At 48.5% G+C, this 143251-nt stretch overlaps 1 protein-coding gene and 3 long non-coding RNA genes across 6 annotated transcripts; 2 read left to right on the forward strand and 2 right to left on the reverse strand.

Moving 5' to 3' along the window:
• Positions 1-7450: 7450 nt before the first annotated feature.
• Positions 7451-59470, forward strand: LOC134368956 (fibulin-1-like). The gene is given in 18 exon segments (XM_063085194.1): positions 7451-7457; positions 7707-7812; positions 17475-17610; positions 20143-20314; positions 22558-22617; positions 24046-24138; positions 24759-24896; positions 26198-26335; positions 31297-31440; positions 32235-32363; positions 33140-33265; positions 36006-36125; positions 36987-37118; positions 38987-39110; positions 54046-54188; positions 56109-56240; positions 58995-59170; positions 59309-59470. Coding segments are annotated over 18 exon segments (2238 nt in total).
• A 28343-nt stretch (positions 59471-87813) lies between these two features.
• On the reverse strand, positions 87814-105672 carry LOC134368936 (uncharacterized). Its single transcript, XR_010022582.1, has 3 exons — positions 105406-105672; positions 88704-88794; positions 87814-87983 (listed from the first exon to the last, which is right to left on the reverse strand). It is a non-coding gene; the product is annotated as an uncharacterized LOC134368936 (long non-coding RNA).
• LOC134368937 (uncharacterized) lies at positions 91306-92329 on the reverse strand. Its single transcript, XR_010022583.1, has 3 exons — positions 92241-92329; positions 91743-91898; positions 91306-91409 (listed from the first exon to the last, which is right to left on the reverse strand). It is a non-coding gene; the product is annotated as an uncharacterized LOC134368937 (long non-coding RNA).
• A 230-nt stretch (positions 105673-105902) lies between the features above and the next one.
• Positions 105903-114315, forward strand: LOC134368935 (uncharacterized). 3 transcript variants are annotated; one of them, XR_010022579.1, is made up of 5 exons: positions 105903-106237; positions 106581-106660; positions 107394-107541; positions 110685-110827; positions 113373-114315. It is a non-coding gene; the product is annotated as an uncharacterized LOC134368935 (long non-coding RNA). The 3 variants fall into 3 exon arrangements; XR_010022581.1 differs by lacking the exon at positions 110685-110827 and having other exon boundaries at positions 105909-106237; XR_010022580.1 differs by lacking the exons at positions 110685-110827; positions 113373-114315 and adding an exon at positions 108829-109684 and having other exon boundaries at positions 105910-106237.
• The last annotated feature ends 28936 nt before the right edge of the window (positions 114316-143251 follow it).

The following is a 143251-nucleotide window of genomic DNA, read 5'->3' on the forward strand; positions in this document are numbered from 1 at the left end:
TGGGCTGGGTCTTGTCCAGTTCTGTCTGGTTGGAATTTCAGGGTCTCCGTGGTTGGCATCTCAGGCTTCTCAGTTACTTGATCCTGGACACCACGGTTGGGTGGGGTTCCCCTCCAACTTTTTGCTGCAGCTGTAGACAATACTATGGAGATGTGGGGCATGAACCTTGCAGGGTGGCGAGCTCAGGAGACCAGTGTGCATACACAGAGGAGAGCCTGGAAAGCCTGCTCTCAACTGCAGGCAGGCCAAATCCTCTCTCCAGTTTACAGATGAAGGAACTGAGGCCTGGGCATGCAGGTGGAAAAACCCTCAGCTGTGGAGTTAGAACCAGATTCCAGGCCTCAGAGGTCCCAGCCCTGGGTCTCCCTGCTGGGACACTCTGATCAAGGAGCAGCCTGGATGTTGGATTCTCATGGCTCACAGGCCTCTGGAGAACGTGATCAGACAGTGCCCAAAGCCCTGTGATGTTTGTAGCTAGCAGGCTGACATTCTGGAAGCTTCTTCCCGAGGAGTGGTACAGAGCTCCTCAGACTGCCAGCCCAGCATCTGTAGTTTGGGAAAGAACATGTGGCCATATCCCTACTATATGTCAGAGGCATGGCCTCTGTGGGCCATGTTACCTGTGTCCCTCTAAACCATGAGCCTCCACGTGCCTCAGAACATGTAGCGTGCATTGCCACCGATCATAATTACCACAATCCACAGTCTGCACCTGAATCTTTACAAAGGTTTCATTCACCTGGAAGAAACTTAGTTTTAGCTGCTGTCTCAGGTGACAAATAGTATCTGATGCCTGTGAACTAAGCTACCTATCCAGTTGCCCACCAGTTACTATTGTGTCTCTCTCCTCAAGAGACCTGAGGGACATGGTGGGGTGTGGGCAGTCTGGCACCATGTCAACTGCAGCAGTGTGTGATTCTTATGTAAAAGAATGTTCTCCTGATCCTGGTGCAATCCCTTCTCTGTTTAATTTTGGAGATTCTGGTTTTTCCTGCGGTCAAGGTAGCAATTTAGGCACTTTTCCTCGATGGTCTCATTGGCCTTCCTGGCCCTGCCCAGCAGGTGCTGTGACCACACCCATTCTGTGGAGGAAGAAGGTGAGGCTCAGTCAGGTGTCATAAGAGGGGGAGCCGGGTTCGAGGCTGGGCAGTTTTAACCCACAGTGTTGCCTTCCCTCAGAATGTGTGACTCGAAGGTTAACGAGATTTTTGCAAGAGAGTTTATTCTTAGTTTATATTGAGTGTTAATCTTTGCATATCTAATCCACACAGTCAGATGACGAGAATCAGAGATTAAAACTGTGTAGTTGATTGAAATTTATTAGGTAAAAAGGGAAATGATCTGTGAGAGAAGGTTCCAGATCAGCCTGAGGCCCACTGCTCTCGAGAGCACCCACAGCCCAGCTACAGGCATGAAGTGACCAGCGAGTGCATGGTGGGCTTGGGGGGTGTCCAGCATGGGATTTACCGGAAGTTGTTTTTAGATCTTGGTGCCACTCACAGCTGTCGGGGTGGGTGGGGTGGGTAGACAAAGCACTCATGGCTTTGTTTGCTCCAAATTCCACTCCTGACACACGATATACGGGAGCTGCTCAGATGCAGTGGAGTTTGGGTGCGAGCTGTTTGGATTTCATGCCCCTCTGAAGGTGTTGCCAGTGGGTGTGTGGCTGATTGGATGGTTGTTCAGATGCTGTTAACCACCGTGCAGCTCTTGGGACCCATGAGGTCTGGGGTGGGGGTGGGGGTCTGTTATCCCCAATGCTCATCTTGCCCCAACATGGCCATGAGTGCTGGGCCAGCCCTGAGCAGACACCATGTGTGGGTTTGACAGGAAGGAGCAGGCAGGTGGGGGTGGGGGAGGAGAGTGCCTCTGTGGGCCCCAGACAGTCCTCAGCTTTTGTGACGGGGCAGGAATGCTCAGATAACCACAAGGTGCCTTGACCCCCAGGCCGATGAGCAGGTGGGAGCACAGGCAGTGGTCTGAGCATCAGGCTTTCTGTATCCTCCTCTTCCCTCCCTCCCAAGACACTTTGGGGTAGTGTGATCCCCAGGGTATTTTTTATTTGTTTCTTAAAAATTCTAAAGTCACCTTTATTTTGGTTGCAAAGTTACAATTTACTTTGTTACTGAACATTTTATCTGTTCCCATTTGAAGTCAGATAGCTCGCCGTGTAAACCATAGCATCTGCTATCACACTGGTCTACAAGAACATTCTAAAATACAACTGAGAACGTTAATCCTCTTGCTGTACTCAGGTGAGTGTGTTAAAACAACAGCAAATGAAAGAGGGGTAGGCGAAAGATCCAGTTCCTTATCTATTGAAGGATGGGACGAAACGGCCCATAAATGCTACATTTTCTAATGTATTTTTTTTTATTGTGATGAAATATACATGACGTAAAATTTACCGTTCTAACAATTTTTAAGTGCACATTCAGCGGCATTAAGTGCATTCACACTATTGTGCTGCCATTGTCACCATCTTTCTCCGGAGCTTTCCCTTCTTCCCAAACAGAAACTCCGTACCCATTGAACGCTAGCTCCTCTTCTCCTCCAGCCCCTGGCAGCACCTGCCCTGCTGTCTGTCTGTAAACTTGCCTCCTCCAGCGCCTCGTAGGTAGTTTTGTCTCGGGCCAGCATACCTGTCTTGTTGACCTTATTTGATTGTCATAACCGGAGTAAAGCTTGTTTATTTAAAAGGGCAGAAACCTGAAAACAGCAAAGACACTCTTTTTTTCCTTTCTAACTGCAATGTTTCTTGGAAGAGATGCGTCCAGGGGGGTGGGAGCAGCATGGACTTTTGTGCTTCAGAGAGCCTGGCCTGCCCCATCTTGAGGAAATGCTGGTCAACACTGGGGTGGCTTTACTTATTTTGGAACACAGGTTAGTAACAGACCTGTTCTTGTGTGGGATGCCCACATCTGTTAAAGACCAACGTGCTACAGAATGTGCCTTCATTGGCATCTTGAGGCATGACACCAGGGAGCTCTGCGGGTGCCCCTTGTTCCACCAGACTCCTCTCACTGCAGCTCAGTTTTCCTCTGATGGGTTGGGGGCAGCCGGTACTGAGACTACCAGGGACATGAAGGCCCATCTCCAAGGTAAGAAAGTGGCAGTTCTGTAGCCTCAGACATTTCTCCTATCTCCACACCCAGCATGTCCCTTCCTTTTGTTGAAATTCTAACTAGCCCTGAACTTTGCTGTGGTGGGCTCCAGCCTGGGGACCTTCCCTCCCTTGGGGTCACTCCCTTCACTCCCTGGGATGCCTGAGGAAGAGGCCTGTGTGCAGGCAGGGCAGCCTGCCCAAGCAGCCTCTGCATTTCAGGGTGGTCGTGCTTATCAGTCCCCAGTACTGTTTAGTTCATACATAACTGAGCCTTGATATTTGTGCTGGGCATGAGCAGGTACTGCAGGGACAGCAAGAGGAGAAATACACCATCCCTGGCCCCAAAGGAGTTTTTAACGCAGGGGGAGCAGAATAGAACAGCTTTGGAGGCTGTCAGAGCCATGCCCAGTCCCAGAACTCCAGGCCCAGGAGTGGCGGGATGAGAGCAGGAGGCTGAAGGTGCCGGGGGCCTTGAGTGTCAGCTGAGCGTTGTGCAGAGCTGGCCACGTGCTGGTTTTGGGTGGGTGTAGTATGGTCGGGGTGGGGACCGGGACACGTTCACAACTCATGGTCACATCACTGGTGACCTGACTCCATTCAGCTTCTTCTGTTCTTAATTCCGCTGGAAGTCCAGGGTCCACGCAGTCGCTGAGGTGACAGTTGGGTGGGGGCAATTATGGTATGCTTTTTTGAAAGGGAGCGGGAATGGGGAAGGGGAAGAAAGGCAGCAGGAAGATTCCTGCCTGCCTTCTGTGCACGCTGCAATTTGGTGGTGGGAGCTGAGGCTTAGATGGGGCAGTGGGCGGACAGGAGCGCAAACCCAGCTCTGCCTGCTCCTACCCGCACCTCCAGCCTCCTCACTGCTGTGTCCCCGGAGCAGCTCCAGCGCTTCCAGAGTGCAGGATAAACACCAGGCGGCATTCTCCCTCTGGGCCCTCTCACTACAGGCTGGAGCTCCCAGTACATCCCCAGACAAATACCTCAGCCTGGACCAGGAGCCCATGAGCATGGGCCAGTCAGCCCTGGCTCCAGCTGGCCGCTGGTCAGCCACAGGTCCTCCCTGGAGACCCTTGAGCCCCTGCTCCACTTGGAGCCACAAGGCTGTGCAAACAGGGCAGCTCCCGGGCAGTCTGCTGTATGTAGCAAGAGTTCTGAAAATGTCCCTGCCTTTGAATGGACACCCCTCCTCCCGGACCTCTGGCCCAAGCAAAGCATCGTGACTTTAGGAATTAAGACTTACGAATCAAGATGTTCCAGCCAGAGCTGTTTGTTCCTTCCTGATAGTGAAAAATTGGAAGCAGCCTATATCCCAAGACAGTGGAAATGGGCTAGGAAAATGTACCACTTCTGCTCAATGGAGTGACCACCGCGTGCTGGGCATGTGATACAGAACAGAGTAAAAAGGGCTTTAGAGGGAGCAGGTGAATGAACGGGTCCCTGTCTGCAGGTCCCTTGTGGGCCAGGGGCCTAGTAATGGGTGATTGTTTGCTGCAGTGAAGCTAATGATGCCTTTCCTGGGTCTGCTCCCCACACCCCTTCCCTGGCACCACCCAGCCTGGCCATGGTCCCTGCTGGGCTCTTCACGGTCTCTCTGATGGGGCCATGCAGGAACTTTCCCTTGGCTGGTGCGGACGGGCATCTTACGCCCAAGGAGGGTGAGCTGAGCCTAGGCAGTTGGGAGGCTCCCAGCTCCACCCAGACGCAGCCCCAGACAGCTTGGCTGTGCACAGGTTCCAGCTCTGGGGCTGCTAAGAACATTTGAGCTGCATTCCAGGGGCATTCCAAGTTTCCAGACTGACTGGAGGACTTAACATTTGATTGTCCTGCTGAGAATAAGGTTCAAAGTGCTCAAGGCTTCCCAGCAGGAATCACTTCCAAACTGTTTCTCCAGGGCCGAGCCCGTGACGCACTCGGTAGCGTGCTGCGCTGGGAGCGCGGCAACGCTCCCGCCGCGGGTTCGGATCCTATATAGGAATGACCAGTGCACTCACTGGCTGAGTGCCGGTCATGAAAAAAAAAAAAAAAAAAAAAAGACAAACTGTTTCTCCAGCTTGGGGCACAGAGGCCCTGCCCTGCTGAGCCACTGTGGGGGTCTGTGCTTTACCTGTAATTGCTTTTCTCAGAGTGCAGGGAGGTTTTGGGGCTGCGGCTCATCTGTGGGGGGTTCCACACACCAAGACCGCGCCCTAGCACCCCCATTTCTCACAGGCAACAGCAAGTGAATCCCCTTCCAGCATTTCGCACGTAACCAAGACACTTTTATTAAGAGCTTACTCTGTGCTTGGAACCTTCATAAGCTTTATCCATCCTTTCAGCAGCTCTGGAAGGTATTGTGGGCCCCGTTTTTCTGCTGAGGAAGCTGTGGCTCAGAGAGGTGGAGTAGCTTGCCCAGGGTCACAGAGCAGGACAGTGCTGGAGCTGGGGTTGGAGCCCTCGTCTGTCTCTAAAGCTTAAGCTCTTCCTACTCAACTCTGTAGCTGCTACAAACTGGCTTTTGTGCCGAGGTATAAGAGGACGGGAGGTAGACCCTGCTCTCAAGACATTTGTGGTTGGGAGGGTAAGGTGGACACACAGGATACTAGAAAATGGTGAGATGTGTGCCCTGCACACAGTGGGGAGGTGGAAGCAGAGGGGCACCTGTGCCAGGCTGGGTGGGGAAAGTGGGCCAGGACCGTAGGCAGGGAGCTGAGTGACCCGGCTGGACGGTGGGGTGAAGTTTTGGGGGGGTGGGGGTGGGAGCCGGGGTGGCTGCATAGGGGAGAGCATCCTCAGTGTCAGGCCATGTAGCTGGGTCACGTCACAGTCATCCGGGGAATGAACTGTAGCAGTAGCTTATCTTTAACAGATAAGGTCCTATGTTTCATGGGATGCTTTTTTAAAAAAATAAGTTGGAGCAAAAATGAATGAGCGAGTGAATGCATTAATGATGGGCACACTCAAGGTGATCCCCATAACAGTGTGGCCCTCACACTGATGACTCTCATGCTTTGGTGCTGGGAGGCCCATGACTGCTCCAGCGCGGGGTGCACCTTCCGTGTCCTGCAGATAGCATCGTTGGGGAGTACGGAGCACGCACAGCTGAGGTAGGGCATGGGCCCAGTGGCCAGGTCGCAGTGAACTGGCAGGTCTTGCTGTGGGACAGAGCTTCACCATTAACCACACGCCACCGGGGGAGCCTGTGAGAGAAGGAATGGGGTGGGTACATCTTTCCCTGCAGAAAGCCCGTCAGAGTACCCCGGAAGTCCCGAAGTTGTCATTAGGGGATTTGTTTCTAGGCAAGACCCCCACGCCTGGCCACGTGAAGTGGCCCGGCTGAGCCTCAGCTCATCCATACACTGAATACACCCATCCCAGGGTGTTTCTAGAAGTTTCTCTTGCTCCCCTGCTGAGAGGGGGATGGTGGTTTAGGAAGTCTCTGCCTTACCCAAGAGCAAGCCTTCCTCTGGGACCACCCAAGGGCCCAGCCTGGGAAGAATAATGAGCCCAAACAGAGCACCCATGACTGTCAGTGCCAAGAAACGCTGCCAAGCCTGGCGGGATTTCCCCCATGGGGTGCTGGAAAGCCCCATTTCATAATGTCCTGTCGAGAGATGGCCTCCTGCCAGGCAGCTGAGATGGTCAATGCTAATGCTCTTGGTATATAGGTCCCTTACTGAGAGCACCTTGGCATGTGCGCACCTTGGCACCCAGCATTCCTTCCTTGGGGCCTAGTGGGCTCTGCTCCTTCCCATGAGCTGAGGGGCCAGGGTTTCTGAGGAGGTTGCCCATTGGGGCTGCAGCCTGGCTGGGGCAGGAGGGTTGTTGTCCAGCTGTGAGGGCCTGGGCCAGCTGCTTGATGAATGGGAGCCTTCTACCTGCCCCATCTCCTGTGAGCAGACGATCCCTCCAGGCGGCTGTTACCCCCGAGCCCAGTGCTTTCTGCCCAGCCAGCTCTACCCTCACCCAACTTCTTTTAGCTGTCCTTTTCTGCAGAGGAGCAGGTCTTGTGGCAAGTCAAGGGCAGAAACCATCCCCAGCCTCAGTTTCTTTGTCTCCAGGTGAGGACTGATGGGCCCCTCTACCCTTCTCCCCCGCCTTACAAGTTGCTCCAAAGATTAAAGGAGAGAGCACGGCAGAAGCTGCTCTAGAAATGCTGGTCTCTCCTCTGGAGAGAGTCAGGCCTGTCATGCCCACTGGGCTGGACGGCAGCGTGACCACACCTCTGTCAGTAGCACGTGCCTTTCTTGCCCACTGGACTGTGAAGGAAGGGACCCTGTCCACGTCTCTGGCGTGTGGCCAGAGCAGGGATCCTGCCCAGCTGTGCTTGGGTCCCAGTGCTGAGCCACAGCCCTGTCAGAGCTGGATATGGCAGGTACCAGTTGAGGAGTCGGCCTTTCAGGGAAGGAGCGGGGCGTGCGCTCCCAGGCAGGACCCGGTGGCATTCTCAGTACTCGTTTGCAGAGTGACCGAAGTATGTGCTGTTCGTCCAGCTGCCCTTTCAGACCCAGCCTCATGCTGCAGTGCAGACCTAAGCAAGCGGATTTTCTGCAGGGGCAGCTGGGAGCGGGCACCAGTGGGGTGAGTGGCGGGTCACCATCAGCCTGTTCTCTTCTCTGCACAGTGGGTGCAGACGTCTCCATGGAGGCTTGCTGTGCAGACGGACATCGAACGGCCACCCAGGAGAGGGACTGCTCGCTGCCGTACACCTCGGAATCCAAAGAATGCAGGTACGCTTGGTGGTGGCCACTGTTTTACCAGGACAATGTTCTTTTAGAGGAAGGTGGGGAGGAAAGGACGAGTTGCTCCAAAGATTGAAGGAGCAAGCACGGCTGTGGGCGCAGAAGCTGCTCTAGAAATGTTGGTTCTCTCCTTCTCACCCGCCTCAGCTGGGTGCATTTTGAGGACCCCTGTTTCCAGTTTCTCCTCTGGAGAGTCAGGCCAGGGCACCAGGGCCAGATCCACCCAGGCTGGGGGAGGTGCAGCGGGTGACCCCTGTCCCTCCATAGCTGGGCTCTCCCCTGTGCTCCCACGGTCCCAGCACAGGACTCACTGACCCTTCCCGTGCCACCCTGTGACAGTTGGGGCATCTGTCCCCTTCACTGGGCTGGAAACAAGAAGATCTGGGTTCGTAGGCTTCTCTGTCATAGCTGGGCAGCTGTGGGCAAGTCGGTTTCCTCCTAAGAAAAGCGGGACTGTTGTGGGGTGCAGATGAGATCCTGTGATCAGCAGTGCTTCGCAGAGAGGAACGTGGACCACCTGCAGACCCCCAAAATGTGGATGAGCCGGGCCCAGGGTGAAGAGTTCTGCCAGACCCTTGTTCACCTTGTGCAGGAGCTGGCATCTGGACTGACCGTTTTTATTCTTCTCTCCTGAAATTGACTCAAGCTCCCCCAAAATTTGGGGACAATATAAGCTTCGCATAAATGATGGAAACAAGTAATGTTGATCATCATCATAAAAATAATGGTATAAAAGTAATAGCAAACCATTCTGAGGCACCTACTTTGTGCTGAGCATCTGATGAGCATTTTCTCATTTAACTGCGTCACTCATCCCGTTTGATGGAGGAAGCTGGGCTCACCCCCATGTACAGCTCATCAGAGATGACGTTAGTATCTGAACCCAGACCTGCTGGCCTGGGGAGCAAGCGCTGTCAGGAGGCAGGGGTATGAGAGTATCCCAGCGTTTGATTTCCATTTGTGTTCTCTGCCTCTAACCCGAGTCTAAGCAGCTTGGGTACTGGGAGCTGTGGGGCACGGGGTGGGGGCTGTCACAATGGTTTGCATTTCTGTTGACGCTGAGCAGAGGCTGCCCCAGCCAGCAGGGAGGGAGAACGTAAATCCTGATTGAAGAAATTCTTGAAAAGTCAAAAGCACTATAGACCAAACAAAGGAAGAGAAGACAGGCAGCTCAGATGCTGGAACTGACTGCAAGAGCACACGGTCAGGCTTCACGGAGCAGCAGATGAATGTGAGATGTGATTTTGGCTCCCGGTGTGGCTGAGCACTGGAAATGTCAGAGAGGCCTCTGGCAAGTCCCTAGCAAAGCTGGACGTTCAGCGCCAAGCTGAGCGTTGTTTACAGACTGTGCTGATGAGAAGCAGCCTGGCCCCAGGAAAGACGAGGGCCTGGGAGGCGGGCCGGCCTGGGTTAGATTTCCTGCTGTGTGCCCTGAGCCAGCTCAGAGCCTCAGTTTCCCACAGTAAAGCAGGAACCATCACACCTGCCTTCAGGGTTGTTATAATGAACAGAGACGACGTATGAAACCAGCACCACGAAGCCAAAGGGTGGGAGTGTATTAATCTATCAGAGCTTCCATAACAAAGTACCACAGACTGGGCTGCTTAAACACAGAAATTATCACAGTGCCGGAGACTGGAAGTCCAAGATCAAGGTGTTGGCAGGGTTCGTTTCTTCCGAGGCCTGTCCTTGTGGCTTGAAGTTGGCATCTTCTCCCTGTATCCTCACGTGGTCTTCCCTCTGTGTCTGTGTCCTGATTGCCTCTGCTTGTAAGGACCCCAGTGTGATTGGATTAGGTCCTATCCAGATGACCTCATTTTAGCTTAATTACTTCTTTAAAGGCCCTGTCTCGAAAGGCAGTCACATTCTGAGTTACTAGGGGCTAGGACTTCAACAGATGAGTTGTGGGGAACACAATTCTGCCCCTGACAGGGAGCGCTATTATTAATTGAGATCAAAGACTTATAAAGTGAAGCATCAGATAGGTGAACCCTTCAGTGTGCAGACAGAGAAACTGAGGCCACAGTTTTAGCAGTTCTCTGGGCCCTGCTTGTGAATTTAGATTCTGGTCAGTACTAAATTTATACTGATTTCTACTCACCAGTGTCTTTGATAAATTTTGGAGTTATCTTTAATCCACAGTGGGTCCCAGAGTACATAGAAAATACCTTCTTATCTATGCAGTGGGTGTTTGTTTTATGATCTACATTTTGACCCGGGATAAATTTCAAACACGCATGAAGACATTTCCTGAGATGTAAGAAATATCATTTGAATGACCGAGACAGAATTTCTTCTTTTTGGGAAGTGTGGGTGCATGTCTAGGCTCCCGCTGACCCTTGACTTGTTTTTGGTGATGCTCACTTGGTCACGTGGAGCCTCAGGAAATTCTGGCTGGATGTTGTGAGTTTCCATGTCACGGTGTCCCCAGAACATGTTACTGAACGCCCAGGACACCACTCAAGGGTCACCAAGTTGGAGTGACTGGCCTTTGTTTCACTGAGGCCCCAGGAGGCCAGTTGACTTGTCCCAGTGGACTCACGAGCAGGAGCCACGTGCATGTCCGAGGCCTCTTAGTGAGTTAACCACTAACAGCTGGCTCCACAGTGACACTGTCCTGCTGTCCCAGGTGCTGGCTGCTGCCCTCCAACCCTCCCTCACTCATGTCCCCTTCTCTGCGTTTGTTTCGGGGTTCAAAGCCCATACAGTCTATGGAGATCAGAGGCTGAGCCTGGGCTCCTGGGCTCTGGGTAAGACAGAGTCCGTCTAAGAATTCCACTCGCAGGCAGTGAGTGCTGCTGCGGGGGTCCTTGGGTGAGCAAGCCCCCTCCCCAGCCCTCCACAATGCCGAGCCCCACAGTACTAGGGTGAGGAAGGGCCGTGTGTGTCTGGGGTGTGGCCAGCACAGTGATGCCTGGTAGGAGGGATTTTCTATGAATTCACTATTATCATCTTTAATGAAGGTGGGGAAGGGAGAGAGCAGATCAGAAATCAAATCTGAATTACGGGAACCCTCTTACTGGTAATATTTGAAAGATGCAGGAAACAAGGATCACTAACCTTTTGGTTGGTCCATCATTCTAGCGGATGTTTCTTCTTTTGAAGTGGCATTCTGTGAGGCTCACCTGTAAACGTCTCAATTTTCATTCATTCAGCAAATCTTTATTGTTGCTTGATGCCATTTCTAAGCTCAGAAAGAGGCGGGATGAAGTGACACAGGTGAGCCAGCGCCAGGCCAAACCGCCTAGGCAGGAGTTGAGAATGGGAGACTCTGAGCGTTTCTGGGGGCCCAAAGGAGATGGGATTTGCTCCCTTGGGTGGGTGAGGGGCTCAGACAGGACTGCAGGGAGGAGCCTACCCCTCTGCAAACCTGGGCTGTAGCTGAACAGGGATGGGCTGTCTGAAGCTTTAATGGCAGCACACTTGAGGGTGGCCCAGAGATGGCAGCTCTGCTGCTGCCCCGATTCATGTGTCACTCTGCACTCTAGGCCTTGGCCGAGGCCCAACATCCCTTAGTATCCAAATCCAAATTTCCCCAAAACCTTGGATTAGATTAAACCCACAAGTCCTTCATCTTTTTTTGGAGGAATTTGGATACACACCGAGCCAAAACCTAAAGCAGGTCCCGAGCTGATGTTTTTCAATTCAACAAATCCAGCATCTGTCTGGACCCCTTCATTTATTTATTTCACAAATATCATTGAGGGCCTGCTGGGTGCCAGGTACTGTTCTGGGTGAACAGGGGGTAAATCAGTGAACAAAATAGGCAAAATCCCCTGGCCTTGTAGAGGTTACATTCTACAGGGGAAGCAGACAATAAACCAAATAGTAAGTAAATTTTCTGTTTTATAAGAAGGCCGTATGCACCATGAGAGGGAAAAAACAAACAGGGAAGGAGTAGAGTCTTCTGGGCGGGGCTGGTCTACAATTTCAAGCAGAGCTGTAGGGGACAGCTCACTGGGAAGGGGCCTCTGAGCTAGCACATGAAGGAGGCAAGAGAGAGGTGTATGGGATGCAGGGAGGAGCTTTCCAGGCAGAGGGAACAGCCAGCACAGAGGCCCAGAGGAGAGGCTGTGCAGGTGTCATGGAGCAACGGCAAGGGGCCAGGGTGGCTGTAGGCCTGGCCAGGCAGGAAGCCACAGGGTCAGATGGTAACCATGGTGCCTTGGGGCGCTGTGGGGGGCTGATCGTCCTGGGCTGTCTAGGTGATTTAGAGACTGAGTGAGATGAGAGGTTGCTGGAGGATTTGAGCAGAGATGGGTGGATGCATATCTGTCTGAATGTGCCCTTTAAAACAGACCCTGTGTGAGGAAGAGATTGAGGGAGGGAGGTGGAAGCCGCAGAGATACTAATTGGCTGTTTTGACAATTGGGGGGATGCCTGTGGTTTGGAGCTGGGTGGAGGCAGGGGAGGTGGTGGAAAGGGGACTGATGGTGGACGTGACTTGAAGGCAAAGCACCAGGGTTTGTTAGTGTTTGGAGGGGAGTGGGATTCAGAGAAGTCAGGGATGGCTCCAGGGTCTTGCTCTGGGCACCTGGACAGATGGAGTTTGCCTGGAGGAGCAGGGACGACCATGGGAGAGAAGGTGGAGCTCCTGGGGAGGAGTGGAGTCCGCCTTGGATATCTAAGTGGAGACCTGAGTGGGCGGTTGGGGGCCAGGCAGGAGTGCAAGGAAGAGGACTGGCCAGAGAGAGAACTGAAAGCCATCTGTGTGGAGATGGCATTTAAGCCAAAGGCTGGCTTCCGGTCAAGATGGCAGAATAGACTGTCCCCAGTGTCACCCTCTCCCACAAATCAACCAATTTACAACTATTAAAAAGCAATGACTGCCAAGCGGAAGCTGCTAGAGCTCAGGGGAAGAGGAGGAGAGACCTACAGAGTGCATGAAGGCAGGAGAAGCTGCGATGAGACAAAGAAAGGGTCGCTCCCACCATTTCAAGCCCTGGCCACTTGCAGGCTGGCCCTGGTGAGTGCACGGAGCAGGAGCTGGCAAAAGCTGCAGCTGTGCCCTTCATATGAGGTTGCTTGGAGGTGGCAGGGGAGAAGAGGGCCTTCGTGGCCCCCAGGCCAGCAGGACCACTAACAGGGTTCCCATGGATCCACATAGGAATGAGGAGCCACAACAACTGAAAAAAGGAGCCAATCAGAGGCTGGTGAGTCATTGCAAGGGACCGGCACATGGCCTGTCCCATGGGAAATGTTTGGAGTGCAGGTGTTGGGGGAGATGGGCCCACCGGGAGAACACCAGGACACAGCATGGACAGCTGATCTGCCACCCATCAGCGCAGGACCACTCAGCAGAGACGGGTCAAGAATACAGAACTGCAGGGGGTGCAGTTGCTAAAAAGACTCAGGCCCAGACCAGAGTTTCCACACAACCTGGGTGCACCAGATCTCATCAGACCCGGAAGTAACTATAAAGTCAACCATTAAACCCTGAGCCACTCAAAAAGACTTCCCCAGAGAATCAGCAGCAAAGCAGCAATTTAGCTCAACCACAGAGCTCAAGTACTGGTCCCCACAGGAAGTTCCCCCATTTTAGAAGTCAGCAAAGGACAACAAATTAGTTCAAGTGACAAGTTCAAGTGGTAGGAACAGCAAATAATCCAACACAGAACTGGAAGAAAAAACAAAATACCCACAGACCAGAGACAAAGTTTAATATTAACTAGTAAAGGTCTTACATCACCAAAGAATACCTATAAAGCCTAGATGATTGGAAGTCCCCTGGGCTACCAAGCCAGGGAGGAGGAAGGGCTGGGGGCCTCAGCCATACCCCCCAACACCCACAGCCAGCCCAGTGATGACCACCAAGACTCTTCAGAAAGCACCCCAGGCTCTCCTGAGCCGGGATGGTGGGGGGCCAAGGGCCTTGGTCATGCCCTGCTGGCACCCACAACCAGCTCAGCAACAACCACCAAGCAGTAGCAAGAAGCACTCTGGGCTCTGTAGTTAGGGCACTGGGGGCGAGGGCTTCAGCCACACCCCCCTGACATCTGCACCCAGCTCGACAATGACCAAGGCACTGCTGGAAGCCCTTTGGTCTCCCCTGAAGGAATGAGGGGGGTACCACAGGCCTCAACCCCACCCCTCCTCCTTCCTCCTTCTCCCACCCTATTTCCTTGCCCCTTCTCCTCCCTTCTCCTCCCCAACTGCTCTGCAGCATCATAGAATGTAAAAAAATAATATTAATAAATAAATAAACTTTAAAAAATACAAACAAAACACCAAACCCCAAACAAATTGCATATCTTAAAGTTTTCAGTACTGGCAGGCTTAGCATAAAAATCTGCCAGCTCATTTCCTTGGTATTTAATTGATCCTTGTTCTGCTTGATATTGGGTTAGCAGTTTTATGAACCAGTCACTTTCTTCATTAGCGTACTGGGAATTCTTGCCCAGTCCAAATGGTGTAATTTTAAAGTTATCAGAAACCTGCCCTTATCAGAGTCCTTTCCATGAATCTCTTTGAAGACAAAACACACTTTAGGCTTATGAAAAGTGCCAGAGTAAAGAATTAACTGTCTGTGAATGACAAGACTTAAGATGGCCATGGGTAAAAAGATATGATGAAAGTTTATTGCAATCATGATGCATTTGACAAGGAAAAAAAAAGTCATAGGCTGAGGGGACGGGAGAATGAAACCATGGATCTCTGCACCATGGCGGTGTCGGGGGCACCTGGGGTTGGCTCTGTGCCAGCCTTCCTGGCAGTGAGTCTTCACCCTCAAGCCTTATTAGGGCAAACAGGCCCCTCGCAAAACCCACCAGGTGCAGAAGTGCTTGGGGGTTCTAACCCGGGAGGGAGTGTTTGGGATAGGGGCAATGTTGGGCTCTGCCAGGTCAAGGGGTAGAGTGACCAGCTTCGTGAATCTTCCCCCAAAATAGCTCCTAGAGCCTTTGATTTTCAAACTGGGTTCCCTGAAGATTTAGCAGTTCCTGGGAAACCTTGGCTGCCCGTGGGAGAGGAGGCTGCAGCTGGGTAGGCCCTGGTGTGTCCCCACAGCTCTGCTTTTATCTCTTTTCTCCCCATGCCATTGGAACCAAGGTCCATGACCTTAAACTCCTGTGAGAGCCACCAGTGGTCCAGTTTCCTCCCTGTGCCCGGACAGTGGAAGTACATTGCCCAAGGTCACCCATCCAGGGAGTGAAGGCAGAGCTGGGCCAGGCAGCCAGTTCCCAGTCAGCTTCCTCTTGGCCCTCATCACACACAACACACTGGCCTTACTTGTGACATGTCCTTTGCAAAGCTACTCACAGTCCTGAGGCATTTGGTACTGTGGGATCAGCTGCCTGCGGGGGACTCAGCCCCAGGAGGGGTCACAGCCGTAACGGTGGGTGGAACTTCATAACCTCCAAGGCTCTGCTGTGCCGGTGCCTCCCTGGACCATCCTAACACCTCTGAAGTGCACTGGTGGTGGTGCCTGACCCCACAGGTGAGGAAAAAGGGGCTCCCAAAGGTGAGGGCGCTTATCCAGGTTGACCAGGCAGCAAGAGGAGAGCAGAGATCTGGACCCAGCGCTCCAGACGCTCAGCGCCAGGCTCCTTCCCCCACCAGAGCAGAGTCGAATCCCTGCTGCCCAGAAGTCCCCGTGGCGTGAGGGTTGCTCTCCCCACCAGGCCATTCCTGGAGCCTCCGCACCAGCTTGGCACACAGTAGGGCCACTGCCAATTTTTTTAAATTGTGGTAAAACATATATAACATAAAATTCACCATCTCAACCATTTTTGAGCATACAGTTCAGTGGCAGTAAGTACGTTCACATTGTCATGCAGCCATCACCACTGTGCACCTCTAGATCTTTTTCGTTTTCCCAAACTGAAACCACGTCCATAACCCCCCATTCCACCCCCACACCCCGGCGCCCACCACTCCACTTTCTGTCTCAATGACTTTGGCCACTCCAGGGACCTCAGGTGAGTGGGATCATACAGTATCTGTCCTTTTGTCCTCTTGCACTCAGCATAATGTCCTGAAGGTTCATTCGTGTTGTACCATCCGTCAGAATTTCCTTCCCTTAGAAGGCTGGATAATATTCCCTGGCATGAACGCACCACATTTTGTTTATCCATTCATCTCCTTGTGGGCACTTGGGCTGTTGTAAATAATCCAGCCACGAACGTGGCTGTACAAATATCTCGTTGAGATCCCACTTTCAGTTCTTTTGGGCATAGACGCAGACGTGGACTTGCTGGATCATATAGTAATTCTGTTTTAATTTTCTGAAGAGCTGCCACACTATGTCCACAGCAGCCGCTCCATTTTACATCCCACCGGCAGAGCACAAGGGCTCCCACTTCCCTGCATCCTCACTGACACTTGTTAGTTTTATTGGTCTCTTTCTTTCTTTCTTTTTTTTTTTTTTTGAAGATGACTGGTAAGGGGATCTTAACCCTTGACTTGGTGTTGTCAGCAATACGTTCTCCCGAGTGAGCCACGGGCCATCCCTATATAGGATCCGAACCCGTGGCCTTGGTGGTGTCAGCACCACACTCTCCCGAGTGAGCCATGGGCCAGCCCAGTCTTGTTGGTTTCTGTTCATCCTTTTTTTTTTTTTCTAGCTGCTGGCTGGTAAGGGGATCCAAACCCTTGACCTTGGTGTTATCAGCACCACACTTCAACCAAGTGAGCTGACCGGCCAGCCCCAGCCCATGTTTTTTGAATGAATGATGGATGCACATATCTGGTTGCTCTGTCTAACAGTTTAGTGAAATGCCCGTTATTTGCAAATCCACTGGAAGCGTGAGTGAAACATGCAATAGCACAGCGTAGACAGATCCACACAGGGAAAGCCAGGTGCAGACCTGCCACAGGGTAGTGTGGGACAAAGGGTGGGCTGGGGGCTGCTGGCTGTGGCCGGGGAGTGGCCTGGCTGGGCCCTGCCCTCCGCCCTGGACAGTGCAGGTCGGGCAGCTCTTCCTGCCCTTGCTGGCTTTGGCCAAGGCTGGGGTTATTTTGGGTGTGGTTGGGAGCCACTTGCGACACGCACACCTCCCTTCCAACGCCTGCAGGGCCAGCCAGCGCAGCTCCCTCAGCTGTCACGGCCCTGTGGCTGTGTCTTAGGAACCAATTCTGTTAGGTCGTGGTCCTCCAGTTACACAGGTCCCCGTTTTCCAGGGACTTTTTCCCAGAGCCCTGGCAGGGCTGGGAGATGTGGGCACTGCTCCCGTAGCTGCCACTGTCCCTGACTTTGGGGATTTGGGCAGGCTTCGGCCCCAAACCCTCTGAAGCTGTTTCCTCTGAGCCTAGAAGATGGGGCGCATTGAGAAGAATTCAACTTTAGGAAGGATGTGAGGGTTCGGCCCAGAAAAAAAACCTAGCAGCTGGCTGGGTTTTGCTTTTCTTGACATTCTGTGGGTGAGGCTCAGAGCTCAGAGAGATGAATCCCCTCTCTCGCAGCCCAATTAGGTCTCCTGACTCTGACCCCAGGCACCACTCTGCATTCAGTATTTCTAGCTAAACACTTACTGAGTGCCTTCTGTATGCCAGGCATTGTGTGTGTGTCTCTGTGTGTCTGTGGGGGCAGGGGACAGGAGGCCCAAAAGTGACAGAGCCCTTTCCCTGAGGTGCCTCTGCTCCTGGGCCCTGTGTACTGCCCAGAGGATCCCCCACCTGCAGAGCCCTGGCTCAGGCTGCCCCTCCACCCACAGGATGGTCCAGGAGCAGTGCTGCCACAACCAGCTGGAGGAGCTGCACTGTGCCACAGGCATCAACCTGGCCAATGAGCAGGACAGCTGTGCCACATCCCACAGTGACAGCGCCAGCCTAGAGGCCATTGTTGTGAAGGTAAGGACCCAGGACCGTGTGGGGCCTCTGTCCATCCCCCTGCTAGCCAGCAGGCCCAGGTCCCCTCCCAGCTCAGCAGACTCTGGGCCTCTTCTCAGCTCAGCCAGCCCAGGCCCCCTCCTATTCAAGTGTTCCCTCCTCCTCCAGTCTAGTCAGTAAACCCTAGAGGACACCCAGGGCCCAGTCCCATGCTGGGGAAACAGGGATGAAGTGAGCTGGTCTGTCCTGAGGACCACCCATCCCCAGGCTTCAGGCAGAACGCAGAGGCCAGAGCAGGGGTCATCTGGGGCCTTCAGAATCTTCTCATCAGGGTAGGTACCTCCACCCCTTGAAGGAGGTCTTTAAGCTTCTCTGTCCCCAGGCTAGTTGGGGCCAGAGCTCAGAATGGGCCCCCACCAAGGCCTTTTATATCACATGACTTCTATAACTACTGTAGAGGATGAAACTGAGATTCAGAGAGGCCTGCACTCTGAAGTGGTTTCTCGGCAGCCCTGTTAGGGTCTCACAGCAACTATTGGGGGAGGGTCCTGCACTGAAGGAAAGCTGTGAGTAAATGATGTAATCTCCTTCACTGAGCATCCTGGGACCCCAAGTCCAGGCCAGGTCATCCAGGCCTGCCATTGCTGTGGAAGGTCTGCTGCTTTGCATGATGTGGAGAAGGGCCTGACAGTGTTCTCAGGTTTGAACACCACAAATACACTACAGATGTCCAGGCTGTCCCTCCCTCACCACCTCCCAAGGGAGGAAACAAGCCTGGCCAGGAGGAACTTTGGTTTGGAAACATTAACCTGGTCGGCTGGGCCTCTGTTGGAGGTGCCAGATGACGAAAGTGAATTCCCTGGAAGAAGCTTTCTTGTTCCCGGTTAGGAAGGAGATGTAGTTATTTCGTGGAGCAAGAATCTGAGTGAAGTCTGGATTCTAGGAGGGGGTGTGGGGGTTCCTTTTTGGGGATTCTCTCTCCTCATAGATTGGGCCATGGAGGGAGACTCCGTGTGGAGGACTTGGGGGTCCAGAGCCCCCACCCGCCTTGGCCTGTGTGGGCTTTCACAGGAGGAGGCTCTGGTGTGAGGGAGCTGGGTGGGGTGAGGGTGGAGCGGCCTAGTCTAGGGATATCTGCAGCCAGGACATTGGGCATCCAGTGACTGCCTCGCTGGGCAGGGCTGGGGCTCTGCGGATGCCTGTCAGACAGCTATTCCCATGTCCTCAGACTTGAGAGAAAGGGAGGTGCAGAAAAGCACAAAGCACCCTAACAGGAGTGGGTCCAGATTGCTTTGGCAGATGAGTGATTTGTGTTTCTGGGAAAGGTTACTCACAGTCCAAAGGTGGATGAGGTAGCAGATGCCCCCTGCTCTTTCTGGTCGCATGGAAGACCTGTGTGTTAGTTCATTTCTGTTGCTTATAACAAAATACCTGCAACTGGGTAGTTTATAAAGAAATGAAATTCATTTCTACAATTTTAGAGTCTGGGAAGTCCAAGCAAGGTTCAGGGAACACATTTGGTGAGGGTCTTCTTCTAGGTGGGAACTCTCTATAGAATCCCACAGTGACTAGGTCGTCACATGGTGAGAGTGGGCTGAGCAAGAGAGCTGACCTGCTCATTTGCCCTCCTTATACAGCCATCAGAACCACGCCCGTGATAACCGATTATGCCATGAATGGATCAGTCCTTTCACAAGGGCACAGTCCTCACCATCTAATCACCTCTCAGAGGCCCACCTTTCAGTTACCGTAATTGGCTTTCTCACCCTCTTAACACCGTGGAGATCAAGCTTCCAATACATGAACTTCTGGGGGGCACATTTGACCCCTAGACACCCATCAACCTCCACAGAAGCTAGAGCAAAGCCACACCTCCCTAGCTCCTGCTGTGGACTTTTTAGAAAGTTCTGTGTTCTTCTTAGGGTAACCACTTAATAAGGACTGCAGTGGTGCTTATCATGTGGCAGGGTGGATGTTGTTTCCAGGGCTCAGGTGTGAGGACTCAGGGACTCAGGTGTGATTTTTGGGGTCCAGGTGCCAAGCAGCAACCTAATCCCATGCCTTGCGTGATGATTTGTCAAGGGCCCATGCTTTTCAAACGCCCAATGCTTCCTGAGCCTTCCAACTCCAGAGGGGGAGACAAGGTGCATATCCATTCTTCTGGGCATAGTAGAGAATTCTTTGACCCCGCAAAAGGGGTGGACACTTTGGAGCTCTTGCGTGACCCTCTAAGAGGCTCCTCTTCTGGAGGTGTGTGGGCAGAGCCGGGTGGTTGCTGGGCAGGGCATGGGTAGGGAGGGGAGGTGGAGCTCATGCTGGTTGCAGCCCCTTTAAAGTTTCTTTCAAAACCGAGACCTAGAAGATTTGGGGGCTCAGCTTTCTTTGCTATTTATTGCCGACATTGAGAAGTGGTACCTAAGTCTGACATGTGTCATTGCTGTCCACGGTGTGTGGACACGGGCGGATCAGGGAGGTGTCCCCTGAGGCACATCAGGGGGCCCTGCTGGCGGTCTGCCCAGCTTCTCTATCTGTAGTCTCCGCCTGTGTTTGCAGAAGTGCTGCCATTGCTGCCTGCTGGGGAGGGCAGCCCAGGCCCAGGGCCAGAGCTGTGAGTACAGCTTCATGGTTGGCTATCAGTGTGGACTGGTCTAACAAGCGTGCTGCGTCAAGGGCCAGGAGACCACAGACTTTGCCCCGGGGGACGTCGGGGACCTCCAAGAACCGGGTAATTTCTCTCCTCTCTTCCCTCTGGGGCAGTGTATTAGTCAGGGTTCTCTAGGATGTGTATATAGAGAGAAAGAGATGTATTTTAGGGAATTGGCTCACACAACTGTGGAGGCTGCAAGTCCACAGTCTGCAGGGTGGGCTGGCGGGCTGGAGACACAGGGAAGAGGTGACATTGCGGCTCGAGTCCAAAGGCAGTCTGCCGGCAGAATTCCCTCTCCTTGGGGGAGGTCAGACTTGTTTTTCTTGGGACCTTCAACTGATGGGACGAGGCCCACCCACATTATGGAGGGCCATCTGCTTTGTCAAAGTCCACTGACTAAATATTAATGTTATCTAAAAAAATACCTTCACAGCAACATCCAGACGAGCTTCTGACCAAATGTCTGGGTACCGTGGCCCAGCCAACTGGACCCATAACATTAGCCATCGAAGGCTGTGTGGCATGCGCAGTACCACTGCCCTACTTGCGCAGACCCGTTCTAGTTCTCAGAGCCATTTAATGTTTGTTACCTCATCTGTGAACCACTGTTCTGGAGTGAGGCCGAGCACTCGGGATCTGGGATCAGAGTAATCTGTTCACATCCCAGTCCTAATGTGAAACTTGGGCCTCCATTTCCCCATCTGTGAAATGGGGACAATTGCAGCCCTACTTCATGAGGTAGCGTAAGGGAGGATTGAATGGAGAATGGGTACAAAGTGTCTGGTGTGGCACTTGGCTCCCTAAGCCTCTACCCTCTAGGTTTTGCCCTGTCCCTCCAACAGCCAGGGGCAGCGTGGGTGGCTGCCCTTGCTTTTGCTTTATAAACAAGAACCTGATGCCCAAGGTCACATGGCCGACACGCAGAGGAGCGTGAACCCTGACCTTCTGATTCGTGGCTGGTGTCGTCTCCATTTGGAGCCCAGGGTGTGTGGGCAAAGGCTGGGGACATTGCCTGTTAACAACAGGCTATGTTCTTTCAGACAACAGACACTCACTCGGCAGAGGGGTGTGTGACCCCAAGAACCGCTTCAAGACAGCTCCCAGCTGTGCTTTTCTGACCTCTGTTTTGTCCAAAGCCTTGGGACATGGCTCAGTTACATGTTCAGGACATTTCTTGGTTGATTAATGGTCTTTTTCACTTATGTGATGGTTTCTTGTGCCATAATGGACATCACCCTGGAAAAATGCAGGAGTCCACCCTGCCTGAGCTTGCTCAGTGACTTTGGGCCTGTTCCCTCCTCTTTCTGAGCTTCATCCCCCTCTGTTATAACAGCAGAATATGCCAGAAGGGTTGAAAGGGAAGGGCTCACAGACGCCTTGTCTCTAAGCTAGTCCATCTGTCATGTGGCTTCCTGACCCCGATGGCTTTGGGGTCCTGGTTCAAAGGGACCCATCTCTCACTTTTGATTTCAGAAGTCACAGTCATAAAGGGCGATTGGGACCACTTTCCAGCTTTTGAAATCAGAGATGATATTTTCACATGAAACAAACCCAAACTGTTCATCCTGGTGGAGAATTTCTCCTGTGTCTCTTGGGAGGATTTCTGTAGATTTATGTCTGCTGTATTAACAGTCTCGGGCTTTTCCGCAGATCCAGATGGTTTCTCTTTCCCCATCTTCGATGTGCTTTAATTCCTGCTCAGACTTTTCATCAAATGCTTCCTCCTTTGGGAGGGTTTCCCGTCTTTTCCTCCTCACCCGGGCACGGACTCACCTTCTTCCCTTGCACTGACATGTGTTGTGGGCCTACTGTGTGCTACCGAAGGGCCACAGAGAGGGTCTGCAGACCAGCCCTGGCCTGCAACCCAGTAAGTACTGAGGTCAAGAGCAAGCCTTCAGAAACTAATGTGAGTGTTTGATAGCTCAGCGGGGGGATGAGATTCCACCCATGACAATAAACTTTCACCGTGTGCCTGGCTTTAGGCTTGGAGGATGTGTCCTGGTGGATAGTAAGGCTGACCGCATTGCTGAAATACTCGAGTAATTGGACTCTGTAGCAGCTCTCAGCGTGACGTTAGTGATCACAGCCCGCTGCGCCTGTGCTGCTTCTGTTATAACTGATGTTTCGGAGATTTAACTAACTTATGGGTGTAATTCTCTCTTAAAAAGGATAAAAGTTAATACTTAGCTGTTTGTAAGATTTAAAAATGGGCATTACTTCCTGATATTGACAAAAAGAGAAAATATCTGGGGTTTCTTCTAAGACGAGATGGGACACTGGGGTTGGATAAACGTCTGTCTTGGTCTCTCTTTCCCCCGTAGCTGAGATTTCTGAGGTCGAGGAGGAACAGGAGGACCCCTACCTGAATGACCGCTGCCGAGGTGAGACACTGCTCCTGGGACCCGTTTGGTAGCTAATGACACCCAGAGCAAAGTCAGCACTGACCTCATTGGGAGTTTGGGCCTCAGGTTTGCTTTGGTTCACCCTCAGAAGTGCCCCTTGGCCAGGAGTCAACTGTGAGCCACTTCTGCCCTCGGGGACCCCTGGCCTCCCTCCTTCTCTTCCCCTTCACCCTCCAGAGCTGGGGGCCCCAGCGGGGAGCAAGGCGGAGGGTGGGCTTGTGGAAAAGGGGCTGTGGTGAGAACAGCTTTTCCCTGAATGTTCCGAGAGCTCACAGGCTCTGTGAACAGTGGCCGCTGGCTTCCCCGAGGCTGGGAGCCCCTCAGGGAGGAGGCTACGTGTTACCTGCCTTGGTGTCCCTGGAGCCCAACCACGGTGCCATCAGTAATAGTCATTTTTCTCCCAAGGGAGAGATTTTCAAATTTAAAGTATGGACTCGCAGTTTTGTTTTTCACATGATGAAACTTTATTTCTCTTTAATGGAACATTCCGGCATGTCTAGACTGGCAGATTGGCTTCACAGATTCATTCAGCGGCCCGCCCTGTGGTTGGGGTGTTAATCAGGGAGGCAGTGTAATCACAAGATAATGCGGTCAGCGTACAGTGACAGTCGGCTCAGAGGCCTGGGAGAAGAGGAGACAGGAGGAGCATAGAGCCCCAGAAAGCCTCATAAGCTCTCTAGGGGGAGTGGGAGGGTCTTCCTGGAGGAGAGAAAGGCTGGTTTGCAATGGATGAGGATGGACTGGCCAGGAGAATGACACCGAAAGGGTATTTTGGGCAGCAGGAGTGGCAGTCTCAAACCTGGTGAGGGGTGCAGGTGCTGGTGGGCGGTGGGGGTGGGAGGGGGGCATGGAGGGACAGAGGAACAGGTGGAGAAGCGGGCAGGGCCCTGCAGGTCCTGGGCAGCAGTTCGAAATGTATCTCGCCAAGTCTTTACCTGGTAGAAGCTTGTCCCGGTGAGACACAGTTTGAGCCTACCCACTGGCTGCCCTGTGGTTACAGGGCAGTACCAGGGCTGCTCAGGGAGCCCAGGCAGGGGGCGGCTGTGGCCACAGCCAGATGAGAGGCCACTGGAGCTGAGGCAGCAGAGATGGGAATGGGGTTTGAGAGTTATGTGGGGGCGGGTGGGGCCTGTTCTAGGCCTGCTCCTGCGGGGTCTGTGGCTGTCAGCATGTGGCCACTCTTTCTGCGTTGCCCCTTCCAGCCCCACTCTAACCTTCAGAGGCTGCCCTGCACACCACCGCATTGGTCAGTCCATGGCTGGGGTCTCCTGTGGGTGGGCTCCAGCCCGGGAACGTGCCTTCTTGAGTCAGTCTACACTGTGGGCATTTTCTCTGACCCGGTCTGAACAGACCTAGAAAGCAAAGGTCTCTGGGCTGCACCCACCCTCACGTCTGCTCTGATTACAGGTGGTGGGCCCTGCAAACAGCAGTGCTGTGACACGGGGGACAAGGTAGTCTGCTCGGGCTACCAACTACTGGCTGATGGCGTCTCCTGCGAAGGTAACGTCTCCCTCCCAGTTGCCAGCAGGACCTGCGTGTCACTGGGTGCGGGAGTGTGTGCTTAGGGTCTGAGCAGGGCCTGCCTTGCACACCCTGGGGCCCCATTTGGGGTGGAGAGCAGCCCAGCACTGGCTTTCTGGCGCTCCCTAGAGTTTGCAGCTCCACGGCTCCCAGATAGGACCCCCATCCAGAACATAAACACTGGGGCTGGGAAAGAGGACTGGATTTGCGTCCAAACAGGGTCCAGATCCAGGGTCTGCTGAGTGGCCTTGGGTTTGTACCAGCCTCTCTCAGCCCCCTCATCTGGGAGATGAGGGAGATGCTGCGCCCCTTATGGGGTCCTTGAGGATCACAAAGGGATTGGCACTTACCCAGAAAGAGCAATGGATCTGAAACGTAGCAAGGAGGGGAATCATTGCTTCTGATTTGGTGACATGTCCCCATGACCCCAGTCCAGCACATGCTCCAGATGGGCACAAGGCAGGGCTCAGCTCAGTTTGAGTGGGTGACTTGACGGGCATAGGGAACCAGTCCCACCGTGGCTTCTGGTACATTCCTTCTGAGAAAGCATGAGGATCAGTTCTTGCTGGTTACTCCTGTGTTGCCTTGGTTGCTCCTAGATATCAATGAATGCATCATGGGCAGCCACAATTGCCGGCTTGGAGAATCCTGCATCAATACAGTGGGCTCTTTCCGCTGCCAGCGAGATAGCAGCTGCGGGACTGGCTATGAGCTCACAGAGGACAATAGCTGCAAATGTACGGCACATGCTCCGAGTCTAAAATCCTCCTGTACCTGCGTGTGGACATGGCGCGGTGGGAGGGCCGCATGAGGCTCCTGGGTCTGGGCTCTGGTGGTGGGCGCCCCCGTGTGGCTGCCTGGGGTACAGCGTCCTCATCTGCGGGAGGGATGGGGTCACACCTGCGTGACCAATAATAACTAGGAGTGTCAAGGGTGAATGGGATGAAGAGTGAAAGCATTGGCAGTCATGTTCAGATGTTTAAAAGGTTGTCAGTAGCGCACCGGTACTGGCTAGTTCTGTGTACCTTCTTCTGGTGCTGAGTTGATGGCAAATACGGATTTCTGAAAAGGTTCAGTGCCCGATCATTTTAAAACGAGATTAGGGATGAATTTTAGGTGCTCATATGTGCTTTCTACAATAAAAAAAGAAAAAGAAAAAAAATTCCACTATTTTTGCACAACAGCTGCCTGCCATCTGATTTCAGGCTTCCTTGAAGTTCAAAGCATATCCCCTTCAAGTTCAAAGCATATCCCCTTCCGCTGCTAAAAACATGACATTTCTGGCTGCAGCTTTTCCCTGCTAAGCCATAGATGTTATTTGGCAGATAAGGATCTGATGAGGATCTTTTAGAACATAGTTTTCTGCAGAGAGTTTCAAGCCTTTCAGAAGGACAGAAACACTTGCATAAAAATGTTGATCTTGAACTATGAGGGTGACTCAAAAGCAGGGCCCACCCTCCTGACCTCCGAGGGCCACTGTGCAAGTTCAGTCCCTCCACCCTGCACACTGGCGGGCCTTTGGACCCCGAGAGCCCAGTGGCCAAGCTGGCTAGTATACATATTTGAACGCTTGACAGCCATGAACTCCAAGGGGAGAACAGCCCATTGCATCCTGTCACAGCAGTAACCATTGTGAATATTTGGAATATCGTGAAGACTTCAGAATGAATAAGTTTATGGAGACTGCGTTTACTGCCACTTGGATCATTGCCTTGTGATCTAAATTAAACACACACTTAGCCTGAAACGAATAATAATAATGTCTGCCAGGAAAATGCCTGGGTTATTTATTATATAACAGAAAGTTTTGCCTCATAAGAGTCTTGGGGAAAAGAAAAATCAATATTTTTAAGTATTCAGCAACTTGAGCACTATTTGGCTCGCTAAAGCCCTTTTTGTACGTGACCTCTCTATTGGAATGTTTGGGGTTATAGTTTGAGTAATAAGCATTAAAAAAACTTTCTTGTGATCGTAAAGTGTTGTAAGATGCTTCTGTCAGGACTCTTGCTAACAATTTCCTTTTTTTATGATGTACCAGATATTGACGAGTGTGAGAGTGGTATTCATAACTGCCTCCCCAATTTTATCTGTCAGAATACTCTGGGATCCTTCCGCTGCAGACCCAAGCTACAGTGCAGGAGTGGCTTTATACAAGATGCTCTAGGCAACTGTATTGGTAAGACGCCTGCCGCCAGGGCTAGTGGGGTGCTCCAGGCCGGCGAATGGTCCAGCCACAGGCCACGCCTCTGGAATCCGAGGGGCCACATAGTGTGCAGAGCAGGGATTGGTGAGCTTTACCTCATAAAGGGCCAAATAGCAAATATTTTAGGCATTGTGGGCTACGTGGTCTCTGTTGCAATCACTCAACTGTGCTGTTGTAGCACAGACCACAAACTATATATAAACAAATGAGCAAGGCTATGTTCCAATAAAACTTTATTTAGAAAAACAGGTGGCAAGCTGGGTTTGGCCTGAGGGTCATAGTTTGCCAACCCTTGGCGTGGATGAAAGACCTTGGGTTTTAGAGTCAGAGACACCTGGTTTTAAGCTGAGGGACCTAAGAAAATTTCCTTACTTCCTTTGAGCCTCAGTTTCCTCCCCTGTAAAATGGGAGTGATCATAGTATCTGGCTTATAGGCGCGAGGCAAGGATTAAGGGAGTGCTTGCAAAATGCCTGGAACGTGGGAAGCACTCAATGAATGGTAGTTTCCTGCCACAGCTGTTTAGTCTGTTACAAAATTGTTTACAAAAATACTCTGTAAGTAGTTGAGTTCATAGAGACAGAAAGTAGGATGGTTACCAGGGGCTGAGGGGAGGGCAGGGGGCAGTTAGCGTTTCATGGGTATGGAGTTTCAGTTTGGGAGGATGAAAAGTTTCTGGAGACAGACAGTGGTGGTGGTTGCCCAGCAGTGTGGATGTACTTAATGCTGAATTGTACTCTTAAACCGGTTAAGAGAGCAAATTTTATGTTACATATATGTCACCACAATTTTTTAAGAAAACCAAACTCTTTGTTGATATCAGAAGACCAATGTGAAAGGAGAGAAAATCCCATGTGAACCTAGTGTAAAAACAGATGTGGTCTGACTGCTCACAATGGAGGAGCAGCGTGGTGCAGGGTCAGGGAGCGGTGCCTGCTGTGGAAAGACAGGAGGTGGCCCTTGCCTTCCCCTGGGGTCGTCCAGGTTGACCACCTGGCTCGGCCACTGTTTGTGGTCAGCGCCTCAGTCCAAATCTGCCAGCCTTCCCTCACCCTCTGCTTGGCAGAAACTTCCAGATGCTGCTTTTGAGGTTGGAGAGACTTTTCTCCTGATCTGAACTGCAGCTGGCACGAGGTGCCCCCCACCCTACCTGAGGGGTCCACATCCCCCTCCTCTTGACAGGCTGTCCCTGCATGAGCAAGGGACTGTGAATTTGTCTTATCTCTATCTCAACTTTTTCTTAGATAGATCTGTATTGATCATTTACTTGAAATGGTAGTTTTGATTGAAAGCTCCCCCCCATTTTTACTACCCTAAGTTATTTAAAGACAAGTAGAATAGTGACCCTTTAGGACTGGGCCCCATCTGCACCCCACCCCAGCCTTCTCCCCTTACAATTCACCTTTCATCCCATGGGGCTCGGCTTGCGAGTTGGCCCCTTGCCAGTCCCCTGCCAGTGGGCCAGTTGTCCCTCAGCACGGGGCAGTGAGTGGGGAGGCTGCTGGCCCCCCAGGGCCGGGAGGGAGGGGGGTCCTGCTCAGACTTGCAACCTGTTTAGAGGGCTCTGTGGAGGAGGCTAGTGTCTGTTGAGGATGGAAGCCCTGAGTCATGGCAAAATCAGCCCAGTTCCCACAAAGGAACATTTACAAGTCTCAGCATAGCCCTGATGTTCCCCCTCTACAGGGTGCATCACTGAGCAGGGGCTGAGGCGCAGGAGCAGTGGAGAGAGGGACTGTCCCTCACTGTCCTTCCCTAGATTGTGGGGAGAGCCCAGGAGAATGGGCAAAACCCTGCAGAAGCCCAGGACGCTAGCTGAAGCCCAGCCTGGTGGCACGTGGGTTTTCCCGTGACGTCTCTGGGTCCTCAGTGACAGCTTCAGAAACCAAACGTCCAGCTCTGCGCGGCCTCCCTGGTCAGCATCCTCAGGAGGCGGGGGGACTTTTGTGTGCTCCCAGTCCCTGCAACCACAGCCAGGATTCCATTTCTTTTTTTAATTATCTCTTTTTATTTCAAAAGTGATATACATCTTTCTTTACGACGAAGCAAACAAAACCTAAGTGTCAAGAGCAGACACTTCTCCCCTGCCATGTCCTGCCTCCAGCTGGGCAAAGTCTGTGCATCCTTCTGGGCTCTGTGCCCTCAAGACTTTTTATTTTTTATGAAAGTGGGAATGGAATGTTTGGCAACTTGCTGGTTTTCCCACTTGACAGGGTATTTAGAAATCATTTTATGTCAGCACCTTTAGGTCATCTTTATAAAACGATGAGTGCACCTGCAGAAATAATTCTTTCTAAGGAGAACTTGTATCACCATGGGGGATGGTTGCAGGCCGTCTGGAGAGGGCCAGAAAGGCTGTCTCTCCGGTCCTGATCCTCTGATCCAGGGCCTTCTGGTCTCGCGCCTCTGTTGAGGGTATCCTCACTCCTGCTGAAACAGCGTGATCTGTGGTGGGAAGCACGGACCCTGTGTGCAGCCGGAATCCATCTTCCCAGGGCCCCAAGAGTCCTTCTAACCCTCCCCTGGCCATGCCATGCCCATAGGACAGGTCAGGGCCTTAGCAGAGGCCTCTTTCCCTATTATAAAATGTAGACTTTTCCAGGACTTTAAGGTGTGGACACTAAGGGCCTTGAGACTATCACATCTTTGTTGAGTTTTCCTATTTCTTTTTCTTCGAGTGCCCTCCCTCTGCCCACTATCTTCCCTTCTGCTCCAGTGGGGAGGAGGGATGGGCCAGAGCAGGGCTTCCCTCCCACATGCCGGTCTCCAGGTGCTGGGATGTTCACAGGTTCTGACGCAGTAAGGGGTTCTGCTGAGTCTAGGAAGCATCGTCTGAAACAGTGAACAGGGACCTTGACAGCGGGGTCTGCCCAGGCTCTTCCAATGCAAACCCCTAAGAGGGAGAGATGGCAGAATGTGTTCCCAAACTCACTGGACCTTTTATATTGATTTGTTATTTTTTATTCACTCTCCCAATTCACTCATTCGTTCATTCCACGACCACCTGGTCCTTAACCTGGTGGAGGGTACTCCCCTCTCTGCAAAGCACATGTTGTCTCAAGGGACACCATCGTTCCATGGGACAGAGTTTGGGAAATGGGGCTCTGAGAGGAGTGCAGGGCTTATGGAGACAGCAGCCATCACTTTGCTAAAATCTGCATTTGTTCTTGATGTGGGCAGGGGCCGCCAGCTCTTTCTGTAAAGTGCTGGATAGTAGATATCAACTCCTCAGGCCGCCCGGTCTCTGTTGCAACCACTCAACTCTGCTGTTGAAGCGTGAAAGCAGCCATCGGCCACACGCTACAGCGTGGGCCTGCCAGTGTGCCAGTAAAACTTGACTTGCAAAAGCAGGCAGCGGGCTAGATTTAGCCCAAGGCCGTAGTTTGCTGACCCCTGATTTAAGGGACCTCGTGCTGGCTGAGAGGCGGGAGACCCTGGTTCTAGACCTGGGACCTGGTCAGCCCCTGTCCCCAGTTGTGAGCTTGGGAGCCACTTAATCTCTGGGCGCTGTGGTTTCCTGCTTATAAAGTGCAGAGCGTAGCACCAGCAGGGCTTGCAGGCTCGCCGTGGTGGGTGGTGGTCGAGGGCAGTGACAATGGACGTGAAAGCTTTTGTAAACTGTAAAGTGGTGCTAAGGCCCACTCCAGGGCGGGGAGGGAGTCGGGCTGGTGTATCTGGCTGTCTAGGACGGTGGGGCTTGGCTGGCGGGAAGTACCAAAATGCCTCTTTCTGACCTGAGCTCAGGACCCCTCCGCAACGCTCCCTTCTCTTTGTCCCCCCACCCCAGGGGCTTTGTAAGTGTCTTATGAGGGTGATATTTCTTTTTCTTTTGTAACATACACAACCAAATCACAAGCGATTTTTAAAAACTCAGGTTCTTTTAGAAGACTACCTCTAGTAGGAAGTTCAATCTGTGCATTTTCACACCGAGTTTGAGCAGAAGGAGGAAACCCGTGTGTAACCTGGTTCTGCTTGGTCATTTACTGGTTCACACTTCCTCACTGTGTGTTCACCAAAGGTGAACGCCCTGCGGTCCCCACGTAGGAGGCCTGTCCAGTGGAGGAAGGGGAATGCTGGGCTGTGACCTCAGGAAGCCCACAGCCCTTCCAGGCTGGCCCTGAGTCAGCCCAGGCCATGCAGAGTCCAGATGGGGGTATGGCAGGAAGGTGTCTCTGAGGAGGTGGTGCTCAAAGAGGCATGGCTATGTCAGGCAGACAAGGGATGGGCGTCCCTGGAGATGGGACCCGGCATGGTCGCTGCAGGAGCTGTAGGTGTGTTGTTAGGGTGTGAGCATTGAGGGCTGCAGAAAAGGGCTGGCCAGGTGGGGCTAGGAGAACAGGCGTGGCCTGGCCAGTCACCAGAGGAGCCTAGGGCCTTGCTAGGGGCCAGAGAGCTGGTGCAGAGGGGACGGTCCCCTCTGTCTCCTAGCACCATCCCCAGAGAAGGTGCTCCGTCTACCTGTGTGGTGGACAAAAACACAGCAAAACCAGGCAGGCAGGTTTGTCTTTTTTTTTTTTTAAAAGATGACCGGTAAGGGGATCTTAACCCTTGACTTGGTGTTGTCAGCACCACGCTCAGCCAGTGAGCAAACCGGCCATCCCTATGTGAGATCCGAACCCGTGGCCTTGGTGTTATCAGCACCACACTCTCCCAAGTGAGCCACAGGCCGGCCCCAGGCAGGTTTGGATTTGGTGCAGTGAAAGGTGGAGGTGTTGGTTTAGGGCTAAAAAGAGGGACCAGGGAGGTGGTGTTTGAGGCGACGTGTGCTGGCAAATTTGGAAGCCATTTGTGAGGCTGCTGTTTGGTCCAGGGTAAAGGGATTGCAGTGACTCTGCTTGTGGTTTTGCAGAGTGGGGAAGGGGCTCCTTTGGAGATCCGGTTGTCAGGATCTTGGACAACCCGCACGTCTAACCACATTGTCTCCATCTTCCCCCTCTAGATATCAATGAGTGCTTAAGTATCAGTGCCCCGTGCCCTGTCGGGCAGACATGCATCAATACGGAGGGCTCTTATGCTTGCCAGAAGAATGTGCCCAACTGTGGCCGTGGCTACCATCTCAATGAGGAGGGAACTCGCTGTGTGGGTTGGTATTTAAAAAAAAAAAAAATCTGAAATTTTCCTCCTCTGGAAGGGGAGACTTGGTCCCCAAAGCAGTGCCATTCCCACCCACCCATCCATCCCACTGCCAGTCCCCAGGCACAGGCCTTTGTCATCTCACCTGGACTATTGCAGAAGAACACCATCCCGTCCACCGCCTCCAGCCTGGTCTCCTTCCGTCTGTCCAGTTTGTCCAGCTCCCAAATCTCTCTCACCCCTCCCTCCCCAGAGCCCTTCAGGAGCTCCTCACTGGTGACAAAGGACAGACGCCCCTGTTTACATTTCAGTCCTCCTGAGCTGGCCCCAACTTCACAAACCTTACACTTACTGAGATGGGTCTTGCCACTCCCCACACCAGTGCTGCCCTGTCCCCTCTGTGTGGCTTTTTGCTCTTACATGATTCCCTCTGACCCCCTGCTCCCATGTTCCTTTGGATGCAGGGCACCTGGCCTGCCCAGATCCCGGCCAGGGAAGGAGTCTTCCTCCCCATGACTCCCAGTACACTTTCTCAGTGTCTCCCCTGGGTCACTGGGTGCTTTCTGCCTTAACGAGGGTCATTGCTGGCTGGCCAGAGCAGGTCTCCTGTGGGTAGGGGCTGCACCTGGGTCACTGTCCCCCCAGCCTTGGGCCGGCACGTCGCAGATATCAGTGGTGTCTGTGAAGGGTGAGGTGACCTTGCTTTGTCCGTGCACGTCTTGCTATGCTCCATTCTTGCTGATTATCTTAGGGGAAAAAGCCACACTAAAGGTTTTCCATGTGTCTCTGTTTCTCCTTTGCAAGATGTGGATGAGTGTTCGCCCCCCTCCGAGCCCTGTGGGACGGGACATCGCTGTGTGAACTCCCCAGGCAGCTTCCGCTGCGAGTGCAAGCCTGGTTACTATTTCGATGGCATCAGCAGGACGTGCGTGGGTACGTGGGCATCCCTGCAGGCCTTGGGGGACCCAACCAGGTGGCACCAGAGAGGACACTGTCTGTGGCACCTGGAGTGACCATGGTCCTCATCTGAGAAAATCCCAACTGCAGGCAGACCCAGAGAGAGAAGCCCCCGGGTCAGGAGACCCCCGTTCTAGCTCCAGTTCTGCCACTGCCACGCCGTGTGGCCACTGGCAAGGCCCTCCCAGGTGTGAGCCTGTTCCCCACCTGTAGAACAGGTGCTCTGCTTGACGTGAAACCTCCAAGTGTGTATGAGACTCAAGCCCAAGTCTGCAGATGCCACAGTGTTAGTGATTTCCCACAGTGTTAGTGAGGCACCGCTGACATGCAGGGCCACAGGGCCAGAGATGTGCAATTAGTCCAGGTCAGCAAGAGCCAGAGACGGCCAGGAGTGGAGTCAGGCCCTGCCCGTCCAGCGCCTGCCATCAGCAAACCAGGTGCTCAGGGGAGGCTGGCAGCTGTCCCCGGCCTCCTGGCCAGATTCCGGGTGGACCCTCCTTGTGGGCACTGGGCAGAGGACTGCCGGGAGGGCACGTGTTCGGAAGGAGTGCGAGGCTTGGCCAGTGGGCGGGCACAGCAGGGGTGGTCCCGCCTCCCACTGATCTGCCATGCCTTTGGGACAATTCGCTTTGCCTCTCTTGTCTGAGAAACGAGGCAGAAGGAGGTGAGGGACGAAGGCCGTGACCTGCTGCCATGGGCAGGAGGGCACTGCTGCGGGTGGACCCTGCCTGACGGGACTCCCTCTGTTGCAGACATCAATGAGTGCCAGCGCTACCCTGGGCGCCTGTGTGGCCACAAGTGCGAGAACACGCCCGGCTCCTACCACTGCAGCTGCTCCGTGGGCTTCCGGCTCTCCGTGGACGGCCGCTCGTGTGAAGGTGGGGGCGGGGCATGGGGCAGGGCCAGGTGGTCAGCGACCTCATCCATCTCTCCCCTACACTGCCTTCCTCCAAGGATGGCCACTGCTCCTACAGACCCCAGTGGGGCTGATTTGCGTTTGTGTTAAAGCACATGCTAATTAGCATGTTATTGGGGGATCGCCTGCCTGCCCCAACTTCTCCTGATAACATGACCAGGCCAGTGGGATATGGCTATGAGCACAGGATCTGGGGGCATAAGACCCACCAATTATGTGACGTTGGGGAGAACTGACCTTGATCAGTGTCCTCATGGTGGAAAGGGATTGATATAAAAGCGAAACAAGCTGGACATTTGTGTAAAGGCAGTATGGCAGATTTTATTCAGACCACTGTCTGAGACTGCAGGCTAAATTGATCTCTAGTCCTCCAGAGCAAAAGGTGGGAGGCTTTTTAAATGCTGGAACGTGCTAGAGGAAAGTGGCCAAGGACATTAAGGCAAGGTCACTGTGATTTGGCCACCTGTGTCTGCCAACTGACCCTCGTCAAAAGGAAGGCACCTACCCTCCCACAGAGCCTGGGAGATGGGGCCCTGGCCTCCCTGATGATGGAATGACTCCAGGTCCTTGAGAAAGACACTCCTGAGCTGTAGAATGTACATCTCAAAGGGATGGAGAAAGGATTTACATTTGCAAATTTTTCTAAAGTAAATGCTGCTAAGAAAAAAGGAGGTCAGGGCTTGCGGTCAGGTTTTGGCTGGAACACAGAGTACATTCTTTTGGGAGCGCTGAGGTTTCTCAGGCAGGTGTTTGAAGGGGGCCGGGGCCCTCATACTAAAGACATGGGTTTGGGCCAGTAGAAGCCATGCTGAAGCTCGCCAGGTCTCTTGGTGTGTGGACATTGGACAGTCTTTGTGCTGAGAGTCTTGTAGCTGTCAGATAATGCCAACCTCCCGGGCTGCTGGCAATGGGCTGGGATCACTGGAACAGCACGTTCAGCCCAGGGCTTGGCATGTAATAGGTGCTCAGCAGATGTCACATTCTATCTGGGGATCAGGTTCCATGGTCAGCAAAGTTGAGAAGCCCTTGGCATCCGTCACATTGTCCGCCGTGCCCTGCTATGTGTAGTGCAGTGGCCCAGGAGGCAACTTCTGGAGCCAGACTCAAAATGTGGCAGGTCTTAAAGTTCTGGATTAGGAAAGAGTCCTTACTGATGAGACGGTCACAAGAGTCAGATACTCCAGGGTGTGCTCCAGTGTAATAATTCTCAAACTAGGGGACAGAAGGTGTGGCGGGGTCCTGGGTGCTAGGCTTCCCCAGATATTCTGCCACTTGCCCCTGAGAACCAGACCCAACAAGCGTGTATGGGCAAGGAACTAGATTCACGAGTTGGGAGTCTCTTAGACCTGGGTTCAGATTCCAGTTCTGCCATTTTCATGGCCTTGAAAAAGTGACTCCACATTTCTGGGCCTCAATGTTCTCGTCTGTAAAACAGGGATAGTAGGACCAACCTTAGTAGGACCAACCTCTTGCAGGCAGGGTCACGAAAATGGAATGAGATGAAGTGTGTGAAGAGTTTATCACAGGACCAGGTGCAGGATGAAGAGCTGGCATTGTGGAAACTGCTGCTGCTGCTGTTGTTGTTATTACTATTTCTGGCTTGTGCTTCCCCTGGTCACTACTAAGTGACTGAAAAGTAGGTATTCATGTCTGCATTAGTGGCCACCGTTGTGGACACAGAACCAGTGCCTGACCAGCCTGGCCATGTGACTCCACTGAACATTTATGAAGCACCAGCCCCGAGTGTGTAGCAAGAACTCGGCTCCTGCATCAGGGAGAGACTCTAGGGTGTGATGAGAAATGACACTGGGCAGAGGTGAGCAGGTGAGCAGGTGGAGGCCAGGCCAGGAGTGTAGGGGCCACAGAGGTGAAACATGGGGTGAGAGGTTAATGGACATTCCCTTCTGTCCTGCTAGGAAGTAGAGGTAAATAAATGTGAGAAGGAGCATCTAGGCCAGGAGGTGGCAAGTTTTTTCTCTAAAAGCCACATGGTAAATATTTCAGGCTTTGCCAGCCACAGTCTCTATTGCAACTACTCCACTCTGCCGTGGTAGTACAAAAGCAGCCATAGACCATGGTAAAATAATGAGCATGGCTGTGTTCCAATAAAACTTTATTTGCAAAAACAAGTGGTGGGCCAGATTTGGCCCGTGGGCCATAGTTTGCTGTCTTTTTTCTCCTCTAGATGAGTGATAGCCCAGAGTTGCTGAGTGGCGCAGTGGGTTCAGAGCACTGGAGTATTAGGAGTATTGGCATATGGGCTGGGTCACCAAGGGCCTTCCTTGTGCCATCATCTTTGTAGGATGTCATCTAGGAGGTGAAGGAGGGAGGAAAGAATTGGATTTCCTTTTGAGAACTAGAATGGACTCTGGCCCCCTGGTGGGGGCTAGATTAGAGGGAGCTGAGACTGGACGCTGTTGCTGTCATCCTGGCAGGAGATACAGGCAGTGGCAGGAATGAAGAGATTCCAGATTTGTCAGCTGTGAGGGGCTGGAGTGGGGGCCCTCTCTCTCAGGGTGACCCCAGGCAGGTCCCTAGCCCCACATCCCAGAACCTCCACCCCTCCAAGTGTGGTACTTGAGGGAGGTGGAAAGGAGATGTCTGTTTGCTGGCCCCCAGTGCCATCAGCATGAGGGCTGCTGTGGAGGCAGGGACATGTGATGTGGCTCTGATGGTGACTTCAGGAACCCTCTCTCTTTCAGACGTAAACGAGTGCAGCAGCAGCCCCTGCAGCCAGGAGTGTGCCAACGTCTACGGCTCCTACCAGTGCTATTGCCGGCATGGCTACCAGCTCAGTGACGTGGATGGGGTCACCTGCGAAGGTGAGCGTGCCCCCTCCCACTAGCTGAGCGGAGAGCACCCCCACCTCACCACGACATGGCAACACGGCAGCTGCGGGCCCTGTATTTCAGAGGAAAGGGCCTGCTGGAATTTCTTCACCTGGAGAAGCTTTGATTTCTGCCTTTGAGGCTGGCGGGTGGTGTGTGGATTTCCATCCAACTGAGGTTTATTTGGGTACACTTCACCTGTCACAGAGAGTGAGGACAGAAGGGGCACAAACCACTTCCCGAACTGTTCTTTAATAAACATGCCATGGTGGCGATGGCCAAGTGTACTGGGACCCTGAGCTGCATGTCCCAGGGCATGGTGGCAGCATGTGGAGGAGAGGTGAGGTGAGGAGGGGCTTAGGGACCACCCACGTCCCTGACGCCCAGCTCTGCCTCTGGCCTTTTGAAAGCTCCTCAGCAGGCCTGGGCCACCGTGTCCTCCTCTGTAACATGGGGGTCAGCCCCAGCCTCACCAGGTTGTTGGAGGATTAAACCAGATCACTCGAAAGCACTTCACACAGTACCTGGCTCCCCGCAGGTGCTCAAAGGCAGCTGTTGCTGTGATCGTCACTATTTCCACGTGAGGTGTATTTTTATAGCGCGTTGTTCTCCATTCACACCCGTGCCCCCCACCACATGCATACTTCACTCCATAAACTTGCCATGTGACCCTGGGCTAGTCCCATTCCTCTCCGTGCCTGTTTGCTTTTCTGACCTGATGGTCTCTGAAGCCTCCTGTGTCCGGCCCTCCCTGTCCTGCTGCCCTTCCAGGCCCCCCCCAGGGGACATAGCCTGGCCAGCAGCTGTGGCTGTGGACCAGGACCCAGGGTGCTCAGGTGGGCTTTGCCGTTGCAGACATTGACGAGTGTGCCCTGCCCACCGGGGGCCACATCTGCTCCTACCGCTGCATCAACATCCCCGGAAGCTTCCAGTGCAGCTGCCCCTCATCTGGCTACAGGCTGGCCCCCAACGGCCGCAACTGCCAAGGTGAGCAGGGCAGAAAACCCCGGGGTCGCTCAGGCCAGGCTTGGGGCTCTGCAGTGTTGGGGGCTGAGGCCAAGCTGGGGGATTGTGTTCTCTGACTCAGGGGCCACACCATAGACGAGGTGCGTTTGGGAGGGGAGGCCTCCACATCCACAGCACACAGGCCCCAGCACACCTGTCCTTAGGGCTGACTGAGCCCCAGGTAAGCTCTGTCGGGCAGGAACACCTGAGCCCTCCCTGTGCCCTCAGTAGCCCCGAGAAGACTGGAACAGGGCTGATGGCCTCTGGGAAGATGCCCGCCAGGGAGGAAAGGGGAAATCAGGCCCCAGAAGACCCCATGCTCAGCACAGTGCTTGCCTGTTCAGTCTTTCATTCGGTCATTGGACGAGCCCTTGCTGTGGGCCAGGCCCTGGGTCACAACAGTGAGCAGGTGGCAGGGCCTCTGTCCCAAGGTGCTGCTCATGGTCCAGGCAAGGGGATAGCCCTAAGGTCCTCATAGTTGTGGACACTCACACTGTGAGGGTCCAGCTGGGGCCAGTTGGCTTCAGGGTGGTCTAAATGATATGGGGTCCACAGCATCTGCTCTGTGTCTAGCCCCTGTTTCCAAGAACATTCTGGGGTCACCATGCATCCTGTGACCGTCCACTCGATACCTGAGAGGGTGCTAAATAGATATTTGTTAACCAGTGGTTCTGGGGTGTACACACTGGCCTCTCATCCAGGAATGGCTCCAGCGGCTGCATCTCAGAGGGGTCTGCCCAGCCCCTTCCTGGTGAGCCCCACACGGGCTGTGGGTCCAGCGGCTCTGGAGGCCCCAGGTTCTGCAGATGTAGTTTCTGGTCAGGAAGGAGGTGACTGATCACAGGCAGCCAGGATCTGCAGCGTTTCCTGGGAGGAACCCGCACAGCCCGTCCGGAGCTCTGGATGGAAGCTGCTTTGTTTTCGCATTTCTGACGGAGTAAATGACTTGCCTTCTCCTGGCCGGGCTTCCTCACCGCAGCCTGGGGTCCTGCCCAGATACAGCAAAACACATTCCTGAGCCATGGCCTTTGAGATGGGGAGTGTTTTTTTTTTGCCACTGAGGATCAGGCACTTGGCACCTTTTAATGGGTGCCTCCCAGGCCTGGTGACATCCCCTAAACCCTACCATTTGGCTGCTCCAGAGTGTCTGTGGGAAGGGGGTGGCTTACCTCTCCAGGGCCTTCTCATTATGGTGTCTTGGGCCCCACTCTGGAATCCCAGGCCTGGTTCTGGTCCAGCCCAAACAGGCACTGACCCCAGGACATGGGGCAATATGTATAACTCTTTAATCCTGGTTTCCTCACTGTAATATGGAGCTGGTAGCTTCTGCTCCTTCCCTCCTAGGATGTCACAAGTCACGTGTGAGGTAAGGGTGACATGCCTCGGGAGCCATGGAGAGGTCCAGGGTGGTTAGTGCATGGACTCCACTGCCATCCTGCCTGGGTTCAAAGCTCAACTCTGCCACTTCCAAAATGTGTGGCCTTGGCAGGTCCCTTAAGCTCTGTGAGCGCCCCTCTAAAACGAGGATCATGACAGTGCTTGCCTCATTGAATCGTTAGGATGATTGAGTTGTCCCTGCTGAGTGCTCCCAGGGCCCATCAGGTAGTGTTTGCTTTTATCATTGTTACGCTCATTCCAGGGATTGTAATCATAAGTTAATACCTTATAAATGCAACTATAAATAAAAGAGCTGGCACAGGGCGCTGCTCCAGAAACCAGCCAGTGGAGGGCAAGGATGGCCTGATCCCTGTCCCCGACCCGATTGGTGGGAGGCCTGGTGCCTCTGTCTGTGGATGGGGATGGCTCCTGTGGCCTCGGCCTTCACTGTGCCGCCTTTGGGTCTCTCACAGACATTGACAAGTGTGTGACTGGCATCCACAACTGCTCCATCAATGAGACCTGCTTCAACATCCAGGGTGGCTTTCGCTGCCTGGCCTTCGAGTGCCCTGAGAACTACCACCGCTCTGCAGACACGTAAGTCCCTCTGGCCCTGCCATCGTTTATCTGTGTCGGCCTTCCTGGTGGTCCATCTCTGGGCCTGGGTGGGAGGTTAGCGAGCTGTGACCAGTGACTTCTGGTTCCCAGGCCCATAAACTCCAGAGAGAATGGTCTCAGAAAGCCAAGGGAGTGACTTCAGATGAGTTTGGAGTCTGTAGTCTTGCTCGCAGGCCAGGCCTGTGCATAGAGCCAAGCAGAAACCTCAGCCCTCTTGTTTCCTGGTGTGTCACCTTGGGCAAGCCCTCTGGGTCTCAATATCCTTGTCTGTGACATGCAGATGCTCCAACTCAGAAGAGCAGGTAGCAATGTCTCTGTGTCAGCCAAAAGCCAGGGAGCCGATGTGACTTGTTGGGGCATTGTTGTTAGGCAAACCACTTGAAAGCTGGAATCCAGCTAGCCAGGTGGCTATGTGGGAGAGCACGGAAGATTCCATGTCCTAAACTTGAGGTGTGTGTCCATGTGTCATTGTAAGCTCACTCACTCCCAGGCCACCAGCGTGTCTGTTGGGGTATCCGGGAAGCACCTTCCTCATGGAGTTGTGAGGACCCCAGGGCCATAATTGTTACCTCACAGCTACTTCGCCCTTAGTTTTGCTCAGTGAGTCTCTTGTGGCACTGCTGTGAGTTGTCTCAGGAACTGGTCCTGGGAGTGAGGACTCGTGATGCCTCCCCGAGCCTGGAGATGTTCACGGTGAGTGCACAGCTGGCTGCCTGCTCCCAGGCCTGGCCTCTTGACCTTGAGCCTGTCTTAGTCTTTTGGCCGGCCGCCCCTCCTGCCTGAGGGTCAATGTCCTCCTTTGATGGTGCATCGGGCTCCAGTGTCTGTGGCTCGGCTCACCAGCCTGGCCCAGTCTGCAGTGTGCTGAGCAGCTCTGGGGTCCCCGGCAGCCCTCATGTTCTCCCTGGCCTGGGGCTGCTGCTGCCCTGAGCTGCTGTCTCCCATCATGTGTTCCTGTCTGCTTGGAAACCTGCCACCTCATTTCCTTCCTGTGCTCGGGCTAGGGAAAAGACACTTCAGGATGGGTTTTGCAAGTCCATAGTGTCCCAAAGACCTGGTGGGTTATGCGGCAGCCTGGCGGGCAGTGGTGGTGCTTTCCTCAGCCATTAAGAAAGTCCCATGTCCTCAGTTTGAGATGTGCAGCCATTTGTCATTGTAAGTTCACTCACTCCCAGGCCTTTGTCGTGTCTGGGTTTGAGGATTCTGCAAGACTGGCTGTGGCTGTGACCTGATTGCTAACTTGGCACACAGTCACAAAACCAAAAGAGGAGGAAGCTGCCCTGCACAGGGGTCTTGATGCCTCCTAAGCCCAAGGCTCGGTAGGTTGGCCTTGGGCACTGAGGTTGGCTGGAATTGGTAGAATCCAGCTCCACCCCTTATATTGGCGTGAGCTCTGGAAGCCTCTGCCACACCCTCAGTGCTGGAGAAAGTCATTCCTTCTTGGGCCTACTGTGTGCAGGCAACTGGACAGACAGTGAGCCCACAAAGGCCCTGTCCCCTGTGCCGGACACCAGGAGTGCATGCAAAACAACAATGATGGGAGAGTATGTGGCATGCTGGGAGGGTGGGGAGGACTGTGGACCCCTGCTGAAGGGCATGGACCAGCCAGGAGCCCAGTGTCAGGCGTGGGAAGTGCGGTCCAGGCCTGGAATCCCCAGTTGAGGGCCACAGGAATTTTTACCTTTGGTTGCCCCATCCCAGTCGGCTGCTGTGGGACCACAGGAGCACCGCGAGCTGTAGTGTGAGCTGTAGTGACAAGTCACTGACAGGCATCGTTCCTTTGCCAGTGAACTGACATGGGTGGGACGCAGGCCAGTGGGCTGGGCAAGGAGGGGCGAACCTTCTCTCAGCACTGCCAACCCCTCAGACCGGAGTTTTCCATGTTACAACCCCTTTTCCTCCTCATCCAAAATCGAAACCTGCTAAAGAATTTATTATCTCACCTTCACAAAGCAATTTTTGAAGTCCAAAAGAGGCATATATAGAAAAGCCCCAGCAGCCAGCACTTCTGTGATTAACACTCAGCAGGAGCAGGGCACTCAGGGCCCTTGACAGGCCAGGGGTAAGTCTCTCTCCCCCAGGCCTCAGCCCCCTCTTCCTTCACGCAGCTTCTGGGCAGTGTCCCTGGCGGCCGAGGGCTGGTAACTGAAGCATAACCCTGTAAGCAGGGCCACAAACCACAGGGCTCGGCCTCGCGGATGTGACCAGGCTGTTCAGGCCCTGACCTCACGATTCCTCCTGCCCACAGGGGGAAGTGTCCAAAGCTGTCCCAGAGCCTGCACTGGGACTGGGAACATCCTCTTTGTCCCTCGGTGGGGCCGACCCCTGACTTTTCGTGGCGTTGAAAGCCGGAGCAAAGCTGCTTCCCGGGGAAGGGGCGCAAGTGAACAGCTCTGGGCCTGAGGGTGGGCAGAGAGGGCTGGAGCCCTCAATGGCTCCTCTGCCTTGGCCGATTCCTAGGGCTTGTCTCTGGAATAACAATCACATGAAAGTCAGGAGATGCCAGCAGGGATGGCCACAGCATCAGACAGCCAGGAGGTGGCCAGAGCAGCTGTGCCTCCCCGGAGAAGGGGGTGGCTTTGAGGGCCTTTCTTCTCTGGGGTGTGGTGGCTTTTGACGATCCTCACAGAACTTGGGGTGTTAGGATCAAATGTGTTGAACTGAAAACCTGGGGCCCATTGCTCTGTAGTGAATGACATGACCCAGGATTCATGGCATGGTGAGCATCCATGGAAAGCAGGGCCTGAGGTCCCAGGGGTCTGGCCCTCCATGCCAGGCAGGGACCAGGGAGTGGTCGCCTGTGCCCTGCTCTGTAGTAGATTTGGTGATTACAGCCCGTCCCTGATCTAGACACACTGGCTAACAAAGATTTTAGTGCAGTTCCCAGTCTGACAGGCAGTTTGCCAGATGCAGTAGTTCCGACTCCCAGGTGTTTCAGTCCATTTGGGGTAGAGCAGGATAGGATCACTGAAGTCAGGAATGACCAGGAAAATCAAGGATGTGTTTGTGCGGCGATCATTGATGAAGCACATAAAAGCTGTCGAGCCCTGTGCTGGGACAGAAGAGCCAAAAACAAAACAAAACACAAAGCCGAAGAGCCTCGGCCCTGCCCTGGGGAAGCGAGTGGTCTGGAAGGAGCCAGCGCAGAGACAGCTGGCGGGGGAAGGGCCCAGGGCGCCCTGCTGAATGCTGTGTCATGCGCTGGGGTGGAAGCTGCGAGCAGGAAGGAGCGTCCCGCTCTCCGGTGTGGGACGGTCTCAGGAGCTGCACCAGAACACCGCGCACGCCTCCCATTCCAGGCCTTCCACGCGCCCCGGGTTAACGCTTCCCTGTGACACACCAAACCCTGTCCTTGGTCAGTCCTTGGTCAGCACAGGAGGTGCTGGGGAAGCCGAAGCCCCTGAGGGAGACTCTAGGGCCACCTACTGACCGGGCGCATCCAGGCCATTTCTGAAGAGGCTGCGTGTGTGTGCGTGTGCATGTGTGCGTGCGTGCGTGTGCACACGCGTGTGTGCATGTGTGTGCGCGTCCGTGTGTGTGCATGTGTGTGCGCGTGTGAATGCGTGTGCGTGCGTGTGTGCATGCGTGCGTGCGTGTGTGCGTGCATGTGTGTGCGCATCCGTGTGTGTGTGTGCATGTGTGTGTGCGTGTGAATGCGTGTGCGTGCGTGTGTGCATGTGTGTGTGTGTAAAGGCTTTCACGTGAAAAGGCCGACTTTGAGACCCAAACCTGCCATCTACTTGCTACAGAATGTGGAGTCGTGGACAAGTTAACTGTCCTCACTGAGCTTCTGCCTTCCCATCAGTGGAGGGCGACAGTGAAGCGAGTTAGTGCAGGGAAAGCCCCCGATGTACACAGCTGCTTTCCCGCACCCTGGAGAAGCACAGGTCACGGACCCCAACACCTCCGCCGTTCTCCAGGGCCATCCTCAGTTCCCCGCTCATCCGAGGCCCACTCTGGTAGAGACGTCTCTCAGATCATGTGGAGTGCTCCCATCTGGCCCGGACCTGGGTGTCTCTGGGGACAGGCTAACCCTCAGCAACACCTGTGCCTACCTTCACTCTCTGGGCTCCCTCCCATGCAGGACTCCCCTCTTCAGCGTTCCCAATCCTTACAGGCCTTTAGTGCCATGGAGCCCAGGGCTGTCCTTTCTAAGAGCTCAGGATGGCAAATAGCCAAATAAATGAAAACCTTCTTATCTGTCTGATTAAATAGCCTAGAAATTGGATGTAAAAAAAAAAAAAAAAAAAAAAAATCCCCCCTCACAATAAATGCCAAATGCCAAATAAACCCAAGGAGCCCAATAGGATGAAAACTTAAAAAGGTGAAAGGGAGATGTGACAGATGACCCGGCAGGATGCTCTTGACTAGAGAATCAAGTGCAGTCAAGATGGTGGAACTTCCTGGAACATGCTCAGCCAGGCCCTACGGGGCCGAACATCTGCTTTCAGAGTGCGATGGGCCTGGAGTTCAGGACACAGCAGATAGTTCCTGTCACCATCCTGTCACAGGAAATTAGGATCTGTCATGGGGAGTCAGTGTCTGTCACCATCACCATTCTGAGCCCTTAGCTGGCCCTGTGGACACAGTTGGGGAACTGGGCCTGGAGCACAAGGATTAGTGATGGAGAACAGGGAGCAGACCTCGCTGTCTGCACCCAGATCTGGCTCCCTCACTCACTCTGTGACCTTGGGAAGGCCACTTTCTCTCTGAGCCTCAGTTTCCTTAGCCAAAAATGGCCCTAGTGCAGTTATAGTGATCACACGAGGAATAGCCAAGCACACGGTCAATGGCAGCAGCCCCGATTGCTAGTGGTGGACACGATCACTTCAAAGGTCGTCTTGGAGACCCACCCAAGAGCCCTGTGTGGCCCTGGCCACTGTCTGGGTGAAGGGCCAGGAGCCCAGATGACCCTCAGAAGGCAGAGTGTGCCTGCTGGGGGCGCCCGGGGTGAGCTCTGCCAGTGAGAAGGGGACACGCCTCACTCTGGCACAGCCCTTGACCCCCCGCCATCCAGTGCCCCCTGAGGGTGTTGGAAGAGGCTAGTGCCTGAGTCAGCAGCCCGGAGGTCCTCGGCGCCTCCCGCAGGTGAGTGAGGGCACTCTTGGCATCGGCTGGACTGGCCAAAGGGGCGGCGGGAGGCCCCGCCGCGAGCCCCCGCTGCCCCGCTTCCCCCGCACTCTTGTTTCTCTGCTTGCTGAGTTTGCCCTAACCCCCCTGTGTCTCCCTGTCCACTTTTCTTGCAGCCACTGCAAGCGCTTGCCTTGCCATGAGAATCAGGAGTGCCCCATGAGAATCAGGAGTTCCCCAAGCTGCCTCTGAGAATAACCTACTACCACCTCTCTTTCCCCACCAACATCCAAGTGCCTGCGGTGGTTTTCCACATGGGCCCCTCCAGTGCTGTCCCCGGGGACAGCATGCAGCTGGCCATCACCGGCGGCAATGAGGAGGGCTTTTTCACCACCTGGAAGGTGAGCCACCACAGTGGGGTGGTGACCCTCACCAAGCCCATCCCTGAGCCCAGGGACCTGCTCCTGACCGTCAAGATGGATCTCTTTTGCCACGGCACCGTCAGCTCCTTTGTGGCCAAGCTTTTCATCTTTGTGTCCGCAGACCTCTGAGCACCTGCTTCGGGCCGGGGGGGCTCCCCTTGTTACTTTCTTCCCCTCCCCCTCCGGGGTTTCAATAAAGTCTTAGCAGGCCACCCCACATGGCGGGCCCCGTGTGCTGGGTTTTCTTTGGTGCGGTTGGGAGTCTCCGTGCTGCGTATTACCTGAGCGTGAGCTGAGCACTTGCCACCCCCTGGTGCCCCCCAGGGCAGACCGAGGAAAGTTTTCTGTAAAGGGACATGTGCCTGGGGGCCGCTGTCTGCAGAGCTCACAGTATATCCCCCCAGGGAGCCCAGGCCAGGGGAGAAAGAGGCTCAGCACATCATTTCAGATGAGTTATCTCTTCTTTCTTTGTGTTGAACACAAAGACTAAAGGTAATGACCAAGAAGGGCCCTCAGAAATTACTGAGCTCAGTCTCCCCTCAATTTATAAATGTGGAAACTGAGGCCGAGAGAAAAGGGCAAGGGCTTGGCCAAAGTTCCACAGCCTGTTGTGGCTGAGGCTAGCCAAGGAACCAGGTCACCTGGCCCTGGCTTGGTTCCTTCCTGTATCACTCAGAGCTGAGCATTTAACTGTGACAAAAAGCTCTATCCTGAGATTCTGACCTCCCACTCTGTCTTGATAAAAAGACAAAGACGGGGTGGAAAACACTGAACACGGCTGCAGCATCTTGGACACGATCTCGCTTAAATGGGGCCGGTTGCTCCACTGTGGATCCCAGCCCTGTGCCAGGGGTGAGGCAAAGGACAGCACAGTCCATGTGGTGCTCATGGGAACCACTGATGAAGTATGTGTCACCTCCAGTCCTGCCGGGCAGGTGTATCATCCTCATGGAGACTCAGAGAGGGTGACTGATTCACCCAAGGTCACACAGCTGGCTTCCAAACCCTGGTTTACCAGCTCCGCAGTTCTGACCATTATCTTCTGTCATCAGACCTCCTCTGTGGGCCTCAACCCAACTGCCCCTCTCATTTCCTCCATCATGATTCCAGCCAAGCCACTGTCACCTGTCACCCTTTGTTGGTCTCCCAGCGTCCATTCAGCTCTCTCTATGACTCATTCTCCGCTCAGCAGCTGGAGTGATCTTTCAGCCTCTGCCTTTATGGCTTTCTCTGCATTTAGGCCGAACACCCTAGATCTTCAACGTGCCTTTCAAGACTGTGCATAACTGAGTCCTTGTATGCAATCTCAGTCTGACCTCAGGTTGCTGTCACCTTGCTCACTGTCCCCGAGCCGAGCCGCACCATCAAGCCCTTTGCTTCCTCAGGCCATTTGCATGTGCTTTGTCCCTGGCCTGAATACTGATTAATCCTCAGCTTAAGTGCACCTTCCTCAGAGAGGCCTTCCCTGGCACCTGGGATTGTGTCTTCTCTGCCAGTCTTTTTCGTAACACTTTCCTTTGTGATGCTTACAACAGGCTGCAATTCCCATTTACCTGTGCTTTGCATTCCTCCTTGCCACCATCCAGAAGGCTCTGTGAAGGCAGGGACCGGGTCTGTCTCATTCAGTGCAGTGTCCCCAGCTCCTGGCAAGGTGCCTAGCACACAGTAGTGCTCCATCCACGTCTACTGAGGGAACGGATGACTTTCTACCCACACTTGCTTATGCCTCTAGAATTTCTGTGGCTTTGCTGATGCTGTTTCCAAGCAGAAGCCTGAAGTGGGGAGCAGAACACCACAGTGGAATCAGGTAAAGGATATTGCAGGGTCCTAAGGTCCTTCCTACGATCATGTGTAAGCTGGGCAGGGCGGGATGGCCCGCCTTGCTGTCTAGTGGAGAAGACAGACATATGCTTAACTCCATGCCTCATGCAGAGGCAGCAGTTAACTAGCTGTGGGAGCATGAACCTTATAGCCAGTCATTCCCATGCCTCCTGCTGTTTTCCATACCTCTCTCCGGTCATGTCTGGTCTGGACTGGCTTCCAGTCTCCCATCTTCCAGTGCATTCTCCAAGCTGCAGCCAGAGGACCTCTGTGAAGGACTGGTCTGGTCATGACCCTCTTCTCTTTAGACCCTTCCATGGTTCTCTTTTCTTAGCAGATGAAGTCCAAATCCCTTGGAATTGCATTCAAGGCCCTGCCTGATCTGGCCTTGGCCCACCTTTTCAGCCTCATCTCCCTGACTCCAGCTCACCCCATGTGCTTGTATTCCAGCCCCACAGAGTTGCTTGCCCTTCCCCAAATGTGCCTTCCTGTGGCTTTAGCATGTGCCGTGCCATCCTCCTGCCAACTGCCATTCTCCTTGCAGACTTAGCTCAAAAGTCACCTCCTAAGGGAAGCCTTCCTCAGCCTGAGCTCCCTGGGCTCCCAGGCATCCTCCATCAGAGTGTATACCCATCATCTTCTGGTTTTACTTGTTTATTGTCCCTACTCTGGGGGATTTTGGGAAGCATGGATTGTATCTGGTTCATTTCTGTGTTCTCTACACCTTTGGAACGTCTGGCTTGAAGAAGGAGCTCACTAAACATGAATAAACGGATGGATGGATGGATGGATGGATGGAAGGAAGAATAGATGGATGATAGATGGAAGAGTGGATGGGTAGATGGATGGATGGATGGATGCATGGATGGAAGGGTGGATGGATGGGTGGAAGGGTGGATGGATGGATGCATGGATGGAAGGGTGGATGGATGGGTGGAAGGGTGGATGGATGGATGGAAGGGTGGATGGATGGGTGGAAGGGTGGATGGATGGGTGGAAGGGTAGATGGATGGATGGATGGATGGGTGGAAGGGTGGATGGATGGGTGGAAGGGTGGATGGATGGGTGGAAGGGTGGATGGATGGGTAGATGGGTGGATGGATGGGTGGAAGGGTAGATGGGTGGGTGGATGGGTGGAAGGGTGGATGGATGGGTGGAAGGGTGGATGGATGGGTGGAAGGGTGGATGGATGGGTGGAAGGGTGGATGGATGGGTGGAAGGGTGGATGGATGGGTGGAAGGGTGGGTGGAAGGGTGGATGGATGGGTGGAAGGGTGGATGGATGGATGGATGGAAGAGTGGATGGATGGGTAGATGGGTGGATGGATGGATGGAAGGGTGGATGGATGGGTGGAAGGGTAGATGGATGGATGGAAGGGTGGATGGTGGGTGGAAGGGTGGATGGATGGGCAGATGGGTGGATGGATGGATGGATGGAAGGGTGGATGGGTGGATGGATGGGTGGATGGATGGATGCATGATGGATAGATGGGTAGAAGGAAAGAAGGAAGGATGGATGGATGAATGGGTAGCATTTTCGAGGCTTGGTTCAAGTGTCACCCCTGTGAAGACAGCAAGGCACTGCAGGGATCTGGTTGTTCTATTCAATCATCCGTTTGTCATGGTTCAGGTTATTCAGGCCAGAAGGAGCACTTTTGCCTTCATGTCCATAGGAACATTAATAGGTGGAAAGCTGTCCAGGGCATTTGAGGCCACCCAGTAACTTCCTGGCGCATCAGACCGCCTACAATATACTGAGTGACTCTCCGGCTCTGCCTGAACCCACCTTTCTTTGTGGAACTCCCTACCTCTTGAGGTGTGGCTGTCTGTGTTCAAGGACACCTTTGGTTTCTAGTGTGTGCACTTGAGTGCATGCGTAGGGGTGAGATCTGAATGACCTGAGCTCCCCGCTGCCCTGCAGTTCTGGGAGCTGCTGAGCTGTGCTCCTAGATCATGCTCCTGATAGGTGAGACAGTGCAGGAGAAATGAAACAAGAAACAGGAGTTTGAATCTCCTTCTTGCTGTTTACTAGTTCCATGAACTGGGGTAAGTCATCCACCTCAAGACCCCTGTCGTGGATAACTTTGAACATTATGTGAAACAACATGCAGTGTCTGGTATACAGTAGGCAGTCAATAAGTGTAAGTGTTGGTTTCTCCATTCATTGGAAGGTAACTGAGTGTTCTTTTGGTTCCTGATTTAAAGGGGGGTGAAGGTTCAGAGGATTTGGGCGTGTCCAAGGTCACTGCTATGTACAGCTGCCAAAACTTCTGATCCTAGACCTATGCTTTTCTGGCTGTGTCACTGTAGTAAATCAAGCTCCTAAGGAGAAATGATAATAATGATTGTCATTATCATGACGATAATAATGACAATGATGACCGCTAACACATAGTGCTTCCTATGAGCCAGCTCTGTTCCAAGCACTTAACTGCAAGTACTGTTAACTTCCCCATTTCACAATGAGGACACAGGGGGCACAGAGAGGTTAAGTTACTTCCCCAAGGTTCCACAGCTGGTATCTGGTGGGGCTGGGATTCAAACCCATGCAGCCTGGTTTGGGGTCTGTGCTCTGAGACTCTGTCCTGTGCTGCATCAAACGCCAGGAAAAGGACAGCATTCTTGGGATTAGTTAGATTGTTACTTTAGCCTATCTTACAGAGCCCTGGGTATTAGTCCTCCTTCTGTAATTCCCGAGTGCAGAACAGGATATTTTATTAGCTAAAAGAAGAGGAGTGTGGTGTGGAGGAAAGAGCGGTGTGGATGAGATGAAATAATCATGTGAAACTTGGAGCGTGGAGACTCTGGAAAGATGCAGCAGCAGAGTTTTTGATGCTCTCTGGACCTCAACCAAAAAAGACACAGAACAACTAGATAGGAAAACAAAAATCCATGGAAAACATTCACAACAAAACAAGATGACAAGGCATCCCCACAAACCCCAAAATACAGTTCATGCCCACCTGCATGGTATGGGCATCTGTGCAGGACAGAGCAGTGGGAAACAGTTGGAGAACCCCCAAATAGTCAACAGGTGTCCCAGGAAAGTGCAGTAAGCAATGTGGGAACAGCACCTGGACCTGGAGTTTCTGAAACTGAGCCATCACTGCTTCCCGTAAGGTCAGGGACTCACACTAGGAAAAAACTGCTGGGAGTGAAATGAAAAAGTGTGTAGGAGAGAGTAGAGACTATGACAAAAGAAGGTCTGGTGAATGCAGAGGTGCGCCAGAAGGTAAGCTGCCAGGCATAATAGACTGGAGATCTCTGCAAAGTCAGGAAAACCACTGGGAATATTCTTTCTAAAATCTCAGGAAGATGAATTTCCCATAAAGATGATCAACCAAAAAGCATCGAGGTCAAATTCCTTTATTAGTTTCTGTAACAAAGTACCACAAATTAGGTGGCTTAAAATAATAGAAATTTATTCTCTCACATTTCTGGAGGCCAGGAGTCCAAAGCCATGGTGTTGGCAGGGCCACACTCCTCTGAAACCTGTAGGGGAGTTGCCCTTCCTGTAGGAGTGTGCGTTTTTCTAGCTTCCGGTGGTGTGTCAGCAGTCTTTGGCATTCCTCTGCTTGCAGCTGTGTCACTCCAATCTTTGTCACCACATGGTATTCTTCTTGTATGTCTTTGTCTGCATATAGCCCTCTTTTATGAGGACACCACTCATATTGGATTAGGGGCCCAGTCTACTCCAGTGTGAACTTGTCTTAACTAATTATATTTGCAATGACCTTACTTCCAAATAAGGTCCCATTCTGACCTACTGGGGACTAGGACTTCAACATACCTCTTTTGGAAGATCTATGATAACACAAAGTTATGGTTGAATTGTGTCCTCCCAAAATTTATGTTGAAATCCTAACCCCCGGTACTTCAGAATTGATTGTGTTTGGACATAGAGCCTTTAAGGAGATAATTAGGGTAAAAATGAGGTCATATGGGTGGGCCCAATCCAATATGACTGGTATCATCATAAGAAGAGGAGAACAGGAAACAGATATGCACAGAGGGAAAAGCACGTGAGGACAGTGAGCAGGTGGACTTCTGCAAGCCAAGGAGAGAGGCCTGAGAGGAAACCAAACCTGCTGACGACTTGATGTTGGACTTTCAATCTGCAGAACTGTGAGGAAATGAATTTCTGTTGTTTAAACTACTATGATAAAATAATAGTATTTTATTATGACAGCCTTGGCAAGCTAATACACAAAGTAATTATAAGAAAAAGAGAATAAGAAGCAGAGTAATATCCCTCTGGGTAATGAAAGCATACCAGAAAGGCAGGCTCACAGAAGAAATCAAAACTGGAATATTCTGTCTCAAAACAAACCAAAAGTGTTAAGAAAATGATCAAAATATGGAAAAAAATTGTAAGTCAGAATTAGGAAAAACTGAGGCATGAATTAGTAGACTTAGGAAATAATTAAAAATTTAACAAGTGACTTCAGGAATAAGGATGCAACAGGGAAGAAGACAAAAGTGAATAAATACTTAAAAGAAATAGAAGTTGAAAAGAACAAAAATTTTTAAAAATCAAAAAAGAAATAACAGAAGATAGAAAAGGCTTGAAGAAAAAGTGACAGATACTCAAAACAGGCAAAGAAGATTCAACATACAGATAGTAGGAATTTCTGAAGAAGAAACCCAAAACAAGGGGGAGACATGATAGCATAAGAAAGCTTTCCATAAATTGAAAAAAAAATTTTAAATTCCATTTTGAAAAAACACACCACATACTTGAAAATATCAACCCAGAAAAACCAAGACATATTCTAGTAAAATTACTGGACTTTAAAGAAAAGGGTTGGGGGGAGTCAAACTATAGACATATCAACAAAAACAACAAGTACTTAAAAGGGAAAAATATATATTATTATCAGATTCTTTTTTTTTTTTCTTTTCTGATTGCCCGGTACAGGGATCCAAACCCTTGACCTGGTGTTATCAACACTGCACTCAAACCAACTGAGCTAACTGTATTATCATCACACTTTTGGACAGTAATGCTTTATTTCAGTAGAAAATGGAATTAACATACTTAAGATAATCAAGAAAATGTAAGCCAGTGATTTTATACCCAGCAAAACTGACATTCAAATACAAAGGGCACAAATTGCAGTCATGTGTCACTTAATGATGGGGATACATTGTGAGAAATGGATACATTAGGCAATTTCATCATTGTGTGAACATCTTAGAGCGTACTTACACGAACCTAGATCTTATAGCCCACTACACACATAGGCTATATGCTATGGCCATTGTAATCTTATGGGACCACCGTTATATATGCAGTACGTCATTGCCCTAAATGTCATTATGTGGCACATGACTGTGTTATCAACATGCAAACATTAAACAAAGTTTTATACACACACACACACACACACACACACACATGTATGTTTAATATATATTAATCTGTATTTTACTTGTACAACTTCAACTAAATGAGACTTATAAGGGAAAGAAGACAGTATGAATCATTGTATGCTTAGACAATGTAGATATAGCACATCTATTTAAAAACTGAGTAGAACAGGGAGAACATATCAAAAAATTATTTTCAGTAATTATGTTAGTGATGGTAATTTTAGTATCATTTTTCTGAGACGACTGTTTCATGTGGGACAAACTAAATGAATAATTATGGGGTAATCTACCCTTGCCTGTGTTTTTGTGAACCAGGATTTCTGATGTGGAAGAAAGAATATTCTGCTGTAATACAGAGGAGATTAAGTTAAAAACCATGAGGTCCTTTTTTTTTTTTTTTTTTTTGTCATTGTTTGAATTCACAGTGTATTTGTCTCTAAAAATGTCCACCGAAGAGTCCTAGAAACAATGACCAGCCCAGTAGCACTGAGCATCTCTTGTATCTAGAGTGTGGTATTGAAATACTATTCTCCACTAAAAACAAAAAGCAAAGAAAAAAAAACCCCAGGACTTAAAGGGGAAATGACTGATCCCAGATCTGGGACAGTAAAAGCATAAGATGAGCTGGACCTTCTTGTCATGTTGGATAACAAGAAAGAGATGAAAGACTACTAGGGCCAGGTGGAAAGGACCCAGGAGACAACGTCATGTTCCCTCTGGCCGAAGATGGGAGATTTTGAGCTTGAATGAAGGATAATAATTGCAGTGGATCAAACCTCATCAAATTGGTTTAAATCGTGAGTTCATACTGATATTTTTTTCTTAAAAATTTATTTGGAGAATGATAGAGAGTTCATTATCCTGAAAACTCATAAATACAAGGAAAGAATCAAGTATTGGTCTTGCTTTTCCTCTGTGGAACTATATTTCCTGGTAACCAAATATCAGTAGCACATGAGGAGAAGCATCTCTTTATAGCAGTATTTTAACTAATAAATGAAAATGAGATGATAGAATCAGACAGCCAGCATTTTGCAATCCCCACTGAATCATTGCATCTAATCACAGCATCAACAGCTGCTGGCATCACAGAAAGAGAGACAACCAGACTCCATGGGCCCTGATGGAAGACAGACCACCCCTGTCATCCTGCTGAAGGGGCTGGGCCTGTGTCTCATCAGGCCTCTGGATCTGGCTGCCAATGTGCAGGAAATGCAGAGGACAGAGGAACATGCTGAAGGGCACCATGAAGATGCAATCAGCAAAGTCCAGACCACAGGAAACTCTACAGCTCAACTGCTTTGGATTCTTTAACAGATAAATTGCATGGAAAATAAAGGGGTGGAGAGGAAACCCATAGATTAAAAAAGACTTAACAAACAACAAAAACTTGTTCATGGACAAGTCTAAATGACTGTGTCTGGAGATACACACTTGTGTGATAAAACTATGAAGAAACCCAAATAGGGGATTGCTATGGGACTCAGGCCAGGGGTTACGTTTGGGATGTAGGAGGGGGTCACATCAATCTGGCACACACGAGGGGACCTCAGGTGACTAGCCGAGTTCTCTTTTTTGACTGGGGTGGTGATTATAAAGGCATTTGCCTTATGACAACTTATTAAATCATACCTTCATTTTATGTAGTTTTTGCATCTGTGTTTCATTTTATGATAAAGAGGTTTAAAAAATATGTCTAGCACAGTGCCTGGGACGTAGACCTATAATAAACGTCGGCCTCTTGTCCTTCCTCCCAATCATTTGGCGATGGGATTTGACTTCTTCGTGCGGGTCCCAAGCTCGGCACGTTATGCACACTCCCTCACCGGTTACCCCTGCCCCCCACCAAACCGTGGGCTCCAATAAGGCAGGATCGTGTCTCCCTTGTTCACTTTGGTTCTCCAAGCGCCTGGTGCCCAGGAGGCACTCAAAACACACTTGTCGAGCAAGTGAATCTATGAGTGTGTTTTGCAGCTGTAGATGCAGTCGGTATGTGTCAAAGTGTGCTTATCCACAGCCAGGGCAGATGGAAACCAGAGGGTGTTTCCCATGTTTGGATCCTGGTGCAGTTTGCTAGGAGGGCCATGAGGAATTCACATGGAGCAGCTGGGCTGCAGAGGTCACCATGGTTCTCCAGTGGAGCTGTCTCTGCTCCTCCACGGACCTTGGTCCCTGTGGCAGCTGTGGCCCGACTTTCCCATCAGCCTTGTGTGCTGTGGTTCCCCTTAGGCTCCGCCAGGAGAAGACAGACACCGTGCGCTGCATCAAGTCCTGCCGCCCCAACGATGTGGCTTGCATGCTGGATCCGGTGCACACCATCTCCCACACTGTCATCTCGCTGCCCACCTTCCGCGAGTTCACCCGCCCTGAAGGTGAGTGGAATTGGTCTGGGAGGCCTGTCCCCCCACCCCTTCAGGGCCTCCCTCTGCTTGGGCTGAGAGCTTGGCTACAGGAGCCATTCCTTATAAGATGTGGTTTGGGATTTGAAGTGTAGATCCTTCCCTGCCACTGCATCTCCTCCATGTACCCAGATGGCATAGCTCCATTTCAGCCCATTTCTGGGTCTCAGTTCAGGGGTCTCTTCTCATGGGTAACAACTGTTCTGCAAATAGCTATAAAGCATTCATTCTGTGCTGAGCGCAAGGGAGTCAGGGAGGGCCTCTGGGAGGAAGTGACTTCCACGCTGGGAACTGTGTGGTGACTGCATGGTGAGTAAAGGAGAAGGGGAGAGGAGGGTGCCAAGCAGAGCGGGACACCGCTGAAAGGTCTGGATGTATTTAGGGGCAGTGTTGGCATTTGAGGAACTAAGCGAAGTATTTGGTAAGAGATGGACTGGAAGGGTAAGCAAGAAATTGGAGTTGGGGCTTTGGGGAGACATTGAAATGTTGCAACTGATGAGATTTGCATATCGAAACATCCCCTGGGATAACTGGGGGCAGATGTACTGGAGGGGCTGGACTGGGAGTAATGTGGTCGGTGTTCCCATGCCCCGGCCTGCTCTGAGAGAGCTTGTGGCATGCTGTATAGACCTGCCATCACAGCACCCTTTCCCTGGTATGAGGCCGGGCTGCATGCTCCAGAGCCCCACAGAGGCTGCAGGTGGAGCTCTACCCTGCAGACCTCGCTTCCAGGTTGTGCAGCCTATGTGCTGGGGCTGGTGTGGTCCCCAGCCACCCTCTCCTCGGTGGAGTCTCCATCCCTGGCCTTCAGAGGAATATTAGTTCATTCAGCAGATGACAGCTGAGCCTCCTGCGTGTCCAGCTCTGGGCCAGGCTCTCGGACATGGTGATAAGAAAGAGCCCTCAGACACTCCCGGGGAAGACATACAACCAAGCCAGCTGTGACAACACCTGTGTTTACACTAGGACAGAGGAGCCTGGTTGGTGATGGGTGGGGAGGGCGGGAGACCCCGAAGACATGGTTGCTGCAAAGAGCAATCCCAAGCTCGCAGCTACCTACCCGCTGGCTCATTCCTCTAGAAAAGGAAAGGCAGGCAGTCTTCACAGGGAGGCACAGACTTGCTTTGGAGAAAATCACTAGCTGGTATTTGCCTTGTGCAAAATGATGGGGTTTCACCAAACCACATACAAATCCTTCCCAAATCCCTAGTGGCTGGTTTTGTGGCCTCCCTGGCCAGTGCTGATCTGTGGGTTGGTTACCCATGGAGCTGAGTGTGGTTAGAGACACCTGTTAGCATCCCGGGCCCAGAAAATCCAGATCCTGACCTTTAGCATTGAAATGACCTTTAGTGGGCAACAGCCATCTTCCTTCTTTACAGATGAGGAAACTGAGGCCCAGAGATAGGACTCCCCTGAGATCACCCAGACCAGGGTGGATTCTGGGCCTTCACTCTTGGCTTCACTGTCAGGTGGTCTGGGAGATGGACGCAGCCACCAGGCCGCCCAGCCCACCCTGCGGAGTGGCTTGTCTGACCCACGGCACTGCAGGCAGGACAGGGGACTGCTCCTTTGGCCTTTCTGCCCTCTCCCTGTGTCCCCTCATCTACCTCTTTCCCCCCAGCTTCATGAATATTCATGACTAATTACCAATTCAGCGTTGATTAGCTCCCTGACCTGGAGGAAGATCTGAAATCTCTCTAGACCTGACTTTGCCCACTGATAAACACGGAGAGGCTGTGATGTAGGCTGCTCGGGACCCCACCTTCTCCACGCAGGGGTCATGCCCCGTTGTGAACGGCTGCTTGTGTTAGGTCCTCGTTATGGCAGGCGGGTCCCTGGGGTCGACTGGGCCCAGCACTGCACCCTTTCCCACGCCCTGCCCTCTCGCTGCAGAGATCATCTTTCTCCGGGCCGTCACGCCACTGTATCCTGCCAACCAGGCTGACATCATCTTCGACATAACAGAATGGAACCTGCGGGACTCCTTTGATATCATCAAGCGCTACATGGATGGCATGAACGTGGGTGAGTGGCCGTAGACATGCCATCTGTCCAGACGCCCCTCCTCCTCCACACCCAAAAGATTAGCCGAGGCCTCCTGTGCCAGTTGGGCAGGGAAACCTCTCCAGAGTGGTGGAGCCTGCCCAAGATCTGATCCTGGCTGTGCCACCAGCTCTCCTGGTGACCCCTCTTGGCCCCACTCTCCCCACCTAGAAAAGGGGTGGATTAAAGAGACCGCTGCATCTCACAGCTGTGAATTTCAAACGATGTCACACAAGTGAAGCACTTATCCCAGGGCTTGGCACAGTCCCTCACTCAGTGGGAGCTGATATGATTCTCTTTCTGTTGGTGGAAAGTAGGAGTCAGAGGACCTGAGCTGTAGGCACAGCCTCGAGACTAACTGGACTTGCTGTGTGACCTTGAGCAGGTCCTCGTCCCCTCCCCACGTCTCAGTTGGTATGAGAACCAAGGTCCGATCGTGGCTCACAGCCCCTCTGAACGCGGAGCCCGCTGCCCTTGCTCCCGAGATTCGGTGTCAGAGGTGCAGAGAGGAGGGCTGGGGCGGAGGTGAAGGACGCCTCTGTGGAGGTGGCTCCTGAGCCGAGGACTTGGGTGAGGAGGAGGTAGAAAGGGTGAACCAGGCAGAGGGACCTGCTCAGGCCAATGCCCAGAGGGAGAAGTTAGTGACTTCAGGAAAGGGCACATAGTTCACGCTGGCTGGAGAGAGGGAGGTGACTGTAGAAGTCCTATTGTTTACAGGCTGGGGACATTGTATATAGGCTGGGACAGGACCCTCCATGTCTGGAAATGGGCTTTGATTAGAACCTGCACATCTGAAAAGACATCCAGAGCCTCTCCACTTTGTGAACTTGTTTCCGTCGTTCATAGTACCTCTCCTGAATTGTCACATTTTAAATAATTTAAATTATTGGACAATGAAAACAGTCACCGCTGCCATTTTGGACTTAGATTTATACTCTGAACACTTTGATAGCAGCTAGGCAATGGAGCGGCAGTCCCTGCCCTCACCTGGGCCTCAGTTTCCCTGTGTGAATTGGGGAGAGTGTGCTTCATAGTCTCTTAGACTCTGGATTCTGTGAGGTCTTGACCAGAACCAGCATCCAGGCGGTTGCCCCTGGGGAGAGCGTTTTGGGGACGTGGTCTCCAGGTGGCGCTGTTGGATCTCAGAACCTTAGTCCCTACCGCCCCAAACACGACGATGGTTGTTAAACTGACAGCTGGAGAAAGGGAATCGTTATTCCCCTCTTGCCAAAGAGACATTTATAGCAACTTTACAAGCTCTTAGATGGGTTTGCATGTTGTAAACATGACTGAGTCATTTGGGGGCTCCCCACCCCCAGCCTCCTCCTCCGCTAGTTGGCAGCAGGAATAATTAGTTAATTACAATTAATGGTACATTAGCCCTTGCTGGGATTCCAAGGGAAAGAAGCACATTTTGGTTGTCAGTAGTCATAAAACTTGCTTCTTGCCCCTGAGTCCCTGCCCTCTCTGGGCCTCAGTTTCCCCATTGTAAAATGAGAGTTTAGATAGAGACCTTAAAGTACCTCTGGCCTCCTGTGAATGAGGGCGGACAGGAGGAGGTGGGGTGTGTGCTGCCTCACTGGGGTTAGGGGAGAGCCCCCTGACACAGGCACACAGAAGCCCACCATGTGCCAGCCCTGTTCTTGACGCTGGGCCTGCAGGTGTGGTGTGACACGGCCCCGGCCTGGGGTGATTCCCAGCACTGGGAACCGTAGGAGTTTGGAATCATGAAACCTTCCAGTTTCTGAATTCTTCCTGAGCTGAGTCTGTACCAGACCCTGGGCCAGGCCTTGCAGATACAGAGATGGATAAGTAGCTCCCAGCGCCTGCCCCTTAGGGCTCTGCATCCCAGCAGGGGAGATGTCCATAAACGGATCATCAAAATATGATGCTGAAACAGGCATGCACAGAGAGACCCCTAGGGTGCTCTTGGGGGCGGCTTCCTTGAAGTTTTTGCATCTTCAGTTCTTTAGTTCCAGCCAAATTCATCCTTGGGGTGGCCTGAGTCAGGAGATTGGGCAGCAGCCAGGCCTAGAAGCAGCACCCACCAGTGCCTTTCCCTGTCTGCACTCCAGACAGAACCAACATGGGGGTTTCTGTTTCTCAGCTTCCCACCCACTGGGGCAGAAAATCCTCCATGTCAGAGCCTAGAGGCTCCTGGAGACCGTCTCTTCCAACCCTTTCTTCTGTAGAAGGGGAAACTGAGGCCCAGAGAGGTGAGGGTACTGCCAGTCTTCTCACAGTGACTCAGGTACTGCGGGCCATGGAACGGAGCCCCAGGGTGTGAGAAGCGACCACAGGTGCCATCTCCTGCAGAATGCTTCCTGGGAATGGAATGTGCCTAAGGCCACAGGGACCGAGTGGCTTCCCCTCACCGCACTTGGTCACGGGTGCCCTGGTCTTTGGAATTCCAGGCTGGGGCTGCATGGGGGAGGGCCCAGCCTGGCCCTTGAGAATCCATCCTGCCCATAGCCCGTTTAGCAGGTGGGCCCCCAGCCCCTTGCACTCCTCAGCATGTTGTAGATGTGCCATCTGGCTGGGCTCCTGGAGTTTACCTGGTGCCAGTGTCATCTCTCAGATAGAGGACTGAGCCAGAGGGGGCCAGGTCCCACTGAGTGGGTAACTAGGCCAAGTTTCTGGGGGTGCTCCTGTCTGTACCCACTGGTTGCTCATCTTGTTTCTCCTTCCTGGGCTTCCTTATCCTCTACCTCCTGCGCTTTCCTCTTCTGCCCCAAGTAACTTCTGCATGCCCTGGGAACTTCGTCCTAGCCTCTGGAGGTGGCTCTCCCAGCACCCAGCTGGACTCGGGCCCAGGCATGAAGCAGCCCTGGGAACGTGGGGTCGAAGCCTCGCCGGCCCCTTGCCACCTATCCCTGAGCGCACTCACCCCTGCCCTCATTCAGTCCTCACAAGTACCGCCAGGAAAGGGACCTGAATGTCTCCCTCCCTCAGGCAAAGGAGGGAACTGAGTTAAACGAGTGACTGTGCGCTGGAAGAGCCCACAGCCCAGGACGTTTTCAAGCTCGTCAGCAGCGTAGTTCTCATCTCAGGCAGCGTCTTGGACAGAAACTCGCTCCGCCAGTGGAGAGGACAAGGCGTTTTCCGGGGCCTCTCAGGCCCACATCTGCTGCTCCCTGCTGTGGCGTGGGAAGCCCCTGAGCCCTGGAGACCTGCCCACTCACAGGTGCCCGCTGAACACCTGCCCACTCTAGGCCATGCCTTGTGTGGACACTGGCAGTGGGGTCAAGAAGGCTTCCCGGGAGAGGGGAGGCCTGAGCTGAGTCTTGACGTATGCGAGGGAGCAACCCTTCGCACCCACAATGCACCAGGAGCTAGTGTTTCGTCACCACCATGGCCTTGTGACGCGGTGGGATTATCCCCACTGACAGATGAGGGAGCAAAGGCCAGAGAGGACAGGAGACTTGCCAAGGCCACTTGGTACCAGGGACCAAGTGGACCGGGAGCCCCCAAACACTGCACTTTCCCTCCGCTGGAGTCCACAGATGGCTCGTGCTGACTTGGGCAAAATTGCTGCGAATTTGGGTGTCCCAGAAAAATAACCAGCATGCAAGCCACCAGATTCCAAGGCTACTGTGCGCAGTCCTCCTAGAGTAACAGAAGGAGGAGGAGCAAACGACCCCAGTCGACTAAGAACCTGAAAGGGCCAGGTCTTCCTCTAATGTATCCTTTAAAGACCAGTTCTTAGTGGGGATCAGGAGACTGTGCAGCAGGGGCTGAGCTGCTGTCTTTGTAAAGCCCCGGTGCATTCCTCTTTAACCAGCTGTCAATGAAAAATGATGGATGCATTTTCAACCTGTGCAAAAATGCTCTGTTAATGCCTGAGGTATTCTCGGGCCACTACAAAGCCTTCCTTACCCAGCTCTGGATTCATTCTTAGCTCTGAGGGTAGAGGCTGGAGTTGGGGGTGCTCCAGGAAGGGGTCTTTCAGGTAATAACTCCTGATGATGACGAATGGGAGAGCCCCAGCCGTGACAGGCACAGGCCGTATATTATCAGCCTGCGGATAGTACCAAAAGGCAGCCTGGGGCCACCTGGGCTCCCGGGGATGCTGGGCTATAGCTGGTGTCTGAGCCTCAGCCCTCCCTCCACCCTCCTGATCACCATCTCTTTTTGACTCTCTGCTCCTCTAGGGAAGGCAAAATCCGTCTATAACGAGGGAAGGCTTTGCCAACATTTCTGTTAAAACCTCACCAAAGCCAAGAGGAGCTAGAGAACATTGAGGTTAGTTTATTTGTTGGCCCACTGCCTAATTTTGCAGGTGGCCTGCCTGATCCTTGGGCCTACAGGGTTGTGACCGCGAACAGAGCTGACTTAGCAGCATTTTGCCAGCCAGCTGTGACAGCAGAGATGTGACAATGGAGCAGTCAGAGGAGGCTTCTCAGAAGAGGTGACACAAGTGCTGGGTCTTGATGGCCAAGTAGGAGGGTGCCAAACAAGGAGGCATTGCTGGGCCAGGGCAGCACGGCGAGAGGCAGGGCCATGCCCTGGTGGACGTTCCTGTGAGCCATGGGGAGCCACTGGAGGTCTGGGACGCTCCTTGGGAGGCATGTACTGCCCATGGCGCTTCTAGGTCCTGCTGCTATATTTAACCTGCCAGCCTCTTGCAGCACGAGATGGTGGTTATCCCTACTCAGCAGAACAGAATACTGAGGCCAGGGGAGCTAAGTCACTTCCCAGGATCTCCCAGATGGGGAGTGTGAGAACCAGGGTTAGATCTGGGGCCACCCAAGTCCAGGGCTTCTCATCCCTGTGGCCTGTGTGAAGTCCCATTTTTCTCTGGTCTATCTATACCGGCTGGTGTCTACAGCAGCTGGCAACTACACTGGCTGGTGTCTGTTGGCATACTTGGGTCTGGGTCCCTGGCAGACTTTATAAACAGTCACAACACTCCTGGCCATGGGGTCTTGGGTTCTGGGCCACCCCTTTATGAGTACAGACCTCTCTTAACGTTCATGCGGTCAAGATATGAGGTTCAAAATGTCACTACTCTGAGGAAGGGATGAGGTCCTGGAACGTGCCTCTCCAGTCCTTCTGGCAAGTGCCAGCTCATCCTTGCTTGCACAGGCAGCTGTACCAGGGGCTGCTGCCTGGACCCCTGGGCCTGCCTCCTCCCCATCTGCTGGCGGGGGCTGGTGGGGATCGAGGTCCTCCAGGAACCCTCTGAGCTTGTGTGGCAGCACCACCCCCATCAGGCAGATGCTGGGGTTAGCTTCAATTTAGGGAGGTTGTGTATAGGCTGGGGCCGGATCCTCCCTGGCTGGGAATGGCTGTGATTACAGTCTGCACATCTGAGACGACATCCAGACCCACTGCATGCTGCAAATTTGTTTCTGGGAAAGGCCTCCGGTCTGATTTGGGTGGGGGGCTGTGGAGGGGTGTGTATATGTGTGAGTGTGTGGGGGTGAGTGTGGTCGGGTGGGTGAGTGCGTGTACAGACAGTATTTGATTTCTGAGATGTTTTTTGCTCTCTGCCTTAGAGAAAGGACCACCCTACATTATTGAGGCCCGGCCTCATGTCCCCAGCCTGAGGCTTCCCTGAGCCCAGGGACAGGATTTGGAGATTTTGCTGACATTTTGCTTTGGAGTTGCTTGGTGCCACCCATCAGTCTCTTCACCCTCCAGTGCCCAGAGCCCCTTCACAAGCACCATGCCTTAGCTCCTGACATGGGCGAAGCTGGCCAGGCACCAAGGCAGCCAGGAAAGTCTGAACGAGTGAAGAATTGAATGACCAGCTGGCTCCCCTTAGAGACAGTTACCTATATTAGGTTTAGGAAGTAAATGCCCTAAGTACAGACTCCCGTTAATGTGGTTGGATGAAGCAATTTATGTGAGAGCTCCTGGTAGTGCTGGGTGCAGAAAGTAAATACAGCTGCAGTGAGATGCTGTGGGCTCAATTCTTGGTTCTGTGTTTCTAGCTGTGTGACTTTAGGCAGGTTACACGCCCTCTTTGAGCCTCAGTTTTCTTCTCGGTGAGCTTGCCATAGTAATACTTGCCTTGCGTGGCTGTGAGGACAGAGGCAATGCTGTGTCTTAACACAGGATGAGAGTGGCCCAGCTCAGGAGTTTGTCAGGAGGATGAATGAGCCACTGGGAGGAGGCGGAGTGGAGCTGGAGGGCTGGTGAGAGCTCAGAGCCCCCTCAGGGAACGGCAGGCCAGAACAAGGACCACGGGACCGTGCCAGGACCGTTCACCCCGGGGTGGCCTCAACCGCCTGGGGGCTTTTAATAGGCATGTCCCACGGCCCGGGCCGGTGGGTCTGGCCAGGCCTGAAGGAGGACGGTGGAGGTCGTGCTCCCAGGCCTGTCACCCTGGAATTATATTATTCACTCAGCAAGAACATCCTGGGTCTCTGCTCCATGCCAGGCCCTGCCCTGGGTGCTAGGGAGCAAACTTATATCCAGGCCCCAAGATCCTGCTTTCCAGAAGCTGCCTGCTGGCTCCCCAAGCATCCTGCCGTCTGAGTTCCTGCAGCTGAAAGTGCTTGTATTTCAGGGGTTGGCTTCGTCCCCGCTAATGTCTCAGTTAGAGAGAAGTGGTGTGTAGCAGGGTTGCCACGTACAGTTGGATGTGCTGTGTGCTGCCAAACTCTAGGGGGCACCATTCACAGCTTAGTCTATGTGCAGTGCACACCCTGCTCAACTGTACACAGCAGCCCCAGTATAAGGGCTTGTGAGCAAAGATACGTACCTAGCTGTCCCTCTCCCGCAACCAGGCCAGGCCTCAGTCAAGCCTTAACGCCTTGCTTCCCCGGCCATCTGGCTTCAAGTCACCATCAGGCATCCCAGCTCGCAGGGCCCAGATTGCCTCTTTAAAATCATTACCTCTTAAGGGGTTAAACATGAGCTGCTGACCCTGTACTGCAGCCTGATTTGGAAAGTTTGGCCCGGGATCAGTACACATTACGAACGAGATTCAGAAATTCCACCTAAAAACAACAGCGTAGCCGTCCCTGCCCAGTGATGAGTGATTGGCCCTGTCCCGGCTTTCACGGCAAATCCCAGGGATTAAGTGCTTTCTCTTCTCTGGGAGGCACAGCCCTGTCACCCCGGGGGCCACACCCTGGCCCACAGCCAAGTTGTTTCCCAGGGTGATGTGCCCAGCCTCCTCCCGGCCTGGGATGGCTGCAGCTCGATTCTGCCTTGAGGCTCGTGGTGTCGCTGAGAGTGGCGGGAGGTGGAAGACAGGTCAGGAGGACCTCTCAGAGGGGATGAGACAGCGGGATGGAAGGGAGCAAACACCTTCTGTGCTGCCTCTGCTGGGACCCCATGGAGCAGAGGTGGGGTCGAAGGTGTCAGGCCCGGTGCTGTACCTGACTGCATGACCGCATGACAACTCCAAGGCGACAGCAGTTATTCTCCAAAGAGCTCTGAGGAATGTCAGGTTCAGAGACTCTCAGAGGTCACCCTGGTCACACAGCTGGTGACCGCTCCCCCAAGCTGCAGCTGGCCTCCTCAGAGGGTTTGGTGGGGTTTAATGGGGCACAGCCTCTGCTTTTGAGCCCACCTGAGTGAGGCACACAGGGGCCACAGGGGGCCACCACAAACCTCCCTGCTCCTGCCGTGGGCAGCCCTGGCCGGCCTGTGCTGCACCTACAGTGGCACGAATGGCATCCGCTCAGGGGCCAGGGCTCGGCCCGAGGAGGTGCCTTGTCCATGTGAACGCTGCACTCCAGAGCAAACCACAAGCCACAGCCCAGGACCAGGCCAGGGAGGGTCACTGGGGTGCAGCCTGCCCCAGCAGCCCCCCAGCGGCCACCCCTGAAGGAGAAAGTGTAGTGGGGAGAGGAGGCCGCCCCGCCCATGCTGAGCCCCAGGGGGTCTGCCGCACAGAGACCACGTGGCCAAAAGAGTTTGGGTAGTTGCACAGTTCTGCGTTGGCAGTGTGCCATGGCGGGGACTGTCACGGCCCGCAGGAGGATGGAAGGGGACAAAGCTTGAGGTGCAGAAGGTGTCTGCAGGACAAGGGGCAGCCAAACTGCATGAGTGCCGCTGAGAGTCAAGTCACATGAGAACCAAGGGGTCACCGTGGCGAGGCTGCTGGTGACACTGACAAAGCCTTTCAGTGGAGCCGGGTGAGGGAGGCTGCACTGGAGAGGGCACGCCAGAGGCAGTGCTCCTGGGGAGCTCCTTCTAGAAAGTCTGTCGTGAACAGGAGCAGAGAAGCATGTGTGCCGGCAGGAAGGACAGAGTGAAGGGAGGACGCTGGGAGCAGGTGTGGCATTATGAGTTTCTCACTTGACTTTCTCTTCCACCACACTGAGTCCCTGGAGGGAAGTCCCTAGAGCCAACATGGGGTCCATTTGTACAGCGCTCCCCTCTGTTGCCCTGCTTGTCTTTGTTTCTTGCACACACACGTGTGCTCACACACAGAGCAGACACATCCGCTGGGAGGTAACCCAGGCCCGGCTCCCGGCAGGTGCCCATGCCCGACTGCAGGATCCCACACACCTGCTGACTTCCAGTCACCAAGGGGTTAAAACAAGCCCCAGAGCAGCCTCTTAGCATCTCCAGAGCGCCTCACCGGGATGGTCTGTGTCCAGCTGGAATGATTTGTGACCCTCTTACTGCTTCTGTTTTGCACCTTTTGAAAAGCCTTTGATATCAACAGACACATTCATAAATTATTCTGTTTTTTAAAAAACGAAATGTTTTAGCTAAACAGCAATAGACGCATGGTCTGCAAAATTAGAAAAAAAGAATCTGGTGATGATGTGAATCTTCCGACGGCCTTGCCTGCCCACCGTAAATATGTTAAAGGACCCTGACAGCCACTGTCACAGACAGCATCCTGTGGCTCGACAGCAGAGGGGGATGTCAGGTGTTTCCAGATGGACTCTGTTAGGAACATTCCCTCCATGACCAAGGCTGAGAACTCCGAGTGTCACAGTCCTCAAATTGATGGCAAATCCTCCATGGCACTTGCTGTGTGCCAGGCACTGTTTTGAACATGTTATGTATACATTTATGTCACTTGCTTCTCATAGCAAACATATAGGTGATTATCCCCATTCTCCAGATGAGCAAACTGAGGCACAGAGGGGGTTCCAGCCCACGTGACATGACTTCAGATTGCACTCAGCTTATTGGGACTCAATATGGCGTTCCTACTGTCATGACCTTCCTGGGCAACCTCGGTCAGGAAAGAGGTCTACTCTTCGAGGCATGGCCCAGCCCTGAAATCTCACAGCAGTCACCTCTGCATCCCTGACAGCCATGAGCATGTTCCGTACAGTAGGTGCATAATAAATGTTCAGTCAGTGGTGAGATGATCCTCTTTCTGAGGATTCTGTGTGCGTGTCTCAGGTGCTGGGAGAGCAGCTGTTGTCCTGTGTTGGACAACAGCTTGGATGAAGAGACACTGATCTTGCTCTAGCTTGGGGGGCTCTGTGCCATGGCCCTGCCAGCGGGAAGCCCCCCTCTGTCCTGGACCGGCCCATCAGTGCCCGTCGGGAAGGAAAAGAGAAGGTGATGTTTCTCAGCAAACCTCACATGTCCGTCCTTGCTGAAGTCCAGCTCCAGGGAAAGGTCCCCACGTGATCCAGCCCCTGCCCCTCGTCCCCGCGTGATACAGCCCCTGCCCCTGTCCGCGTACGCCTCTTCTCTCTCCCCTCCCTCCTTTACTCTTGTCCACTCGGGGAAACTGAGAGCGCCAGCTGCCTTGTGCTCTCGCCGCTCCCTCTGCATGAGCCCTGCCCCAGCCTCTTTCTTGCCTGGCACCTTGTCCTTCAAAGTTCAGCTCAAGGTTAGCCCGTTGCTGAAGATTCCACAAGCACCCAGTGACCGGTTTGGGGTGAGCGTTTCTCCCTAGTTCTGCTAAAGCACCTTTGCTTACCTCTACCCACCTGTTCTGCCCCTCTCACCTGTGCCTGCTTTCCCAGTGGGCCGAGAGCTCCCCGAGGACTCAGACCAGAGCTGGTCAGGGTCCGTAACCCCAGCACCCAGCACCTGCCCAAGCGAGTGCTCTGTGCCTGCCAAGTGAATAAACAAAAGAGTGCTCTGCTCCACCAGGCAGGCTGGGTGTGGGGTCCCTGCTCTGCACTCACTAGCTGTGTGCCAGGTGAGCCTCAACCCCAGGGGACCTTGATCGTGTCTGTAGGAGGAGGTAGCACAGCCTTAACTCCTGGAAGGCAGAGGCAGGATTTGACCCTCTCTTGGGTTTCTGGGTTTTTTATTTTATGTCAAGTTGGCAAGACTTATTCTTCTGTGCCCTTTGTGGCCCCTGTCATCTCCGGGGGATTATAAGGGGTTCGGTATGGCTGAAGCAGGTGTGCTGAGAGACAGGGCTGGCCTAGGCCTAATAATTGAGGCATCTTACTTGCTGGGGGGGGCAGTTTAGACAGAGCCACAACGACCCCATGGTCGGATTTGTGTCCCAGCTCTGACCACAGTGGGACGTGCGTGGGGATGAGGAGGCAGGTGTTGTCAGCATTCGGGAAAAACGACGAGGCCTGAGAGAGGCAGGGTGGGCTCGGGCTGGAGAAGGGAGGAGAGGCTCAAGACACCTGCAGATAAAAGCATTCGTCGGCCTTCGTGATGACAGAACATGGGCGATGGAAGCCAGTGGCCTGGTGGGGGTGACCCCACGCTCCTGGCTCAGGGGCCCTGGGTGGAGGGTGGGTCTGGGGGAGGTGGGTGGGTCAGTGTTTGGGGGTGTCTGGAGAGATTTGAGTAGGTTGAGTTTGGGCCTGGGGCCTGGGAGGACCTCAGCAGGTAGGTGGGGGGCTGAGGTCAGGGTGGAGGACACAAGGAAGGAGGGACGATTATTTCTTAACCCTCCCATCATAGTCATTTTTAGCCAACTTGGTAGAAGTAGGTGCATCAGATGGCAGATCCTTCTGGAACACTGCCCAGGCCTTCTCTTCCTGTGGCAAGGCCACAGGGCTCAGTGGAAGGGGCAGTGGCCCAGGGTCTGGGTTCGAGTCCTGTTTGCTGCTTGCTGGCTGTGTGATCTTTAGCAACTCACTCACCCACCCTGAGCCTTGTTTCCTCCTCCATGAGCCTTAGGTAACAACAATGCCAGCTGCCTGCGGTTGAGATGGAGGGAGAGACGGTTGGAGTGGGCTTTCTGATAATGCAGTGCTGCAGGAATGCCAGTTTCCACGTCACACAGGAAGGCTGAGGAGGTTTAGTCCAAGCTGACATTTCTCTGTGCTCGGGGGGTGGGGGTGTCTCTCTTTTTTAGCTACCGGAAGCTGTCCCCTCCAAACTGTCTGGTTTAGCTCACGAGACACCTGCAGAGGGAGCACATTTATAATAATCAAGAAATACAGATGACGAGTTTTGCTGAGACATGTTGAGTGACATTTGGTATTTTAAATATGCAGCCCAGACACCTGTCCTCCTTCCTCGCAAGCGTTTACAACGTTGCTTAGGGCGAGCAGAGAAGACAGGGAGCTCAGTCCCCTCCACCGCACCAAAGACAGGCCCAATTACTCTGTAATTCCTAGTTCCTTGCTGCTGTTTTGCCATCTGTTTACGACTCAGCTAAGGGCCGCACATTCTGGAAGTGTCCTGCATGTCACGTGCACGGTGAAGAGGGAGGAGATGCTGTGGACGGAAGCGCTTTGGGGTCAGTCCCAGCTGGACTGGAACCCGTGGTCCTGTGAGCTGTATGATCTGGGGCCTGCTGTTCTCAGCATCATTTCACTCCCCAGGAAAATGGGGGCGATAATCTCCCCTCCTCCGCATCGTGGTGGGGACTGAAGGAAGCCTGGGCATGTGGCGCCCTTCAGTTTCCAACCACCTTCCTTGCTGTGGGGCTTCTCGCCCAACCTGGCCACACTAGTCCGTCTCTGTGCAGGTGCTGACAGCGCCTCTTCCTGCTCCTGATTGCTCCTCTCCGCCTTTGCTCTGTGTGATTCATCCCAGCCTGCGGGGACTGTGACTTCTAGCGAGGTGGATATACTGAGGTCTGGGTGACTGCCTCTTTCCAGCTGTGTGAGGGGCGAGACCGCATGGCTCTGCTCTCGGCTCCCGGCTTCTCCATTCCAGCACCTCATCCACAAGGCTCCCCAGAGTGGCCACCGAGGCCAGACAGTGAGGTCTGGCTCTCGCTTGCTGCCCTTTCCCTTTCCAAGTGGTCAACGTCTAAAAACAGTGACCTTTGGCTACTGGCCATTCCTTCCCAATGCATTCATTTGTGGGTGGTAATTCTCAATTTCATGTCTTAGTGCTTTAATCTTTCATCCATCTATTCATTCAACAGCCATTTATTGGATGCCTCATATGTGTCAGGCACAAAGTAGCAGCAAGGACCTACTGTGTGTCCCAAGAACTAGGGACTCAAGAGTAGCCAAGAAAGAGAGTGCCCATGGCCTTGGCCTTACATTTTAGTGGGAGACAGATGATAACAAGGAAGTAAATGACTCCATAATGTGATTTCAGGTGGGGACAGCTTCCTGTTCTATGATGTCACATGACTTTTAAAGTTTTACCTCTGCCTTTCTAACTCAAATTGCTGTCTTTTAAAAAACACCGTTTCCACTGGCATGAGATATTACACAATCTCTTGGTTCATCATCTTGTTTGCTAAAATACTCTTTGCCAAACCAGTCCGCTCCATCACACTTTGTCGGCTGGAACCACAGGGCTCTCGAGGTGGAGGCCGAGCTTCAGCACGGATGGCAGTGTGCGTGAGGTGACGCAGCTGGTCAGTACAGAACCAGCACAGGAGCCTGAGCTGTGACTGCGTCCTGAGCCAGAGACAGCAGACTCACGCGGAGCCCCATTCATCGCTGATTTTCACCATTTCATACAGTTGATGGACAATCGGATGCAACTTTGAATAGCAGAAGCTGGCTTCGGGGGCCGAGAATGGGGACCAGAGACCCCAGGAGGCAACGAAGACCTCCCCGTTGGACCCACGTGCTTCGTGTCAGGATCCTGGATCCCCAGTCCATTAGCTGCAACTGACAAAGCAGAGCCAAGACATGAAGGTGAAGTCCGAGGGGCCTGCATTTTTTAACAGGAAAAAAAAAAATGCTTAATTATATCTTTAAGAGGCACAGACACGCCGAGGAATACCAGCAGCGTCTGAGACCCGAAGCAGAAATGCCAGGGAGGAGAGTTTGAAAGATTAACACAGTTGAACTCAGCACCGTGGCCTTTTTTCTTTTTTCCTTTTTTTTCCTGGGGCTTCAGAAAGGTGGGAAGGTAAACACCGCAGCAGGTGAGAGGGACAAGCCAGGCATGATGGGACACACCTCTTCCTTGGTCCCGCATTTTGCAGCTAGAGTGTCCATTCCAAATAGAGCCGCTCTCACCCAGAGCCTGCAGTGACTGCCCCTTCTTTCAGGACGGAGTTTCATCTTCCTTCCAGACTGTGGGCTGCTAGGACTGTTTCCCTTCTTCCCCGTCTCCTTCCTTCTTTCCCCTTCTCCAGCCTCCATCCCACTCAGCAATCATGGCTGAGCTCCTGCTGTGTGCCTGCCCAGCCCTAGATGAGGATGGCAGGGCAGAGACAAGCACGATGCCAACCCTGCCCCTGGACGGGGAGGCTGACTGTGAACGTCCCCTGCAGTGGACAGAGGCACTGTCACAGTGGCAAGACACTGGGTGCCAGGTGACCCAAACTGGGGCCAGGGAATGCTTCGCCAAAGAAGACTTGAGCAGTCCAGCTGGTGCCAGTGCCTAGCTTATGACAGAGGCCAAATAAATGTCTAGAACCAAGTGGATGGATGGGATTGAGCCCCTGGTGGTGGCTTTCTGATGCTTTTGGTGCCACATGTGGGCAGCGAGTGTTCCTCACTTCCTCTCCTCCAACCCCACTTGCCTCCCCGCCATAAAGAAGGTGTCAGTGGCTCTGAAGGGACACTGGTCTAGGATCGATGGTGGCAAGGAATCTGGGAGACGTGAGGCCCCTGGCCTTGGTTCGGGCTAGGTGAAAGCAAGGAGGTGAAAGTCATGCTTGAACGAGCCTGGAGGTGGAGGAAACCAGAGCTCCAGGGGTGTATACTCACAGAGGAAAGGCCATGTGAGCACTCAGGGAGAAGGCGGCCATCTGCAAACCAAGGAGATGTCTCAGGAGAAACCAGCCCTGCCCACACACTGATCTTGGACTTCCAGCCTCCAGAACTGTGAGAAGTAAATAGCTATTGTTTAAGCCCCCCAGTCTGTGGTATTTTGTTAAGGCAGCCCAAGCCGACTAATACAAGGACTTGGACTCAGCTTGGCAGGTTTAGAAGAGCAGCATCTTGTTTTATGGAACATCTTTAATTTTACTGCACTTTGATAAGTTTCACAGATGTATTTAAAGTACATCTTTCACGAACATGGTGAAAGTTGAGTGGTCCTAAACAGCTTGAGTGAACAACAGTTCCAGCTGTATCCCTCTTCGCCACCCACCTCTCCTTTCAGGCAACCACTTTTCCCCCCAGGGTTTTGTTTTTGTTTGTTTACTTGTTTCTTTTAATTAATAGACTATTTTTAGAGAAGTTTTAGGTTTACAGAAAAATTGAGCAAAAAGTACAGAGTTGCCATATTCCCCCTCCTCGTCCCTCCCGTTTTCCCTATTGTTAACATCTCGCATTAGTGTGTTCTATTTCTTGATGGAGCAATACTGATACATGCTTATGAACTGAAGTCCATAGTTTACATTAGGGTACACTCTCTATATTGTACATTTCTATGGATTTTGACAAATGCAAAATGTCATGTATCCACCATGATAGTGCCATACGGAATAGTTTCACTGCCCCATATGCATCTCTCTCGCTCTCCTCCCACCTCCTGGAAACCAAAGATCTTTTTACTGTCTCCATAGTTTTGCCTTTTCCAGAGTGTCACATACTTGGAATCAGACAGTATGTAGTTTTTTCACACTGGCTTCTTTCATTTAGCCGTAGGCATTTAAGGTTCTTCTGTGTCTTTTTGTGACTTGATAGCTTGTTTCTTTTTATTGCTGAGTAGTATTCCATTGTATGGATGTACCACGGTTTATTCATTCACCTATTGAAAGACATGTTGCTGGCTTCCAAGTATTGGCAATTAGGAATGAAGCATGAAGCATACATCCTCTAAGGATAACGGTATTTTTTACAAAATCATCAAACCGTAATTACACAAAATTAACAATAATTCAATATATCATTCAATATCCAGTCCATATTCAAATTTCAATCCAGAATCCCATCAAGGTTCACACATTGTATTTGGTTCTGTTGCCTCTTTGGTCTTTTGTCTAGAACAGTTCCCTGCCTTGTTTGTTTGTTTGTATGTTTTTTATGGCATGGATTTTCTTTGACAAGTCCAGACCAGTAGTCTCTTTTTATATTTACCTGATTCCTTCCTCATGATTCAATTTGGTTTCAGTAGTTTTGGGCAGCATTCCAACACAGGTGATGCTGTAACGTCAGCTTTTCTGACTTGGTTGATGTTAAGCTCAACACCTGGATGAAGTGGTGATGATCAGAGTCTTCTGTTGTAAAGGGACATTTCGATCCTTGCACATAATCAGTATAACAGTACTTGAGACCATGTGAATTTTCTGTTTTTAAGCAACATTTACCCAATGGTTTTGCTATCCATTGATAATTATTGACTAAACTAATTATTATGTTGGGGCTTGTAAAGTGCTGACCATCTAACTCTGTCCTGCTTTCTCGATTTATCAAGTGTTCCTCTCCAGTTTTTTGGTTGTTTGTTTTCATCACTATAGAGTCATGACATTTTCTTTCCGTGTTTTTGTAATCCATGTCATCATTATTATTTTTGTTTAGAATGCTTTTAAAGGCCCCTTTGCTATTTTTCTCTTTCCTGATGATGTTTCTGAGAGATGGAGGGAAAGGGGCATATTTGCTGTCTCCCCGGGTGTGATAGATGGGGAAACTAACGCAAGAAATAAATGACATTTTTCAAGGATGTTTAAGGTGCAGTGTGGTCAGAGATAAAGTAGTTAGAATTCTGGTCTGATAGTTTCATTGATCAGTGTCCATTTCACTAGATGTAACTGATTTGAATACCTGCATGCCCTCTTCTTATTCACTATTTGTTAGTAAGAGATGAGTTTGGCTAATTTGGCTTTAATTAAATAAACAGCAGTGTATTACAGTGGTGTTTTCTGATTGTTGTTGTTTTTGGTATGGCATCATTTTACATAAACACAGAGTAGAAACCTGTTATTTTTAATAGCTATACAGTATTCCAGTACGAGACTGCCATAGTTTGCTTCCCATTTTCCCTTTTCTTGGGTAAGATGGAGATATAGTGATCAGTATTTGGTAAACTTATTTGGCAATGGAACTTTTTTCCCAAAGAAGTCGTGCATGTCCCCTTCTTTCAAACCTTCTGTTTTACCCAGAGGGCATGATTTATTCCCATAGGTGGTCATTTAAGTATTCAGTAAAATGATGAACTGAGGGTTTCTGTGAACAGTTGAGCAGATGTTCACTGCACAATCCAAGGAGCAGTGTTTTAGTCCGTTTCTGTTGCTTATGACAGAAATACCCGAGACTGGATAATTTGTAAAAGAAACAATATTTATTGCTCACCATTTGGGAGGCTGGGAAGTCCAAAGTCCAGGGAACACATCTGGTGAGGACCTTGTTCTTGGTGGCGACTCTACTGCAAAGCAAGATATGACATGGTGAATATGGCAGGCGTAAGAGAGAGACTAACCTCCCCACTGGCTCTCTTTTAAAGCCGTCAGGACCATGCCAATGATCGTCCTTAAACGATCAACAGATTAATCCATTCACTAGGGCATGGTTCTCACAATCTAATCATCTCCCAAAGGTCCCATCTTTCAATGACCATAATAGGACTTCCTACCCTCTTAACACTGTCACAGTGAGGATTAAGTTTCTAATACATGGGACTTTTGGGGACACAATCCAATCCACAGGAAGCACTGTAGTATTTGTGAACAGTATTTCCTGGAGTTATGTAATGTACAGTCTAGGAGGTCCTATACAAAGAACCTTGATAAGTGGCATTGTTTTTTGTTTTTTGGGTTTTCTTGGCAGCTCGCCAGTATGGGAATCCAAACCCTTGACTGACCTTGCTGTTATTCTATATACATATTTTTAGATGTTAACTTTTTTTTTTTGGTGGCTGGCCAGTATGGGAATCTGAACACTTGACCTCAGGCATTGTTTTTATAAGTTGAAAACAACGGAATTTTGAAAGGGGAGGGAATTTAATTTACAGATATGGTCAGAGATGAATGTCAAACTTTACCCCTCCGGTAAGATAGAATTGAAAATAGAATCCATTTTTTATCTTATACTTTAAATTCTTTATACTTAAAATACCTTATACTTGGAATTTCTGTGGTGTGATCGAGTTTCTGACAATGGCTTTCATAAGCCCTTTTTTAATTGATTATAGTCTTGAAATTTAAGAGAGTATTTCACTCATTGTAGGTTTGCTGCCATAATAAACAAGCTTGCAATCTCAGTGGCTTAAAGTAATAAAGGTTTATTTTTCATACACATCACATCCACTGTGGGTTGCAGCGTGTGTGGGCTGTAGACCACACAGTCATTCAGGGATCCAGGTCTTTGAATCTGTTGGCTCCTAAGTCAGTCTTCTGTTACTCAGAGTCCTTCACTAGCTCCTCTGCCTCTGACTGCCAGATGAGGAGAGAGAGTGGGGAAATGTGCAGAGACCTGGGAGTGGTGTCTGTCATCTACACCAACAGGCCATCGCCCAGAGCTCGCTGCATTGGGCTGCCCAACTGCAAAGGAGGCTTGGAAACATTGTCTATCCCTGTGCCCGGGTAGAAAGGCACTGGGGTTTAGGGACAGGGTTGAATCAATATTGCAAGGCTGACCTTTTTTTTCTATTTTGTTTCTTCTGCAGGAGACTTCTTGGCATCATCACAAAAAAGGACGTGCTGAGACATATGGCCCAGATGGCAAACCATGACCCGGAATCCATCATGTTTAATTAGCGACAAGGTGGCAATTATTTTGAGAAAAACACTGACTGTATTATTTTAAAATAAATAAATAAATGATACATTATTATCCCAGGGAAAGATCGTGCATGCACTGGAGGCAGCTGAAACAAAAGCTTTATTTGAAAGGAGGGCAAGAAGGATGAAACCTTTTTGTAAAAAAAAAACAAAACAAAACATCAATGAGTAGGCATTTTATAGCTTTAACCCTGTATGCGTTTCAAGCTGTGTTTCTTAATGAGTTTACTAACTGCTGTGGGGGCATGTGGGTGGGTGTAACTGATGTGGTTTGTACAAGGACATGGAACACCAATGCCAAACCAAGAAACGTTCACCCCTTCTACTCAAGGCTGATGTTTCTCACTTACGAAAGCACGTGAAGCTTTGAGTCCAAAAGGCAAAGGGGTGTTGGCAAGTCAGTGTCCTTGCTTATTGGTTCCCAAAGTTTTTTCTGCTGTGTTACTGCATCATACGAAAGACATTTGCACTTACTTTGTTGGAAAAGAAAAAGAAACTAAATTTGAACCCAGTGAAAACTGCGAGTATGCCAGTGGTCCACTTACAACCAGCACATCTCTTGCTCCTATTTTTAGACTGTTATTTTGCTTATCAATCAGTTTCTTAACCAAAATCAGGGCACCCACCATGATGAGTGTGAAGAAATCATTTCTCCACGCAAGACTAGCACCATGGGTGTTTTAGTCCGTTTTGTGTTGCTATAACAGAATACCTGAAACTGGATAATTTATAAAGGAAAGAGGTTTATTTGGCTTACAATGCTGGGACAGCTGCATCTGGCATTAGCCTCAGGCTGCTTCTACTCGTGGCAGAAAAGTGGTAGGCAGCCAGCAGGTACAAGCAGATCACATGGATACAGGAAGCAAGAGAGGGAAAGAGGAGGTGCCAGGGTCTTTTCAAGCAACGAGCTTTTGCGGGAACCAATAGAGCGAGAACTCACTCATTAATCCCTCGTTCCCCAGGGAGAGCATTAATCCATTCATGAGGGATCCGCCTCCATGACTCAATCAGTTTCCAACACTGCCACATGAGTTTTGGAGGGGACAACACATCCAAACTCCATCATTCCGACCATGGCCCCCAAATCTCATGTCACTCTCACATACAAAATACAATCATTCTATCCCATCAGTCCCAAAAAGTCTTTGCTTGCTCCAGCACCAGTTTAAAAGTCCAAAGTCTCATCTGAGACCAAAAGCGAAAGTCTTTCAAGCTGTGAACCTGAAGAACAAAACCAAATTTATCTACTGCCAAGATACAATGGTAGAACAGACACTGGGTATACATTTCCATTACAAAAGGGAGGAATAGGACAGAAGAAAGGAGAAACAGGCCCCAAACAAGTCTGAAATCCAGCAGGGCAGACATTATGTCTTCAAGCCCCAAAATAATGTCCTTTGACTCCAAGTCCTGCATTCTGGGCACATTTGGGCATCTGGGCCCCCAAAGCATTAGGCAGCCTCATTCCCACAGCTCTGCCAGGTGCAGCCCAGTGGGCTGCACTGGTGCCTGCAACTTTTCCAGACTGGTGTTCCACTCCGGTAGCTCCATAAGTCTGGGGTGTCCATGGTGGTCCCGCTGCCTTGGCTCTACTAGACATTTCCCTGGTGGGGGCTCTCCATGAGGGCTCCAACCCCACTTTCCTGCTTGGCATTGCTCTAATAGATGGCCTCTGCAGTGGCTCGTCCCCTGCAGCAGGTCTCTGCCTGGGCCCCCAGGCTTTTCCATACTTTATCAAACATGGCTTTGCAGAGGGTGAAGCATGTGAGTTCTCAGTGGGAACTCCTCCAAATGGATTGCAAGAGAAATACTAAATTGATTCTAAATCTGTTCCATTCTCTGCTCTGTAGGATGCAAAATTTTCAGTTTTAATGTATAAGCATGCACTTTCATACTAGCAATCACAGCACAGAAAGACAGAGTTAAATTTCAGATGGCCAATTTCAACATTGGGCATCTTCGTACTTGAATGTAATGACACATTTAATCTTTTAGTCAGGACTTCTGTTTTTTCTGCAGGGAGGAATTAAGCTGTGTTTTAGGGGCACTCTACAATCTGTGTAAGATTGATCCCACTTGCCCTTTCACTTTAGTCTTTGTCCCTTCCTTTTCACTGAATCATCCTCATCCTTTCAATCTCATTGTCATTGGACATTGATGTATCAGTTAGGTGTGCGTTTGGCTGCAAATAACAGAAAACCCAACATAAAGTGAAGGGCGAAATAAGAAACGTAGGAGGTGGGCACTCCGGGACTGTCTCCACAATATCATCAAGGATCCACACTTCTGGATTTTTCCCACCGTCCTTACCCTTCGTAATTTGGCTTATTGCCTCCTACTTGCTGCACCTCCAGGTATCCTGTCTGCTTTCTAAGAGGGAAGACAAAGGAAGAAGCAGTGTGTATATGAAAAAGGCAGAGCTTTCCCAGAGATGCCTGGCTTACTTACACCCACCGGCCGGAATTCCATCACACGGCTCCCCACCAGAGAGTGGGAGGGAATATTTTTAATTAGGCACATTACTCTCTGAACAAAATTCAGATTCTTTTAATAAGGAAGGGGGATTGGTCCTTGGGAGGGGCTGATGTCTGCTGTATGGGATGCCATCATCATGTCCGTTATCGTCCTTCTTGTCCTCTTTACTCCAAATGCTTTTCGAACCTTCCTGCTGCCCAACCCTGGTCTCCGATTTGACATTGAAGCTCCCAATTAGAATCCATCGTTTCTTTTTTTTAAAAGATAGTTTATTATACATACACGTGTGGTACAAGATTGATTTTCTATAATTGTGCACATTGTGTGATGGTTAGATCAGGTTAGTTAGCTTATTCATCATAACAATACACAATTATTCTTTGGGTCCATTAATCAATTCCTTGTTAGCCTCCCCTGCCTCCCCTCCCTTTTTCCACCTCTACTAACCACGGTCCTTTTCTCTCTAAAAGTTCAGTGTATTACTGTGATGGTTGTTTCTTTTTCTCTTTCTCTGTCTCTCTTTATTTTTTATTTGTTTTTTTATGGATTCCTCCCAGTTATGAGTGAGAACATGTGATATTTCTTTTTCTGTACCTGGGTTGTTTCACTTAGAACAATTTTCTCCAGGATCATCCACATTGCTGCAAATGGCAGAATTTCATTCTCTTTTATGGCTGAGTAGTATTCCATTGTGTATATGTACCACAATGTCCTTATCCAGCCATCCATCAATTGATATTCAGGTTGGTTCCATCGCCTAGGTATTGTAAATAGAGCTGCAATAAACATGGGAGTGCAGGTATCCCTTCAACCTGATGATTTCCAATCCTCTGGATATATCCCCAGTTGTGAGATTGCTGGATTCTATGGCAGTTCTATCTGTAGTTTGAGGAACGGCCATACTGTTCTCCGTAAGCGCTGCACTAATTTGCATGCCCACCAACAGTGCAGGAGGGTTCCTCTTTCTCCACATCCTCATCAGCATTTGTTATTCTCTGTCTTTTTTATAATTGCCAGTCTGACTGGGGTGAGGTGATACCTTAAAGTGGTTTGGATTTGCATTTCCCTGACGATTAGTGATGCTGAGCATTTTTTCTTATACCTGTCGGCCGTTTGTATGTCTTCCTTTGAGAAATGTCTATTCAACTCCTTTGCCCATTTTTTTACTTGGTAGAATCCATCATTTCTTAAACCTAATGAGAATTTTCATTTTGGATAAAAATCTAGCTACAAGTGGGTTTCTGTGAAAGTTCTAGTTAATGTAGGAAAATATATTTTCCCTTGATTAAAATATTTTAAGTCAGATCATGCTGACATGCTATGGAAAAATTGTTTCCGTGTTTAACTGGCCCCCTCCAAAGTAACATCACATAGCACTTCTGTGTGGAAATATCCAGCCAATAGTAGAGAATTTAATCTTTGATCCTTTAATAGAATGAAATTCATTGTCTCATTCACAGCACTTAAGTATTGAGTAACAGATCCTGATGTTAGTGTTGTCGGGGTTTCCACGGAATATTTGCAAGTGAAGTTGGAGTCTCCTGGACTTTAAGTGTTAAAGATTGCTTCCTGCAGTTCTCTCTCATTCCCATGTGGGCCTGTAATGGGAGAGTGCTGGTCATAGCCTGGCTTTACAGAATCCAGGACGTCCTTCCAGCTGAAACAAGTAGCTTCAAAAGGGAACATGAAAACAGTGAAAAGATAGCCAAAGGTCAGTGAAACCACAGACTTTTCTCCTAATCCAGCTGAAGCCATGGAGAAGCACCGAGAGGAGAAGCACGAGAAGCACTGGCAGGGGCTCAGACCGACTCCGTGGGGAACTTAGAGCTGCAAACTGCCCCTCATCCTCCTGAGAGTGTGCAGGTAGAGAGTCTGAGGGTACTTGCTGTGTCCAAATGCACAGCTTTAATCCATTTTACCTGATGATCTGATGAGCAGAACGGGGATGTGGAGGGGAAATAATCGTCTTTTGGGAATAATGTTTGATTTTTTTCCCCTTCTTTTCCAGAACCAAAGGCTTTAGACATTTGCAGAACTTGCTGGCTTGTTTCTGAATCAGTTTTTAATGTAAAAAACCATAAATGCATAGTGGAAACGGTATTCTGTAATGATGCACAACACCTCTTACCCTCCCTCTGTTATTACTAAAGAACTGTGTGGCAGGAAGACACCAAATAAAGGGTATACTGAAAGTGACGAGTGCATTTCTTCTCAGTGTTTTTTCAGTGCATCCCCTGGGAATGCCGATGTTTGTGTGGCTTTTAGGGAAAGGTAAATGCACTGGAGGTAAATCAGGCAATACTCTGCACTTGCTGTTACTTAGAACCAGACAGCCTCAAAGTTCTCTATTCGGTGCTTCCTAAAGACCTCACAAAGGAGAAGACATGGAAATAGCTATATTTTGAATCCTAATAAGTCACAGAAACTGAAAATGTTAGTTTGTTTCACTTGGGTGAGAATTGATTACTTTGAATTATCAACAGGTGGAAATTCTGCTCAGTGTTCATTATCAGATGCTGAGTTGGAAAAGATGAGAAACCCAAGGAGGACAACTATTGGATTGCCACGGAGTTGTCATACTATGCTTTCATTTTAATTTCACATGGGCAGCGTTTTATCAGACTCAGCTTATAACCTTTGAACTGAGCTGCATGAGGAGAAAGTCTGGGTGCAACTTGGGAAACATTAACCAGACCCCATTTTCACTGGCACGGTAATAACTATTTATTGGCCACCCTAGGTGTGCTGGGAACGAGCCTACATGAGACTTTTATGAGATATATTCGCATTTGGTGTTGGAATGACCACATAGCAACGTGTTGTTTTTTTAAATCCTAACACTCTGTGTAAACATTGGCATCTTATTAAAAATTAAATGTTTGAACTCTATTTTAAAAAATAAAATAAGCACAGAGTCCTCAACAAGCATGTTGTAAATAGAAGAGATACTGAATACACAGTATGTTTCTACCCCTCAGAACCTCTGGAAAACTGGTCCTGGTGACTTTGCTCAAGTATTCAGGAAAGTTGAAGACCCATCCTTAAGACTGTTGCACAGAATGTGATGTTGACTTCGTTGACGTCAAATCCTTTGTTCTTGACTGGCTGGGCAACGACCAAATAAAAATTAAGACTGGGACTATAAATTTCCAAGGATGGGGTAGGACCGTTGTCCCCAGGCCATCTGTGTGTCTGCCCTGTGCGAGGATCCTGCGGGGCACGGCTTGGGCAGTTGTCTAACATTCATTCATTTTTAACATCCTTTCATTCAACAAAATTCTCTATTACCATGGCCCTGGCTGATGGCAGGCCAGTTATTTCTGGATTAACTGCTGCTTTTGATTACCCACGCTATTTTTTGTGGGCAATCCTTCATCCAGATAATTGAAAATTTTCTGCCCAAACACGCTGTGTTTTGGGGCAACCGAAATCCTAAGATTTTGCATCTCTGCTCCTCTAGTAGTGCCTTCAAAGCCCAGTAACTTCTATGTTCTCAGCAAGTGCACTGGCTAATTGCCAAATGCGCTTCAATCTGAATCATGACAGTAAAGATTTCTCCACACCTTACTATGCCAGCCAAGGTCTAGGCCGCACACGTTTTATGTTCGTTGTGTCTCTGAATGCTCACTCGGAGCTGAGTCCACCGTGGACTTACATGAGGGCTGGACAGGTGTGGGGGCTTGAGGAAGCTCCCACAGGAATTGCACGGCAGAGCTCTACTCCCAAACCAGGTGGCCTACTTCTCAAGCCCATGCTTCCAACCAGCGATGACACTGTCCACTGTTTTTGGAAATGGCCCAAGTTTGTTCCCAGAAGTAGAGCTGAAGTTGGCATCTCATTTTAACTGGTAGTGGAAGAGGCCGAGAGTCAGGAGGCAAGAACAGCCCCTTTGTTCACTGATGGACTTTGTCCTGGTCACATGCCTCCGTGACAGGAGGGACTTCCTGTGTGTGTGATGGTCGCTGGGCTCCTTTCTATTTCCAGGAAGCGGGACCTCACTTCCACCTTGCAAAGAAGCAAAGATTATAATTCTTTTATTGTTCAGTGATCAAAATGAATTAAAAAGTGCTCCCGCTTGTGTCCGATGGTGGTGTAGACAGAATGTCTAACAAACAAGAACAAAATGCAAAGGAACGTTGCTGCTTATTTCTGCATTTCTCCCTCATCTAGTCTCGTTCCTCATTTGTCCTGCATGTCGACAGCCTTCGTGTGCTGTTGTGTGTGTGTGAGGCTGGGCAGCGTTTACAAAGTTCAGGGATTCCTTCCCTTCCTAGTGGAGGGCATCATGCTAACACAGTGGTTCTCAACCAGGGGTCATTTTGCTCCTCGGGGGACATCTGGCAATATCTGGAGACATTTTGATTGTCCAAATGGGGGAAGGATGCTACGGCATCTAGTGGGTTATGTTAGTTTCCTGATGTTGCTGCATGTATCAAACTGCCATAGACTTAGTGCTTAAAATAACAGCTGTGTGTTCTCTCTCAGTTTCGGAGGCCAGAAGTCCAAAATCAAGGTGTCAGCAGGGCTGGGCCCTTCTGGAGTCTTCTTTCCGTGCCTCTCTCCCAGGTTCTGGTGGCGGCCGGCGATCCTTGACATTCAGTGGCTTGTGCCAGCATCGCTCCCATTTCTGCCTCTGACTTCACATTGCCTTCCCCTCCATGTCCCTGCGTCTTAAATTTCCCTCTCATTTCTCTGGTATGGACACCTGTTATTGGACTTAGGGCCCACCATAAATCCAGGATGATCTCGCCCTGAGATTAACTTAGTTACATCTGCAAAGACGGATGCTATTCCAAACAAGGTCACATTCACAGGTACTAAGAGTGAGAATTTGAACGTATATTTTGGGGGGACACTATTCAACCTGCTACATGAGTGGAGCCAGGATGCTGACAAACATCCTTCAGTGCACAGGACAGCCGCCTAACAAAGAGGCTGGGAAATGCTGCTCTGTCATGAGTGAGAAATTTGACTGCAGCAGACAAAACCTCTCACTGTACTGCAAGCCCGTCAGCCAGCTGTGGCGTGCTGTGCGACCCAGTGCAAGCAATGTTGTCACATGCCAGATGTCACCTCCATTTTTCTGGAGTGGGAACAATTGTTGCCAATGAGAGGAGGCCCCCTGTGCCCAGTAGGTGGCATTCAAATACCCCTTATAACCAAGACTGATGTGCAGATAACCCAAAAGTTAAGAAATAAATGCAACTTCCAGAAGTGTGCAGGTTCAGGTACATGAATATACAGTCTATATCTCTCTCCTAAGGGCATATTAAGAATCTGTGATTTCCCAGTATAGGTTGGGGCTTGGCTCCAGGAAGGGGGGTAGGATGTCGGGGAGGGGATGGAGGGGTGGGGTAGGTTGAGGCTCACCGCTTTGATGAGTTTTACTCTGCCCCTGTGACACCCAGGTCCTGGCACGCCCTCTCACCCTCCTGGGGAGCTGGGCTACCTCAACTTGGGCAGATGGCTGGAGGGTCCTGGACTGCTCAGCACCCAGTACTTGCTGACAGCAGAGGCTGCAGCATGTAGGTGGCAACCAGTATGGGCCCTCAGCAGCGGCCACTGTCTCAGGAGGCAGGTTGTGGGAGCAGAGGGGAAAAGAGAGGTGAAGGGCGATATCCAGGCTGGTCTCATGTCCCAGAGTGCCAATCTGTTCCAGCAATGTCTGTGGGCCATACAAACACTGGTGGTGGCTGGATCTGGCCTGCGGGTCAGTTTGCCAGTGCCTGGTTTGACCATATAACAAAGTGCCCAATTAGTCCTTTTTGGCCTGACAAACTGCCCGTCTCATTTGCAAAAGCACCGTTTTGAAAGAGGTAAGAACCATCTGACACACCTGTGCTAAGTTAGTCTGTAGGTTTTTATCAATAATATATTGAGGCTTAGAAAAATGTGGGCTGCAAAGCTTCTCTTTGCAAATTAATATGCGGGCCAAAGAAACACCCAGGATCAGGGAGCTGAAAGGACTGTTCTTGCCCTTTGCATTTTGAAGTTTAGCTCCTCTCCTCCTTCCACACCCCCAACCATCTTACTGCAATATATAATCCCTCAAAAATGCAGGTTCCAGGGATCAGATTCTATTTGTACATGCGATATATGGTTTAGTTTTGGGAAACTGATGTTTCTTGTCTTTTACTATGTCATCCTTGAAGACATGTTAGAAGCAGTATGTTTGAGATGAAGAAAAGAGCAACAAACGCCAGTCTAATGTCATGAGCCATGTGCCGCAGGCACCACCCTTTGGCACTTGCAATATGGACGCATTGGTTAAGACAGCATGTCTTCTGAGTCAAAGCCCAAGAAAATTGTCTGGGGGCACAGTAGTGACTGCTGTCTGTCAGCAAGTATTCTTTCCTTGCTTACAAACTTCATTTTAATGCTGCAGACATTGCAGGAGCATTAAAATGCATTCTCAAAACCCAGCTGTAACCTTCCTTTTTTTTTTTTTCCAGCTAACCTCATATATCCTCCTTTGGATGCCCACCTGGCAGTCCTTGCTGAGCCAAGTTGGATCAGGTTTGTGGAATGCCAGCTCTTGCCCCTCCCCTTTAAAGTCCCTCCTGGTGCAGCTTGAGCATGATCTTAAAGCCTGGGGAACCTTTCCCGAGTCCTTAATACTGCACAAATTCAGAACTAGATAAACGTCAGTTCTGCTGCTCTGCCATAAAAGTGACCAATAACCACCAGATATAGAGGTTTTGAATGGAAAAATGGGAAATCTAAGGTAACAAATGAGAGATTCGAGTCTAGGAAAGAGGGCAGAAATGGGTTTTCAGACCTCCAAACCCGGGTTCCTGCCTCAGTCAATAAGAGCCTTCAGTGACGCGATTGGTGCTGACAATGGAAATATCTCAGAAGGGAATATCCTGGAGCTTGATGCTCAGAGATGTGGCAGAAGGTGATAAAATGACCTGCTGGCCCGCCAGATCCAGCTCCTCGCCAGTGCGAGGCAGAGGGAGTCTGTGGGTGCGGAAAGGGGCACCCAGTGAGGGTCTTGCCACCTTCTGGATCCTCCGTCACCTTCAGTAGCAGCAGATATTCTGCTGCTGAGGTTTCTTCCTGGCCTGTGTGACATGCCTGTAACTTTGGGGAGAGTAACAATGAGCGAGGTCCTCCTCACCCCCAAAAAAATATGGGGCTTGCAGGGCTCCAGGCTTGGCCTTCTCATCTCTACAAACTCTCAGTTTTGACCATCACTCCGCAATCTCTGGCCTTGGTCTGTGTCCAAGAACTCCAGGCTGGCTTCTCTCATCTCCTGTTTGGATGCAGTGGAAGGTCCCTCAGGCAATTCAGGCTCAGTGTGCTGTCTACAAGAGATGAGCTGCAAGTTCAAAGACACCGATAGGTTGAAAGATCTGGTATCTATATGGAGATTTGTCACCTGCCAGAGATTTGGGAGCCCGTCCATGTGGGAGGAGATGGATGACGAGGAGCCAGTGATGATGTGTCATCTTCCTGGGGCTTACAGGGGTGTGGAGAGGGACTGGGAAGACAGAGCTGGTGGCGCTAGTGACAGGGGGAAGTGGCCACTTAGAGGAGGAAAATGGGATTGTGTTTGGTGAGTTTTTTGGTTGCAGATCACAAAGTCCCAACTCAAACCACCTTACACATACACGTATACACACACACACACACACACACACACAAGAAAAGGCAAAAAAGAGACTCTGTAATTTTATTGGGTCAAAGAACTAAAAAGTTGAAGGAAGTAGTTTCAGAAACGGCTGGATCCAGGTGTTGAAATGGTGCTGTCTGTCACTGACTAGTTTCCTCCATAAAGGAGGCTGAGACAAAGGATTGTGCGTGGGCAGTTTATTTGGGAGTTACACCGGGAAGGGGATGTGGGAGAGTTAAGAGAAGGGTGCGAAAATGAGTTGGCTGGCACCAAGGGAAACTGGATCACGCTGCTGAAGCATCTTCAGGAGAGCCTATGGAACGAATCTCAGGAGACGAAACGAGGAAGCATTTGCTCATCAGCTCTGTCCCCTGTCCGTCTAGTGTGGCTGTGGGTGTTGATGTCCCCCACATTGATGGGTTGTGCGTGTGAGTGCTGAGCAGCTTCCATAGGCGTTTCACAAGAGAGAAGTCTCAGGGTGGAGAGCAAACAATGGCAGCCTCACAGAAGTCTTAGGGAGGGTGGAACACGCTGCCAGGTGCACGTGCGAGAGGCTGGTCAAAGCGTGCACGGAACTGATCTTAGCAGCAGTGGGCGGAGTAAGGGCAGAAGCCAAGAGGTTCTGAGGTGGCCATAAAGCTGTCTTATCTATCATCAGCATGTCTCTGGCTCCATCTCTTGAGTCTGCTCACCTCTGTGTGATTCTCGTACGGCTTTATCTACATGGTGACAAGACATCCCCAGGAAGCTCCAAGCTTATATGAGGCTACTTCAAAATATTCATGGAAAAATTGAATTAAAAGAAAATATGGATATTTCCATAATCTTCTTGAGGACACCTCATATGTTCTTTAGTTCATCATCACAGAGAAAGAGAGACCCTGGCCACCCCATGCTTAATGTTCAAAATTGATTCTCATGGTCCTTCCTTGGGACATATGCTCAGCCTGTGACCAGAAAAGCAAGGGGTCTTGTCTCTTTGCCCAGCTAGAATTACATGCATCTGGGAGTGGGGCTATTTCCAAATGAAAGAGTGGCTAGCTGTGGCAGACACGAAGATGTGCCGCTCAGATCCTCCTTCAAGCTTCCAGAAAAAACTTGGAGCGGAGCTTCGAGGAGTATGTTTGGCCAACTGCCTTAGCCTTAGAGCCAAGGTCATGCTCCTCTTAGAGCAGTCCCGGCCAGGACTGAACAAAGCAATGCTACAAAGGTTCTAGCTATTCCTGCCCTCTTCTAACGGCCATCTTTGTTCTGGAGCTTTCTGTTGGGCTGATAGAGAAATTGCCAGGTCAGCATCAGTCTGGAAGCTTCCTCTGTCCAATCCTTCTTCCGTCCTTTTCTTTTGCAGTTGCTACTCTCCAGTCCACCTACTGCATTCCTAACTCCATCTCAGTGCCGGTTCCCTGGAGAACCCAACCAGCACTCAGGTAGCTGAAGTAACCCAGTGCTTTCTCAAGGGATAAGAGAACTTGAAAGATGAAGGAAGGGAGGAGGAAGGAGAAAATGCCAAGTTTTGAGCGGGTACCGCAAAGGACTTCCAATGGCCTCTTCTTTGGTCCTTCTCTTCAGAACCGCTTCCCAACGTGTTCTCCCTACAGCACTGAGAGTGGCCCAAGAAATAAAAGGCAGACTTAACATTTGAAATCTAGTCCCTCAGGTTGTGATGTCATATCAGCTGCAGGGCCTGGATTGCACTTTCAGAAGACAGTGGGCTACATAGTCAGGGAGATAAATCCAGAGAACACATTCTCTGGGCCAGCCCAGATGTAGGCAAGGCCACTTCTCATAGATCTTGGGCAGCATCTCATGGAGAACTACATGAATTCCAAAGACTTCCCTCCATACAGGACGCCTTTGCCAGCAGGCACGTTAGGGAAGGGAATGGAGCTCTTTGTGTGGGGGTTGTTCTTACTCAAGTGGAAATACAGGTCCAAGGAAGGGTAAGGAAACACACTATCGACATAGACATGAATGTTCTCATTTCTTGGAGACTATTGTGTGTAATGTGTCTCCAAACCCCTGGTTTGTGCATCATTGGCCTTGGGTTTACAAAGTGGGAGTGAATTTTATGGAAAAGTGGCACATAAAACTATAGGTCTATAAATGGCCATCATAAGCTCACCAAGTAAAAGGCATGAATTCCAAGTCATATGATATGAAGAAAATGAGCTGAAATTGCTGTTATTTTCGCTGGCAGGCAAACACAGATGAGCAAAATCCTTATTCTTCTGAACAGACAGGAATCCGAATGCTATCCCACAGTGACTTTTTGTGTCCTACATTCAAGGGAGCAAAACAGAGTCCTAGTTCAGCAATGTGACTTCTGATCTCAGAGATTTGATGTGAATACAATAATAATGGTTTTCTGTGGTACCGTCAGCCTGGAAATCCAGTATACATGATTGGCAGTGTCATACAACTTTTCCCGTGGTCCTCAGGGGCAAATTTAAGGCAAACACTGTTACAATCATGTTTGAAGCTAGATAAATTTAACAAGCAAAGGGTTATATGACTGCTACTTGGTAGTTTAAAGAATTGAGCTCATTTTGTGTCCATTCTTGTTCAATCACAAACCACAACAAAGCTGAATGATTTTAGCTTATGTAAAAGTTGTACTGATCTTGGTAAGATACAGAATTGCCCTAGCGTCATCTTAGAGAGGCACGTCTACAAAATGATTGTAAACTATTCCATCGTGTTATATTTTTTCTAAGGAAACTCTATTTCTTCTTTTAGAAATAGAATTTCCCCGTGGCTGTGAGAGAGTGTGGGTCCATTTGGGTGCAGTTAGAGAGAGAGGGAAGGCGAGATGAGGTTGTGGGCCATTTGGGTAATGCAGGGTTTGTTACTAGGTTTTGGGTTTTCAAAAACAGAAAGCCAATTTTTTTCATGTCATCAGAAATATCGAGCTCTTGGGAATGGACCCAAGCTAGTCAAACACCTAAAAAACTGAGGGATAACACGGAGCACAAATGTAAGCACTGACTTTATTCAGGGCTGGCGTGTTGGTGTCAGCCACCTTGAAGCCTTCTGTCCTGGTATCCAGACATTTGGGAATTTGGCTTAGAAATGAGAAGACTGGGTGGATAGCAAAAAACTAGAATTCGGCTGATAGATGGTACCAAGGGCTACTCTGTCCAGGCCATGGTGACTCCTTATGAATCACACAACTGTCTCAGTGATATTTATCTCTCCAAAATAGAATATTCATATTTCTCAGGGTCAGGACATGCCTCTCTCCTAGATTAACACATTTTTCTAGACCCACGTAGACCAACATTATCTCACCTGTAAGAAAAAAAAAAGCCGTTCTTTAGAAAAAAATATAACACAATGAAATAGTTTACAATAACTTTCTAGGCTTCCTTCTCTACGATGATGCTAGTGTAATTCTGGATCTTACCAAGATCAGGGATAACTTGCTCTCCTTGACAGTCCTAATTATCTCATTGGTTTGTGAAAATGTTTGGATGGATATTTAAAGCTCCCAAGAGGCAGGCAAACACAGGAGAAGTTTTTCTACAGTTTCTTTAATTTTTCTATGACAGTATCGAGTAATAATCACATATTAACCACATTGGGTTCTTTAGCCCCCTATTGGTGAGATTTTTCTTTATCTTTCAGTGTTGGAGCAGAGGGTGCCCATTCGGAGATGGAGGGCTGGACGAATGGCTGGCATGACCCAGTGACTTTGTTTAACCTGGGGTAGAAATGATGGGAATTAGTGGTATCTGCCTATGACTACTCTCCTCATTGGAAGCACCGAAAGGCCGGCCTCCTCCTCCCTTTCTCTAATAACATAGTTTAGATAGCAAGTCATAACTTTGGGACAGAGGAAGCTTTATCTCCGTAATTCTATACTTCTATCTCCAGTTCTCTTTCCTTTCCGTAGACTGTCTAAATTACATTTTGGGTTGAAGTAAGAGTCTTGCAGCACCTCGCAATAATAAAGTATCCCTTAAATAAAAGTATCCGTTCTTTACAGGGAGAAGGAAAAATTGACACACTGCCAGCGACCCGAGGGCTCCATGCCTGTTAATCTCTAGATTAGCCAATGATTTTCTATAGCAGCATGGTGTTCGTGGAGGGATGGATGTCTATATCAGACTCTCATCACGCATTTACACACATGCTCCTGGATTTCTAATTTCATCCATGGTATATGAATGTTGCCTGTTTAACGTCCTGAAGGTAATCTTATTTCCCTTAGAAGGCAAAGGTGGTTAATACTCATCAGATTTACAACATGCTTCCCTATATTTCCCCACTTCCTACAAAGAGAAGTGGAAGCCATGTGACAACCACTACTGAATAAATTCTGCATGGAAATGGCATGTGTCACTTATGAGCTGAGGAATTGAAGAGCTGGTGTGCTTTCTCTATCCCCCTCTTTCCCCACCATGGCAACCTGGGAATTTACATATCATGATGGCAGCCTCAGCAGATGGAGGAAGCTTCAGTCCTTGAGTCACCAGACGCAGGCGAGCTCTTGCCAACTTGCCCCAGATTTCCTGTAAGTGAGAAACAAACATGTTGTGCGAAGCCTTTGTGATTTTTGTTACTGTAGCATAACCAATCCTGTGCTGACTACAACTTATTTCCACATTTTTGTAAAAATACACACTGCCTTCTCTGTGAATGGATTACAAATCTATTAAAGATAAGGAGATCTCAGACTCAGTATCTGAAGTATCAGAATAGACTACGTGGAGAAACATTCTGGTTAGTCTCCTTTAGGACTTGAACTAAATAAAAACAAACAAGCAAATACAATCCCAAGTTTTCTGCTCAAATAGTCTCCTCTTCCAAACTACCCAGAATCCCAGAAGTTATGTAATTTGTCAATGCAGAACTGTGGAGCACTATCTCTTCAAGCATATTATTTACAAGAGGGGTCAGAGTTAGCCAGTGTTGAGGAGTATCTTTGGTAGGGGTGGAAATGGAGGGCTTTATGGAAAATTGTGCATTCACCAAAGTTTTCTGTATTATTGTCCTTTTATCTTGTGGCATTTGTTCTTTAGGTACTGGGCTAGATCTGATTATCTAATAGGAAGACTAGTGTGCACGCACACACACAAATCATTCTGGAGGGTATTAAATATTTTGAAAAAACAACAAACCAATAATCATGGGAAAAATCAGAAATTGGTTGGGCTTCCTTACATTTTGGGAGGCTCAGTATTGTTTTTATTTAGGTTGACATTGTGAAGGGAGTTGAATGTGGATAAAGTTTGCCACATCTTTCAGAGCTAAAGCTCTTCATAAGACCCTGCTCAGATATTTCTTCTGAATTCTATCTTGTATCCAATTCTTCTCAAATAGCTGCTAGCAGGCATTAAGTACAAATTAACCATTTTTTTTGTAATAGAGGATATTTACATTTTAGAAAAGTAGGGATGCATTTGCAAGAGATTATGGCAGGGTCTGACTATTTTCCTCTCTTTCTAGGGCATACAGCTGGACTACATTTCCCAGAATTCCTTACAGTTAGGTAGTGAAGGTGTTGTATGCTATCTCCAGGCCTGGCCCATCAACAGTCTCCATGTGATTCTCCATATTCTTTCTCTTTCCTTGAAGGATGACCTAATGCAGATCATTTAGTGGAGACAGCCCCCAGGGATTTAGAGCCATTTAAATGGAAGGAGCCTGGGTCCTTGAATGACTGTGTGGAGCAGAGCCTACCTGATGGCCTGCATTGAACTGTGATATGTGTGAGAAATAAGCCTTTAAAGTGTGAGACCACTGAGGTTTGGGAGGTGTTTGTTGGCTGCATTAGTTAACCTGCCCTGACTCATACAGACCTCTTAGCCAATCACAGTTTATTCTTTTCTAAGAGATGTGCACTATATGAAGCAATTCTTTATGTACCCTAAATACCTCTGTAAAGCTCAAGGATTTGAGGGTTACCACAAAGCATTACCACCTTCGTGAAGAATTTCCAGATGCGTCCTTCCAAAGGTAGTATTATTTCCTCTTTTCTGACAACATGGTAACAAATGTTTACCTCTCTTATGTAACCTGTGACACAGTACTGAAATTATTTTAATGGTATAACTTGACAACCTTAGGGAAAAAGAGGGATTTGGTCTATATTAGGAAGTGGGGTAGATAGTCTCCAAAGATGGTCACCATCAATTCCTCTCTTGCACGTGCATGTTGCTCCACCCATCAAGGCAGAGAGTTTGTTTCCCCTCCTCTGGTGTCTGGACTGGCCTTATGACTTGCTTTGACCAATAAAATGTGGAGAATATGACATTGTCGGACTTTTCAGCCCAGGTTTTAAGAGGAATGGCTGTTTTGACATCCTCCCTCTTAGAAGCCAGCTGCCATATAAGAATTCTGACTATCCTGAGACCACCATGCTATGAGAGAGCACAAGCCTATTAGGGGAGAACCCACGTGGAGAAGCACTTAGGCACCAAATGTAAGTGTAACATTCTTGCACATTTCTGCTCAGCACAGATGCCAGCTGAATACAGCTGGGTGGTTGACTCCTAATACCAAATGGATCAGGAGAAACTTCCTGCTGAATCAACGCACAGAATCACAAAAATACCCCCTAATTGTTGCTGGCTTAAGCCACTAAGTTTTGGAGTGATTTGTCAAGCAGCAAGAGATAATTGAATCAGGAGGACTCATAGCTGTGAAGTTCTGATTGGTTAGGGAAAGAACTGTAAAGTCTCCCTTGGGATTGTTCACTGTCTTGTTTTAAGTCATGAAAGTAGAAACATGGCTTTCAAAGAAGTCTGAGAAAGACTATTATTCTCAGGGGCATGCAGTGGTCAGAAACCACTACCTGTAGGAAAACTCAATCAAGTTGCATTTAAAACACTGTTTGTTTTGCTCTTAGAAAGTGTTCTTTTCTTGAGAAATAATTTAACACTCACTATAGACAACGTGATGACCTGCAGGTACAACTAGCTGAGATGGCCCTGCGCTAGGAAGAATAGATGTGAAGTGGAGTACACCTGGACAGAAAGAAACCCAGTGAAGACAAAATATGCAAGGGCTGTTGCTTACCTGTTTTGCCCCACACTCTGGGTATACCTATTTTGATTTCAATAGACAGGTAAAGATCATTCACTTCATATGTCGATGTATAACATAGACAGAGGGGTTCTTTAACCTGGGATTTTTGAAGATAACAAAAGGATTAGCTGAGAGAAGATGAACTGTGCTGTGGAAAGAGAACCACACCCATTTTAATATTAAGTTGACTAAATATTTACTACAAATTCCAAGGAATATACTGTGGGGTTCTATAATAACTTCCAGTTACTTCTTAAGGAGCTGATAAGAGCATTTGGTTTGTTTGTTTGACCAAGGGACCCAGCGTGTTGGATTCAGCGTTTGCTTATCACCTACCCATCCCTCCATTTCTAAACTACATATAGAAGCACTTGCTGTTTGCCTGGTGCTGCATATATCGCTGGGAATATTAACAAACAGGTAATATTACCAGAGTGGTTTTCATGTGGGAGCCCATTGCACATCAGTCTGCTGCTCTTCCGACTGAGCCCCAAACGGGTCTTGACCCATTCCATTCTGTATCGGGCATGGATGCTTTCTTGTCTGAAGACCCAGTCTATTATTTATAGAATCCCATTATTTGCTCCTGTGATTGAACAAAGTTTTCTTGAAGTACAGAATCTTTATCGCTGCATTAAGGTTGTTTGATGTCTCTACTATGCCCTGACGAATGCTGGCAGCCTGATTCACTCCTTAATCTGGTGTAATACAACATTAAATGAGACATTTCTTCTTTCCCATTTCAGCTGAGGCCTCAACACTGAGAATATGTAGCAAGTTCCCACATTCTAGAGAGAGAACTATATCAGGTATTTCGGGTAAAATAGGGTATTATGTTTGTCCAGGGGCCTTTAGCCTGTCACTAACCTCAAAAGTGTGTGAAGGAGGCTGAAGAAACTGAAGAGGCTGAGTGGTGGGTGGAACTTACCTCTACCCCACAACCACCTCTGGATGCTTGATTGGAGGTAGAAACACATCATCCAGCTATAGCCATGGGACCAGAGTGAAAGTCCATGGAAAACCTGGGATAGGATTCCCAGAGTTCAGACGGCACACAGATTGCTGTCTGATACTTGCCTGCACATGTCTAAAGTCTGGAAATTGGCAATTTCTGTGAGGGAAGAGAATAGAGAGGGTTGCCAGAGGAGTGGCTTGAAGTTTGAAGTTCGGCTCAGCAAAGAGGCAGATTTCTGATGGGTGGATTGAGTACTTAGGAAGGGACCCCTCTCAAGAAGACTGCCTGCCTAGGAGAGAGGGTCCAGGCAAAAGCATCCTGCAAGGGGGGATGAGGTGGCAGGTGGCTTCTGGAGACTGTATCCCCAAAGCAAGGGAGGGAGAAGTGGGAAGTTACCAAAGGATGGCTGGTGCTATGGTCTGAATGAAAAAGGCCCCCAAATTCATATGTTGCAACTTAATCATCAACGTGATAGTATTAAGAGATGGGCCTTTAGGAGGTGATTAAATCGTGAGAGTGGAGCCTTCATAAATGGGATTAGTGCTTACAAAAGGGCTTGAGAGGGCAAGTCTTTTCCTTCCATCCCTTCCATCATGTGGGGACACAGTGTTCAAGGTGCCATCTTGGAAACAGAGACCCCGACCTCACCAGACACTGAACCTTGATCTTGAACTTCCAAGCCTCCAGTACTGTGAAAAATAAATTTCTGTTGTTCATAAATTACCCAGTCTCAGGTATATTGTCATAGCAGCACAAATGGAGTAAGACAGTGGGTCACTGAAATACACAGCAAGGCATCCTGTGAGAGAATGGGCCAGCTTTTGTGCACCTGCTATACCACCAGAATACAAGTACACCGTCAAGTAAGGCCTTTACCCTCCTGAACGCTTCTGCTTCGCTCCTACCCACCCTGGAGTAGCCAGAAGCAGCAGGGTAGGGGACTGAAAGTAGGAGAATAAAGTGGAGAAAAATTAAAGACGCCAACCATGCCCCACCCCCTTCTACAAGCTTTTTAGTCTGAGTCAGGTGTATGCTTTGAGACCATTGTCATCGTTGAATTGGATGAGATATTTTAGCTTTGCTTTTAGGCTATACCGGGCTCCAGGATCTGCAGATTCATTGGTGGAAACCAATAAAGTTGTTTTTCACCATGGCCCCGGCCCCCAAGTGCAGCTTATTCAATATACAGATGGCACCCAACTTAGGATGGCTCGACCTTACAATGGTGTGAAAGTGACACGCATTCAGTAGAAACTGTACTTAGGGTACCCATACGTCCATTTTGTTTTTCACTTTCAATACAGTATTCAATTACATGGTATGTTCTACACTTTATTAAAAAACAGGCTTTGTGTTATATGATTTTGCTCAAATGTAGGCTAATGTAAGTGTTCTGAGTACATTCAAGATGGGCTAGGCTAAGCTATGATGTTTCGTATGTTATTTTCAACTTACGATGGGCTTATCAGGATGTAACTCCACGGTAAGTCAAGGAGCATCTGTCCTGGGTATATCAGGAATGGTTTTTATGACGTTATTATTTTCTGTCTTAATCCAAGTGGTCTGTTAACCTCTGTTTGCTGGGTCATTTGCTGCAATTGGTATTTAACTGGAATAGAGATGGGAGATGTATAAATTCTTTCAGTGGAGAGAGTGGGCTAATTCTGAGTTAAAGATGGATTTAACTGTTTTCTATAAAAGTGGGCACAATGACTTAACCTTCTGGCATCCTTCAACATCCTTCTCTGAGTAAGGTAGGTGACAGGTTGCCTTTCTTTAGCCATTTCATTACCAATATTAAGGAGGTTTCATGGACCTGTAATAAAGGGCAGGATGTCTGATATCTCAGAAATGAAAAGAATTAGAGGAAACTGGATTACGTTGAGAATCCCATAGTGGAGATCAAGGCAACGAATTATTAGAACTTGAGCTAAGGCTGTGGCAGAGTGGAAAAATAATTAGGGATGGATTTAAAGGTAAAAATAGAGGCTTCTGGTCAAGATGGCAGAATAGACAGTCCCCAGGGTCACTCTCTCCCACAAACCAACCAATCTACAACTATATAAAAGCAACAACAGCCAAGATGTGGCCGCTAGAGCTCAAGGGAAGAGGAGGAGAGACCTACGGAGTGCATGAAGGTGGGAGAAGCCACGACAAGAGTAAGAAAAAAACCACTCTGACCATTTCGTGCTGCGGCCACTTTAAAGATGGAGCTGCTGAGTGCACGGAGTAGGAGCCGGTAAAAGCTGCAGCTGTGCCCTTAGGATGGAGTTGCTTGGAGGCGGCAGGGGAGAAGAGGGCCTTGGTGGCCCCAAGGAGAGCAGGACCACTAACGGTGTTCCTGTGGACCCACACAGGAGTGAGGAACCAGAACAACTGAAAAAAAAGGAGCCACTCAGAGGCCAGTGAGTCAGTGCAAGGGACCAGTGCAGGGCTTGTCCCATGGGAAGTGTTTGCAGCACTGGTGGTGGGGGAGACGGGCCCACCAGGGGAACACTGGGGCATAGCAAGGACAGCTGATCTGCCCCCCAATCAGCATAGGACCACTCAGAGGAGACTGGTCAGGAATATAGGATTACAAGGAGTGTAGTTTGATGAAAACACTCAGGCCCAGATCAGAGTTTCTACACAAGCCAGGTGCACCCAGTCTCTAGAGAGCCAGAAGTACCTATAAGGTCAACCATTAAAACTGGACCTCCACAAAAAGACTTCCCTAGGGAATCAGCAGCAAAGCAGCAATTTAGCTCAACAACACAGCTCAATTACTGGTTCCCACAGGAAGTTCCCCCATTTTAGAAGTAAGCAAAGGATAAAAATTAGTTCTGGCCCAGGCATGGAACCAGGGACCAGACCCACCCCCCCAACCAGGCACACCACCAGTACCTTGGGCCCCACCCGGGCTCCTGAGGCACAGAGCCGGGGACTGGAATCCCCCACAACAAGGCACACTGCCAGAGATAAGGAGCATACCAAACACATCACCTCCATGTGGGTGGCCTGCCACAGCCACCACAGTAACCAAGGCTGCTATGAAAGCGGCTAAACACCACAACCACCACACAGATGGCCCACCAGCCACAGGAGTGCATTGATACAAGGAGAGTCACCGGCAGAGACCAAAGAAAAGAAGAGGATGTCTCTCACCACAAAACCCATTCCAGATTGACAGAAGAAGCATCTGCTCTATGGTAATATTGGGGGACCTGAACACGACTCTCAGCATTGGACAGATCCTGTAGGCAACAAATCAACAGAGGAACCATTAGTCTTTTAGAGGAAGAGAAGAAATCTAGGGTAACTAACTAGAGAGGGGAGGGGGTAGGGAGAGGAGGATGAGGAGCGATTGGACAAGGGACATAAAGATTAAGTACAATTTGTAACAGTATATATGCTAGCAATATTGATTTGATCAACATATGTCAACATTGAACCCCCCAAGTATGTATAATCAATTATGATTCAATAAAAACTAAAATTAAAAATAAAAAGAATTTAAAAATTTAATTTTCCTCTTCTTCTTACACACCCCAGCTTTGCAAACATTATCGGCAAACTGCTCCACAAAACCAATTCCAGTAACTCATATGCTTATGTCATTGGTTTGCTTCATGGAAAATTTCCTGATTTTCATTTATTTCAGTAGTTTGGAATATGCCTCGGCACCTTCTTTAATTCTGGGTGGAGAGGTAAAGCAAGCCAACAGCAGTGAGACATAAAAAAGACCACGGAAAAGAGGAAAGACACAGAGGCGTGCTGGCTTTTTCCACTACACCATCAATGAAGACCTCGGCACTGGCAATGAAGAGCCCCCGCAGAGTCCAGGCTGTCTGAACTAGCCATGGGTTTGCAGAGCGTTCTCCCACAAACCCATCACACAGCTCATGCGGGTGCAAGAAACAGCTTAGCTCTTGCTCTCCACCACTTCGTTGAGATTAACCCACAAGGTTTTATAACTCTGAAAATGAGACAAAAGTAGCACTTGTCCCCGAAGTGAAATGTCAGGGTGTTATTTTCACTGGTGCAAAAAAGGGACTGCGTCCACTCCAATCGATGAAAGAGGGCTACTAACCAGTTCTAAGTGGGTGGGAAAAAGTGACCTGTTTCTCCATTTTACATAACAAGCGAAAAATTAGCCCATCTGAGGGAAATGCAGACTTTGAATTCCGTCAAATATTTACTGAGCTGGCATTAGGTTTAAAGCTGAGACACTGACAATGACTCAGGAAAAACAAGTATATTATCGGTCACATGTTTATGTAAAACTTTATAGTCATCTATGTTTTAAAAGGAGCTGGGTGACAAATGGCATAACAAAAAGAATTCTATCAGTTTGAAGGTATAATGAGCACGTGTGTTCTTATTTTTAACTTGAAAGTAAGTAGGTCTAAAGTTCCAGGTGAAGCTGAGCATTGAGAGTTATTCAAACAGCAATTGTGGTTCTGGCCACGGCAAAAGCAACTCTGTCCTTCTCTTGTAACTACATGTGAGTGCAAGAAGCTATTCTTGGTCATCCTTGACATTTTTGTCAATATGCCATGTACATGGTGACATTTTGGAGGTTTGTGACGCATGTTGGCGGGGGGAGGGCTGGTTTCTGGGGCCTTGGATTTTAATACTGAGATTAACAACAGACAATCTTGGGTCAACCCGGGCCAGATCAATAACAGAATGATTCATCCGGGATGCCTTTTGAATCAGTATATCTACAGCAAACAAAACAGTGCCATAGGACTTCTGAAGACCATTCACAGTGCTTTCCTGGGGGAAAATGTGAAAAGCTCTGTAGAGTTGGCCCCCATGGACTTCAGCCATTTTAGATTCTAATCCACCCCAGCCATCAGAACGTAACTGATCACATCGTTTCTCAGACTTTTGGCTAAGATCAAATATAGAATTAACTGATTGCTACTTTTTAAAAAAGTAATAATAAAATACCTGTTTCAACACAGGAACTTATAACATTATATGGGCATTCAAAAGGCATATATAAATCTTCAAAGACGCCGTCTTTAGGTACCCAGCCAACTGCTCAAATGACAAGAACATTCTGTGTGCGCTGCATAGCGCATCCTGTTCCACGGAATTGCTGCAGCCCCAGCAGCAAAGCTCAGCAGAGGGCAGGCAAACGACCCCAGCTGCTCTGTGCTGACCCAAGCACACAGCCTTGGTAGCCACTCTGGCAGAACAGCTCATCCCCAAGCCAGCAAGGATTCTGAGGGGAGGCCTCAAGAGCAGGGGTGAATCAGACGAGGACCAAGACACAGTGTCCAGGGCCCTGAGAAACTAGGTCAAGGTCTGGGGTGCCCCTGCTGCTCCTCCTCAGCCTGAGCCACCATCACCTGGACCTGGGGACAGCAGCCATCTCCTGACCAGTCTTCTTGCTTCAGCTTCCACCCTCTAGACCCCCACAGCAGTCAGAGAGACTGCAATACAAAGTTGTCTTCCCAATAGAATGGCTCCCTGTCTCATTCAGAATCACAATCTGAGTCCCTGAAAAGGCCTGCAAGGTCCTCCAAGGGCCACCTCGTCACTCTCACCTCAGCACCTGTTGTTCCTTCTCCCAGACAGCCCCCATCCCTGGATACCTTAGGCTGCCTCCGTACCCCCTGCAGGCATCGGCTCAAAGGCAACCTGACACCCTGCACAAAACAGCCACCCACACCCCAGCCCACACCCCATCAGCCTCATCCTGCCAGCTTTTGGCCCTATCTGGCACTGGCATGCTCAGTTATGGCTATCTGCCACCTTTGCAATAGAAGCCCCATGTGGGCAAGGGCTGTCCAAGCATGGTTCACTGTTGGAACCCCAGAGCCTCCGCACTACTGACACTGGGGCCGGCTCATTCTCCAGCACCAGAGGCCAGGCTGTGCACTGAAGTACGTTTAGCAGCATCTCTGATCTCTACCCACAAGATGCCCTTAGAACACACTCCCAAATCCCCAAGGAGTGATGGCCAGAAATGTCTCCAGACACTGCCACATGTCCCCTGCAGAGCTAAATTGCCTCCTGCTGAGAACCACCACTATTTTAGTGGAAGTAGTGAGCCTAACGGTGGGAAGATCTTTTACAGCTTCAGTCACATGCTGCTGGGAACACACCTAAGCTGATGTTGCAGTTAACTGTTAACTGTTTTCTGCTGCCTCTCTCTAACCGCCTTTCACCCACTTTCCCATCTCCCACCACTGGCACGTGAGCCCCGCAGGAGCAGGGACTCTCCAAGGGGTCAGTATGAACAGGCTGCCCACGCCTCCCTCGATTCTGGGTCTTGGAAGGAAACTCTCGAACTGCAAACAGCACAGTGATCTGGGCCAGGTTCATTTCATCCCATAAGTAAGTTCATCTGAGCATCTGAACATACATCCAAAAGCTACTCAGACATGTATGAAAACTGCCTTGTAGAATATCGTACAAGGGTGCTGAGAAGATGTGGCTGAAGATCTTGACCTTGAATCTACTTCACCTGTTCTTAGTATCTGTCCAATATTAAGGAACTATCAGTTACGGAACAACATCTAATCATATGACGTGAATTTTTTTTAAGTCTCTAACATCACTGAATGTTATGAATTTCAAGTTCCAGAACATGATGGCATCCACACCTGGAGATTAATAATTCTGTACACATTCAGGGTATTTTCAGATTTGTAGCCAAGCAAATGCAACAGTAAAGAAAGTTTATGACACAAAAGCTTCGGCTGTATTAACATGTTAAACAAAACAGGAATGACATCAATCCTGGAGGGGTAAACTGCCCTCAGGCCAAATCTGGCCTGCCTCCTGTCTTTGTAAATAAAGTTTTATTGGTACACAGCAAGGCCCATTCACTTACATGTTGTCTATGGCTGCCCCTGTGCTACAAGGGCAGAGTGGAGCAGATGCAACAGAGATCCTATGGCCTGCGAAGCCTAAGATATTTGCTAGCTGGCCTTTGACAGAAAAAGCTCCATGGCTTTGTTCTAACCGGTTCTCTCTCTTTCACAACATTTCATTTCCAGCAACTTCACTCGCCCAGCCACAAAACCAAGACAATGCAAAGAACAAGTAGAGAGGAAGAATTTACCACAAATTCTGAGCACTTCTGACACTGGTGAACCTCCAATGCTACCCAACCACGTGGAAAATAAGGAAGCAACTCAGAACAGAAGTGTCATGATGGAGGGAGAACATTTTGATAGGCAGAAGAGTAAAGATATTGAAGAATCACAAAACTGACTGACTATGTAACATGACGATGAGAAGTTAAAATGTGAATGCCCATTCTGCACTAGACACTGCCCTAAGTGCTTTACCTCGTCTTATTGAGTCTTCAAAGCAATGTCAAAGGCAAATATTTTGTTAACATTTTATGCAAGAAAAAATTGAGGCTCACAGAACCCAAATAACATGCCTTGGAGCACACAACAAATGGCAGAGCCAGGAGTCAGACTGAAGGCTCATGTCTGAAGTCAGGACCACCCGCACTTGGATGGTTATGAGGCCAGGAGGAGTTGAAGAAAGTATGGAAGGTTCCCCATGAATCACTGTTGAATGAATCCTTTATGACGTACCTAGGCTAGTGATAGTAAAATACATGAGCGTGCATTCACTCACTCAGTGATACGTATAGAGCGAATGTGGGGCAGGCATCTCTGGGGGTGTCTGCCCATTTGAAATCAAGCCTCCATTATTCTCAGAACCACAAGTGGGCTTCCAGAGCTCTGTAATCCTCCTGAAAGCTTCCACGTGCTGACACCATTTTCCAAACAGAGAATCCCTACCTTGTGTCAGAATTCCCAGGGTCTGTGATTCCAAAATCCTGTAGAATCCCTGCACTCTACAGTGAAGCCTCGGAGCAAGTCTAACAAGGTTGTCAACTGTATTGAAAAATACTCACAAAACACAGATGGAGGACACACTTACAGATATTGGGTTGAACTGTGCAAATATCACCAATTTAACAGTTCTAAGCACCACTGGAACAGAAAAAGAACATTAGTAGAAAAACTAGTGACACCCAAACCTCTAGAGTTTGGTTAATAGTAATGTATCAAGGTTGGCTTCTTGGTTTTGACAAATATACTATGCTGATGTGAGATGTTAACAATGGGGAAACTGTCCAATCTTTGCAACTTTTCTGTAACTCTAAAACATTCCAAAACAGAAGTGTATTAACACAAACAAATAAAAGGTATTGGGTTGCATTCACCCCATGCCTAGAACAATCTCCTAAGACAAAAATGAAAAAAAATAAAACTGGGCTGGCCAGTGAGCTCAGCTGGTTAGAGCGTGGGGCTGATAACACCAAGGTGCAGGGTTTGATCCTTATACTGGACAGCTGCCAAAGAACCCAAAACACAAAAGACTACAGAGAAATTAATTGGATATAAGCAGCATTATAACTATAATACATATTTAATCATAAATATCAGGGGGCAAACTAAGTAGAGGAATATTTAATAAGCGATAATATATCTGCTCAGTGGCAGCCGACGCCCCCAATGAGAACGCTAATGATGAACACTGCAGGGTGATGTCTTCGCTGGCTGCAAATGACAGAACTCCAATTCAACGGCTTAAAAGGAGAAGGACACGTTATTTCTCATTTCACATTAAAAAAAAAAGTGCTGAGGGCAGACAGCTCCAGAAGCTTAATGCATCCATCCATCCACCATTTTAAAGATGCAGTCTTTCCACTCTGCCACCCTCGGCTTCTGAGCCAGCTCGCTCCTGGTGTTTGGAGCAGCGACAAGGCTGCCCAGCTCCAGGTTTATGTCGAGACAGGACATTAATTAGCAGAAGGACTGCCTTCCTTGTAGGTCTACGGGGACAAGGAGGCTTCTCCCCAACCATGCCTGACACACACCTCCCCTCTCAGCTCACGGGACAGCTCTGGGTCACGTGCTCCTGCCTCAGCCAATTGCAGGCCTACATGCTACAGGCTACAATCTCAGGCACTAATGCAATTTGGAACTGGGCCGTTCTTCGCTGTGGTGGGGGCTGTCCTGTACATTGTAGAACAATTAGCAGCACCTATGGCCTCTGTGTACTAGATGCCGAGAGAGCCAACCCCCACTTGTAACAACACGAAATATCTCCCAATGTTGCCAAATAACTTCTGGGGGGCAAAATCCACACCCCCCACCCCAGTTGAGACCCACTGGCATACAGCAACCAGGACTTCAACAGGATGTACAGAAAGGGTCACATCCCTTGATTCAAAACTAGGAGTGGCAACCCCAACAAAATGGGGGCTCTGACGGCTTACAAGGAGGGACTGTTCTTGAGAACTCTAGAATATATTAAAAAAATTCAGTGAAATACAGAAATACAAAATGATCATTATAAAGAAATAAAACCTGTCTCTACACACATAATTACATTCAGGAAACAATTATTGGGGACCTACTCTATGAGAGGTACTGTGTAGACAAAGAATAAAATCTAAATGAGTGCAAGGAAAGGAGTTGACTTAAATTTTGTTTGTTTGTGTGGCGGCTGGCCCATAGGGGGATCTGAACCCTGACCTTGGTGTTATCAGCACCATGCTAAATTTTAAAAACTTACAAATAACCAGATGTCTGCTTGGCTCCCTCATTCTCCAATTTTCTTTTTTAAAACTTTTTATTCTGAAATAATTATAGATTCACTGGAAGTTGTAAAGAAATATACAGAGTGGTCCCTGTGACATTTCCAGTTTGGGCAAATCTATAGAGATGGAAAGCAGATGAGTGGCTGCAGGGGCCCGGGAGAAGACAGGGAATGAGTGCTGATGGACAGGGAGTTTCTTTCACTTTATTAGATTTAAGTGGGGATAGCTGAACTCAGTAAAATTTAACTTTGCTTTTATTCCACCAGATTAATTTCACAGAATTTTTTGGAAAAGCAGCCAACATTAGCAAAAGGACCTGGGCTAGAAGTCAAGAAGCCCCCCCCCCAACTCACCAGGTGACCTTGAACATGTCATTTGACCTATGGGCTCCTGAAGTAGAACCTACCGCAGACAGTGATAAATGTTATTTCCATTTCCTAAATCAGAGTGAAGGACAGAGAATGAAACCTGGAGGTTTCCAAACATCCGCAAGCTATTTTTGGAAATGAATGACTTTTCCACTTCACTTTTCTTAAAAACAAAAAAAAAAAAAAGGAAGGAAAGGAAAAGAAAGACATTAGACCAAGAAATAGTTGTTCCTGATCTCAATGGAAGCAAGAGAAGATTCTTCCAGGAGCTGACCTCTTATGGCCTTAAAAGCAAGACACTTTCCCATGTTCATATAAACACTGTCTATAATCTTAAAAAATGAAAAATTGAGAAATCATTGCTTGTTTATCACAAAGCTCAACCAGGACAGTTTATATAATCCAGAAATAGGCTCTGTGGAGTAAATATAGTAAACCTACTTATTAACTGAATAAAGGTTTCAAGAAGCGGGTAATGATGTTATCTGGCTCTGTTATGTGAGGTTCCAACCTGGCAGATTCCAGAGGTATAGACTGTTTTCTCCTCTAAGCAAAACCATGTTCAGAGGACTTTTAATATACCACTGAACTTCTCCATACAGTGCAGGTCAAATCCCATCTAGTGTACAAATGGGTCCCCGAAAGCTCATGCCGTGACATAATCTTGGTCTTCCACTATCGTCACGATTATTGATCTCAAATGTGATACCATCCACCATTCTTAAGCTGCTCGTGGCTGGCACGTCCAGTACCGTACAACTCCAACCGAACTACAGGAAACAGAACATTAAGTTTCAGCCACTCGGTCCATCTATAGGATTAATATCAAAACAGCCCTTCTGGAAGCACACATATACACGACTGTCGAAGCCAGTGAAACTTTACAAAGGAGGCAAAAATGTTCTTCCTACACTTTCTGCCCAAATGGCAAATACCTTTTTATATGGTGGTCACTGTACTCTGAGTTAACATATGCAGAATACATGTGTGTCACTAGTGTAAACCACACAAGACTCATGCAAGGCAACTACCAGCCATAGAAATGGTGAGTCAGCTTTCTGTTTTTTAACAAAGTTTTCAGGTATCAGTCACAGTAAACAATGAAAATTATATGCACAGTGTCAATCTACAGAAATAGTGAATTTAAACCTAAGGTAGGTTCATAGTCAAACTACAAAATTCTGTTTTTAAAATACTGATTTTTTTTTAACACATCTGTAGCCACATCTTTAAAGATGTTTCTGGAGGCCTGCATCTTCTTTGTTGTCACTTTAAAAAGTAGAGTTACAGCAATTCACCAATGAGCCCTGAGCCGGTAGCATCCGTTCTTGTTAAACATAACACTGAATGGAATTACTGTAAAAGCCTAGAAGAGATTTTGTTTACAACCCTTGCCCTTCAGTTACTCTGCATGCAGCAGCGTGTGTTATGCTATTACAGTTTGTAATAAATTATACAGAAAATGATGTTTAAAGTCAAAAACAATTTTTGCCAAACCTACTACATTAATTTCTTCCTTCATAATTTCAGTTTCTTCAAAAATCGATTGTTCATTTGCCCCTCTCCTGTCAGTTCTCTATTTGGAAGCTTTTGGGTAAAAGTCCTTATTTCCCCAATAACATATTCAAATCAATTGTGACACAAAAAGGGTTTTGACTGTCAGATGCACATGGAGAAAACGTTGCACTCTGACATACAGTTCTTTCCACACAATAAATGTTAATTACAACTTTAAAGGCTAGCCGGTCACCTGTAAAAATCGGCAACATTCTGTTTTGAAAGGGGACGGAGAAAGGCTATTCCAGCCTTTGGCCCTCCACTTACATGTCTGTGGCTTGCTGAACATTCCATACATATTTCAGGCAAGGTATTATGGGAGCTGAAGTTCAAGGTGTCCCCTGCTGAATTTTCTCTCACTATAAAAACAGTGTCTCCAAAAAGTACACACGTTTTTACTTTACAAAAAATGTAAAATATCCACTTTTGTTCACTCAGTTGACACTTTTAGCACTAGAAGCAGGACCTTTTGAAAACCTATAACAAAGTTATGTCTGAAAAGAGTGAAAAATGTTATTCAGTAACAAACTGATTTCTGGGGGGGGGAAGCATATGAAATGCTGATGAAATACATGGAAATGAAGACTCTACAAACCGGTTTCTGTAGGGTCTGCTCACCTATGTTGCAGGTTACACCATTAAAATGAAAATACTTACATTTAGATCTTTCATCACGAATCCCCACTCCACTATAACCACAACTCTTTTACGTTACCCTCATAAAACGGGGCTCTGCCTTTTCGAAGCAAAACAATAATTTTAACTGGTTCATTTTCCAGTCCTTTGGGTTTTTAAGAGACATACGGTACAAAATGGCACCACCTTCCAAGCACTTCAACGATTTCTAGAACCATCCAAGGCTTGATCAACCAGCTGGGGCTCTAGCCTTCAGTTAAAATTCTAATATGATCTCACCTGCTTTTCAAAATAACTAAGCATCTTTTTAACCCACAAAACTGTGCTAAGATTTATATTAGTTTTTGAGTCCAAAGGTTTGCAATGTTTGGAGAGAATGGTAGGGAATCACGATGCTTTTGTTTTCTTTCGTTTTTCCCTATCTGAACCCAGATAAACCTTCAAAGGATTCCACAGCGTCCCTCCTCAAGAGTTCCTTTTCAAATGCCAATGCCATGCACGCTGCCTTTCCTGTGCAGGTAGAGGAAGCAGGCACAATGTCACCCCACCGCGCCTCTTCAAATCTTGAAATCACTGGGAAGCCTGCAGTATTTCCTTTTTGGCACTCAGGCCCCGGCAGAGAGAAATTGCTCTAGGGAGGACAAGATATCAGATAACCAGTGGAAACGCTTGGTTTCAACAGAACTCCCAATTCCACAAAAATACAACTCTCTAATAGCAGTTGCACCACTGAAATCCATAGACAGGAGAGCAGAAAGTTAAGGAAAAGCTTCATCTCGTGAAATTCATTAAATGAAATCTGCTAGTGCTTTTAGAAGAATCAGGTTTTTTACTGTGATCGTATTTATTTACACGAATAAGACAACTCCGTGCCCCACGCATCGCTTGCACAAAAAGGAAACTTAAAATACAACTCTGTTTTTCCTTTACGCCCAAAACATATGGGACTAATCATATTCCATTCTGGCCGCCCTACACGAGTGTTTTTTCAAACAAAATTTTAACTCACTTGACTCTTACGGCGCTAAAGAGCAACCAACAGAGTTTGGGAACAGGCTCTCCCAACTCCAAAAGGGCTGAGAACCCCTAAACTGCCCGTCTGGCACCAGGCTTTGGAAGGAAACCGGGCTGAGTCGGCCGGACAAGGAACCCGCGCCCTCCGGGTCGTCCGGGTCGCCGCCGCGCGCCAAGTCACAGCCTCCGAGCCACCGCCACTGCCGCCACTGCCGCCGGTGCCGCCGGCCCCTCCATTTCCGCGCGCGACCGGCCATCTTCGTTCCGGCCGGCCGAGTGGGCGGGGCCGGGCGCACGCAGGCTCCACCTCCGCCCCGCCCCGCCGCTCCGCCCCGTCAGCCGCTCCTCCTCCTCCCGCCGCCTCCGGCTCCTTCCCCCGCCCTTGCTCCGCCTCCTCCTGACCCCTCCGCCCTCAGCCGCCCCTCCTCCGGCCGCCCTCGGGGGCTCCTCCTCTGCTCCCCGCTGCCCGACCTCACCCTCTTCCCTCCCGCGCCGCTGCTCCTCCTCCCGCGGCCTCCTCCTCCGCGCGCTCCTCCCGCTTCCCTCCCGCTCCACCCCCTCCACCGGCCTCGGGAAACCGCACGCGGGCCAGGATGGGCGCCGCCGCGTCCGCCCGCCCCCGGGCCACCGCGGACAGGAAGGAGGGCGGGGAGGACGGCGCCCCACGCGGGCTGATTCCTGGGACCGAAACAATTCCCGGCGGGGAGGGCGGTCACCTCGCTTGACCCCTTCCCGGGCCGGGGATGTTTGGGGTCTTCCCCTCTGCGCACGTGGAGGTCGGGGACTCAGCCCTGGGGTTCCCGATCCCCCAAGCTGGTCCTGGGAAGGTGGGTAAAGTCCCTGAGGGGAGGCCGAGGAAGCTCGGTAGCTGCAGGAGGAACGCGCAGCCGGCCCTCTTGGGGGGGGCGAGAGGACGCACCTGGAAGCGAGGATCTGGGCAGGTGGCCACGTCGCGTCCCTGCCCGGAGAGCCCCAGAAGGGCGGGCCCGGGTTTCCCACTCTGGGCGGGAGCCCCTCGACCTTCCCTGAGCTCTTGCATTCAGTCTGTGGGATCCCAGAGTTTGACAGCTGGAGCAGAAATCCAAGTAGGCCGTTGCTCGGGAGGAAGCGAGGTCAGCTCCTAAAACATTAAACCTGTATGGTAACTTCTGTTCCCCTCACGTCGCATAGCTGGTGACACTGAAGGCCCAGAGTTGAAGCTGTGTCTTGCTCCAGATCCCCCAGCTCCTGCAGTGCTCCAGGCCCTGGAGGTAAGACGTTATGCCAGGAAATGCCAGCAAGTATCAGAGAGGATTTCAAACACTGTTGAAGTGATAGAAAAAGGTCTAGGAAAAAGTCTAACAGTGATCCAAATGCAGATACATAGGGGAAGAGACTCGAAGAAAATGTCCCAAAATGCTCATTGTAGTTTGCGTTCCTTAGGTGGGATTGTGCAAAAGCTATTTACTTTCCAGAGCCTTTGCAAAATGGTAATATTACTTTTAGAAGGGGAAAAGTTGTTTTAGTAAAGAAGACTGTACAGCAAGGTCTAGGGTTCGATCCCTCTTCCCCGCCCACCACCAAAAAAACCCCAAGAAAAACAAGATGGAAAAATGTGAGGCTGACAGGAGACTATCCAAGGAATCTTTCCTCCTCACATCCCGCTACAACACAGAAACTTCCTTGCTCCGCAAGTACCACCTACCCCTACCTGCATGTTCTGTGCTAGAAATTCCACCACGTGAGTTCTTTTAGTTACACATGAACAATTAAGCGTCCAAGGGAAAGTCACAAAAGCAAATACGTTGTGATGTTGCATGTGCCAGTGTATGTCCCAAGGGCTGGATGTCCCTGCTCTGACACCTTCCCTTCTGATTGGCATGAGTTATCGCCAATGAGGCTGCCACTGCTGTCTTTTCTGTTCCTTCCTGCCCACTGAGTAGTCATCCAACATGGCCATTGTGAAGCTGCATTCCCACCCTCTCGGGCACCTTGTTGTTTCAGAATGTCACAGATCAGGGCACAGATCTATCACAAATCCTGAATGGGGCTGGAGCATATTGGAGTGAAACCAAACTCTATGGAGAGGGGTGAGAAGAGCGGGAGAAACACGTCCACCACACGTCAAAGGACTCACAGAAGGAAAGACAAGGTAAGAAAAGCATCAGATGAAGAACAGGGGTCAGGAACACTGCATCCAATTAGGAGTCCAAAGAGGGGAGGGTCCCTGAAGCTGACAGATCTTCTCTACATGTTCACACTGGTGGCAAATGTGCGTTGTGGAGTTGGGCTGCTGCAGAGAACAGGTTGGAGTCTGTGCAATTAGAATACAATTGTGACTTGTCCACAAATGAAACCAGGGTCCACAAATGCCAACCTCAAGCTGGGACTCAGGAGGCTTTGTGAGACCAAAGGGAAGATGGTTTGTATGAGGAAACTGAGGCTCAAGTGTTCAGATTTCTGAGTTCTGAGCTCTGGCCCTTGGCATGCAGAGATGCTGTCATCCAATCGTTGTTGATTTGTGCAGCAGATGCTCCAGTCCCCCCACCCCACCCCCCAACTCCCTTGGCTGTGTCAGGCTGCCTTTTCCAGAGGATAATGAGGACAACCCTGCACTGACAAGAGATGTCTGAGAGGCTACACCCACCCCCAGGGATTGATTGTGCAGTATAACAGTCCAGCCCCCTTGCCTTGCTGGGACACACTAGTGCCCTTCACACTCCAGCGGTCCCCATGGGATCAGACTGAGGCTAGACTTCTCCTGAAATCGTAGCTTTGCCAGCTCCTCACCTGCCCTGTCCTGCCTCATGTACACGATCAGTCACTCTACGAGAACCCCCACCTCTGTTAGAAGCACCCCTTGTAGGGAGCCCGACCTAAGATAGTCTCGTATGTGCTTGCTCTGGGCTAAGCACTTAGCAAATACGAGCTCGTTTAGTCGTCACGACAACATCTGTGGGTATTCCTAATTTCATCTGCACATTAGTAGAGGAGAAAGTGTGATGGGGCATGCGAGGCAGACAGAGTGGAGACCCTCCCTGAACAAGCTTAATCCACATGCCCACCCACCGCCCCCGGACCACTCTGCCTGAGATAACCGGAGCGGGGTCGTTGCATTTGTCTTCCTAAAAGGAGCTGAAGCAGAGAGCGAGAGGCCAGCACTTGGGGTGACCGAGACCTCTTTATTACACCATTAGCCCTTTTTGACTTGGAACAGGCGTCTGCTGAGTGTCCTTAAAGACTTGTGAGTGGACTTGTGAAGGAGAAGTTGGTAGGGGATGAAAGGGTGCCCTAGCTTTGCGGTAAATCGGGAGGTCGTGTGTGTGTGTGTGTGTGTGTGTGTGTGTGTGTGTGTGTGTGTGTGTGTGTGTGTGTGTGTGTGTGTGTGTGTGTGTGTGTGTGTAATTGGTAGGGAGCATAATGCCTGTCTTTCTTACAGTCAAGCGGGGCTTTCCATGATGGACAGAAAACCCCGTGCACACACAAAACACTGCTGGGGAAAGGAGTCTCTAGTCTTAACTGAGTGCACAGTTCTGCATTCTTTATTTCCTGCACATTAAAACCACAGCCCTGCAGACAACCGAAGTGTGAACGTCGTTGTGACCCATCCTCCCATCCGATCTCAGATGGAGAAACAGCTCAGGAAAGAGTCTACTTAGGCTCTGGGTAAAGGAGATGGAAATACTTCTGTTCTCTTCCTGCCCAACTCGCTGGGAAATTCCTTTCTGAAGCTGTTAAAAGGCGCTCATGGAAACTTGCAGAATACTTTGGTTTTTTGTGCTACCGGCCGGTATGGGGACCTGAACCCTTGACCTTGGTGTGATAACACCGCACTGTAACCCCTGAGCTAGCCGGCCAGCCCACAGAATACTTTCTTTAAAATGCCTGTTAAGGAGTAAATCCAACATGCAAGGACAGAGTTTGAAAATTTTCACTCTATTAGGTTCTGCCTTCTTTCCCCACTCCTCTCCCCAAAGGGGAACCTTATTTTAAAAAGGAAGGTACAAAATGGGATCTAGACACCTTCAATACTTGAGAAGCTTCTAGAAAAGGAAAATCTGTGAAGGATGCAATCATCAAGTCTAAAATGAGAAAAATAAATACTGCCAGAGAAGTCTTGCCCACCTTGTGTAAACCACAGAATGTTCTAGGAAGTGATACCGTTGGGTAATTGTCACATTGTGCTAAGAGAAAAACGGAAATCAGCCGGATTGGGTCTGAAGACAAAATGGTTCATTTTTTGGCATTCTTTAAATGCTGAAATAATTACTCAATTACGAGTGCATGTCATTTATTTCAATAATGCAGATACACGATCCCTGGAGGAGATCAGAAGATCTTGTTTATTCCTGTCTTGATGTCTGAAGAGACCTCTCCCCGGGCTCAGGAATTGGAATGAGGGTTGGCTGGGGTCATCCTCTGATGTTTTATTTCATTGCTTTATGAAAAAACATAAATTTCAGACTCTCATTTGACTTGTAACCAAAAAGTCATTGTTTAGCGTTCGTGTGTGGAAAGGGAGCCTGGGAGCGCTTGTCTCGAGTAAGGCTTCCCTGATTTGTGGAGACGCATCCAGTTTTGAGATGAAGGTTTTTCTCATTTTCTAATCTTCCACTCGAAAGAGATGTGGGGTATTCCCGGAGAGTCAGCTGTGTGGCTGAGCCAGCCAGTCTGTGTTTGTTTCATTTTAGTGCTTTATTGTGCTCTGTCTGTGTGCTCATTGCAAAACAGCGTCTTCCTTGGAATTGATGAATGGCTGTCATGTTTTAGGCAGGCTCGATTTGTCCCTGAGTTATTCAAGTTCAGATTTTTAAACAATTTTAGACCAATTTCTCTCTCAAAGTTAGAAAACTTGGAGTCCCCCACTTCTTTCCTCTCCAGGTCTCCCCTCCCAATACTGTCTTTTACTTCTTTTCCTTCCCATCCCATGGGTTCTGTTCACCAAAATGCTAATGAGGCAACTTCAAGTGTATTCCAGGTGAGCCGTCATTTCCGGAAGACGGAGCTGCCGTGAGCCACCATGCTGCAAGATGCTTCCTCTGAGCTGGTTTTGTCCTGTTCAGGGTTATGATTCTTGTCTCCTGTGCATTTAGAAAAACACATTCTTAAAACTGCAAATCTCTGCTTTATGAGTCAAGCAGAGCAGCTCAGGCTTGCAGAGATAAGAAGGATTTATTTGACACAGAAATGAGCAATCGTTTTTCTGTTGTTTTCATTTAGGGACACTAGGGTTACAAATGAGTCTCTTTTGTAATGTGAATGGAACAGTTTCTGAACACAGGTATCCTCACACAGAGCAACAACCCTGAGATGGTTGTTATATATCAGTGATTCTAAGCTGGGACAGGAGCAATTGTGTCCCCCAGGGAACATCTGGAAATGTCTGGAGACATTTTGCTTGTCACAGCTGGGAGAGGAGTTCTACTGGCATCCAGCAGGTAATGGCCAGAATGCTGCCACATGCCCTACAGTGCACACAACAGCCCAACACAACAGAGAAACAATCTGCTCCCAGTGTCACTGGTCCTGAGGTTGAGAAACCCAATAGAATGTGTGTAATTTATGATAATATTATACTCCCTAGGCTTCATAGTGGGGAAATAAGGTCAAGAGAATGTATCTAGATAGTGCTAAACAGCATGAGCCCTGAGACTGAAGTTCAGCTATCCCAGGTGACCTCCTGTATTAGTCAGGTTTCTCCAGAGAAAGAGTTGCAATAGGAGAGAGAGAGGTTGAGATCATAAAGAATTGGCTCATGTAATTATGGCAGCTGACAAGTCCCAAGTTCTGCAGTCGGCAAACTGGAGAGCCAATGGTGTAGTTCCAGTCTCAGTCTGAAGGCCTGAGAACCCGAAGAGCTGATGGTGTAGTTCCAATCCAAAAGCCAGCAGGCTTGGGACTCAAGAAGAGCTGATGTTTCAGTTCAAGTCCAAATGCAGGGAAAGACCAATGTCAAATGGTCAGGAGGCAGGAGTTCCTTCTTCCTCAGCTTTTTTGTTCTATCCAGGCCTTCAACTGATTGGACAAGGCCCACTCACATTGGAGAGGGCAGTTGTTTTACTCAGTCCATAATTCAAATGTTAATCTCAACCCCAAACACCCTCATGGTCACACCCAGGATAAAGTTTGACCAAATATCTGGGCACCCCATGGCCCAGTCAAGTGGACACATAAAATTAGCCACCATACTGCCTGACTTTATTAGCAGTCACTCTTTGTTTCTGCTCCTGGTTCTGCTCGCAGTGTGGGGGTGGAGCAGCAGTGTCACAGCAGGGCTCCTTGGAACGCCCACCCCAGACCCTGTAGGCTGAGAAGCATTGTATTAGATCCCACAGAAGGGGAAGGTATGGGGGTGCAGGCATTCTAGAAAAACTGATTTTATGATATTGATGCAAAGAGCCGTCTGAATAGTGTTTGCCTTGCCTCATCTCGTAATCAGTAGGGAATTTTTTTTATCACTTGAGAGGTGATGAACCCTACGCCAGCCACTAGGCTGCTTTCACGCTTGCTCTGCATAATAAACACATTGAAGAGCCTGGTTCTTTTTGTGACTCAGCTTTAAGCTGTGTCCTTGTGAAGTTTCATCTGAACTCCCTGGCACAGAAGTAGAACGGGAGAAAAAGCCAGCTGCAGGCCAACCATTCTGAAGGCAGAGCATGATTTTTGCCTTCATTTCCTATGCATCTCCCCTGCCCAGTGTCCCTAGCCAGGACTGGCTACATAATTTGTGGACCACGTTTTGCAGTACCGAATGAAAATGCAGGACTCCTTGTTCAAACACTCTGAAGAATTTCAAGATGGCGACAGCAGAGCAATAACATAAGTGCAGGCCCTTTGTTCCATGGGGCCCTGTGTGACTGCACAGGTGGCAGCCCGTGAACCCAGCCCTCTCTATACCTTTGACTTCTAGTCATTGTGTCCTTTGAAAATTCCAAAAGGACAGCAATTTTCAGCAACAGCAGAGGGGATCCTTTGGGGGAAATGATCTGTGCAAATCAAACCAGGTGTTGCCCAAGCCTTCTCTGGCAGCCCAGTTATCTGCTCAGGGTCAGCATAACCCTGCTGGTGGGGAGAACCTCCACTCACCCTGATTGCCCGGGTTCCCTGGTGTTGGGGGTTACATTGTGCCCCAACCCAAAAGGTAGGTTGAGGTCTTAACCCCTGTGGATATGGCTTTATTTAGAAATAGGGTCTTTGCAGGTGTAATTAGTTAAGATGAGGTTATACTGCAGTAGGGCGGGCCTTTAACCCAATGTGGCTGGTGTCCATATAGGAAGGAGAGAAGAGACACAGAGACCCAGGGAGAAGACCATGTGAAAATGAAGGCAGAGATTGGAGTGATGGGGCCACAAACCAAGGAATGCCAAGGATTGCTGGCAACTGCCAGAAGCTAAGGGAACGGCATGGAACAGATTCTCCCCTAGAGCCTTAAGAAAGAGCGTGGTCCTGCTGACACCTTGGGTTCAGACTTCTGACCTCTAGCGCTATTAGAGAATGCAGCCGTGTTGTTTCAAGCCCCCCAGTTTGTGGTACTTTGTTTCAGTGGCCCTGGGAAACTCGGACACCTGGCAACTTGCTCCCAGGTTCCTGCCACTGCTTCAGTTGGGGCTTGAGTCTACAGCACTCTGTTCACAGAGTCCCAGTCAGTGCCAGGAAATCCCACAAAGCAGATGCCCACCACGGCAGTCCCCAGAAATGTCGCCAAACCTATAGGCCCCATGTATGGCACGCTTCACTCCATGAGTGTGTTACATAAAGTGTAACTGCCAACAAGCAGTATAGACCAGACAAACCAGCAATGTTCATATTTGCCATGTGCTGATTTGCCTTGGACTCCTGACTACCCAGTCTGTATGTAGATGAGGGAAGTATCTCTTTATAGAAGCATTCGAGATCATTTTATTTTGTTTATTTATTTATTATTCCAATACTAGAAAACTTAAATTTGTTTGTTTTAATTTCTTTTTTCTTTTTTTTTTGCAGTATATACTCACCTTTGAATAACCAAGTCTAGATGTTTTAAAGGAGTGATGGAATTAGGATTAAAATAAAGGAATAGAACTTCCAAGGATTGACTGGATTTCAGCTGTGAGCATAAATGTCTGCCAACATCACAAAAGAGGGATGGCCAGACCTGATGTGTTTCCATGGACAGACACAGCACTTGTGATGCAGTCTCGCGAAAAAGTCCAACCTGAATGGGATCAAAGCCTGTGAATCTGATTACCAGCTTCCAGGAAATACAGACAACAGTGGTCCTCACGGTCCCCAAAACTGACACTTACTATCTGCCCCTTTGCAGAAAACATTTGGTGACTCCTGGGCTGGATCAGAACTTGAAAACCACTTTCTCTTTTTCTGCCATGTGAGGATACAGTGGGAAGTTGGCAGTCTGTAACCCGGAAGAGGGTTGGAAGTCTGGTCTCAGACTTCCAGCCTCCAGAACTGTGAGGGACACATGTCAGGTTGTTTATAAGTTACCCAGTCTATGGTACTTTATTATAGCAGCCCAAATGAATGAAGACACCAGGATTTGTCTGTTGCTGTCTCTCATAGTACTACACCGTTTCCCTTAATAGCCCCCATCAAGTTTGTACTTGTGCTTATTTGTGTGATTTTTGCCTCCCAGGGACATTTAGCAATGTCTGGAGACATTTTTGATTGTCAAGACTAGGGAGGTGGGAGGGGCGGTGTTACTGGAATCCAGTGGGCAGAGGCCACTGATTGTAGGCTGCTCAGCCTCATACAGAGCGCTGGACGACAAGACTTATCCAGCCCAAAATGTCAACAGTATTGAGCCTGAGAAACCCTGGGCAAGAAGCAACAGAGGGAAAAAAAACATGTTTTATTCTTCACAATATATCTGCAAAGAGCAGATAAGATATATTTGCTGAATGAATACGGTATTATCTTGTTAATCATATACATCACATCTTCTTGTCAATCAAATAACCTCAAAATCTGTGACCACAGCTTAGACAAAGCCATGTGAGTTACCCAAAATTAAATATTATTTGGAATATCCAAAAATAATTACGTTCTTGATGACATCACAAAAAGAGAGACACCACACTTGATGTGCCTGTAGAGAAAAAACACCACCACTTCTGAGGCAAGCCTGCCCCAAGCCCAAATCTAAGCAAAGCCTCTAGAAAGATTTCATGGATTCCAAAGGTCATTATGAGCAGTTAGAAAGGACATTTACCTACCACAAGATTCCTTTAAGTGCAGAGGTCTTTAGAGCTAGTGGAAAAGTACATATCTTGAGAGCCAAATTCGAGTGATCAATGCTGTCAGCCCTATAAATGCCCTTGGGTGCCTAGAAGAATCAATAATGTGTAAGGGTCAGGGGCCTTGAAACCACCTCCCATGAATTATGGCATCATGGACAGAGCAATTATTAATAGGGCTCAAGTATCCCATTAGGGTCACTGTTAAGAACCTAGTCAGGGTCTGGCCCAAATCTTGTGTGCACCCACAGACTCGATTACTGGGATGGTAACTATCATCTGGAATAGGGGCGAATCTTTCAGCTCTAGGAGGATTTAGGAAAAGTATAGAAACATTCAAGAGAATCAAAACTATAGGATTCATATTTTGGGTGCAGAAGGAACCTGTGTATGATTTATATTTGATGCATTTCTAAAGTTTAAAAGAATTTCTGAGCTTTAGGAGTCACTGTAAAATGTATAATTGAGTAATTTAAACTTATGACTTTAGTTGAAAACTAATTCTATAGGCAGTATTGGAACACGTAAAGGAACTTAAGTTTTACTATGTCAACGCAGTTCATTGGATTTTAAAGAGTTATTTGTGTACGTGAGAATGTATCTGTTAACTGAGACAACTGAGGTGATGAAAAAAGAAACCGGGGCCGGCCCTGTGGCTCACTCAGGAGAGTGTGGCGCTGGTAGCAATGAGGCCTCGAGTTCGGATCCTATATAGGGATGGCCGGTTCGCTCGCTCGCTGGCTGAGTGTGGTGCAGACAACACCGTGTTGAGGGTTGCAATCCCCTTACCCGTCAGAGAAAAAAAACAAAACAAAACCAAAAGCAGTATGCTAAGTTTTAAATGTACTGCATTTAAACTAAGTTTAAATGAATGCATGAAGGTGTTGAATTAAGTTTGCAAACAGGATCAAACATTTTTCTGAAGGCTCCTTAAAAGTGGTTGCTATTATTTGCTAGACTTACAATATAGTTAAAAAAGGAAAAGAATAACAAGGTTTCTAGGCTGAATTCTAAGGTTAAAGAAAAAGTAGGCATTGAACTTGTAACAGATAAATAGGCTATCAAATTTGTGAAATTGAATAAATCTTTTTTGTGCACACATACACACACGACACTCTTGAGGTACACAAACAACGCTTCTGAAGGGCTCTACAATGTCCAAATTAATGTGCTCACATAAAAAAACACAAATCCATCTTTGCAACCCTGTGTCAATAATATGATCAAATACCAATACCGTCTACCAGATAAATTCTACTCAAACTCAGAAACCTTGCTCGGCAGCTCTCCAGAGCCTGCTTAGAGCCGACAAGACCTGATATGATACAAGTTGCATTCTTCCTAAAGTGTTTGTCTTCCTGTTTTTGCATAATCTGAATCTAATTTTCTGCCCTTGTCACATTCTTTCCCATTTATAGATTTGTGTGTGTGTGAGAGAGAGAGGGAGACAGAGATTAGTTGTCATCTGAATAAATTACTTCCTCAATAACCAACTGATCTCTGCTCCTTATAAAGGACCAAAAGGCTGGCCAGTTAGCTCACACAGTTAGAGCATGATGTTGATAACACCAAGCTCAAGGGTTCAGATCCCGGTACCTGCCAGCCACCAAACAAAAATAAAAACATGATGGACTAGCTTAACTCTATGCCAATTTAGCTAGCATGTGTTGTTGGCAGGTCCAAATAACCCTGTTTGCAGCCAGTATGTGCTTTGGAAATTACTGAGCTTTGACCGGCTGAAGTCCACTGTGGTCTGATTGTGCCCAACAATAGCTTCCACAGAGCAGCACCATCAGCATCCACATTAGAAATGGGGAGTCTCAGGGGAGTCTTGGGCCTCACCCAAACCTACAGAACAAAATCCTCAGGTGATTCCCATGCCCGTTAAACATCTAGACAAGGGTGCAGGTGATAGTAATTACTGTTTCAGTGATGTGTTGCTTGAATTTCGTGCTCAAAAGAGTAGACAGTAGCATTTATTTGTTTGAAATGAAAAGCTGACAGTTTCCAATTCAATTTATTTTTAAAATTGTCTCTTCAAATTATTAAATTATGTTTGTATTTGTTATTGAGTTAATGGAAATGGCACTTGGGTGAGGGGAACACGAACATGTTACATTAATGGTTCAGCACAAGTCTCCCATGATATGGAAAGGGGCAGGGGGTATCTGCAGCAATCAGTGGAGGCCCTAGCAACCTAGGGGCCCTAGGAAGTGGGATAAGCTCCAGCCAACTAGCTCAGCTATCACCCTATGGAAGTCCTGAGTGGATCAAAGAAGGCCACAAATGCTTTTCTGTTCCCCTTATCAACAGGTGGAGTCTATTTCCCCTCTTGAATGGACATGCCTTGGGACTTACTTTGGCCAATATAACATGGTAGAAGTGATGTTGCAGGACTTCCATACCCAGGCCTAAGAGAATGGGTGCATCCACTTTCTTGCTTTTGGAGGTCAGCCACCATGTAAGAAGTCTGATTACTCTGAGATCACCATGCTGTTAGGCAGCCGAAGCCAGTCACATGGAAAGGAACGCTGAGGTGTCAGACAATGTAACTTATGGCTTCTTGCACCTTTCATCCCAGGCAGTTGTGCAGCCCTGTGCACGACTGTCATCAATGCCCCATGGAGCAGAAGAACCAACTAGCTGAGCCCTGCCTGAATTCCTGACCCACAGAATCATGAGTAAATAATACTACAGAGTTATTTAAGCATTAATTTTGGCAGTGATTTGTTACACAGAAATAAGTCTCTGAAACTGATACTTAGGCCTTTACGATGTCAACCTATTTCCTGTTCATCACAAAACAAAGCTAAGAGGAGTTCCTCAGGAGTCAGATGTGGCCAAGCAGTGCTCTCCACCCCACCCCCAACATTTCTTCTTTCAATACTTTCTGTTGAATTATAACTTACCTTCAGGTATAATTCACTCACATAACTGGCACCTGGGTCAGTACTTGAGATGCTCCCTCAAGGCCTCTTCCAGTTGCTATCCCATCCTCAAAGGATTAGCACTCTCCTGACTTCTATCAGCAGAGGTCACTTATGTCTGTTCTTAAACGTTATATCAAGGGGACACGTGTATTAGTCCATTTCTGTTGCTTATAACAAAATACTACAGAACTGGGTGATTTATAAAGAAGACAAAATTGATTGCTTACACTTTCAGAAGCTAGGAAATCCAAAGTCCAGGGAACACAGCTGGTGAAGGCCTTGGTGGCGGCGGCAGTGATGTCAGTGTATCAAATTGCAAAAATGGTATTTCAAAGAGAGTAGAGAGACTAAACTCCTCATTCACTCTTTTTTAAAAGACCTCAAACCCATGCCCCTGACCACCATTTTTAATCTATTCATTACTGCATGGTCCTACAATCTAATCACCTGTTCAAGGCCCCACCTTTCAATTACTGTAATAGGATTTCCTGCCCTTTTAACAGTCACAATGGGGGCCAAGTTTTTAATACATAAAACTTGGGGGACATGATTCAAGTTTCAATGAGTTTGGAGGGACGTTCATTCCACTACAACATGCTACCTGTATTCTTTTGTATGTGGCTTCTTTCTCTCCACTTGACGTTTGTGAGATTCGTTTGTGTCATTGTGTGTAGTGGTAGTACATTTGGTTGCAATGATGGTTAGTCTTCCACTGTATGACATACCACAGTTTATTTGTGTATGGGCTTATTTTACCTAAAACAGGGGTTGACAAACCTTTTCCATAAATGGTCAGAGAGTATATACAGTCATGCATCACTGTAGGAGATACATCTGAGAAATGTGTTGTTAGGTGATTTTGTTCTTGTGCAAACATCATAGACTGAACTTACGTAAATCTAGATGATATAGACTAATACACCCTATAATCTTATAGGATCACTGTCATATATGTGGTCTGTAGTTGATCAAAATGGTATGTGGCACATGACTGTATTTTAGGTGTTGCACGTCATAGGTGTCTGTCACAATGACTCATTTCTATCACTGTAGTTTGAAAGCAGCCATAGCCAATATGTAAACAAACGTATATGATTGTGCTCTAAAAAACTATCTTTATAAATGTTCAAAGTAGAATTTCATAAAATTTTCACGTAACAAAATTTTATTCTTCTTTGGACTTTTTTCTAACCAATTAAGAATGTAAAAAAAATATTGTTTTCAGATTCTATTTCTTTGTCTAACTAAGTGATTTTTTTTTAAGTTTTCAAATGTTGGCAAGGGCACAGAAAAACAGGAATTCTCAGGGAATGTAAAGTGGCGCATTCTTTGGGGTTGGCAATATATATATTAAAAGTGTTCACACTCTTTGACCATTTCTAGGCATTTTTCCAAAGAAAATAAACAGAGATATGTATAAGATTAATGGGCAAAGAGAGTCATCATAGCATTATTTATAGGATTGAAAAATTGAAAACAGACTCCACTCCCAGTTCTAGCAACTGGCCAGATTGAGGTAATGTATTCCATGGCCCCCGTATTCCTCCAAACACATACACATGCTGTATAAAATATAATACAAATATGAAATACACACACTAGCTAGAAAGAAGCAACACATTCCTGGGTCACAAGGTGATTGTATCCCAACATAGACACTCACGGTTAGGGGCCGAGGTTTTAATACCCAGTATAGGAATGAAGGATATAACATTGACAACCCCGTCCCCCACAAAACCCCCCAAAATGGGAAGCTGGATGAAGCTGAGATCCCAGCATAAAGCTGGGACATGGGCTAACTACCTTCTTCATGAATGGGAGGACTAGTTAAACTTCTCATCTACACAGGAAAGTAGCAAAAAACTTGTTTCTTGTGGACACTCCAAGGGAGGGTATGGGAAACAATCCTATGAGAAAACAAAATCTCAAGCCTATGCAACACATTTGTGGAGTCTGAACACACACTATCCCTGCAGCATGGAAATTCCAATGTGGGAAATTAATGGAAAAACTGGCCCCATCCAGCCCCTGGTGTATTTGACAGAAACAAAGACCATCTACACTACAAGGCTGTATTAGTCCATTTCTGTTGCTTATAACAGAACATCTGAAACTGGATAATTTCTTTTTTTTTTTTTTTGCAATTTATTTATTTTTATTTTTATTTTTATTTTTTTAAGTTTTATTTTGTCGATACACATTGTGGCTGATTATTGCTACCCTTCACCAAAACCTCCCTCCCTTCTCCCTCCCCCCCTCCCCCCCAACAATGTCCTTTCTGTTTGCTTGTTGTATCAACTTCAAGTAGTTGTGGTTGTTATATCTTCTTCCCCCCCAGTTTGTGTGTGTGTGTGTGTGTGTGTGTGAATTTATATATTAATTTTTAGCTCCCACCAATAAGTGAGAACATGTGGTATTTCTCTTTCTGTGCCTGACTTGTTTCACTTAATATAATTCTCTCAAGGTCCATCCATGTTGTTGCAAATGGCAGTATTTCATTCGTTTTTATAGCTGAGTAGTATTCCATTGTGTAGATGTACCACATTTTCCGTATCCACTCATCTGATGATGGACATTTGGGCTGGTTCCAACTCTTGGCTATTGTAAAGAGTGCTGCGATAAACATTGGGGAACAGGTATACCTTCGACTTGATGATTTCCATTCCTCTGGGTATATTCCCAACAGTGGGATAGCTGGGTCGTATGGTAGATCTATCTGCAATTGTTTGAGGAACCTCCATACCATTTTCCATAGAGGCTGCACCATTTGGCAGTCCCACCAACAATGTATGAGAGTTCCTTTTTCTCCGCAACCTTGCCAGCATTTATCGTTCATAGTCTTTTGGATTTTAGCCATCCTAACTGGGGTTAGATGGTATCTCAATGTGGTTTTGATTTGCATTTCCCGGATGCTGAGTGATGTTGAGCATTTTTTCATATGTCTGTTGGCCATTTGTATATCTTCCTTAGAGAAATGCCTACTTAGCTCTTTTGCCCATTTTTTAATTGGGTTGCTTGTTTTCTTCTCATAAAGTTGTTTGAGTTCCTTATATATTCTGGATATTAATCCTTTGTCAGATGTATATTTTGCAAATATTTTCTCCCACTCTGTTGGTTATCTTTTAACTCTTTTAATTGTTTCTTTTGCTGTGCAGAAGCTTTTTAGTTTGATATAATCCCATTTGTTTATTTTTCCTTTGGTTGCCCGTGCTTTTGGGGTTGTATTCATGAAGTCTGTGCCCAGTCCTATTTCCTGAAGTGTTTCTCCTATGTTTTCTTTAAGAAGTTTTATTGTTTCAGGGTGTATATTTAAATCCTTAATCCATTTTGAGTTGATTTTAGTATACGGTGAGAGGTATGGATCTAGTTTCATTCTCCTGCATATGGATATCCAGTTATCCCAGCACCATTTGCTGAATAGGCAGTCCCTTCCCCAGTGAATAGGCTTGGTGCCTTTGTCAAATATCAGATGGCAGTAAGTGTGTGGGTTGATTTCTGGATTCTCTATTCTATTCCATTGGTCAGTGTGTCTGTTTTTATGGAAACTGGATAATTTCTAAAGAATTTAAATTTATTTCTTATAGTTTGGAGGCTGGGAAGTCCTGGGTCCAGGAAAAACATCTGGTGAGGGCCTTCTACTTGGTGGTGACTCTTTGCAGCAATGCAGGGTGTCACATGGCAAGAATAGGCTGAGCAAGAGAGAGCTAATCTGCTCACTTGCCCTCCTTATAAAGCCATCAGAACCACACCCATCACTCCATAAATGGATCAATCCATTCACAAGGGCACAGTCCTCATGATCTAACCCCTCTCAAAGGCCCCTTTTTTCAAATACCGTAATTGGATTTCCCACTGTCTTAGCATTGTTACAATGGGGATCAAATTTACAATACATGAACTTTGAGGGTCCACATTTGACCCATAGCAAGGGCTCTTCCATGACCCAGGTCATTTAGGGCTCCCACAAGAGGAAGAGTCCTGCTGAAATTAAGAAATGGTTTACCATAAGGGAGAGTTAGGCCAAAACACACCTGAGGATTAGTAGCCTGAGAAATTAAGATAATAAAACCATCTGAAAAGGACAATAAAATAAATGGTTTGAGTTGATTCCAAACATGAAAGAAGGAATGGAAACCATAATAAAATAACAGGATACAGCAACAAAACAATAAGGAGAAATTTAGCAGGGGAAAAGAGTATGTCACTGAAATAAACTCAATGAATGGGTTAAAGAGCTAAAGGGAAAATTTGTGAACTAGAAACATAGATTAGAGAAAATTACCATGAATGTACTGCAGAGGGATTAAAAAGTGGGAAAGATGAAAGTGAAGAGACTTAAAGGATAAAATGAGAAGTTCCAATGCATGTCTAATGAGTTCCAAAGGAAGGAATGGGGAGAATGTGGAAGTGGCAATAGAGAAGAGATGGCAGCTGATGATTTTTTGAGTTGATGAAAGATGTGAATTCTCAGAGTAGATAAACAAAAACAAATATGCACTTGTATATATCATATTAGAACTTCAGAACACAAAAGTCAAGAGAAAAATTTAACAGCAACAGAGAGAATAGAATCACCTACAGAAGAAAATGAAGTTGTTTGACAAGAGGAATCACATAAGCAACAAAAAAAGCAGAAAAACAGTGAAATAATATCTTCTACCAGCTAAGAGGAAATACCTGATCATATAAAATTCTGTACACAGATAAATCGGCACTTAAAAATTTAAGGAGAAATAGGCAAAATGTATATTTAATAAACTTAAAACACTACTAGGAGACTCAAAGAAATCTTGAACGGATGGAAAAGCTTGAATACGAAATCCTTAGATTTATCTACAAATTTTACAAAATCTCAAATCTGAAAACATATTTTCTGCAATAGATGAGCTATCTTAACATTCATGTGGAAAATGAAAGATGCAAAAGCGTCAGAAAACATTTTGAAAAAGAAGAGTAAGTGGGGGAAGGAGTACTCGGTCTGTGAGATATTAAAACACACTGCAAAGCTAGCATAATCTTAAAAGTGTATCAGTCAAGCATTAATAAGCAGATGGACTAAGGAGAAATGGACTCAAATTTGTACATAGTTTGAGGAATTGGTATGTGATAAAGCGGGAGTGCGAATGTATTTTCCACGTGGGGCACCCCAGCATCAAGCTAGAGACAAGGACAACACCCTAGGAGACAGAGGAGAAACAAGATGGCACCTGAATCCCTGAGTGACTGGAACCATGGCACCCATTGGTCTGGAATGTCCCTCTTAGTCCCTTTGTGAGATCTGTAATGTAAGTCACTGAATTTTTGGAATCTCATTTCTAAAACAGGCTAGCCTTCACTCTACCTCACATAGATTCCTAACTCACTTCTCAGCTAAGTAAACTCTAGGCTGATCAACATTTAAATGCAAAAGAATGACGTGTGGGAGATTTTTTTTTTTGCATATTTTATTTATTTATTTATTTAAACATTTATTTGTACATATTTCTGGGGTACAGTGTGATGTTTCAATACACGCATATACCACACAATGATTCAGTTACGGTAGACAGCATAGTTTTGTACCCATTAGTCCCCCATTTTTCCTTTCTTCCTCCACCCCCCACCCCCCTGCCTGTGGTACCCATTATCCTACTCTCTACTTCTATGAGAACCACTTTTTTTTAAACTCCACATGAGTGAGATCAAGCAGTATTTATCTTTTTGTGCCTGACTTCACTTAAAGTGATGGTTTCCAGTTCCATCCATGTTGCTGCAAATGATAGGATATCATTTTTTAAAAATAGCTGAGTAGTAATCCATTGTGGGTATACCACAGGGTTTTTTTGTTTGTTTTTTATGCATTCCTTCACTGATGGACATTCAGGTTGATTCCATCTCTGAGCATTGTGAATAGTGCTGTGATGAACATGGGAGTGTAGGTGTCTTTTTGATGTATTGATTTCATTCCCTTTGGGTATATACACGGTAGTGGGGTAGCTGGGTGCTCAGGCAGATCTATTTTCAGTTCTCTGAGGAACCTCCACACTGCTTTCCACAGTGGCTGTACCAATTTACACTCCCACCAACAATGTAGGAGACTTTTTTTTTCTCTGCATCGTTGCCAGCAGTTGTTATTTTCTGTCTTGTTGATAATAGCTGTTCTAACTGGTTTGAGATGATACCTCATTGTGGTTTTAATTTGCATTTCCCTGGTGATTAGTGATTTGGGGCATTTTTTCATGTGCTTGTTGCCCATTTGTATATCTTCTTTTGGAAATGTCTGTTCAGGTCCTTTGCCCATTTCTTAATTGGTTATTTGGGTTTTTTGCTGTTCAGTTGTTTAAAGGTTCCTTATATGTTCCAATTTGCAAACACTTTCTCCCATTCTTTAGGTTGTCTCTTCACTTTGTTGATTGTGTCCCTTGCTGTGCAGACGCTTTTTAGTTTGATTAGTCCCATTTATGTATTTTTTCTTTAGTTGCCTGTGCCTTTGTAGTCTTGTTTGAAAAAGTGCTGCCCACTCTTTGGGAGATTTTTAAAAGCTTTTTTGTATTAAAAAATTATTGTATATATTTAAGGTATACTACTTGATGATTTGATATACATTGTGAAATAATCACATTGTGATCGAAATTTCATAATGTGAAATAATCACAATCAAGCTAATTAAATATTCATCACCTCACATACTTTATTTTCTGTGTGGTGAGAACACTCAGGATATACCCTCTTAGCAAATTTCAAGTGTACAGTACAGTATTGTTGCCATAGTCACCATGCTGTACATTAGATCTCCAGAACTTACTCATTTGGCATAACTGGAACTGTGCACCCCCTGACCAACATCTCTCTATTTCTCCCTCCTCCCAGCCCTGGTAACCTCTATTCTCTTTGGTATCAGGGTGTTGCCGGATTCATAAAAATGAGCTTGTTGCTGGCTATGTCCCTCCATCAAAGCTTAGCTCCTGTTAGTACATTCACTTCCAGGGCTCTGCTCAGTCCCGTGAAGTCAGAAATTGTGAAGGGCTGAGGCTTTTCCCCACCTGCCAGCTAACAAGGTAGCCTGGCCCGGTTTCATGTTCATGTCCAGAGTCCGGACCCTGTAGCCCTGGTCAGAGACGCAGACTGTTTATTATTCACAGCAAAAAGCAGCAGCCCAAGCAACGTCTTGGGTTGGTACCCAACATCCCAGTTCCCACAGGCCATGCCGGGAGGGCCAGGCATTCACCTGCAGGAGCACAGGTTGCCCCACTGGAGAAGAACCCCGAACTGAGCTTTTGTCAGGGCTACTAATGGCCTGCAGGTCCTTCCCTCCAGAGAGGACTCATTACCTGGAATGCCACTAAACCCCTCAGGGGCTGAGGAGAAAGGTCTCTAGGTTTGCATCACTGGAAGGCAAGCCAAAGTCTCCCCGGGAGGGGAAGGAGCAGGCTTTAGAGGCTTGGAATGCCTCTGAAGAGGGAGATTGTCCCTATCTTTATTAGGTCCCTATGTCTAGCTCCCGAGGCTGGTTGTGCCTCGAGCAAAGCTCGTTAGTGGCCTTTGCTCCAAACACCCAGACCCTGCAGGAATGCTGACAAATCCAGGGAGAATTGTCACCCCACACACTCCTTGCCACTTCAGGCCTGTGGTGCTGAGCACTGCCACTGTTGCCAGCCTTAGGTACCGAACCTGCCCATGCTTTTAGAAACAGTCCCTTTATTAAGCTCTTCTTAAATTACCTGGTTTGGGCATGCCACGTGCTTCCTGTAGAAACCCTATCTGAATCAAAATGTACAAAAAATGTACAGATCAATAAGAAAAACACAAAGAACCCAACGGGATGATAATCAAAGGCTTTGGAGAGGAAATTCACAAAAGACAAAACCTTGCTGGCCAGTGAGCACGAAAAGATGCTCAACCTCAAAGGTGCTTAAGCCACGTCTCCTACCACACAGTGGTGGCCAGGATGTGAGGAAGTGGGACTCTCGTTTACTACTGGCCGAATTGGAAAGCGGGGTGATGTGGGAGGACAACTCGGCCGTATCTCGTAGAACCGAGGAGCCTCATCCTTTTCCATCAGTCACTCCTGAGAATCCCAACGCCTCAGGCCTTCACATTCAGTTCTTCTCTAGGCGCGCCCCCTAGAGGAACGCGTCCGCACTGCTCCATCACAAGAGCACTGATCTCCAACTACTGGAAACGACCTAAATGCTTAGCAACTGGGGAATGTGTTAATAAATTATATTTATGAATTTACCTTAGAGCAGGTAAAATTAACTAAATCTATATGATCATGGGTAAATCTCTAAATCATAATGTTAAGTGAATAAAGGATATACACTTATGATTACGTGTGGAATTTTAAAACTCAAAACAATACTCTATTGTTTATGGAACATATTTTTTAGTTAAAATCTGAGATCAAATATAGGAAGGATAAATACCAACTTCATATTTTACTTTTGGAAAGGAAGGATAGGAATTAGTTGAATAGAGGGACCCTTCAATTCTGCCTGTAAACCATGATTTCTTTAGAATATCTGAGGCAAAGATGGCAAAAAATTAACAAGTATCAATTTTGGGTAGTGATTAGTTGAGTGACTATAACATTTTTCTCTGTATATTTTCTATATGCGAAATCTTTTATAATTTAAAGACAGTTAAATTATAAAGACACCTGAAAGTACTTATTTATATCAGTTAAACAAGTTACAATGTGCCCACAGGATGGAACACCATGCATCCTTTGCAGGTATTTCCCACTCCCCTACCGCTGTCCTGCAGGATATTTTTCTTTATCCATCAGGATATACATATACATATATATATATATATTATTTATTTATTTATTGGCAGCTGGCCAGTATGGGGTCTGAACCCTTGACCTTGGTGTTATAATGCTGTGCTCTAAGCAGCTCAGCTAGCCAGCCAGCTCTCCATCACATATCTATAACCATGACGGTAAATGTCAAATTGTTAACCTCGGCTATACCTGAGTAGTGCCACCATAGGTGATTTGTGTTTTTCTCCCATATACCAAGTTTACAATGAATATATAGTCATTTTACCAGAAAAATAAACAATCCAGTGAATCATTTGTGCAGTAACATGTCAAAATAAACATGTGAGCAATTAGCAGCAGTATTCAATTCCAGACCAAATACTCTGAAAGTATTTTTGCTACTATTTGATGTGCTTATGCTGTCACCTGGTGGAAAAATGGAAGAATGTTTTATGAATGTAGAGTAATTTATAAAATTCAGATGTGTTCTTTAAAGATATTTATAACTATTATTTGTAAAAATGAATACATGCTCATCATTTAAAAAAATTAGAAAATCCATAAATATACAAAGAAAGAACAAAACCACCCAAATGTCACTTTACCATTAACTCAAGATTCTGAACTCCTGGGCAGGTACAGTACTTCTTTCAGTATAAAGTCTGCTTTTTTTGTTTTGTTTTGTTGGCTGCTGGCTGAAAACTTCTCAGAACTGCTTTCGCTGTATCCCATAGGTTCTGGTATGTTGCGTTTTCATTTTCCTTGGTCTCCAGGAATTTTTTAATGTCTTCTTTAATTTCTTCTTTGACCCATTTGTTGTTTAAGAACAAGTTGTTTAAGTTCCATGTATTTGTACAGTTTCCAGGGCCCCTTTTGTTATTGATTTTTTGTTATAATCCATTGTGGTTGGACAAAATAGTTGGTATTATTTCAATTTTTTGTTTTCATTATTTATTTTAAAATATTGTTTTTTCTTTTTGGTGGCTGGCTGGTACAGGGATGGAACCCTGGACCTTGGTGTTGTCAGCACCATGCTCTAACCAAATACGCAGACCAGCCAGCCTCCTTAATTTATTTTTCTTAATTGATCCAAGATAATGGAATATATTTATGGAATACAAAATGATATTTGGGTGCATTCATACTGTGGGCAATGATCATATCAGGATCTTAGTATATCCATCATTTCAGACATTTGTCATTACTTTGTGTTAGGAACATTCAGCATCAGCTTGACTAGCTATTCAAGGATGCACACTGCTTTGTGGTTAACTATGGTCTCCTTATATTACCATAGAAAACTAGATCCCATTCTTCCTAACTCTATACTATTTTGTATCCACTGACCACCCTCTCCCCTTCCCCCTGACCCTTTTCCCCATCAATTTCTAGTAACCACTGTTCTACTGTCTACTTCTGTGAGATCAACTTGTGGTTCCACATATGAGTGAGAACATGTGGTATTTTTTTCTCTCTGTGGGCCAGGCTTATTTTACTTAATATAATTTTCTCTAAGCTCATCCATGTTGCTGCAAATGGCAGAATTTCATTCTCTTTTATGGCTGAGTAGATTTTCATTGTGTATATATTCCACATTTTCTTTATCTAATCATCAGTTGAAGGACATCTAGGTTGGTTCCAACTCCTGGCTGTTGTGAATATAGCCACGATAAACACGGGAGTGTAGGTGTCCCTTCAACATGTTCATTTCCGTTCCTTTGGGCACATATCCGGCAGTGGGATTGCTGGATTGTGTGGTAGCGTTATCTGTAGTTGTTTGAGAAATCTCCATACTGTTTTCTATAATGGTTGTATTAATTTACATTCCCACCGACAATGAATGAGTTCCCCTTTCTCCACATCCTAGTCAGTATTTTTTATTTTCTGTCTTTTTGATAGTAGCCATTTTAACTGGGGTAAGATGATATCTCATGGTAGTTTTGATTTGCATTTCTCTGATGATTAGTGATGTTGAGCATTTTTTGTATATCTTCTTTCCAAAAAAGGTCTATTGAGTTCCTTTGCCCATTCTTAAATCCGATTCTTTATTTTTTTACTTTTGAGTCATTTGAGCTCTTTGTATATTGGATATTAATCCTTTATTGCATGCCTAATTTGTATATATTTTCTCCCATTCTACAGGTTGTCAGTTCACTTTGTTGACTATTTTCTTTGCTCTGCAGAAGCTTTTAGTTTCATATAATCTCGTTTGTTAATTTTTGCTTTTGTTCCCTGTGCTTCTGAAGTATTTTAATAAAATCTTTACCCAGACCTGTGTCCTGAAGTGTTTTCCCTATGTTTTCTTCTAGAAGTTTTGTTGATTCTGGTTTAAGTCTTTAATCTGTTTTGAGTTGATTTTGGTATATGGTGAGAGAGAGGTGTCTAGTTTTCATTCTTCTGCATATAGACCTCCAATTTTCCTAGCACCGTTTATTGAAGAAACTGTCCTTTCCCCAATGTGTGTTCTTGGCTCCCTTGTCAAAATCAATTGGCTGTAGGTACATGGATTTATTTCTGAATTCTCTATTCTGTTACATTGGCCTGTGTGTTTGTTTTTGTGCCTGTACCATGCTGTTTTGATTACTATAGCTTTGGAGTATATTGTGAAGTCAGGGAGTGTGATCCATCCCACATTGTTCTTTTTGCTTGGGATTGCTTTGGCTATTTGGGGAGATATCACTGGGTTAGTTCACAGGTTGGGGGTGTGCACATGCACCCTGTGGGGCAGTTGTCTCAGGAGCTGGCTCACTGGGGATGTAGTTGCTGGATTGATTCTCAGGATGGGGGTGTGGGCATAGGGTGTGTCAGGGTTTCTGACACTGGTTTGCCAGTGGCAGGGTCTCTGTGCTTCTTCTCTGACCCAGGGTGGGCCCACAGGGGGCATGTCAGCCAACTGTTTGTCAGTCAGATGCACGTGCATGTGATGGCTCAAAGACTCAGGAGTGGATCTTCCAGGGACATGACAGCTGAGTTGTTTCTCTCAGTCAGGGGCATGGATGTGCTTTGCCTCAACTAGCTGAATGTCGGTCTCCCATTGGTTCTTCTGCCATGTCATTTCTTGGGGCCTGATGTGAGGTCATGCTTCCCTCGGTGGTTCAGGAGCTGGTCTGCCAAGGGTGGAGGTTCTGACCTGCTTTTCAGAAAGTGAGCGAGGCCAGTAACTCGGGCTGCTGTGGGGGCCCATTCAGCTACTTCTTAGACAATTGGCAATGCCTCTAGGCAGGCCTGCAACAAGGGGACCCAACCAGCTGCTTCTCAAGTGGTGGGTGGGACCGCTAGGCAGGCCTGCAGGGAGGAGGCCTGCCCAGCTGCTTCCTGGGTGGTTGGTGGGGCCACTAGGATGGCCTGCAGTGAAGGGGCTCATCCAGCTGCTTTTGGAACTGTTGGCAAGGCTGCTGGGTGAGACTATTCAGGAAAGAACTGCCTGGCCACTTTTTCTGGGAGGGCATGGATGCACTTTACTTCCACCAGCCCAAGGGCATATTCATTAGGGTAGAGATCAATGAGCTGGTTTTCCAGGTTGGGGGTTCAGATGCACACAACTCCATCAGCTGGCAGGGCTGGGGGTGAGGGGGAGAAATAGGGGATGGTACACCTGAGGAGGGTCTGCCCATCTTATTTCTGGCTGGTGATGTGGGGGTGGATCCGTTCAGCAGTTCTAGGGCTGGCATCTCCGACTGCAGAACTAGAGTCACCGCCATTGTGAGCCCAGTCTTGAAGCCAGGATCAGGGCATTGTAGCTTCTCTTGTGAGTGCTCTGGGACAAGGGCAGAGCCTTAAGGCTGGGAAAGCTCTGTGGCTACTGGCCCCAGGGCAGGCTGTGCTCTCATTAGGGTTCTGGTTTCAAGATGCTGCTGTCTGGCATTGGCTTGGGTCATGAGGATGGGGTGGGAGAGCACAGTCTGTGCTAGTGTTCTACAGTGATGCAGTGTGTGTATTCTAGGCAGCTCTCTACATTTTGGCTCCAGGCTTTTCCTGCCAAAGGATCTTCTGGCCTCTGTGGTAAGGGTGGGGGTTGGTGTGGGTCCTCTGCCTATGATTTTCCCACAAGGGAAAATTCATCCTGTGTCACAGACATGGCAGCTGCGGCCATGTGCCTCTCTCTGCTCTCTCTGCTGCCATTCTGGGAATTCATGCTCAATGTGGATCTCACCAGTCTCTGCTGTACTCCTACACTCTCCCACAGATGTGCCCATCAATGTTTAGCTGTTAGTCATTCTGGTCCTTTCCTGTTGGGGGAATGCACCCTGGGCACCTCTGCTCCACCATCTTGCCCCGCCTCTCTCTCCTTCATATTTGAAGTTTAGTTTTGCTGGACAGAGAATTCTTGGTTGACAGCTTTTATTCCTTCATCACCTTGAATATATCATTCCACTCTCTCCTGGCCTGCAGGTTTCTACTGAGAAATCTTCTAAGAGCTGTATTGGGGCTCTACTGAATGTTATAGATTCCTTTTCTCTTGCTACTTTCAGTATTCTTTCTTGATCTTTGGTTTTTGAGGATTTGACCATGATGTGCCTTGGGGTGCTGCTCCTCTTTGGATTGAATTTGATTGGTCACCTCTGAGCTTCCTGTATCTGGATGCTGTCATCTTTATCAATACTTGAGAAGTTTTCAGCCATTATTTCCTTAGATATGCTTCCTAAGTCTCCTTCTTTTTCCTCTCCTTTGGGTACACCTAGCATATGGAAGTTATTTTGCTTGAAGGTGTCCCGTAGTGACTGTAATTCTGTTTCATTTTTTTCTTATTCTTTTTTTCCTTTTACTCCTCTGATTGGGTATTTTGTAGATTCTGTCTTCAAGCTCACTGATTCTTTCCTGTGTTTGATCAAGTCTGCTGTCAGAGCTTTCTATCAAGTTTTTCCATTCAGATAGCATATTCTTTATTTCTAGAAGTTCTATTTGGTTTTAAAAATTGATTCTATTTATTTATTTACTTTATTATTATTATTATTACTATTATGATTATTATGATTATTATTTTGGCATCTGGCTGGTAGGGATCTGAACCCTTGATCTTGGAGTTACAAGGCAGTGCTCTAACCAACTGGGCTAATCAGCCAGCCCTAAAGATTGATGCTATTTCTTTGTCACATTTCTCATTTTGCTCCTGGATTGTTTTCCAAATATTATTTAATTTTCTATCTGTATTTTCTTGTGACTCCCTGAACATTTTAAAGAGGATTATTCTGAATTCTCTATCAAGACATTTCATAAATCTTCTGTTCTTCTGGGTCCATTGCTGGAACTTTGTTGGTTTCCTTTGGGGTGTCATATTTCTGTGTCCTTTCTTGATCCTTGTGTCTCTACATTGATGTCTGCACATTTGAGGAGACAGCTACCTCTTTCAGGTTTTAAAGGTGTTCTTTAGGTGGTGTTATACCTTTACTGCTCAGTATCAGAATTTTGCCTCTCATCTGTTTTTTCTGTTCTGTGGTGAATCAATAGCAACCATCACCACTTCATCACTGCACTGGAACTAATTTGCTGTCCTGCTGTGTAGTGGATTGAATTACATCTCCCCAAAACTCAATGAAGCTTGAATGGTATACCCCAACTTTTATGTATTAGAAACTTAGCCCCCACTGTGACTGTGAACAGTGTGGGAAATTCTATTATGGTAATTGTAAGGTGGGGCCTTGAAGAGGTGATTGGGTTGTAGGACCATGCAGTAGTGAATGGATTAAAAATGATGGTGAGGGGTGTTGTTCTGGGTGCTTTAAAAGGAGGAGAGTGAGCTGGCCCATGGCTCACTTGGGAGAGTGTGGTGCTGATAACACCAAGGCCATGGGTTTGGATCCCATATAGGGATGGCAAGTTGGCTCACTGGGAGAGTGTGGTGCTGACAACACCAAGTTAAGGGTTAAGATCCCCTTACTGGTCATCTTTTTTAAAAAAAGGAGAGGAGAGTCTGTCTTTCTCTCTCTCTGCTCTCTCTGCTTCCACCATCCTGCAATGTGAGACCCCTGAGTCACTGTCACCACCACCAGATGGAGTTTGGACTTCCCAGCCTCAGAAACTGTAAGCAATAAATTTCATTTTCTTTATAAGTCACCCAGTTTCAGGTATTTTGTTATATACAACATAAATGGACTAATACATGCTGTTAAGTCCCAGATTGGGGGAAACTCCTTTAGGGGACCAGTAGTTGAATGCTGTGCTTAGGCTAAATGGCTCTCTTGCTGTTGTTTCTCAGACTGGGGGAAATTTTTCATGCAAACTGGATTTTAATTGTCAGTGTTTTAGTCACTTCCAGGTCATGTGGGGTCTCCACTAACCCAACTGGACTGTGTGGAAAATCCAGTCTGGGACTGAGTCTTTCCCAGGATCTGTGCCCCCTGCAGTTCTATCACACTGACGAGTGTCCACTTTGTGGTGCCCATGCTGATCAGGAGGCAGATCAGCTGCCAATGCCGCACCCCAATGCTCCCCCGGTTGATCACCACCCCCCATGCCCTGGCACTCCAAATGTTTCCCATGGGGCAGGCCCTTCACGAGTCCCCTGCAAACACTCACAGACCTCTGGGCAAATTAGACACCCACCTCCTACTCTCTCCTCTCACCTATGAGACAGCAGATCCAGTGGCTCTGTCAGTGTACGGTGCTGTGCTTGTCCTGAAGGTGGGAGATGGCACTCTCTGAAGTGACTCCTTTCTCCTGTCAGCTGCAGCCCCTCCTTCCTGTGTGGGTGCAGGGGAAGCTTATGAGTTGCTCTGCTGGACTATGAAGTGGAATGGGGCACTCCAAAGTGAGATGTGTGTGTGTTTGTGTGTGTGTGTGTGTGTGTGTGTGTGGACACTCACACGTACTTTTTCCCCCCAACAGTCATGGCACCCTTCTGCCCTGCAGACTCCAAGGAGCTTTATGCAAAGGGCACTGCGGTGGCTTTGTCATTTCCAGGTAGCTGCTCTGTGTGCTGTGCCACACCGGCCCAGAGAATGGCTGGGACTGACTCAAGTGACCCTCTCCTGCCACTCACTGTGGCTTTCCATGCCTTCATGGACTCAGTGGGTCTGCCCTCCTCTTCCCCCAATTTCCAGTGGTCTCAAGATGGCAGTTTTTGTGTTTTAATGGTTGTAAGTTGATCTCCTGTGGGGGGCATGGAGAGCAATGCTGGGAACCATCTATTCCACCATCTTGATGGTATCACTCTAAGGTTTTGTTTTTGTTTGTTTGCTGTTTTACTGTGCAGTAATTTTAAATTAATATGTGGTAAAATGTGTCAATCTTTCCTTTTCAGTTTCTGGATAAATATCACTTAATATAAGAAAAACGTTTATTTATTGATTGATTTTCCCCACTAAGTTTATTAATATTATTATTTTTTTTACATTCTATAATGTTGTTGTGGAGCAGCTGGGTGGAGGGGGAGAGGGGAAAGGGGAAGGAAATGAGGTGGGAGAGGGTGGAAGGGGGAGGGGCAGAGTTGAGGCCTGTGACACCCCCGTCATTCATGCTGGGGACACCAGGGGGCTTCCAGCGGTGGCCCAGTCATTGCTGAGCTGGGTGCAGATGTCAGAGGGGTGTAGCTGAAGCCCTCACTTCCCACTGCCCCAGCTTGGGAGCCTGGGGTGCTTCCTGTGGCGACTCAGTGGTGGTCGCTGCCTGGTCGTGGGTGCTTGTGGGCCGTGGCCGAGGCCCAAGACCTCCCATCCTTGGGACTGGTGGCGGGTGTCAGGGGGCACGGCTGAGGCCCCCAGCCATTCCCACTCGCTGCTGGCTGTCCTCCCAAATGCTGGCGTATTTTCAGGGTTTTGTGCGAGCAGTGGGGCTAGCCAGGAAAGTCCTGGAAATGCAAAGGGGCTGCAAGAAGGTGCGCATGTGGGAACATGAGTGCTTTGTGCTGCCAGCATTGGAGGAGTTCACAGACCAGGGCACAGGGACGCTCATCACAATTCTGTAGAATAAAATGTGACATGTGCAGGGACCCTCCCAGTGAAGGGTGATGCGGTGGGTGAGGTAGAGCAGGAAGCATCTCTTGGAGCAGGTGGCCTTTGAGAGGGGTTTTCAGAACGGGCAAGGTTTCCGCTTGCAGAGATGAGGGTGAAGCATTCCAGGAGAGGACGGTGTGTGGACGAGCCCCAGAGTGGAGAACTCGCAGACCCGAAGGCTGGGCTTGGCTGGTGCGGAGGAGACGCATGGCGGAGTGCAGAGAATCCAGCCCAGGAAGGGGCGCTGGCAGCGCGTCATGAAGGGCCGCAGTGGCCGGTGTAGCGCTCTGAACGTTACTGTGACCCGACAGAGAGGTCCTGGATGACTCTCCTTTGGATTTGCTATGGCGTGCCTGATTGGGAGCTGGAGTGACAGATAACGGCATCTGTCTGTCTGTCTGCCTCTCTCTCTCTTTTAAATATAGACTCCTTTTTAGAGCAGTTTTAGGTACATAGAAAAATTAAGGAGAAAGTACAGAGAGTCCCCTCAGACTCCCTGCACCCACACATGCACAGCCTCCCCAGTTATCAACGTTCCCCACCAGGGCGACATTAGTTGCAATCTGTGACCCTATGTTGACCCACCATCATCACTCAAAGTCCATAGTTGACATGAGGGTCACTCTTGCTGTTGCACATTCTCTGGGTTTGGACAAATGCATAATGACATGTACCCACGTTTACAGTGTCATGCCGAGCAGTTTCACTGCCCTAAAAGTCCTCTGTGCCCCACCTGTCCATCCCTGCCTCCCCCCACCCCTGCGACCACTGATCTTTTTCTCTTCCCATAGTTTTGCCTTTTCCATTCTTTTTTCGATGGCTCAAGTGCAGTAGTGAGAAGGGGGTAAAGAGTAGAGCAAGGAGTTTGATCTGAGACTGACTGTGCACAACTGAGGTAACTCACCACTCCAGACCAGACATATTGCCCTTTCCAGAATGTGCTAGAGTTGGGATCATACAGTATGTAGCCTTTTCAGATGGCTTCCTTCACCTACTAATACGCATGTAAGGTTCTTCCATGTGTTTTCATGGTTTGGGAGCTCATTCTCATTTTTTCTTAGCGCTGAACGACATTCCATTGTCCGGGTGTACCACGGTGTGTCTATTCACTCACCGAAGGACGTCTCAGTTGTTTCCAGGTTTTGGCAACTATGAATAAAGCTGATTTAAACATGCATGTGCAGGTTTTTGTGTGGATATAAGTTTTCAGCTCGTTTGGATAAATACCAAGGAGCACAAGTGCTGGATCATAAGCGTCCATCTCTTTTATTCAGGAAGATCCCAATTTCCTGTGTTAACGGAAGGTGGGGGTAATGGGAGGTTTCCCACGCAGAGAGGCTTAGGAATGACGGAACCGGATGCCAAGGCTTGTAAGAGACAGTGCTATGGAGAACTTAAAATAACTGAAAATGAAGAAATACTGCTTTGAAAAACCCTTGATCAATGACTCTAATACCAAATAATTTTATATTTCAAACTGTTTACCTTTTGAAAATAAAATTGCAAAAATAAATACTTTTCCAACTGGCGAGAATTTTCCAACACCCACATACCTGTCACAACGTGCCGGTCATCCCACCTGGCCCTGCATTTGCCACAGGTTTCTGTCGGGCATACTTTAATGGTAGGTATTCGTCTGCATTAATTAAGGGTGAAAAATTGCAGCCCAGTTATCAAGTGACCCGATTTAGCAAGCAGCTGTCTTCTGCTTGGTTGACAAAGGAGTCAACTCATGTTTGCAGTTGGGCTGGCATGACCTGTGGCAAATCCTTCAAGATTTCCATCTACCAAGACAGCTCTGTCTTCGCTGAGAGACACGTTTCCGCCAGAATAACTTGGGCCTGGAGAGCAAGATGGGAAGTGGGGTGCTCACCTGGTTCAAAACACGGGGCTCTCGGTCTCCGTGGCTGGCCACGTCTATTCCCTGGTGACTCTGTGCATTCCTCAGAAGCTGACTTCCTCCTTGGGTTTCCTGGAGAGTGAGAGGTACACGCTGGGCCTTTGGGAAACACGTGTGACTCAAGACACAGGTGACCGTGTGTGCCACAGCAGCCCATGGAAACTGGCTGCTGACTCTTCATGGCTCGCATCCTCCTGTGTATCACCGGGGCTGCTGGTTCTCTGGGGCTTGTGGCTGGCCTCCTGGGACTGACGTGGCTGGGGTACTGGGGCCACCGAGGAAGTTCTTGGGGAGAAGCACAACTGTCACTGGGGAGCTCTGCTTTTCCTGGCCAGTCTCACCACTTTAGTGCCCGTGTCCTACATGCCCATGCCACTGTGCAGAGGTCCTGGGGCTCTGACCTCCCCACCTACGTGTCCCAGTGGGGATACGGCAATGCCATGTTTAGCGGTTGGATTGGTGGATTTTCCCTTTTGACTGGACGTCTTCTTTTGATCATGTCACAGCTTTATGCCAACAGATTGGCTGAGAAACCAACCTCTTTGCCTCCAAAACCAGGCTTTTTGAGAAAAGTGCCTTGTGGTAAAGTAGACTTTGTTTGAACATGGACCATTGATCTCAAGCTTCCATACAGTGTTTCCAGTGCAGGGCTTGTTCTGCTCATTTTCTAGAAACTGAATTTCTTTCTCGCCTCATCTCAACCTTCTTGTTTCTCCCACCATGGATTGGCCTGATTCTATCCTCTTGCTGCTCTCCATTAAATATCAACTAAAAAGTTGCCTGGATGGGGTGAATTTATGCTGAATTTTCCTACTTCAAAATCAAGTATCACACTTGACTTTGAAAAGTCCATTTATCCTGTGCCTGCAAATGTTCCCATGCCATCATTAACACGGGAGGTGCAAAGGCGATGTTGAAAACCATCGGCGCTGGTAGCATGTTAGGAAATGGGAAGGTACGGCACTGCTGCCTTAGTTGTAGCAGTCTTGATGCAAACTTTATCTGTAATCACTGAAGAGTTAGTGTTTTGTTTTTTTAAAGTACTGATAATTCCTTCAGGTATTTAAAGTGATTGTGCTTTAGGTAGAAGTGGGAAGACTCTAGTTAGGAATGATTTCCAGCAGTTGGTCCCCGGGGACTTGTTCCAAATGCACATTCCAAGCTCACAGTTGCTGAATCAGAAACGCTGGACTGGAGCCCAGGACATCGTGTTGTACCAAGCCCTCCAGGGGATGCGGATGCACACTGAGGTTGAGAAGCCCTGCTTTGCAGAGACTGTAGGCCTGGCAGGAAGCAGATAGGCCTTTGGGATCTGAGGTAGTCTCCAACAGGTCATCACACATGAGATCATCAAGTGTGTAATCAGGAGTGTCAGAAACCATCTCTGCTATGTCAGTCAGTTTTAATCAGGAAAACTCTGGGGGTCTCAAACAGGGAGGATTTAATACAGGGAATTAGGTGCTGGAAGAATGGGCTGACTGGGGGAATGAAGGTCAAAGAACATGGCTACTGGCTTTCAGGAGATCAGGGGGTTGCTGAAATTGCAGGAGACCAGAGTGCTACGGGTTAAATGTATTCCCCAAAAGTTCATGTATTGGAAACTTGACCCCTATTGTAACAGTGCTGAGTATAGGAAATCCAATTGTGATATTTGAAAGGTGGGGCCTTTAAGACATGATTAGATTGTGAGGGCTGTACCCTTGTGAATGAATTGAGCTGTTCATGGAGTAAGAGATGCGGTTCTGATGGCTCTACAAGGAGAGCAAGTGAGCAGGTCAGCTCTCTCTTGCTTAGCCCATTCTTGCCATGTGACACCCTGGTCACCACGGGACCCTGTAGAGTTCCCACACAGAAGGCAGCCCTCAGAAGATGTGCTCCCTGGACCGTGGACTTCTCAGCCTCCAATTCTTTAAGAAATGAATTTCATTTCTCTATAAATTACCTAGTTTCAGATATTCTGTTATGAACAACAGAAATGGACTAGCACAAACAGCCTGTGTTCCTGGCTGCCTGTATGACTGGTGCAGGGGGTTCACGGGAATGCTCGGAGGGCAGGGGAGAGTGACCAAGCAGACAGGATGAGCCTGAATTAACACCAGATAACCGTGCAGGCCGTATGTGAGGGATTCTTTGTGGGTTTCCACCCCCTCCCTACAAACACAATCACACCTCACAGGAGTGGCCGCCGGCAGCCATGGTCATTCATTCACGTAGGAGATGTTTATTGAGTGTCTTCTGTGTGCCAACTTTGTTCCACATGACCCTGCTTTTCTGGCCACAGCCTAGGAGTAGGCTCTGACCAGAGCTGGACGTATCTAATCTTTCCTGAGAGACTGGGAATTGGGGAGGTAAGTCATATATACAATACAGGAGAACTTGGTCAATGTCCGTGAACTTCTTCTATTGCCCAGGATCATGGATAAGGAATGGAAATATAAAAAAATATTCTTCTTTGGAGACTGTATTAGTCTGTTGGTTCTTTTAAAAAATTTTTTATTAGTCTGTTTTTGCTTTTAACAAAGTACACTGAACTAGGTGATTTATTTTATTTATTTATTTATTTTAAAGATGACTAGTAAGGGAATCTTAACCCTTGACTTAACCCATGCTCTCCCAGTTGAGCCACGGGCCAGCCAAACTGGGTGATTTCTAAAGAAAATGAAATTTATTGCTTACAGTTTCTGAGGCTCGGAAGTCCAAAGTCCGTCTGGTGGTGGTGAAAGTGACCCAGGGGTCACATTGCAAGATGGTGGAAGCAGAGAGAGCACAGAGAGAGAAAGACAGGCTTTCCTCTCTCTTCTTTTAAAGCCCTCAGAAACACACCCCTGACCACTACTTTTAATCCATCCACCACTGCACGGCCCTCCAATCCAGTCACCTCTTCAAGGCTCCACCTTCCAATAACTGTAACAGGATTTCCCACCCTCTTACCAGTTACAGTGGGGGCTAAGTTTCTAATACATAAAACTTAGGGGGCACAATTCAAGCTGCAGGGAGTTTTGGGGGGACATAATTCAATCCGCTACAGAGACTGATTCGACTTCTCCTTATGTTCTGTGAAGTACCCCAGGATTCCTGTAATAGGTGCCGTTTAGTTTGTTTACTTCTCTGGCTTAGGCCAGGGTTTCGCAAACAGGCACTGTTGGCATTTTGGGCTGGATAATTCTTAGTGGTGGGAGCTGTCCTTTGCCTGTCCTTTCAGAAGTTGTTTAGTAACATCCCTGGCCCCTGTACACTAGACGCCTGTACCAACCCCACCCCCTAAGCAGTAGCAACAAAAAATGTCTGCAGACATTGCCAGATGTCCCCTGGGGGGACAAAAATCATTCCAGTTGAGAACCACTGACAGCCTAACTCAAGTTGGTTTGGCTTATTTGTAATTAAGAGTCTCAACGTCCCTTGCATGCCCCAGAGATTCTGGGAGACACGATTCTCTTACTCAGGAGGGTCTCAAAATTGACTGGGCAGTAACTTTTCCATCTAAAACACTCCAGCCATATTTCGGTCTGAGGGTGACATTCACAGCAATTCCTGTCGAGGATCCGAGGGGTCATGATTCTCAAGCAGGAGCAAGGGCTGCCGCTCTGAAAGTGGAAGCAAGTCCTGATATGGGGACTCACAGGGCAGCTTCTGCCACTGCCAGTAGGGCCCGAGGCAGCCTTGCAGCCATGCACCGCCATTTCATGGCCCTGCCACACCTCCCTGTGCGGTGACAGGCTTCTTCCCGGGGGCTCTTTTCTGGCCACAGGTCTGCATTGTTGGGTGAACAGAGTGACCTCACAGAATTCTGCCGACTCCACCAAAGCTGGCCTTGGGGACTGCACCCCACTCCCAGCCCTCACTCTGCCGGGGCTGGTCTCCTCCCTTCTCCCCAGTGGTACAGCCACCGCACCCCAGAATGCCTTGCAGCCCCCTCTGCCTGCAAAGCCAGTCCTGCTAAGCAGCAGGTACACTAAAGGAAAAGTAAAACCTCATTAGCTAGATTGTTCCTAGAAAATTCATGTAGGATCCTGAAGATTGCTATGATTCTAGGACTTCATACATTGTGTATCTACTATCACATCCTAATATTTTGCAGGTGAAATAAAAGGATGCTCGGCCAGCATTGTTCATGAAGGAGAAGTGAAAACCATTAAATATCTATGGATAGAAGATTGGGTATATAAATGATGGTAACAGTCCAGGTGGTAGCAGTGGCGAGGGTGGCAGTAGCACAAACAAAAATGCGTCGAGAGCTTCGCATGTGCCATGAAGTGTTGAAGAACTTTACGTGTCATTTCATTTAGTCTCTCAGCAATCTTATGCAGACAAAACAATTACTACTCCAGTTCTGCAAATGGAGAAAGCGAGGGACAGAGTTAAGCAGCCAAGAGGACACGTTCGTGGCTGTTGAAGATCCCAAGCTCCGCCCTATGTCGGGGTCTGGTGCCCTTTCACTTCATGCACGTGCCAGCAGGAAACACCACAGACCCCGGCCGTGGGTGGCGCTGGGGTGCAGGCCACCGCTGCTTGTCAGAGGGTTTTGCAGGTTATATAACCGTGGGTCTGCTTGCTACGCTTCATTTACAACATTAACGTGGGATTTCTTTTTTTAATATTTATTATTAGCGTATTCATTCTTACAAATCGTGATATTTCTTTATGCCCTTTGCGTGACCTATTCCTTCCCAAACACTTCCCTCCTCCCTAACATGGGATTTCCATTTTCTACCGCATATTATACAAATGAGCCCTGAATGTTGTCTGTGGCTTCGAAACTAGAAGTTTACATCCCAGGACCTCTGAATTCAGCATGGAATGACGACCCCAGCAAGACCTCCGTCTTGCACAGTTTGGGAGAAACCTGGGCCCATCTTGGGAAGCGTTTCTGTATCAGAACAGAGAGAGCCACGTACATTGTATATCTAGATAACTCCATTCCCAGGGATGTCATTATTCGGTCCTTCTGTCCCTGACATGTGACAGTTCTTCAGATTCCCGCCCTGACTTCAAACACTCAGCATAATATTGCTTCTCTCCGAGGCTTTCTCAAATAGCTCTGTGACTTGCAGCCCCTTTGACTCTAAGGCATTGGTCTCAACCAGGGATGACTTTGTCCCCACCCCACCCCAGGGGACATTGAACAATGTCTGGAGACCTTTTTGGTTATCACAACTTGGGGGGTGCTACTGGCATCTAGTTTGTGGGGATCAGGGAAGCTGCTAAACATCCCATCAGGCACAAGACAGCCCCCATAAGAATTCTCTGGCCCCAAATGTCAATAGTACCAAGGTTGAAAGACCTGCTCTAAGCCAAGGCTGAAGCCAAACGTTTTTACATTTACTGTTTCTGTTTCCACTGTGGCATAGCCAGCATTTGAACACGGCCAGTTTGATCCCAAGCCCACTGGGAACCAAGTGCACGGGAGTTCCACTCAGCTGTTAATACGCATGAAATGAAAGTATATGAACTAACAGGAAAATGTGCAGGGTGTGTGTGTGTGTGTGATATAGGATTAAGTGCATAATTGCTTCCATGCTGTGATCTCATTTCTGTAAAAATGTGCATGTGTGTATATCTTAAAAAGAGTGGAGAAGAAATTTGTGCCCCCAAATTAAGAGTGGATATATCTGCGAGGTGGAATTCAAGGGCTGTGTGTGTGTGTGTTCAATTCCGAGTCGTTCTTTCATTATTTATTTTAACTGACAAAAATTTTATGTATAACATGTTGTTTTGAAATATGTATAACTTGTGGGATGGCTAACAGGAGGTAAGTAACATAGGCCTCACCTCACATATTTATCACTTTTTCTGTGTGGTGAGAACCCAAAATCTACTCTCAGTGATTTTCCTGTTTCTTTTTTTGTGGCTGGTGGGCACTGGCATCCAACCCTTGACCTTGGTGTTGTAACATCCCGTTCTAAGCAGCTGAGCTAACTGGCCCGCCCCCTGTCAGTGATATTTAAGAATACAACCTGTTGTTATTAACTATAGTCACCGCGTTGTACAGTAGACAGATGTCTTGAACTGATTCGTCCTAACCGAAATCTTGTGCTCTTTGACCAACATCCCCACCCCGACTCCCCAGCCTCTGGTGACCACCATTCTACTCTCCACTTCCATGAGTTCCACTTTGTTAGATTCCACAGATGAGTGAGATTGTGCAGAATTTGTCTTTCTGTACCTGGCTTATTTCACTTCACATAACGTCTTCACGTTTATCCGCGTTGTTGCAAATGACAGGATTCACTTCTGTCTTTCAGGCTGACTAGTAGCCCATCGTGCGTGTACACCACGTTTTCCTGGTCCATTCCTCTGCTGATGGATGCTTCTGTTGTTTCCATATCTCAACTATTGTGAACAATGCTGCAGTGAACATGGGAGTGCAGGTGTCTCTTTGATGTAACGGTTTGAAGAGTTTTAGTAAACTGCATTATCGTGGGACCCCGACCACATTCCAGCTCTAGAACGTGCCTGTCCCCCCAAATGTCTCCTAGTGCCCCCTCGAGCTCAGTGCTCCCTCCACTCCCAGCACCAGGCCATCACTGCTCGGTTTCTGTCTGTGTCATGCTGCCTTTTCTAGAAGATTCTTAGAAAGGGATCATGACTCTGGAGTCTTCTTGTGGGTTTTCTACAGAGACAATCATGTTGCCTTTGAGAAATTATCGTTTTGCTTCTTCCTTTTTCATCCTTCCACCTTCAATTTCTTTTCATTCTCTTTGTGTCTGTTTAGTGGTTACCATTAAATTTTTAACATATTTATTCACCTAAAATCTAAAGACGATGAATGGCCCACAATAAGCAAGGGCATTAAAAAGCTTTGGCCCTGATTATCCCTCTCCTACTTTACACGTTATATGTGAACGTGGAACACAGACACTTACAAATTATAATCAGTGCTGGTTTAGATTTACCAGCATATCAGTTTCTTTGCTCATCATTGCTTCTGGATCCAACCTCATTCCCGATTCAATTATTTTCTTTTCCAAGTGTCTCTTTTCTGTAAGTTCTTGATGTGAAACTGCCTTCATTTTGTCCTTATTCTTGAGTGATCGGTTAGTAGATATAGAAATTACTGGTCTATTATTACTTTCCTTCAGCACTTTGGAGATTCCATTTTTCATTGACATTGACATTGCCACATGTCCC

The sequence above is a fragment of the Cynocephalus volans genome, chromosome Y (assembly GCF_027409185.1).
Source record: "Cynocephalus volans isolate mCynVol1 chromosome Y, mCynVol1.pri, whole genome shotgun sequence".
NCBI lineage: Eukaryota > Metazoa > Chordata > Mammalia > Dermoptera > Cynocephalidae > Cynocephalus > Cynocephalus volans.